The following is a 121896-nucleotide window of genomic DNA, read 5'->3' as shown; positions in this document are numbered from 1 at the left end:
GGATTTAGCTTCTAAAGGCAGTGTTGTATGCTTATAATTTTAAAAAATCGCATACAAGAAGTATTGTTGGAAATATTTAATTGTAACAGAAGAACGTGTCTTAAAAACTGAAAATAGAAAAAAACATATATGCTGTATATACGTGTATGTATACCGTTTAATTTGGACGCTGCAAGTTACATGAACGCATTTTTTAATCAAAGATAATTTTTCATGACACGAAAGGAGCTCCGTTTTCCAGCATTTATTTCCTAGCCAAATAATCACGGTATATAGCTGTTTGTACGAGAAAAACGTGACCCAGCTTTTGTAGATGTGAAATGCTGAAATAAGTGCTTCTCTTTGGGAGGACAGAATCTTTCCAAAAAGCTATCAAACTAATTGCCCAGCCTAACCCAGCTGGGGTAATGCTGATATTATATGGCACATGCTGGATTATGTCAAATGTAAGTTTTTATATGTGAGAGATATTACTAAGGGGAATCATTTCATTTTTTTCCCCCACAGTAAATCAAGGACAACACAGTTGCTTTCAATCAAACCATCCAATACGACTATGCCCAGGGGAGACACAGGCAATCCTACTGCAATGCAACATGCTGTTCCTAAATCATGCTGAAGATCTCATTTTAGGGGGGGCTTGATCTGCATGAAATGTCTACAAATCAGCTCTCGTGACATGTATTTTATACTTGTCTTGTAATGAATCTCATCTCGATGCCTGGAAATTAAGCAAAGCCAGGGACTTATGTTATCCCCTCAAAAATGAGTTACAAGTGTAATACTCTTAATGAAATTAACATTTACTTCTATTCTTGATGATTCCTGTCTGCAGTTTTGTTTTTTCTTTCTCACCAGCAATTAACAGGTGTAACAAATTCAAAAAGTTGCACATTGGAGCCAGGCTCATGTACAAAGTACTCACTTTTCAGGTTAAGCCATATTAATGACACTACTATGTGGACTAAAAATATAGGGACTATAGGGTGTTCTTTGCAAATAAAGTTTTTGCATCAAAAGTAAATATGACTTCATGTTAAATTAATTTCTTCAAATCCAGACTTAAAAATTCTAATATTTAATTTGTAACTACAAATTCTGCACTACAGTGTCTATAAATTCACCTTTGAGTAATAGGTTATGTATTAATGATTGCTGCAATGCCACTCATATTAACTTTGATTACGGGTAATATGTAAACATAATTTACCAGAAATTAGAAAGTAGAATGTAAAGATTGTTTCTATTATTTTTGCAGTTAATGATCTGTATTACATTTTTCATATGTTTTATGTCTGTTGAGTTTTTCCTCTTTGTATATAAATGGAACCCATATAGCAGATGATATTAGGAAATCAATGAGGAGACCCTTCCCAGAAACATGCAAAGTCCAGCTGGTGTTTGCATGTTACAGTTCTGTGTGAATTTTGCATAGCCTTTACTGTGTCTCTGAACACTTGAGTTTTGCTTCCAAAGCAAACATTTAATTCATAAAAAACAAAAAATGAGAATGCCACTGACTAATTAGTCATTCTGAGTTTCACATGCAAGAAGTTTGAGAATATTAAGACCTTCCAGACCCTGCTCAGCACAACTAAGTGCTCACCAGAAAGGGAGTGCTGTGAAATCTGCACAGTGAATTGCTCTTCTAAACAATCTAAACAATTCAGATGTGGCATTATATGAAACAGTGGCTGAAGCAAACAGAGAAACATAAAAAATCTAATGAATATATGTTCAAACAACTCAAACAATTATCTTTAAACTGTAGGTCATTGTGAGGCATGGCAAAATGTTTCCATAATACCCTTTTCATATGACTATCATTATTTCTCTGCGGTGAGCAGAGGTAGGGATGTCAGGAGCAGGTTTTTATTATAAGTTAATTATTTACATATATATATATATAAAATTTTTGGTGCTGCCTAGAGGGTGGGCTCATTGTGGCAGGGTGCCCCATCACAGAGGCCGATTGTTAAGGTGAAAGGCAGCCTGTAAGATTGTGTGTCACCGGGTAGGTGTATCAGCATCCCATCGAAGGGAAGCAGAATGCGGCTGCATTGTGAAAGGATGCAGGGATCCTTGTCAAAAGCAGTGCTCTAATGTAGGGGATTGAATGACCAAACAATGTTTACATTTCCCCTTTTGGCCCAGGTGGATTGGTTGGGGGGGCACCAGGAAAGCTTGAGTGCTTTCAATGGCAACATCAATGTCAGCTTTTGTTCAACAAAGCACTTAGTATGCACAACATTGTCTATATCATCTGTGGTACAAGGGCACGGTTGTAATTATGTTAAGCTATTATACCCCCAGGTGTAATGAATAGGTGAGCCGCTCCTGTCTGATGATCCTGTTATATAAAAATTAAAGTGTGAGTGTATAGATATATTTTTTTAATTGCATACATTTAGTTTTTAATTGTGTAATTAGACATTACATGCCAGGAAACTTTGCCAACTGCCTCTGTGGCATTTCCATGGATTTTTCAACAGCTGTCCATCGCTCTGAGATACGGTGAACAATCGGTGATTTCAGATATTCAGATTAGGCAAAGTATTCATGTTGTCTTGACGGTTTCGGGCGTTTTCCTTTCTTAAGTAATCCATTAGTTGCAAACGGAACATTTCGTATTGCTCATGAGTATACCAGTTTTTGAGTTTTTCTATGCACTGCAAAATCTCAGACATGGAATTTTGCTAGCAACGAAAATATAAGATAAAAGCAATATTAGCATTTATCATGACATTAAAAAATAAGTTTAATTGAAAGTGAGGGACATCAAATGAAGTTTCATCCTTTTTGTGGCTTATATTAAACTTACAGTATTTACCAGAATTGTAATACCGCATAAAGAGGGGGTGCGGTGGCGCAGTGGGTTGGACTGCGGTCCTGCTCTCTGGTGGGTCTGGGGTTTGAGTCCCGCTTGGGGTGCCTTGCGACGGACTGGCGTCCCGTCCTGGGTGTGTCCCCTCCCCCTCCGGCCTTACGCCCTGTGTTACCGGGTAGGCTCCGGTTCCCCATGACCCCGTAAGGGACAAGCGGTTCTGGAAATGTGTGTGTGTGTGTGTGTGTGTGTGTGTGTGTGTGTGTGTGTGTGTGTATAATACCGCATGTACATTGCTGAAGCACAGAACACATGTCACACCGTGATGAAGGTGAAGGCATGAATGAAGGTTCCTGAAGCACATGGACCACATTTGGATGTAAGAGCCATTATGAAACATACATCTCAAGAAGCACAGGGTGCAAAGCAGTATAGAAATGCAGGACAGCTGCCAAATTTCACTGCACAAACAGAAACAAGAGGCAGCCCCTGTATCATGGCAAGCAATTTTGAGCTGACAAACCTCAGCTGTATTCAGATTACTCTTGGATTCACACACACACACACTCTTGGATTCAAAGAGTAGTAAAATATTCAGGCTTTTTCAAGACTTGTCTTAGTGTTGAATACCAGGGCTTTAGATTACACATTGCAATAAATATAACCCTTCCATGAAAAGTATCCAGACTGTGATTTTTTTTTTTTAATGCTGGTGTCCCATTATCAGGTTGGCCCATTTCTATATGTTTTGCACATATGCCAGGATAATTCAAAGGTTTTACCAAGTACACACCATGAATTCCCCTCCGGATATGCAATCATGCTATTGCATTTGCATCTGATTAGTAGGGGTTATTAAAAATCATGAATTAAAGTAGACTTTCTGAGACAGCAAAAATAGTCACATTGCACAGGACACTGGGAACAAGCAACACATGGGTATTGGAATGAGTTTTCATTTTTCTTTTCTTTTTTTTTTTTCAGAATTGCTGCTGACAGTATATCGCTATAGCGAATTTCATGCCTTGGTGCTGCAACCACTAAAGTATCTGAATCCCTCATGACAGACTATGATAACTTGTTAAGCCAATACTGCAGTTACTCTATATTAACTGCCGTTCAAAAGTTTGCAGAAGTTCACAAACCATAGCATTCTTTTAACTGTTTCATCGGGATTAGTCCTTTTTCTGCCCCAGTTTTAATTTTGTTATGCAATGCTGCAAGACATTGATTAGAACATGTTTAAGAAATATGTGTACTATGAAAAAGCACAACCTGAGGCACTGGTGAGACAAGACAGTGGTTATGAAGACCAGAGAGGCAAAGTCATTCTGTTTCATACATGGGATCTTATCATCTTCACATACAGATTATTCCAACTTCAACTAAAGTGCCATTGGCTGATAAAATGTAAAACAGGACAGATTGCAAGTCATATATAATTTGAACTAATTTAATTAAAATTTTAAATATTAGCTATATTTAAAAAACTGGTTAAACGCTGTTGAACAGCATCCAAAACAAAAGTAGCTTCAATGTTATGTGCTGAAATAAAACGGGAGGCAGATTTAAGACACTTTGATGTCTCCGATTTTGAGTCCTCAAACCTCGTATTTTTCAGCACAACGTAATGCTGTTTGGCGCATTACAGAATTGCGCAGGAAAACAAAATTAATTCAAAAACACTTTTTAAAATGAGCACAATGATGTTTTTGTTTTAAAGAATAAAAAGAGAAAAATTGGACTACGAATATCACAAAAAATGCAGTCCTTGTCTCAAGGGCAAAACCAATATTTATTTGCTGTGGAGAAGTGTGTGCTTGAAATGTCTGCAGGAATCAAAGAGGTTTTTGTTTCACTCCCTCTTTTACCTCCTCAATATGTAGAATGATGCAGAAACAAGAGGCATACTAGTTTTTCACTTACGATCTACAATTGCTTTTTCCTGGATGAATTATCTTGTTTGTTAGTGTTTGACGGATAACCATATGTTAATTCTGTATTCTTAGGCAAAAGTTGTCAGCGCAGCAAAGCTTTTCGTAACAGTTACTAAGATAAACCCATTTTTCAAAGCAAGACATTACTGTCTCTTTCACAATGCAGTTCTCTCCAGGTACAGCACTTAAATACAATATTTCCTGAAATGTCATTGTTCCGTATCAAAGGTATTAATATGGCTAAATGAGTTTGAATATGTGAACAGAGAAACTCACACGCTTATTAATTTTAGAGCAGGTATATAAACCCCCCTCTATTAACATGTACCAGTTAATGTCATTTTACCTAATACCTACCTAATATCATCAGTGACACCACCACACGGTGTCTGAAATTGCTGAGACCCTGAACGCCTGAGTCAAGGGTACCTTCAGACTCAACATCACAAGAGCAGAACCTTGATTTCTGACTGAGGGATGAAATATGTTGCTGAAGCGCTGAACAACAGCTGTGATCGAGACCTGAACATGCAGCTTTAGACGTATCATTGTGTAAAAAAAACGGAAGAACCTAAAGTTCCCCGGTAATCTTTTTCCACGAGAACGTACGGATGGTTTTTATGCGTTCATCTGAACGTGATTTCTTTAAACAGGTCTTCATTACAGCCTTCTTGAAAGATTTGGGTACACCTTCCGCAACCGACGGCGCTCATACAAGGAAGGAGTATAACGACCTGCGATGAAGGTCGATCAGAAAAACACTGACCGCAGTCTAGAATGTTGGACGCATTCGTTGTGCGTAAAGAGATGTAGCGTCGAGATTCCGAGTTCATATTCAATTCCAAATGCCTCGTGGGAACATGCCCTGAATATTGTGGTTATCAAGGTGGTGGAGTTCACATGGTTGTAACTGTTGGTATCAAAGGTGCTCTTTGCTGAAAGAAATAATGCTGCAATTCGAGTGGTCTGGGGACGTCTTCATATTCATCCTAACTCTCTAATGCTACTGTTAATATTTGCAGGGACACATTTTCACAGATAGAAGATGTAGCCCATTGTAGCCCTTCCCATTCCTCCCCGGTTTATTCTCCTTCTATGCATGCTCATCCATCCATCATATATTAAATTCTTTGATCCCGTCCGAACTTTCAAGGATAATAAAAAAGTCAGGCATCAACAAAAGATCAAACGTTACACAAAGGAGCTTCTGTTTACCAAGCTGTTTTGAACCTGAGAAGCTGTTTCATTCAACAGCAGAAATATGTTGAACAAGACACACCGATCCCTGTTCCAGGCTACTTCAACAGCTGTCTTCTTTCCCCATCTCCATTTCACGTTGCATTTGCGTACTGTATTCACGACTGTCTTTTATTTACTAAAACAATTCGTTTTCAAATCGGATTCACTTTGCTTTTGATGGTCCCGGCTTCCTTCCTTCCTCTGCTCACTTCAAACAGCCTGGCCCACGTGGTCCACTCCATGTGTCTCAGAAAGACCGCAAGCAGCACACTACCAAAGACGAGTCTCCGGCAGCGCTTGTCACGTCTGACGTGTCCTTAAAAACGGTCTTTTGTCTTGCACTGAGAACAGAAGTTTAAACAAATGCAACACTAAAATGTGATGTCTACATAAATTCACATCTCCTGCTGGAAAACGGATGTCCGTCTTTTTCCACATTTAGTTCTGTGCCATCAAGCTGAGAAGAATTTCTTGATTTCTTGATATTATTTTCTAGTCACATTTTACATCTACAGTGGAACATTTGTGGTAGTCAATACATGGATTGATAGAATACAAACTGCCTCATATCTGAGTGAAAATTTAATACATGTATTGTATGTGTTTAAAACACATTATATAGAGTATACTTATAACTCTCTATAATGTATCTATTTTCCATAGAAAAATGGAGTCTTATCATTTAATATACTATTCATGCAGCCCATGCTTCTGAAGAAGTAATTTAAAAGAACAAAGGTTTACTCCTCATTTTGAATAAAAGCAAAATAGTTCTATTTGTACTTATGAATTTCTCGTAATTTTGCAGCCTCCTCGTAAACACGACAAAAAAGATTGGTGAAAATACCAAAGTAAAACTGGCTATGATCTCAAACGTCATAGGGAATAAAATAGTAGAAAAGTTTCATAAGTTCAACGTTCGGCATTGGGAGAACAACCCACTTAGTGGATGAGACTGTGATGAAGGAACGAAGCAAGTTTGCGCCATGAAAAACAAAAGCTGTCGACACTTCGACGATGCCCTACCGGAGGTCGAAACGATGCTCCGGAGGCATATCAGAAATCGGAAATTTTCCTGGGCTGGTTTTATCACGAGCTCGGCATATGGCGGACAGGTGGGCGGCATGAGTAAAATAAGCACGCGTTTGATCTTCCTGGGCACGCTGTGGTCCAGGATGCTCACCATCATCTAACAGAAACCTTTTGTGTCCTTATTTATTGACATGGGTGTACTGCTGCTTGAAGTGGTTTAGTACCTGCTCAAAGGGCACTCTTTCATGGACGTGGAAATAAATAGTTACTGTAAACTTAAGCATTCTTCTGCTGTTTTGATTGGAGACGTACAACAAACAAGCGATACGGATCCAGGGCCGAGTGGCTCTGAAAGCGCTGCAGGATGAAGGATGCGTTTGTCTTTTTCTAAATGAAGCCGAATCCTCTCGGGACTTTATCATAAAGAAAGAATGCAAATAATAATAGCCTGATGTTCAATAGGGGGTGGCCGTTTGGAAGACAGGAGAGTCTACAGAAAATGACTCGCGTGTTTTGGGATGTCGCCGGATGTGTTTAAAATCAGTAATTTCGAACAGCGCCTGATCCTCTCGTTTTAGCCCGTGATGAGCATCAACGTATCACTTGAGCTCAGAAATAATTACACACTTGTCCCTTCCTTATTAATGGGAAGCGTGTTGGCCCTCGACAGCCTCGCTGCTCAGCTGCCGTTAATGGTGCGGGCGCCGCGGAGACGGCACACATTCCCATACAGTACGCCGGAGCAGGAGGACACAGGTTGCGGCTGTGGGAGCTTGTTTGAGTTGCCCCAGCGGGAGGGAATTCCACTGTTGGCCTTGCACTTTGTTATGCCCCACTGCTCTCTACATCTGGCAGGGGAACAAGGTGCTTTCACCAGAAAACGAATGCTCGCTGAAAGCGTTTCCGCAACACCTGCGCCGCACAGCCTATGGGAGCCATCTGCGCCATCGCGGAGGAGCAGCGTGTCGCAAAGCATCAGCTAATGGCAACGGAAACCCTCATGTCTCATCACAGCGGTCTGAGAACTTTCTGAAAAAAATCTGGAAAATGCATGATGGATTGTACTTTGTCCCATGACTTCTCATGGCTTTTTGGTAATTAACATCCAAAAGTTTAGCGCCTATTAAGGGATAACGCCACTTTCTCCTAAGCATGTACAGTCTATGGTGGGATTAGAATTTGTCTATGGTGGAGTCACCCTTTATTGAATAATTTATTGATCTTCAATCATCTCTGTGAAATACTGTCATTACACAAAATCAGTTCGCTAATCCATTGTAACATTGTTTACCTGAACCATAAGTAGGCCTCATTTTGTTTTTAATCACATTACCACCACTATAGAAAGAATAAATAAATATTAAGGTCAAGTGAAACAGCATACCAGGAAATGTCCATACAATGTACGTGGTTACAGTGTAGAACGGTGTATTACCTCGACATTTACATTTACATTTATTCACTTAGCAGACGCTTTTCTCCAAAGCGACTTCCGATGAACTCTGTGTAGTGTTATCGGCCCAAACACCTTATTCACCAAGGTGATTTACACTGCTAGATACACTACTTATAATGGGTCACTCATTGTCATTTGTTAACGTAGCATTTTTAGTATTGCAGTCTTGGGATTTGAGGCCTTTTGTATCCTTGCTGCACAAAGTACTTTACTTTTCATTGAGCCTGAGCCAAGAAATATCTAGAAGAAATATATATTTCGAATTTCACAATGAGCAAAACATAATGTCAGCAAAAAATCTTGCCCAGCAGCTGGAGCGAAATATTTCAAAAGGGCCTAAATGGAAAAAAAATCTGATCTCATTAGATCAATTAGAAAGTTGAGCCTTAAATGAAAGTTAGTTAAAATAAAACTGATGAGACACAGCTAATTGGTCATTCTCATCAGGCAGAGGGTTATCTTAACAGTGGTAGACTTTCCAAATATGTATTTTTAAAAATGTGCACCGTCAATGAATTTGCAGAGCTGCACTTCCTGATCGAAGTGAAATGGCGACAGGGTGTTTCCTTCCCTCATCTGCGGATGCGGTATATCCAGAGGCTAAAGGACAGTCTGACATGAGTGATATTTTTAGAAACAGGGGACACTTATGGTTTCCTCCTAACTCAAGAGGACCGGCAACAATAGCCATATTGTTCATTCCGTCTGGCGAGGCTGTGCGATCACAGAGAACACGCCATTGTTTTATCAGGTAACGTTACCTGTGAGTCACTCAATGGAAGCACCTTATGCTTTGTAAAGTAATCCATAAATACATCTTTGATGCCATGAAGTCACCTTGGTCAGGGCTTGGCCATCCTTTGGTCTATTCGCCCAGGCGAGAGCAGAAATGCCCATCTTAGAGATGACATTCCTGAGAGACGAAGAGTAAACGATACCGTCCACGAACAACACTGACGAAATTCCAAAACTGTCTGAGCGCAGGTGTCCCCACTTAGAAATCTATATGCTGCTATTAGGATTTCATGGCAGCAATATGATCAGATTTTTTGTGCATTGCCAAAAAGGAAGAAGAGAAGAGCGGTCGGGCCTCTCTGCCTGCTCTTCGTTCACAGTACACCACTGAAACCGAAGCACCTGGCAGCCCGTCAACTGCGGGAAAACTGAATACAGAGCAGGCAGCACTGGGATCTCCGTGCAGAAAACAGAATGGTTCATTCCACTCATACATTCAAAGCTGGGCAAAATTAACACAAAAAGTTAACACAATGAGATAATTCCTCATGGTTATGGGAGAATGCAACTTACAGCATCACTTCAGGAGAAGCTCTCACCTGGAAACACATTTCAGTCATGGTGATGCATGCTTTTCACCAAATTGCTACCCAAATGCTGACAATAATATGCAGAAAAAAAAAAAAACCTGCAAAAACCTTTTGTCCCACCTTTACTGTGACAAAAGACATACCCGTTTCATTTGGAATCATTAGTGGAGAAAAGAGAAAAGGAAGCACAATTGGAGTAGTTTAGTAAAGACTACCATATGTAAAATGCTGGACCTGGAACAAATTAAAACAAACTAACAGAGAAAAAGCACCATACTGTTATTTTTTGTAATTATGAAGGAACCAAAACATTTAAACTGAAATTTATTTTCCTTGGCACAGACACACTAGACATACATGGAACTGATTCAATGGTTTCGGCACAAATACTGCAGCACCTGCTAAGAGAAGAAGGAATCTGCTGAATGGTGAAGTAAAAAGAATATCTGTGCAGTAGGGGGGAAAAAATGCAAACACAAAAGGTTTTGTAGATTTGATTTTTATTCACATTCTTACAAATGCGCAAAACAAATCCCCTATTTCACACTTTCAGAAAATGATGTTTGGAAGACTTTGGAACTACAAGAGTGGCAATTCTTTTGTTAGTAGAATTATGAGCTCTTTATTTATATATATGATTAGGAAATATAAATTCCTTAATCCAGAAGGGTGACCCTTTAAGTGTCTTCTTCAGTTTGACAACAAATTTCATAAGATACATACACAGTATTAATTAATTTGTGACAGACAGACATAGAAAAACAGAGAATTGCAATAAATGTTTTAAAAAAAAAAACTGCTGGATTTGCAACCCGATGAATGCAGGATTTTTCTGAGAAAGAATCTAAGATGAACAAAGACCATCAAAATTACTATAATTTAGGGGAGGTTTTGCACCAATAATCCACATTTACAAGCTTACTGACAGTATTTAATGAAGGCAGCTGGTGTTCTGTCAAATAGTAACTTGTAATGCTTCTTTTCTTCTGAATATTACTTATTTTAAAGCTTTTAACTGTACATTTCCGGTTACTCGGTACTTACATTTTACCAGAAACATATAGGAGTGATGCTTAAATGATTAATCACTCAGTTATAAAAGAGCTCAGGGAAAACAGCAACACAATTTGTTATCATTGATGAAAAAAGCAATCTTTTATTAGGATATCATCTAATTATAGGTCTTAAAACAATAATTTGTAGTTAAACCTATTCTCTATTGGGCTAAATATGTTGTATTTGTGAATTAAAACAGAAAGGGTATTTACTACATTATTTACTTCTTCATGAGTATTTTTAATCCCTGTACCTCCAGGTATTAAAGAAAAAAGACAATCCAACACTAAATCACTTTATAATATGCTTATTTTATGATTTAAGGGTTAAAGCACTATATATTATTTCCTTGTACAATTCACACAATTTTGTAATGTTTTTTCTTTAGAACCTGTTAATAAGACCAGTAATGTAATAGAATGTCAGCTCCAGGGTGTTGAAAAATATTGCCTTTCCACAAATATCTAATAATCCTTTCAGGAAACAGTAATAACAAAACATTTTAGGCAAGCAAAACTGTCATTCGATTCTGTTCTTTTACAAAATCACTATGCGCTCTGCCACAGCAAGATGTGTTTGGAATTTAGAAATGGTAATAACCGAAGGAGCAAACTGCCTTTAAAAGGCTACTTCACACATGCTGCATTTATTTTTTGCCCCCATTAAGTGACAATAAAGAAACTCCAGTTGGTTCCCCTTATACTGCAATCACTTTACAACTGGCCAGACACTACACAAGCCACACCAAGACAAAGCACAGGACTAGACATGTTCCATACATTTTGATACCTTTTAAATTACTTTAAAAAAATATCTGCTGTACATATGACACAATTATTTACATTTACTATAATTCAGTTATGACTTTCTGTACACTGGAAAGAAAATGTGAAATGTGTTCACAAAATTTTACCTTCTGACTATAAACACTTTTGAGTTTTGTCAGGAATTTTCAATGTTTGCAACCAATGATTTTTTTGTTGCAGTTAAAGCGAAAAAGAAAACTACACAAACAAAAACAAACTACACCTTCACAATTAATTTGAATGTCTCTGAATTTATTATAATGCTTTTACTTCCTGGTAAAGTATTAAAACTCTAGTTTTTTTTTTTTTTTTTGCCTAATTAAGACATACACTCACCTGCAAACCAATACATTTTCTAGCTGTTATTCTTTTTTCAGGAAATTATACTTCAAGCGTGATTTACTCAGCTGGGTTTGCTATTTGCAATTGGGAAGGGGGCCACACGCTTAATTCCTCTTTTGTCTTTCAAACAAATTCCCAAATTACAGCTTTCCTGCACCTCTACTCTAACTTGACGGGTGAAGTCCATTCCAGTGACCAGGGTGACCCACTGACCCAGTCATGGCCTACAACTCTGAGCGGCTCTTTCGGCACGGAGCTCTGTGTGTGAACCTCCTCTCAACTGACTTTATTTTGCCTGAATCGCTTTGTCATTTGCACTAAAAACCAAAGCTTGGTGACCATAGTGTGGGGTGCTCCTGGCCTCGGGGCATCTGTGTCAAATGTAGTTAATTAAGTATACAGTCCACATCACAGACGGGTGCCCTTAAATCCCATGTAATTAAACACACAAACACACACACCACACCACACACACACACACACACACACACGTATACTGGGTATCTCATAAATGGTCAGCATACAATAACACACATTTCAAACATACAAAACTAAGACTAGATCCCACAGACTCCCTAAATGTAACAATACATGGTACGTAAATTAAATTTACGATGTGGGTATTATGATTTAACTAAAAAGTTTCACATTTAAAGTTGTGTATGTCACTTTGGAGAAAAGCATCTGCTAAATGAATGTCATTCAAATCCAAAACTGATGCAATTTGGAATTACAGTAGAAGTGGGCCATTATGAGTATTTACCAACTACTAAACCAGCATTGTGATTTGTCAAGGGCAGAAAGATGTATTTAAGCTTGTTAAAGTACAAATGGTGACATTCACAGAACAAGCAATACAGAAGTTCAAACTATTAACTTTAAAATAAAATAAAAAAAAAAACTGTAGATTGGGTGAGTTTTGTTTTATGCAACTCAGCAACTCCACACTACTGACTTTTCTCCCCACTACTTTTTAATCCATCCATCCATCCATCCACATAGAACCAAGCATTCCCTTTCACTTTTCCAGTGCAAGTTTGTGGTGGTCCGGAGCCTATCCCGGATGCATAGGGCACAAGGCAGGGTACACCGTGGATGGGACGTTCAAATGTTCCGTTTTATAAATTTTTTTAAATTGTCTGCACTGTAATTGGTGTATAAATAAAAAAAGTGTATTCACAACATGCACGGAAGCCAGCTGTTATGAAAAAATATGTATTTAAAGTAATTCTTCGCTAAACAAGGGTTAAAAGCTTCTTAGACATCTGAGGGGGTATATAAAAATGTTGTACCTGTGCTTTAAGCTCTCGCATAGAAAGAAAAACAGCGTTTGCATAGTCTGTTGCCAGAGGAGCAGCTTCGTGGTCCTAGTCTGTGAGCCGGGATCAGACGCCGTCCAACTTGTGCTTCAAATAGTCTTTCATCACCTTGGCAATAGGAAGGTCCTCCAAGAGTTTCAAGTTTTGAAGGCCTATGCACTGTCGAATTTTTATTCTACACAAGTCCTGCAAAGTCCTGGGTTGTCCTGCAAGGCAAAGGGAGCGCTGCTTTAGATTTAAAAGACAGGAAATTTTTTGAAAGTTTTGTCTTTCTGAAAAGAAAATAATGTCACAGCTTGCTTAATTTTATTTTCATTGTCTTATTCACAACCTCACTGCATATCCAATTACTATTATACATTATCAAGAAGATCACTTGTCTGTTTTTCAATAATTAGTACTTTGAACCATGTAGTTGAATAAAATATCGATTTGGAACTCAGTATTATTGTTCTCCAAGTCTTGTACATTAACCGAAAGTCAGAGACCTAACCAAAAAAAACAAAATTAACTGAAGAAAGCTTGCAAACTTTTCAGAAGCTGGATAACAACTTTTACTCTTTACCAGTAATTTTAAAAGTTAATTGGAAAAACATGGTCATTTCAATACACAAAAGTGACTTTGTTTTGCATCTACAAGCCCACGGTTCATCAGTGTAATGGGAAAACTGGCCTGCTGCTTTCATTCCTACACAACACACAAATAACTCCAGCTGGAGAAACCACAACATGGGAATAGCTGTGCCTATCTGTGTGTCTGTCTTCTGTCACTTTTAACTACCCTATTTATTACCGTTCATTGTGCACGGTAAAGGCAAACACATAGAATCAATGATGTCTCCATGAAGCAGGTGCCCTCAACCAGTTAAAAAACAAACCTGCATACGTAAATCGGAAAAATACATGCACCCAAATACTTCTTACTGTAATCAATAAGGTGGTGGAATGTGAGCCCTAGACCAGACGGGTCTTGGTGGCGCTGATCCTAGGCCGCTGTGTAAGACCAATCCCTTTGATATCTTGATATCAAAGTGCAGTGAAAGGGGAGGAATGCTGGTATTGTCCTTACTAAATCATTAGCGCTTCAGGTTATGTGCGCTCTTTCTCAGACCCACCATTGTTCTGTAAGCAAACACTGCTCATCGTAACCCTGCTCTCATGGGCAGTCTGACAGAGCTTAAGCTCAGCAGTCAGTTCTTCAGCAGCCAGACCATTCTCCTATTCAGCTTACAGTGTTAACCTTCCAGTGTTAACCTTAAAGAGTACCTGTTTATCTGCGGGGAGTTCTTAACTCATGATAGCATCTATAAATTCAATCTTTTTCCCATGTATAAATTTAATTTTTGTTAAAAAAAAAAAAATTCAAAGCTTAAGAACTAAATACAGAGTTAAAAATTCTCTTTAAATTGTCACTGTAGTAAACTATGGGCTTAATATTGCTGAAAATCGAGGGCTGCAATTTTCAACAACATACTAATCACAAAAATACCAGAAACCCATATTAAGACTGGTAGTAGTAACAAAAAAAGATCTGTGGGGAATAACAGAGAGAAACCTACTGGTGACTTCTTGTAGGAAGTCAAGACAGGGCCGGCTGGTTCCAGACATACTGACAGACACGGCGACCGGGGTCTGTCCTTCGTAGTTCCGGGTGTTGGTGTCTGCCCCATACGTGTACAGCATCTGTGCACACAGCACGTCGTCCCTGAGGGCAGACAGGTGCAGCGGTGTCTGGCCATCCTCCTGGCGGCCTAGGTTGGTGTCAGCGCCTCTCTGAAGGAACATTCGGCAGTACGAATGATTGCCCTTTATGACAGCGTAGCGCAGCAGAAAGCCATTCTGGATGTCAATGTTGGCATTGTGGTCCAGCAGGATCTTCACACAACTGGAGCGCTCCCTGATGATGGCCAACTGCAGGGGTGTGGTACCCTTGTCGCTCAGAGGGTCCACGGCTGCCTTGAACTCCAGTAGGAGCCTCACAAACGAGTCCCTGCCATAGTGGGCGGCCACATGCAGGGGTGTCCAGCCATCGTTGCTCTTGGCGTTGATAATGTCGCTCCGGTACTCGGACTCCAGCATCAGGCGTGCTATCCGTGCACGGCCGTGCATGGCTGCGTAATGCAGCGCGGTAAAGCCTCCTATTAAGTCTTTCACTGTGGGATCAGCTGAAACGTACAGAAAAGACAAAAGTAAATGAGCCATTCCAAAGCACAACAAAGATCAAACTCCAGCACGAGGATGTGGTAAAAGAATGAAAATAATTGGGATCAGTTGATCATCAGCATGTGTCTCAAAGGCCATAGGTTAAATCCTGCAATTTTAATTAACTCTTGAAATTTCATACGCAATTAAGCCTTTTTGTACCTTAAGAAACGAAACACAAAAGTCTTCACAAAGTTCAAATGAGCTGGAATCTCTGCACCAAAGATTCTACTTCACAGTATTTTGTAGTGTTTCTTATTGGGGGTTGGGGGTCATTCCATATGAAGTTAATATGACTTCTCAGTTTCAGTTCATGCTGATGGTAACTGCTTTATTTTTGCTGGGGATGCTACTGACATCACAATTCTTGACATTAATTACCACCAGATATTATAACTCATTTATAAATTCATCAGAAGAGAAAAATATCTTAGAACTTTTAAACCTTAGACTTACAGTATATTTACTCATTTAACAGATAATTTTCTCCAAGGTACGTACAACTCCACATAAACACAAGTGCAGTGCACAACAGCTAGAGAGCTGCATATTGTCAAAGGAGATTGTATGAAACTGATAGTTTTTGCCTGCGCAAATTCCACGGGGAACCTTTAACAGAACCCAAAGTGACAGGAAACATAAAGGTGATTGTGACCAATGTTGCAATGCGAATTTATGGAGAAGTTCGAACAGAGGAAAGTGATTCTGAAAGACATGTATTCTGAAACCCTTCTGCGAAATTACTGTCAATGAATTAAACATAACATTTTCTTTGTTTCAATAACAATTCCAAAATGCTAACTGAAAATGGTAGCCTGATTTTGTAAAATAATTGTATAATAAGGTAAAACTCAATATAAAGAGAGAGGCCACACACTCATTGCCCCATAGGTAAAATGAAAATGCCACTAAAATCAAGATGTTATTATTTTATTACTTTATATAGAACGAACTGGATGATTTACTTAAACATATGATAGCAGAGGATTCTAAATACATGTTCAGTTCTATGAAATCAACTTTCTTTCTTTCTTGTTTTAAGAAAGTCCGTACTTTTTCCAGTATAATTTCATAAATTTTTTCAAATAATCAACAGATTAGTAAGCAAACATTTCTTTTAATGAATCGCATTAATTATGGCAAGACCAATTAAGTATGTAATGGTTTTAAGTATTTTAAATCAACTTCGTTATAATTTTTTTTTTTTTTTTAATTCAAACGAAATCTCTGTGGAGCTTTTCACTACTATAGGTATTCCTTGGAAGAAACAAATTCAATTTAACATGAAAAAAATATATATAGATATATATATATTACTGTTCAGCTAATGGATTCAACTGGATACTGATTTAATCGGTAGCATAGTGCTTAGTACTATTGCCTTTGGATCTTAAGGTTGCAGGTTCAATTCCCACCTCTGGCTATAGCACCCTTGAGCAAGGCAATTAGTCTAAACTGCTCCAGTAAAATTACCCAGCTGATACATGGGTAAATCACTGTCAGCCTGTAATAATTGTAATCTTAATATTGTAAGTTGCTTGGAGAAAAAGCATCAGCTAAATGAATAAATGTAAACTGCATGGTGCATTGCATCTCAGCAAAAGACAATTAGTTAAGAATTCCACTGTAAAAAAAAGGCAACCTACAAGGGTAGGTGAGGACCAGGGTCAAGAACCACTCGTGAACAGGAGCGCATGCCTTGGTACATACTGCCCTCTGGCTTTGAAAATGGGGCCCTGCACCACAGCGCCCAACAACAAAAATTCCAGGAACTAAACAAAAGTACATGTGCCATCACCGAGTGTCGCAGCTCTTGGGCTCTGGGTTCAGACAACTCTGGCTCAGTCTATGTGGAGTTTGCATGTCCTCACCATGTTCATGTGAGTTTCTTTTGTGTGTTCTGGTTTCCTCCCACAGTCAAGACATGTTTAAGGTGAACTGGTGACTCTAATTTACCCTTATGTGTGCAACTGGCCTGTATTAAACTGTTTTCCTGTCCTGAATGTCCTCTGCCTTACACCTTTAGCTTCCAGGATACTCTTCAGACCACCACAACCCTGCACTTGACAAGCTGTAATTAATTATGGAGACAGGAATGGACTAAAAAAAAGTAATTTTTTAAAAAGGAAAACCTCATAATCAGCTTTTAATTATATTAACTCCTATTATTAACTATGGACTCCACCCTTAAAAGTAAGCATCCCCACCTCCGTGCTCCAGAAAGACACGGACGCATCTCTCCTTCCCTCTGGCAGCGGAGAAGTGGAGCAGGGTCCAGCCGTTGGCATCCCGGATGTTCGGGGAATAGCCCTGCTCCAGCATCTTACGCACAATGTGGACATCTCCCGCAGCAACTGCGGCCTGAATCTGCAGCTCCTCCTGCAGCTCAGGATTCCTTCTGCAGTGATGGTGCAGCATCCTGTCACATCTCGTTAGGGAAGGTTTACCCAGACCAGTCCTGCGCCTGAGAACCACACAGAGCAGTCAGATTAGCTATGATGCAACAAACATTTCAGAGAAATCTGACAGTAAAGTTCAATTGTACTGTAGTAGCAGTGAGTAAACATGCATTACTGGGTGACAGGACAAATTCTTGAGGATATCATTCCTGAGGATGTTTATACTTTTTTGGGGCAGTAGGTCTTGTAGTAATTCAGTCCATGGTCTTGCAATCTGAAGGTTCTGGGTTCAAATCCTACTGCTCTTGCAGTCTCCTTTCTCAAGGTACTTACTGTGAACTGATGCAGTAATCTAGAGTACTCTGCTGTATTAATGGGTAGATCACTGAAATCACTGTTAGGCTGACTACCATTCAGTTAAACTGCTAACATCAATTGCATGATGACTAACACTACTAATAATTAAAAGCCTATCTAGAAGTTTGGGAGGTGCTCTCTGTAAATTAAACACAAATATCTCTGACAAACAGCAATATCTTAATTAAGGCTCTCCTGATTTGGCCTTTTCTAAATGCGGCACACTTCTATGGATGTCGAATAGAACTGGCTGTAATGTAAATTAGGTGAAAAGGGTGGTAAAGGATCAAAAAGATAACAAATGGACATAATTAGAGCAGGAAAACAAAATCAAAGGCTCATCTTACCCAAGAAAAGCCTCATTTTATCTCAGTCCCTCGCACATAATAATCAGGTTGTCGGGTTTCAAAGAGGCATCGTTCATGAAACAGGACATATAAATCTGCAAACAGGACATATGAATCTGCAAAAGAATGAGAAAAAGAAGAGTTAGGACGTCCTCTCCAAACACCAGTGGGACTCCGACGAAACGGGACAACAGTCGAGCGCTGTTGTTGTTTCACAAAAAAGCCACAAAGTGACACAGTGACACTGCAGTACTACACAACGTCATTTGACAGCTAACCATCTCAACTCAGCAGCAGGAAATCATGATGAGATTCCGATGCACTTAATCCGTTCTGACATCATTTACAAGCAAGATCATGATCTGATCACATGAACCAACACACGCAGTTGGTCACCAGCAGGATCGACGTTGAATCAGCGGGGCAAGCATTCGTTCAGGCAGTGAAAAGCGACACCTGCATAGTGAACAACGCGGGCGAACGAGAACTCGTCATGCAGAGTGAAAAGCACCTGCTGTCTCTCTCTGGCTAGCTCAGTCTGTTAGCCAAGCGGAATATGACAAGCCAAGGCGCTGCACTTTCGGGCTCTAACGCGGTGAGCTCAAGTGAAGCGGACGCTCGCTGTTAAGTGACGGGAACGTTACGAACAGTGTGGACTGAGCGAGAGCAGAACGGCCGCGCGAGGCAACGGTCGCGAGCGAGCCGCGGTCACGAACAATGGAGAGTTACTGTCTGTTACCTCAAATAGACCCTCCCGGCGTCTCGCTCCCGTTCACACTTCCGTCTCAACTCTCCGCATCCTTCCCCATGTCGACACATTCGCGCAATCTGCTCTTGCGGGCCAGAGAAGGAAAAACACCAAAGAAGGCAGAAAGAAAACAAAACGAGAAACAAAGAAAGTCGTCCCTAAAGTGCGAGCTAGCTAGTACTCCCAGTGTAACCAATACGTCGGCTAGCAAGTTTAGCTAACGAATGCCTTGCGTCTCGGTTGTCCAACAATCACAGAAGGCCAAAAGTGTGTGTTTGGAGAGGCGTCCATTCCAAGGGCCTTTGTAACATTCAAGACAATCGATCAATAACGGCAGAAGTGCATGAATATTTCATTACATTTGTGTACTGTTGACTTGGATCACGACAGACCAACCCCCCGATTCCGAGGGATCGCTCGGAAGGGGGACACATTGACCAATCATCGTTCAGCAACAAGGCCGTGCGCCGGAACAACATCCTTCAGAGACGTTGATAACTGGTTCACGGCACGATTACATCACTTGCATTTTGACCAACCACCGTTCGGTAATGGTCAGTTCAGGAGCCGTATGCTGTAACATCCTGCTGAAATATTCGACGTGTGAATTACGACAGTTTATGTTTTCATTTACGGTCCCTGCAACCCTATTGGTTTTCTTTTTTTTTTTTTAAAGAAACAGTAGCAGTTGTGTGGACTGTATTGATTCGGTTTCTCTCGAGGGAATGTACTCCTCTGCTCTAATTCGACTTGATGTAGTTACAGATATCGGCTAGTAGTTCCGTGTTGACTATATTTCTCGAAGTCAGACGATAAAACTAGAATTTATTTAGCATTGTTTGTAGTCTGTGTAGAGCGGGGGATGGAAACTAAGCTGACACAATGCAATGGATGGCGACTGCGTTAGAAGGAGATATTATATTCAGTGAACACTTTACAGAGATAAAATATTTTAAGAACCACTAGTAGTTTCATTAGCAGATTCAATGGCCCCAAAAAATGTAGTGGCGGGAACGATTGAGTACCGAAGTCTTGACGGAGGGTGTGTATGTGTATGTATGCATGCGCCGCGTGCATGTGCTCGTGTGCGCGCACTTCAGCCTGGGGTTTTGAAGTATGTGTGTTTGTTTATGTGACTGTGTGCAGTGATGGTGAACTAATATTCCATAGTGACCTACAAGTTCCACTGACTACTGGTACAGCTAGTAAGTGAGAAAGAAAACAGGCTATTTACCACACTGGAAATTTGATTTAACTTGGAATTCACTTCAAATCTTCTGAAAGCCAAGATGGACAAAATGTTCCTGGCTCTACAAGATATGTACAGGTCTTTGCTTGCAGAAGAACTTCCGACAAAAGAAAGCCATGAAGTGGCTTGTATCATTTGCTCAAATATTTGTAACCCTTGGTCTGTAAATGCCCACGCTGCTGAAAAGAGCAGGGAGAGTAATGGGCAGAACAGCTCAGAAATGGTCTGCTTTGTGCTCAGTCTCATGGAAAGTATGAGCTGCAAGGTACTTTCCGGAAGCACTGCTGCCAACACCAGGCTTTATTACATGGAGGTTCTGACTGTGTCACTGGATCACATGTCAGTGATGTCCAAACTTGTGAGTTAACCGATGCTACGTAATTTTTATCAGTTTTTATTTTGTATCTTTTGGCTTCCGCAAGCTAAAGTCTTCATTTTTCTTAGTACTGCCTGTTTTTTTTTTTTTTTTTTTAAATATTGCAATATGGTGATGATGACAAAAATTGTATTTGTCTGTTTTTATAGGTCTCCCTTTTTGGGGTCAGTGACAGGTTATTATCACACTTTGCTGTTAAGTGTGCAACATCGCTTGTCCTTTTTCAGCTCCACAAGTCTGTAAGTATAATTTTGTAAAAAGGTATATTTTGACTGTTCTGCCTTTTGCTGTTCTCATGAATTATCTGTTGCGTGGAGCAGAATTTAGCATGGCATGTTGGTGACAGCATGGAAAAGTCTAAAAATATATATTTTTTAATTATAATTTTTCTCAATTACTGTTGCTCTTCAACAGAATTCCTTTAACAGAGTGTGGCAAGAAAAGTGTATGAAAATACTCCTCGAGCCTTTTCCTAGCATTGAGCTGTACAGCACCTTGTGGTCCCTCACTGCATTAATAAAAGGAATTCTTACAGGGATGTGCAACTGCAACAAAGGTAGGTCATAAAGATTTATTACTATGTACATAACTATTAAAAGTCATAAATGTAGCCTTTGACATGCATAGAACAGCATTCCTATAAATTTATGCCTGAATACCTGTGTTTTGTGCCAGTTGACAAAACTTATTTTCTTTCCTCATTCAGATGCACTCGAACAGCTGGTCTCGATGCTGGACTCTGTGTTCCCTCAAGTTTATTCTGGACTGCTCTCTTGGGTAGAAAGAGGCCAAGGATCTGCAGCATCTGTAAAAGACATGTATAATGTAGAGACAAGCCTTGTTGCTTTTTTAGATTTCCTTGAAGTCCTCACTGCTGCCAGACTTAGTCTGAAGATCTGTTTCTTTAGACAGAGGCTGTTTTACCAACAAGCACTAATGACCCTGCAGTTAGTTGGCTCCTCTGTTCAGTATTTTGTACAAAAGAAAGCTATCTTACTCTTGAAAGCTACCTTGCTTCTGAAAGCAGGTGAAGATTTTATTACAGTGGGACCCCCCTTGATGAAGGAGGGTGATCACATGATTACAGACTTACTTTCACTGGCAGATGTTGTGTTGCAGGCTGTGTTCGCAGGCTGGCTCCAGGGTGTTCCAGTGAACACTAATGCCAGCTTTTTTGGGGGTAATGTCATGTCTGTCCATTGTGCCTCAGATGGGCCAGATTTTGTAGTCCTGAGGGCAGTGAGTCTGATTTTGCTCAAGTCCCTGGAATACAAACTCCAGTATGAGAAAGAAGGTGATTTGTCTGTGATATTTATTTTTATGTTTTTCAGTTATGTAATTTAATGTGAAATTCTCAGAATTTTGAATGTATATATCCAGTGTGTGATTGTGGGAATCCTGTAGTCAGAAGTAAAGTTGAGGGATTAGATATACAGCTGTCCAACAGAAGGGGGCGATATTTGCTGAGAAAATAATTAGGGACCAGCAAATTTTATGCTGCTGTACAGATCACTTCATAATTACCTCCAGATTCTCTTTGGATTAAATGTGTATTACATTTATTTTATTATGCTTTCTTTGAGTCTGATTTAATATGGATAACCTAGTAAATCCATAAGTGCACAATATAAATCCCCCTGTGGTTTTTCTGTGATTATAGGCCCTGAGCCTGCTGGTAATCTTCCGGCCTTCTTGGGTGCTCTGATGCTGTTCTTGAAGCAGCACCTTTCTGGGCTGCAGCAGCTCTTGCACCCCTGCAGCTGGGTTTCACTGGTGTTTGGGGAACAGGATGATGACATGATTGAGGCTGCCAAGGTCATAATGATGTTGCATTTATACCAAAGAAGGTCAGAATATTGTTTTATCAAAGTTACTTTATGAATTGATCTAGCTGTAATAAATGACAGTAGTGATGATCTAAATTGTAGTAAACATCCAGTTGTATATAATAGGTAAAAATGTAAAATGGTTAATTGAGTTAAGGACTATGGACAGAACAGGCAGCTAATTGAGTTATTTGTGCTTCTGTGACTGCAGATGGAACACTGGTGAAAATCTGAAGGCTTGTGAAACTGGCTGCAACCCTCACTGCCATTTCATTTTCCTGCTCCAAAATGTTGCATTTGACCACAGTGTTCTCCTGGATTTCTTGATTTCCACGGAAACTTGCTTCCTGGATTACTTTGTGAGATATTTAAAGCTTCTTCGGAACAATTGGGAGGATTTTGCAGCCATCTGCCAGGGTATTGAGGCCCTGAATTCAAAAGCTGGGTTTGATGTTGCTGCATTTGAGAGGGACCGAGTTGGCGCACCTGGTGGATGTACCTCCAAAGGGAGCAATGATAGAGTATCAGAAACTCTCCCTAATCCAGGAACGGCCAACAGGAGGAACTCCACCTCTTTGTCTCTTGGAATCTCCCAGCCCATATCGCACCCTTTAGTGGATTATGAGAGCTCAGATGAATCTGAATCTGAAGAACCGGGTCTTTCATCTGTCCCTTTGCAAAGGACACTAGTATCTGATGGCTCTGGTTTTGAAAATGCCAAAGGAGATGGGCAGTCTGAGTGTTGTAGTCTCACACAGGAAAAGTCAGTGGTAGGCCCTTCGACTCCTTCTCGCTTGTGCGTACAGGCAGTCACGTGCCTTGGGCAGCTGAGAACAGTCATATGTAGGCTGCAAAGAAGGAACCTCTTCCCCTACAAACCAGACTCACTCCTAAAATTACTAATGCAAATTGAGGAAAAGAGTGGAATCCAGTATGAGTTTCCATGTGAATGAAACATGCTTGGTTCTGGTTTATGTCACATTGGTGGTCGTGTGTCACTAAATAGGTGAACTTTTGTGGAGATGGTGGAAACATTCCTGAAGTACAATGTTACAACTGCAAGGCTTTCTGTGGTCAGTCAGCTACAGGGATAAATAGTTATTAAACTTTAAACATACCATGAAGACATGCTTTTCATGGAAAATGTGCAGTATTATGCGAAAATGAGACAAACACCTGTGGTGTTTACATATGATATATTCTGTTTTTACAAATGTGCAAATGTTTAGATGATTTAAATGTCCTGTAAAATTTATAATTTACTGTGGTATTGGCTTTAGAGTCTTTTGTGCCTTCGTCCAGAGAAGATATCGGTAAAGTGAGAAAAAAGGACAAAAATTAGTTTTGAACTTTCTTGCCATGTGGTTTTATCCTTTGATATCTCTCTAAGGTGGTTGTAAGAATGTGCTATAACAGAATTATTAGAAAGTTCAGCATTGAAAGGGGAACTCACTTCTTTTGAGGTACTTTTTCAGTGCGTGTGATGGAGCAGAATTTGTGAACTTCAGAGCATGAATACTGAACTGGAGCCCTGATCCAGTTTTATGAACCATCTGGGATTTGGCAAAACTTTTTGACTTGTTCGTACTGTAACTCTTCTTTAAACATTTAGGTTTCTGATCTTTGTTAAACACCCTCCTTTTGGAATGGCTTAAATTTCCCACTCATCGCGGATGTTTGCTGCTGGCTGTAGACACAAGGAGACAAACAGTACAGAAAAATAAACCCTTGGCTTGGATTTAGATTTGTCAGCTGTTGTCTTAGTGTCGTCTTTCACCTGTGAGAGCAACTTTCTTTGTACTTGCCCATATTTTTAAGGACTATGCTGGAGCACTTGTGAAACAAGTCCTCTTATCCTCACCTTACAACTTTCAATAGCACAGCGTCAACTCCCGGGGAGGGGTGGGGGGACAGCGGATTCCCTATGCGTTTTGCCCTACAGGTAAGGCGACTTCATTATGCTGAGTAGGTCAGCTGGCGTCACTAAGTGCTGCCTAGCCTCGCCTGGCTGGGTGTGACTGTGGATCTCAAACAAAAACGGTGCCTGCCAGGGCTAGCGCTGCCACCATGCTTCCCGCTCGCTCTCACTGACCTGCCTGCTCACCTTCGGCAGCAGCCCCCTGAACAAGGAGTGCCCCTGCCTCGCCTCTCTTCTGCAGGAGCTGAAAGTGTAAAGGTAAATCAGATTTGTGTGTCTTTTGTAATCAGGGTGGGGATTGTGCCCTCTGTTCATGTTAATTTCTTTGAACTAGAATTACCACAACCACGTCAAAGTTGAAAGTTCTCCTTTTAGCTGACCTGATCCTCGTCGGTGCCGGATTGTCACGAATCCATTCAGAGACTCAGGAAGCATGTTGCTGTGCGATGTGTAAATAAGAGTCCTTTGAGGGGCAACGCAAGCAGCTTTCCAGAACTTCGTATAACATACTTGCGTAACGACGTGTGCTGTTAGCGGTGGAACAAAAAAATGAGGTGAGTAAATGATTCCTTGAGTGAAATGTTCTCGTACAGCCATGCTGGTCTGATCCCCCCCGGGGGCATTTTCAGATACTTTTCTGTCATACCTGTAAAGATGATTGAAGACAATGATTTTTAAGGGTGCGTAGCCTTATTCCAAAAATACATATCACTAAAATCTATTTTGAAAATCTTACTTGTAAGCCTTACTGAGTAGTCGTGAAGTTTGATGTGACACAAGAACAGTAAACCCAGAGGAAAGAAGATCTTGGACACAGCAGCTAAACACTTTCCTACCTGGCAAAGTGGAAAACTCTTTAAGGTGACCAGCTTGAGGAGATGAAAGTATCTTATAAAAACTACATGACCTACAAAATAGTGTGAACATGTTAGTAAATGACGCATGGACCTGGTGTCTTTGAAAAGCCGTGTGCAGTTTATTTAGTAATCTAAACGTCATCAACTCATATAACAAAGTGCTAAGACTGATTCTGTGCTAGTGCTTTTGGAACCCACCTTTGTTTTACTGGCAGGCCATTACGGTTTTCAATATGTACGGTAACTACCCTAAAAATAACCCTTACGGTACAATATAACGTTTTATTCACGACAAGTAATTTGTTTGTCAACGTTTCATAAGTTATAAAAATAGTTGTTTCCCTAACACCTTTTAATCCTGTTAAACTTACTTTAAAGCTAAGAGTAACTGTGATGGATGTGATGAGGGTGTTCTAGGAAGGCTCACACCTGTGTTTTTTTTATCTCATAAAGAAGTTTCTGTCGGTGTGTTCCTACTCTGTTTCTTCCCCTCCTGCTTTTGGTCCCGTTGCCATACGCAAAAGGGAGATGACATGACACAATTGCGCCATTTGTGCTGGCGGGAGGAGCAGGTGATCGCAGAAGAGGAAGGGAAAGTGGCTGTGGAACGAGTGCACGTGTGATGAGTGTGCTGGGTGGGTGGATGCGGGACCATTCATCCCGACAGGCATTTTCCTCCACTGGGAAATGACACGCTCCTTTTAACTTTCCGAGCACAGTTTAACTAACCTTCAGCCGCACTTAGGCGCCGGCTCGAAATCTCGCAGCTCCGATGGTGCAATTCATGAAACGTGCCTTTTCTTCTCTGCTTGTTGATAGTTATTATAGTGTGGTGGCAGACACTGCAGGCTCAGCACATAATGAGCTGATTTTGAGTTTTGTACTGATTTGTTACTGTCATTGTCACTGTACAGAACAGCACGTGCACTTCAAGTTATGTGTTATAGAAAGCAGTTATTTAAAAAGATTCTTAAAGCTGTTTTAAATGTGGAATCATTAATTACAGTTAGTTGATTTTAGGTAGGTTAGATTTATAGATTCTTCATATCGGACGTATGGTAACTCCTACTATATGCTATAAAATACTATACTGTATTCACTACTAGTTGTGAATTATTTTGCACCTGTCTTGCTATAACTTTAGATTTCTTCTTGATTTTGCATCTTATGTTTATAAATGCTTTCTGGGTCATGAACTAAACACACACACAGAGTCTGAAACCGCTTGTTCCAAGTGGGGTTGCGGCGAACCGGTGCCTAACCCAGCAACATACGGTGCAAGGCTGGAGGGGGAGGGGACGCACCCAGGATGGGACGCCAGTCCGTCGCAAGGCACCCCAAGCGGGACTCGAACCCCAGACCCACCAGAGAGTAGGACCTGGCCAAACCTGCTGTGCCACTGCACCCCCCGAGAACTAAACACATTTTCAATTTTTTTCTTTCCAATTTCCTCCTGTCCATTTGCCTTCAGCTTTTTTTTTTTTTTTTTTTTGTATGCTCAATATGTTAAAATGCACCCCTCACCTCCTGGCAAGGAGGTATCGTTAGCCGTATTACCCGTGTATTTTTACCTGCCATAATGTGCCATTTAGAGAGGAACTTTTCACAGCATCATGTATCTCAGACAAGGTTCTGACCCTAAAAAAGCTGCCGGTCGCTGACATTTACCTGTTTTTATTGCTGTCGGAAGCACCGGTATATTTTCTGCCTCAGGCCTTATTGTACCCAAAATGTGAAAGAAGGATTACATAACTACCATGCTGTTGGAGCAGCATGGAGGTGATTCTTCCTCCTGTGAGCAGCTTAAAGGTTGATTTTAATATTTCTATATGTCTGCCTTCTCCTACATCGGATCTGCCTCTGCAGGTCAGGGTATCGCTCCCTGTTTCTAATGTTGTCTCTTTCAGCAATAGTGTTTTGTCAACATGCGCTGCAGTTAGAGCGCCCGTTGCAGCTCGTCTGTCCACCAACGTGGAAGTCTGAGCTCCTGCCCAGTTCGGCTCTGACCTCCTTATCTGAAAGAAGTGGCTGTTTCCACATTGTTTGCTATGCTGCTCCCGCTCAGGTGCTGTTGCTAGGCTCCAGGCTTGGCTTTTATTACAGGCTCGGCTCACGATCCGTCCAGGAAGTTAGTGGCATGCTGGCAGAAGGGGTTTCAAGGTCTCGTGAAAAGGGGGGAGGGATTTAAAAAAAAAAAAAAAAAAAAAAAAACCGTTGTGTAAATATTTGTATTGCAAATAAGGAGCTCAAAATATTGACCCATTTGTAAACTGTGCTGTACAGAGGGAGGCCTTGTCTTCATTCACACTGTTTTGTTTTCTCATTTAGAAATGCAACACATGACAATAGCAATGACCGATTTGAACCACTGTGATGTTTTTCACGTTATATGGGACAAAAAGCCGGTGTTCTGGTCCATTTGCTTCACTGGCTACTTTTTCCTACGGATACTGTGAGATGGAATTATAGCAGACAAGTAGGTGGGGCTGGTACCCCCTGCTGAGGTCCAACAACTGCGTACCCAGCTTTGTGGTCATCAAGAACCGCTGTTTTCCCCCTTCCTGCTTCAGTACCATGTTCCAGACTCTGTACGACTGGTTTTGGTGGGACCGGCTCTGGCTTCCCGTCAGCCTGACCTGGTCTGACCTGGAGGACAAGGAGGGGAGGGTCTACGCCAAAGCATCTCATCTATATGTCACAGTTCCATACTCAATCGTTTTCCTCGTAGTAAGATATCTGTTTGAAAGGTAAGTAATTAATATTCACATGGATTATAAGTGTAAAAATGCAGTCTCTTAAAGAAACCTTTTCAAGGACAAATGTCACTGTGTTGGTTTAAGAAATACCTGTAACCTAAAATGTCCTACTGCAGGCGAAGGCCTAGTGTTATTTCTATGGTCTGTTGTGTTCCAGCAGATCGGTGGAAAGCGCCTGCCTGTAGAATAGATGAGTGCAGAGTGCGAGTGTTTGTAGGACACCAGTGTACAGTACATTCTTGCGGCGTGTTAGCAACAGGATACACACGATGGAGTCAGGTGCCTTCCGCTTTCATTTTGCACCGATTACCCCCCCACTTTAGATTTGTAGCCACACCTGTAGCCGCCTCCTTTGGAATCGGGGACAAAATCCGACAGAAAGCGCCAGACAATGTTATCCTGGAGAAGTATTTCTGCTCCTGCTCCAGAAATCCAACACAAGTATGTCCCACACCGGCGTTCTGTGCCTTAGCCGTATTCTGTCGTGATGCGAAGTGACTCACTGCTGTCAATCAAAATCTGTTTAGAGTCACGTCATTGTACTGTTTACTTGTGAATCATGTTAAATGTTTATTTGGGGATCAGATGGAGATGTATGCATGGTTTTGAAGAATACCTGTAGTGGTGCACTAATGTTTGTAACCCATCATAGTGCCTTTTCCTTCTCTCTCCATGTACTGCACATGCACCGCTCTTTTTATTTACCCTGCAGTCCAAATCATTAACGGGGTTTAGAATCCATTGCCCAGGATTATTAACATTTCTCATTTTGACATTATGGCCAAGTTGGGCATACTTGTTTTAATTAAAAATGCTTGAAAGCATTAGTCCAAAATCCCCAGTTTTGTTGTTTTATAGCATAATGATTAATTTAACTGAATACTCTGTAACGTTAAGTGTACGGAGGGTCATTGCAAAGTCAGCTATTGAAGTGGAAAACGCAATGATCACGTGACTTTTCTTTCACAGTTAGATATTGATGGGCTGTCCAAAAAATGCATCTGGACAAGGAGGCAGGTGGAGAGGTGGTTTCGAAAACGACGAAACCAAGACCGACCCGGACTGCTGAAAAAGTTCAGAGAGGCCAGGTATCGCTTATTTTTAGGCTCACTTCTGATTCGCCGCACGTAACTTCATAAAACAGGAAAGCTCTTATGAACAAGTCCCGTCTGCCAACACCGATCAATTCGTAGTTTCTAATAAAGGTGCCAGGGGTCTGGTCAGAAACAAGCTGATATGCAATTTCTGCTTCTCTCTGCAGCTGGAGATTTGTCTTCTATCTTTTGGCTTTCATTGGAGGTCTGATAGCCCTTTACGATGTAAGTACAGTTATTGTGTACCATTACATCTGTTTGTTATACATTAAAAATGCTTCCTGGGTTTGAACTTTTGCGCGATAACGTCCGTGTTTACGTACAACTGCTGTGTTTATTTTTATGCGTAAAGTATATAGGACTTGGCTTTAAGACATCTTGATAAACTGGGTTGATAAAACATTTCTAAATACTTGCACGACTGTTATCTGTGTTGTTCGAGTGTCATTTCCAGGGGTCCCGTGAGCTCTACAGTGCACTGTTCTTGCTTGCCGGAAAATTTCAGATGGTGATTTTTAACAAAGAATGTTGCAAGATTAAATATGTGCACTAAATATTCTCCCCTGCTGGTGATTTATGAGGTATCCGAAATAAAATACGGAGAATGGGGTCTTCCAAAGGTTGTGTTCTGTCGATACGTGTCTGGAGGCCCAGTCGGGAGCAAAATCCTCTCAAGTGTCCAAGATTCAGTCAACATGTTCTGATTGCAGAGCAGCGGAATATAGTGGTATGCAATGCAATCATGTGCCAAAGACTAAAGGATACTTTAAAAGCATATTGTTTTGAGATTTCACAAGCACACTGGCATGGTATTGCCTGTCTACCTCCGAACATATGAATCTTCTTTATGTTCTGTTGCTTAACCTAGTCTTTTATCCAGAGAGACCTACAATTTTCTTCATTTACACAACGGGAGATTTTGCTGTAGCTCTCTAAGTTTCTCATTCACGGGCACAACAACAGGGCTCCTCCAGGGCTCCTCCAAGTCCATATCTTATGCTATGGATCATGTTACCGTTTGTTTATTACTCTTCCTCTTCCACGTTCCTTTTAGTGTCCCATGACCCCACACTTGATTGACTGTTAGAGAAAAGCTTGTTCTCTTACACCCAACTGCCTCCTCGTGAAGCTTAGTCTAGGAATCACTGAGCGGTTCAATAAATGATCCACTGGAAAAGAACAGGAGTTGCCCTACCAGCCACATTGATGATTGATACTATGGCATTATCTGGGAATAACAAACTGGGACAGCTGGTTGCAGAGTGATTAGAATGGCTGCCTTTGGACCCAAAGGTCGCAAGTTTGAGCTCCACCTCCATCTGTAGTGCCCTTGAGCAAGGTACTTGCCTTCAATTGCTCCAGTAAAACTATCCAGCTGTGTAAATGGGCAAATAGTTATAAGAATCTTAACACTGTAAGTTGCTTGGGAGAAAAGTGTCAGCAAAATTAATAAACGTAATCTGTTTTCATTGGCGCATTTCAGTTGACGGAGCTGTGATCTCCACAAGCTGAACAACTCCCCACAGTTAGTCAGAGCTGGCTGAATCGTAAGAGCAGGTGAAGCTAACTGGGGTGGAGTGGGGGTTCTCATTTTAAATGCGTTACTGCTGCCCTCCGATTGAGTCTTGGAAGGTTGCAGGCCAATGTAGAGGGTGATGAAGCAGAGGGTTGCTACGGGAACCACTGAGTGAGGCACTGGGACAAAGCGCTGCTCAGTGTTGGCTCTTTACATCACTTCGGTTGTATGTCGTAATTTAAACATATTTTAATCTCAATCCAAACGTCCAGTGATCTGCTTTGTGTTTCTTTGTTGTCCTTTGTGTTCTTCAGAAACCTTGGTTTTACAGCACCCGGGAAGTCTGGGTCGGTTTTCCAAAACAGGTGTGTTTTCCTCATTCAGTTTCAGAGCCGTCTCAGAACTCCAACGTGGGCCGTATGGAGCTGACAGTAATTCCCTCTCCTGCTCCAAATTAAACAGCACTCCAGTCCTTATTTGGACGTACAGCTTCAAAAGTTCTTTATTTATTTTTTGCAAGAGGAGAAATTATTGTCTGGAGTATCTCCTATTCTCTGTCATATGCCAAGGTCTAATCAGGGGAACCGTGATGTCAGCTGCATTGGCAAGGTCGTACTAACACGGGGGTCTTACCAATACTGTAGTAAAGATTGTATGGAATAAGAACGTAAGTGCACACTCTGTATTTAATTGAATGTTTGTTTCAAATGGCCTCTCTCTCCTTACTGTGGTGTTGCAGACCATGCTGGAATCTCAGTACTGGTATTACATCTTGGAGATGAGCTTTTACGTCTCGCTGCTGTTCAGCATCACGTTCGATGTGAAGCGAAAGGCGAGTTTCAGTTTGCAATCTCCCGTTCATTTATTCAGTTAGGAAACGCTTGTATCCTCTCACAAAGCCACTACGTCAGTTCTCATCTTTTCCATTGTTCTCCTTGCTCCTTTTATCTTAAATCGTGTAGATCTAGTGTATTTATTGCGGTCAGGGAACAGGTTTTCAATTATAAACCTGTGTTTAATTTTGGTTTTGCTGAAAAAGTGTTATGAAAGAGCTGGCATGCATCTGTCACAGATGTTTTAGCGTCTGTGTTTTTAAGTTATTAACAACTCACATTGGTCAAGGCATTTGATCAGAAGCAGCTCTTCTTATATAATGGCTTAAAGCTGACCGTGATTTATAATGTAACTGATTTGTTTTAATACATGTTTAATTTCTGCATGTTTTGCTAGGACTTTAAAGAGCAAATTATTCATCATTTGGCAACACTCACTCTTCTGGCCTTTTCCTGGTGCGTGAACTATATTCGTATAGGATCCCTGGTTATGATCACTCATGACGCCTCAGATGTTTTACTAGAGGTAAGTCCACAGTGACAGCATTTAACATTTTGTTGTTTTTAAAATTTCTGGTTTTCTTTAGTGCTGATCTCAAGAATGTGAAAACCAGTATGGAAATGGAACTAATTGTATAACTAGTTGTTATACGACATGGGCAAAGCATCAGGTTGTGCTGGTGTCTCGCAGCTCTTGGGTTGCGGATTCAGATGAATCAAACTCAGTTTGTGTGGGGTTTGCATGTTCTCAACAAAATTGTGTGACTTTCCTCCTGCTGCTCCCCGTGCTGTCCCCTCACAGTCCAAAGATATGTGTTTCGGGTGAACTGATCACCCGAAACTGCTCTTAGTATGTGAGTGCGGGTGAATGTGTGTGTGCTTTGCCTGTGATTGATTGGTGACCTATCCAGGGTGTAGAGAACTAGGGGCAATTCAGAGTCACCAGCTCACCTAAAACACATTCTGATCAGTATCTCCTGGATAGGTTCTGGACCACTGTTAGCCTGCATTAGAAAAGCGGTTATTATACATGGGGGAAAAATGGAAGCCTAATTAAGATATAATTAAAGATAGGTGTGATTACAATGTATATAAATAAAACACTGGTGGATTTGTTCACATCTTTCCAATTTTCCGTCAGTGTTTGCATCCTTTTTCTTCTGCTAGTCTGCAAAGTTGTTCAACTACGCCAAATGGGAGACAACGTGCAATTCCATATTTGTGGTATTTGCCATCGTGTTCATGGTGACGCGCCTCATCATCTTCCCGTTTTGGTAAGGAGACAGAGCGAACGTGTGTGTTTTGCGTACATGTGCTCGTCTGTGTTACACAGTAGTTCTAAGCAGAGACCTTTACATTTGACTCACTCTATGCGGAGAGCAGCAGACAGTCCTCCTGGGATTCTGGTCTCGCTCCCAGGTGCTTGTTGCAAAATCATCATGGGAATCAATCAGACTGACAGATTTATGGTAGGCTATAATGTAGGTTTTGTGCCACCTACACAGCACAGCCCGACAGGTGTGAAAGAGTTGCCAACAAATGCCCCGTTTCCTGCTTCAGGCTCATCCACTGTACATGGGTGTACCCAGTCGAGATGTACCCGGCTTTCTTCGGGTATTACTTCTTCAATGCGATGCTGGTGGTCCTTCTGCTCCTACACATATTCTGGGCGTACTTGATCCTCCGCATGGTGAGGAAGTTCCTCTTCGGCAATGTAAGTTCACTTCTTTTCGGAATACGGGTATGCGATGCACGGATTAACTAAATACAAAATATAAAGCACTAAATAATACAAAAAAGCTGCTCAAATATAGCACAGCATTTTGCCTAACAGTTCAACTGGAATCCGTAGACCTGACAGTAGAAAGATAATTGGTAATTGGCACGTGACACTTTCCCAGGGAAATAGTCTCTATCTCAGGTTACGCGTTCTTTAGCTGTGTTACAATGCATTGGGGTGTGTCTCCCGAAGCTCTTTATGTTTCTTCAGGTGTCTTCTTTCCATAGATAGGTGGAAACTTGCTTCTTTGTTTTGTCGCACACAAGCTTGAGAGAGCGAGAGAGAGAGAGAGAGAGGTGTGTCCTTCCTCAAGGGCTAGTCGGACGCAACCGTTTTGTGCTCCAGTTTTTCCCGTGTGTTCAGAGCATTAGGGAATGCATGACTGAAAACTCCACACCAGTGCAAGAATGTCTGATTTTCTGGAATGTCCTTTTAAGTGTGGAGAAACCTACCAGGAATGAGAAATTTGCTCACATACTGTGCCACTGGAATTTCTAATCAGCTCATTACTATTTATGGCTTTAGATGACCTGGTTCAACCTGAAACAACCAGTCTAGTAATAAAAACTTTCCTTATTTGCAATAGTTGTGCAATATCTATGGATTTTATTGTAATGAGCTCCTTTAAAATGTTTTCCTTGGTTTATTTCAGCTTATTTTCACTCAATTTATTTGAGATATAATAACTTGAGTAGCCCCCAGGAATTACACACACATTTTCAGAACCGCTTGCCCCATACGGGGTCGCGGGGAACCGGAGCCAACCCAGCAACACAGGGCGTAAGGCCGGAGGGGGAGGGGACACACCCAAGATGGGACGCCAGTCCGTCGCAAGGCACCCCAAGTGGGACTCGAACCCCAGACCCACTGGAGAGCAGGACCTGGTCCAACCCACTGCGCCACCATGCCCCCATCCCCAGGAATTACATGCACTGAAAATTTACTGCATTTTCAGCATGTTAAAACTGACATCTCATTAGATGCTGAATCAGCATTATTCAATGGACATGTTAATTCATTACTGACATATGTTTATTCGAACCCCAGTGTCTTGGATCGTCCTGTCTCCTTTTTCTTTCCTCTTTCCATTCTACTAAGTAGATGATAGTATTAGTCACTTAATTTCCACCCCACCTAGACCTGATTTCACTGGTCATTGCTGTTCAATTCCCGCCTTCCTCTCCTACAATCACAAAGTCCCATTGTTTTCTGTAGACTAAAGTCCATTTAAATGAATGAGCTGTGAGAACATTATCTAATTATGAGGAGATTAGCAAGGTGCTCGTTCACTGACGGATGTAATTGAAAATATGTCAGTTGCAATTATCTCCCTGCGCAGGAGGTTCGACAGCCCTTTCTTATAGACGGCCTAATTATTAATGACTTAAAGAGATTTTCTGGGAAAACCATTCTTCTGTCAGCTCTGAGTTTAATAAATAACTCTTTGGCTGGAGTTAGGGGCGGGCACTAGAAGATTTTCAGTCCTTTTTAAAATTTTAAGTGTGAAAATACGGGATTGAGCTCCTGAACTGTTTAAGTGCTTTGTTCCTTTTCCCCGAGATGCCTAATTATTATTAGCTGGAGACGCAGCCATGCAGTCGTCTGTCTGCGTCATCCGCAGAGGTTCGTGTCAAAGAGGGAACCTTAAGAGGTGTTGAAAATGAAGCGAGTCTGTGAAAGATTTAGCCTGCCTCACAGAACGGAGATGACCGAGAGTTCGAGGCTTTACAGAGTAACACGCGGGAGCACGCGTGGCACGAGAGGCTGTTCCACCATCGGCGCAGCCCCGTCACACTCTACATCACAAGGATTAGTCCGGTTAGTGATGGGTTGCTCTTTCTCTCAATCCCCGTGACCGCCCACGTCTCTTCGCTCGGGCCTGACCGCAGCTGACGGGTGATGAGAGGAGCGATGAGGAGGAGGAGGATGAGGAAGGAGCAAGCAATGCGACCGAGGAGGAGGAAGAGGCACGGCAGAAAGTGAGCAACGGTGCGGGAACACGAGCCCTGAATGGCACTCGCTCGCTCCAAGCCACGGCGCCCGCCTACTGAGGACTGGTTGTGCAAGCGAGACGAGGTGATTCACAGGAGAGTGCGCTGAACAGTGCCTTTTACCAAGTGGAAGTATTGACAATGAAAAAGCAGGCTTCTGTAAAGAAATGCAGGCAGGACCCTGCTCAGGAACTGCTTTCCTCATTAGAGCATCCATGTTCAGTAAAGCGAAAGCATGCGTTCATGCAGTGCCCAACGTCATACCAGTGTCACATAGCTCATGTCAGCCTTAATGATGATGACATAGAGTTAAGTGGAAGAACACTAACCTGGAGGTACCTGCTAACATCCCATCATTTTTCAGTTTTAAAAAAAAAAATGATCTCATCTCTTGGGTCATACCACCTCAATTCATGTATCAAGGTTTGTCGTGTTATCTGCTGCCTTGCTTGACTCGTGCTGGCAAGAGGAGGATATGTTCTCGGGCAAGGTTAATATAATTTTGAAACTGGTTTCTCCAGCTGCTTTGGGGAAAAAACCCATGAAACCTCTGAAAGAGCGGTAAGAGCAGCCCCCCTGGAGTAATCCTCGCTCAGGTTACAAGTCATCACATGGCGTGTGCTTAGCGCTCGCTCCGGGATGTGTCGAGAGCATGTTCTGTTATGTGTATTACCGGTTTTATGGAATGAGTCTCTGCAGCTTACGCTTTAAGCATGACCTTGCGATACGTGGCCATGCGTTGATGGAGATCTGGGGGAGATCGCTGCAGCTCCCCCTCCCTTCGTTCACAAACACTTTCAGCGACGGCCTCAACGCTGCGGGCTGCATCCCGCTTTTAAACAAGTCAGATTGACTTTTTGAAAGGACCGTATGATTTGGGCACTCATGCTTGACTGTGAACTATAGCAAACTGTGTATCTACAAAACCCTACAAGACAAAAACAGTATGACTGCATTTACATCAGTATTGTAAACCAATTGCATATGCAGAATTCTTTATTGTAGAATATATGCGAAGCGTATTTGTAATACGAACCTTTTTGAAGTGTAATGAACTCATTAGAATGAATGAGTTTAATGAAGTTCGTGTCAAAAGAACCACAGGAACTGCAGTGTATGTTTTAATTAATTAGGAGAACATTGTATTTTACTAGTACTTTGTTAGTGTTTTACCTCTATCTGGGAAATGTGTCAGTACTGGCTTCAGTCCAGATGCTATAATGAAACCATTTACAGTTTTCTTCTGTACAGCAGGATTGTGTGTTCACTTTCAGAAAAATAAACAGCGCAGAATATGGCAGAAAACAGACCGTACCCAGTTCCCCTGTCAGTGTGTGAGCTGTTCTGTTTCTAATTTCTCCCCAAGAACATGGTTCTCTTCCCTGCCTTTTAGAACTGCCCTGAAGACATCTTCGATCCTTAAAGAATGTATCAGGTTAATAGTTGACAGAACCAAAAATGTCATGTATGGGTTCAGCTGTTGAGTTTCATTTCATCGCACTGTATAATTCAAGAATAAAACAGAAGTATGTCAGACTGTGATTCCTTTGTGTACTCCTGTTGTTTTTGGTCAGGCCATTCACTTTTTTACTTTTATTTATCAGACGCTTTTCCCCAAAGTGACTTCCAGTGAACTCTATGTAGTGTTATCGGCCCACACGCCTCATTCACCAAGGTCACTTATACTGCTAGATAATCTACTTACAATGGGTCACTCATCCATACATCAGTGGAACACTCTCTCTCTGGGTCATTCACACACTATGAGAAAATCTGAAAAGCATGTCTTTGGACTGTGGGAGGAAACCAGAGCACCTGGAGGAAACCCATGCAGACATGGGGGAGGACAGGCAAACTCTAGCAGGGGTTGAACCCACGTCCTCTCACGCCACCCAAGTGCTGTGCCGCTGGACAAGGTGTGTGTGTGTGTGTGCGCGCGTGCACACGCCTTTTTACTGCAGTATGACAGTGTTTCTAGAGAGCAACATAAGACCACAAAAGAGAGCCTGTCGGTGAAACCTGCAGTGGCCACTAGAGGGCGCTGTTCACCATACTCGAAGGTTTCGAGGCGCATTGGCCTGTGGGGTTTTCTGCAGGGCTCCCCTCTCATCACTCACTCCCTGAAATACTGCATATCTTTATTTTAGGACTGTTCATGAGGTGTGACTTAATATAGTCGGGCAGTAACGAAACGGTCAACGCACGCTCTTATGGGGAGGAAAATGTGAGTCGTGCGAGAGAATCCACGCGCACGTCGGCCGGTTTTGAGAAGCCAGACAATGCCGAAATTCCCGCTGTGAAGTAGCGGTGAACGCTCCTAGTGCTCCCGCGTGACAGACCCGCGCGCCGGAATGAGAACAATGTGTGCCGCCACTAATAGCCCCAGGAATGTCAACACAGAGGGTGGTGCTGAGGGTGGGGAAACACGGCACCCGGGCAGGCCGAGCAGCGGACCACCACCGCTGTCGCTGCCCTCAGGCCTGACACGGTCCAGCGTGGAGGCTCGGAGACCTGCTTACTTCTGCGCTCAATCTGGGGATGCCTGAGGGTCCGAGGGGCTTCATGCAACACCTCATTCACAACTTGTGCCTGGTGGAGAAGGGGGTTTCTTCCTCCGTGAGCGAGTGACAACTATCCAGAGTGCAACAGGGACAGGCTGTGTGTGTGTGTGTGTGTGTGTGTGTGTGTGTGTGTGTGTGTGTGTGTATACGTGTACGTCCCCTTGCTCACTGTCTCTCACCAGTCCATATTGTGAAGTCCTGTGCCTCTGTTGGGCCTGTGAACACATGTGTGATGTGTGGATCTGATGGGCTGGAGAGAATATTCTTACTTCAGTCGCATTATACATTACGAGCCTTCAACACGGCAACACTAGTACATTTACATTTATTTATTTAGCAGACGCTTTTCTCCAGAGCAACTTCCAATGAACTCTGTGTAGTGTTATCAGCCCACACACCTTATTCACTGCAGTGACTTACACTGCTAGATACACTACTTACACTGGGTCACTCATCCATACATCAGAGAAACACACTCTATCACTCACACACTACGGGGGAACCTAGTACTGGGGTGACTTCTGAAAACAACTCAAGAACATCTAAAAGGAAAAAAAAAATCTATTCTTTTAGTGGTGCAGCTGGTAGCATAGTGCTTAGCGCTGCTGCCTTTGGACACGGGTTCAAGTCCCACCTACAACTGTGGAACCCTTAAGGAAGGTACTTACCCTAAATTGTTCCACTCAAATTGCCCACCTGTTTAAACGGCTAAATAATTTTAGGTAGCATAACATTGTAATTTATTTTGGAGAAAAATCAGCTAAGTGAATAAATATAAATGTGGTGCAGATACCTCTGTGGGTTTCGACACAGGTTTGAATCCAGCTCGGTCTCGGGTGGGGTTTGCATGTTCTCCCTTGTTTGTGTGGGTTTCCTCCGGGGGCTCTGCTTTCCTCCCACAGTTCAAAGACGTGTTTCAGCTGAGCTGGTGACTAAACTACCCTTAGTGTGCGAATGCCCCGTGATGGGGTGCTGTTCCCTCCTTCACACCCTCTGTTTCCAGGATAGGCTCCCGCCCATCACAATCCTGCACTGGAAAAGAGTTTGCTGATCATGGAGTGGAATAGCTTATAAAATGTTTACCAAAATTATCAGGCTAATTTGACTAATCTGTATTTGCTCAAAACCTCCCTGGAGAATTTTTAATCCGGAGAAGCATTTAAGCGGAGACACTTTTAGAACTCGGTACGGCAAGGCTGTGTGCACCTGGGAACTCTCCCGGTACGGAGGCCCAATTAGCCGGAGTGACTAAATGCCGATGACACCGCCGCCCCCCCGTGGGAAAACTCCGCTAAGCTCCACAATGGCCCTCTTTGTCATGACAGTGGCCTGGCTCTCTAAGAAAGCCAGCGAAGGTTGCCCGAGGACCTGTGCCAAGAAAGGGACTCCCAAAAGTGAGAAATCAAAGTGATGGAGAAAGGATTAATCCTCCCCTGACCCATCTCACTAGAGTCTATGAGGGCGAGGCCCTTTCTGGATACAGTCTCTTTAGGGGATTACTCTGGGGGCTTATTCACAAGTAGGAGAAGGGGCTTAATTTCCGCCCGGCCACCGGCACACGGGGCCACCCGCGCACAGGGCCGGGCTCGGGTCCCAGTCCACCGCCTCGGACCTCTCTTTCTCCAGCGGCCCGTTCATTTGAGCTTGGAGCCGTTTTCTCCCCACCACCCCTCCGCCGTTGACTCTGGTCACACGGAGTGAGTCACAGCCATCTGTGACACTGTCCGCACCCTGGTTAAACTCATCTGCAAAAAGCGAAACATTCCCACGTAGCAAGGTGAGTTGTGCCGTGCCAAACCAGACCGCTGAGGGCATCAACAGTGGCGGACTTACCTGGATGCATTTTCAATTATTGACTGAGTGTAGCAGCATGTACGGAGCACAAAAATCTCACTATCGAGGCGTCATCGACACTGGATCGCATATAAATCCGTCCTCCTTTTCTTGAAAAGAGATGCTGTGTTTCTCTCCATCCACTAGAGAGCCCCTGAGTGACATTTTTCTTCCATAAAAACCACTTTCCGCTTTTATACGGCGGTCACCTTGGAGATTGTTTGACTTTTGAAGCTTTGGAATAAAGCCACATCAACAGAGGCTATCCAGTACCTTCATAGTTTTAACAGTATTTTTAATCATCATAATTTAGATTTAAAATATACTGCCAGTCCTGTGTGAGGCAGACATAAAACATTACTTTACTCTTTAGTTTCTTGAAACACCAGAAATCTGAGTTCTGCTGGATGTCATCCGTTATAAATTTAGCCTGTTCTAAACACAAGTCAGATTATTTTCGCTGAACCCAGTTTAGCACTTTAGTTTTCTTTAAATGCAGTTTTGTACATATTTTTCTATCATTTAAAGATAGTAGCGTTGATAATTTTATTGAATCCATATGTTACAATGTGAAATACAAGAAGTGATCAAACATATTTGAAAATCAGCTTAAGTTTAATTTCTCGTATTTTTATGGCAATAGCCACTGCAACAGGTGCTATTGCCATTATTACATTTACATTTATTCATTTAGCAGAAACTTTTCCCCGAAGCAACGTACTGTGGATCTGAGAGAGAAATGCAATGAGAGCATGATATCAAGAGGAGGAGAGATTTGGATACAGACTCGTGATTCTAGAGTACAGTCAATTTGTCACATTCCACCATATGAACCAGTATACATCACACGGATGGCTGCATAAAGGTCTACCCGTTATTTAACAATTCTTATCCAAAAATTATTAAACAAACAAAAATAAATGTTTATCATGCACTTATGACATCAGGGGAGAAGTGAGCCCAAAAGAGGTGAGTTTCGAGACCCTGCTAAAATATAGAGATCCAGCAGTTCTGAGTGGGGGGGGGGGGGGTCATTCCAACACACTGGAGCAAGAACCAAGAAGCTTTGTGCTTTTGATATTGGACCTTTTGTGTGTAGGACCACCAAGTGGGCGGAGGTGGAGGAGCATAGCAGATACTTAGTAAATATTGTCTAGATTCATGCAGCAGGCAACCCAACACATTGCCTGTACAACAAGAGTAAAACATACAAATTAAGACACAATACCTAGATCAAGGTACTGATGCTGAATGGATACAGTAAGAATATCCAGCATGGGGAACTCATTGTGAGCTTAATTGTGTCTCTGTAAATCACCTTGGCCAGATGCCAACTAAATTCTGTGAGATGTATGTTGCTTGGGAGAAAAGTGTCTGGTAAATGAATGAATGTAAACGTAAACGTAAATTGAAGTATGTAAGTTTGGTTGTTTTTAACACTGACTAATGAGAGGAACCCATTGTATAGTTCAGCGTTTATAACACAGGACTCTCAGGGAAAGATCTCCGAGTGCGGCACTCAGTGGACCAGCACTGTACCCTGATTTACTTTACTCCACGTTTGAAAGGCTGACGGCACTGTGAGAAAACGCCCCCTAGCGATGACTTCGCGCATTACAAGCAAACCACGTGTACGGTTGCGGCCCACTAAAAAGATTGACGATAAGAACGACCAATGAAAATGGAGAGTCGCTCTTTCGTAAGCTCTCGTACCCAATCATTGCGCAGCAGGGGCAGTCCCGCGCTTTGGGAGGCGTGTCAGCTGGTTCAAGTTGAGTTTGCCTGCAGTTGATTAATTTGGTGAAAAAGTTCACGGCAGCCCGAGCTTCCTTCGCACGGCGGCCCGTGAACCGCAGCGCCGAAGCCCGCTGGCCGAGTCCCGCATCATGCCTGACAGACACGCGATCCACCTCCTTTTACTGCCTCTGCTGCTCCTCAGCACGGCGCTGAAGGCAACGCCAGGTACGGCACGAGAACACCTGCGTAGTTATGATTTGAGCACCACTTTAAAGTTTAGCGCTTCATTTTCAAAAAGTGCGAAGTGGCGTGGACGAAATGCACAAAACAGGCTATTCCCCACTTTTGGGTTCGTGCATCCGCGCCGCGATGATCATCACTCCCATCCATTGTTGTGAGGACTGAGATCTCCGTCCGTCCCTTTAACTTAAGACTTAAGTTACTCCTCGCTGACAGCAGCAGCAGCATCGCGATCGCACCTCCCTCCGCTCGCCTTCATACGTGGAAAGAGCGTCGGTCGCGCGATCCGCCGTGTAAATTGGGGGAATCGCGGTGGAGGTGATTGTCTAACGATCTAATTCCTTTGGACAAATCATGTGTCGGGAGGATTAATAATAATGAATGCTTTGCACTATTGTAAAGAACTGCGCGACTTTGATTGGAACAACCGGCTTGTTTGATGCGCGCTTCAAATTTTACCTGCCTGGTCGTATAATAATAGTCTGTCATCATCGCACTGGAATAGACGGGTCTGTTACTGAATAAGAGTTAAAAGTGTTTTATGACACGCTTGTCTGATGATTGCTTATAATAATATCCTCATGTGTGACTTGTACAGTTTGGTTACACTGTACACAGTGTATCTGTCAAGATACCTGACACTGACAGACTTGATCATCAGACTTGTTTCATTGTCATTACTGGTGTAAATGCAGGGTTTGACAGGGTGGAGGTTGGTTTACTGTAATGTTGGCCCTGGACAGAGAGGGATAATATGTTAAACAAACACAATACACACACACTTTCTGAACCGCTTGTCCCATACGGGGTTGCGGGGAGCTGGAGCCTAACCCGGCAACACAGGGCGTAAGGCTGGAGGGGGAGGGGACACACCCAGGATGGGACGCCAGTCCATCACAAGGCACCCCACGTGGGACTCGAACCCCAGACCCACCGGAGAGCAGGACCCGGTCCAACCCACCGCACCACCGCACCCCCCCTAGGAAGAGAGCTTTCTTCTCAAAACAAAGAAACCATATCCTTCATCCCTCCTCCTCGCCCTGTCCGCTAAACCCATCACAGCAATCCCATCTCAACCGCAAAATCTGTGTCGCAACCAACATAGCAGATTGTATAATTCTGTACATTTTTTAGAAACAAGTCATAAATGCATCAATGTTAATTCAGTGTAAGAACCCAGAACATTGTTAACAATGTTAATCATGTAAGAACCCAGAACATCTGTGCAGAATGGGGGGGGGGCTGTAAAGGCCACACCTCTTAAGAACATAAAGTGTGATGTTAGACTAAAACATAGTCTTTAGATAACCAACCTTATCACGGTTTACCCATTTATACAGTACAGACAAGGTAATTGTATGAATTCAGGGTTGGGACTGTCATCAGGGGAAACAGAGCAGGAGGGGGGTTTCAAACCAGGATGGTCACGGTGTAAGAAAGTGCTCTAACCATTATGCCACCTGCTGGCTGTGGAGACAGCGCTGCAAATTATTTCCCTGTGCCGTTACTGGGACTACAGTCTCGTGTCTTAGCATGTGGCCTTTTCTATTTAAACAGCAAACTGGGAAGAAGACACCGACCTGGTGGTCCCCTTGGAGATACCCCTGGACCAGATCCACCTGCTGAAGGGGGCACTGGGGCAGGGAGGTCGCAGACGAGGCCATCGATCCCTAGAGCCGACCGAAAGCCTCGGCTCTGAGGGTCATGAGGGCAGCCTGTGGCTTGTCCTTCCAGCCTTTGGAAAATATCTTTATTTGCAGCTCAGAAGGGATGTCGGGTTTCTGTCCGAAGACTTTGTGATCGAGGAGAAGAAAGGCAACGAAACGACCCGATTGCAGAATTTCCCTAGCGCCGAGTCCTGCTTCTACACAGGGAGGGTTCTCAATCACACCAACTCCTTTGTGTCACTCAGCACTTGTGGTGGCCTGGTAATAATAATAATAATAACAATAGTAATAAAACTTGTAGTAATATGAGATTTAAAGAAATATTATTAACCATTATTTAAATGGTGCCTTTGTCCAAAGCAGCTTATAATGCTACATAATCAATTCTAAGATGGTTTACTTGTACTTTTACACAGCATGGTATTTTTACTGCATCACTTCTTCAAGAATACTACATGAGGGGCAGGATTTGAGTCAGGAACCTTCAGATTACATGACAACAGCTCTAAATGCTATGCTGCCCCGCTGCCCCTAATCACATGGGAAACTTTGGCACTAGACCTGCTGTTAACACATGTGGCTTGGCAGCGTTCATGCTGCAGGCAGCCAGTGTGCGAGTGGTATTTGGAGGCCTCGGCGCAGGATGAGTAGCGGCATTGTGACAGGAGGACAAGCGGCTGATTGGCCTGCTCATGGGCTCACTCGCGCCCTTTGCTGTAGGGCAGGCTGGAGAGTAAGGTGGTCCGACAGACATTCCTCCTTGTGTTTGCGTACGCCGAGCTTTTGAGTACGTCTACACAAATTCTTCTTCGCCGCACCTTGCCGTTCGCTGTCAGCTGTCGTTTTAGCCGTCAAATTTGTTAATCCCCATTATTATACATGCCAGGTTGACTTCATGGTAGTGAAAAATTTTCATTTTGCGAGAATAGAAAGATAATTTTCCTTTGATGCTGGAATTAACATTTTCAGATGATTTTTCACTGTCGTGTTTACCCCCGGTGTGTGCTTGGCACTTTTTGCGTGTCTGCGCTGAATGATATTATGTGTAGGACATGAGATGATTGTTACTGCTCTCAAATCCAGCTGTCGAAGAAATGTAAATAGCATCAGATGACGGCAATCGCAGCGGATCTGTCTAGAGGCCATCGGTCCTTTCCTGAGATTGTGTGGGTATTTTGACCGGTTTTGTCCTCTCCAGTGGACTCTTTGGGCACCTCTGTTCTGCTGCCAGGTTGCGGAGTTGATGTAAAGCGGCAAAAGCTGAGCGTGCCCCGACACGGTTCACAGCGGAACTTCACGTCAACTTTATTGTTTTGTTAAATCCCGCTTGTTCCGGGCAGGAGCTCCATTAAAGGCTACTGAGAGAGACATGCTTCCTAGAGGCGTCTATGTTATTGTATCAAAGCCCACTGAGCATTTTAGGGGATAGGCCAAGTGATTAATTGGCTCCAACTGCTTCGCCTGCTGGAGATGCAGCTGCTGATGGTCTCTGGGTGTGAATTTAATGGGCACCTTGGATGTCATTCCTACATTTAGCATCAGAATCATGACTGACAGATAACCCTGTATTTGACATTTCAGAGGTTGAGTTTGCTCTTGTAATAGTTGTCCAAGCTCTCCCTGGATCAGTTCACCATAGTAAAGACATGGTGGAATAATTGTACTCTTTAGTGTTCTAAGCTCTCTTCTACATGTGTTTCAGTGTCCGGTAGAAATCGCTGTGTCGACTTAGTTTCGCTTACCTTTACTGTAGAAATAACTGTAATTAATTATACTGGAGGAGCTCGGTGGTGTCTGGGAGGATGTGACCCTGCACGTCTAAATGCTCGCTTTTGGTAGTGTGCGAGCCCCCGGTCCTCTTATCTTAATCCTTTTAGCTGGGGCGCCTGATCGCTATCTGCTCCATTCATTCCCTCTCCTTCATCTTTTTGCATGATGTCATTTTTTTCAGAAGTGGGTTCCTTGCCTTCCTTCTGAGAGCTTATGGAAACGGGGTTGGGGAGAGTGCTGTGAATGTACCCCCCCAGCAGAGCACTGGCTTCCCCTGATGCTTATCTGCAGCCCTCCGTGGCTTTTGAAGAATCTCAAGGAGTCCTGTGCTTGACGTGTTAATTACTGCACTATGATAAAGCACAGCCGTATTGGCCTGGCCGGGCTGTATAAATAGGCTTCGTGTGTATTAATAGAAGGTGTGTTGTGTCAGCAGACTTGGCTCGAAGCTTAGGTCTAAACTTGGCACCCGTGGGTCTCTAGTGATGGACTTGTGCTCTTCTTGTAAACTGCTTGCAGTGTGGCGTTTTCTGTATCTTTTTTAACAGCGCTTCAGTGATGTGTTTTGGTTGTTTGCGTCGTACTCCGTCATGGTATAATGCCGTGCTTTCGCTTCCTCAAGCTGAACTAGTGTTTGTAGAAATGCGTGGCCAAAAAAAAAAAAAAAAAAAAAGATGATTTATGTTAAAAGACCATTACAATCATTTCATTTTTAGCTGTCATCATGGAATGAAGCAGGTGGATGTTATGTAAACCTTGTTTTTCAGCAAAATATGCGTTTGCTGTATCTTGCTTTTGAAAATCAGGGTTTTTAAAGTGTACAATAGCTCATGATGGATTTTTTTTTTTTTTTTTTTCTTACCAATCCTCTTCGGAACATCCCATTACAGTGCTAATTAACTGCTTAATAAGCACCGGTCTCTCCTTTTTGATCATGTGGGATGCTGCCGAAGTGCAGCGAAGGAAAACTGGCTGAAGTGCACGCGCTGGTGTGTCGGTGTGCTGGGATGAAAGCGAACGGTGTGCAGCCTCACACCGTGGGCTCTGTCAGCACTCATGCCTGCTGTCTCCCCTACGACAGGGCTGCAGACATGAGGTGTCCAAATGCACAGCGCTTGCACGTCAGCAAGCGTTTAGCGAATGCTCTTTCCTATCTTACATCATAAGCGGGTTGAGCAGCAGCCTTGGAATGAAGTCATTTGTGTTTCCATCAGCAGTAAAAAGTCCACCTGGGCAGCAATTATATAGGAGAAACTGGGCAGAAGAGTGAAAGCGAAGTGATCCGTAAGCATCCTCACCTCTTGGAACTACCGCAGAAGAGCTGGGAAGATATGTTGACCGTTTTTCCAGCCAACGTACTCAAATTTTTGACTGGCACTCCATGTGGCCTGAAGCGAGAATCTGTATGGGCTGAATGGAGTCCATTCAGTGCGAATGTTTTATTGTCTTGCTGCTCGTACAAGCCCACGTTACAGTATATGGGATGACTCCGTTATAAAGCTACTGCTGTCGGAGTTGATGGTAACTTGCTTTATTCCGCTCTCTTAAAAGAAATTGACAAGGTCTCCTCTGTATTTATGCGATGGTACTCCAGAGAGCTCTGAGCACATATAATTCTGCGTGACTATAAGAATCCTTGAAATGACTTAAAATGTATGAAGGTGCTTGCAGGATATTGCTTTCATTAGGCAATATTGTCCTTAATTGTTTACCCGGGGATCAATATGTTTCTCTGTTTCAGGGTTATTATTCTTTATAAGTGCATTGTTGCACAGCTTGCAGCACTGGCAGCGAAAAGTCATTTTCGTGTCATTACTGGGAACATTTAGGGCCAGCCGAGGGGAAATGAGATTTGCGAGAGGGCACGGAAGACTGGTGAAAGGTGGAGTTTTAGTCAAAGCAGTTATTGTGTGCAGATGATCTATGGGTTGTGGGCTTTTTCTGCCAGAGTTAGGACAAAATAATTGGTATTGGTTTGTATGCATGTAAGTGCTAATGCCTTGCCTTTGTCTGTGCGCAGACCGGAGTGGTGCACACTGGATATAACACCATGTTTATTGAACCCGTGGCTGTCGCTCACGACTCCTTCTCGGGCGTGGAACACAAGGTTGTCAGACAGAGACGGTCCACCGAAGCCCAGTCTCCTGTGACAGAGACACGCCCAACGGCCTGCGGAATCATTCAAGGTAAGGAGTAGGTTCTTTGCCCAAGGAATAATGTCTTGGATCGCTTCTTATTTTGAAGGATATGTGTCAATGTTCCTTCTTTTTTTGGTAACGCTTGTTGCGGTCAGGGTTGCAGGTTGCAGTATATTTTTGCTCATGGGAAGTGTAGTGTGCAAATAATGGTTTGTTAGTATAGCCATTTAAAAAAATTTATTTCAAAAGTGTTTTTTTTTTTTTTTTCTTCTTCATGTTGCTCAGATTATTGTTGCTGTGTGCTACCATTTTCACCCAATAATTTTCCCCAGGCTTGTTTAAAATCTCAGATCAGCAGGCTTAATAAATCGCTGGTTTCACAGCAGCATTTAGGACATCACTGCTCTTTTGATGTTCTGGCAGTTTAAGACTTAAAGAAAGGATGGAGGTAAAGCTGCTTCGTTTTCCTGTTTGAAATCCATGTCTCACTCCCCAAGCTCTTACTGGGTCTATTACTGCTTAATGTAAATGTTGTCTGCCAGTAATAACGTGCTTCTCCTACTGTGTTGTATTTATTAATATTTAGCATGTTCTCTAACCCTAGGGTAGTTCTTTGTCAGTCTTACTTCTCATGTGTGAGGAATTTTCAGACCAAGATCACCTTTTTTCTTTTTTTTTTTACTCTGGGTCAAAGTTGTTGGCACTGTCAGCGCTGTGATTTGGAAGAGGAAGCACTTTTGAATGCAGTTGTGTTATGGGACTTGTAGTTTCACAGCAGCACAGATTGTCTCAACATCTGGAAGCTTTTACCGCGAAAAGAATTTGGTTGGGATCTCCCAGTTCACTGTACTTTTGTGAAGAATTTGAAGAGCCCTGCTCTAAAAGCAAAAGGAAACATAATAAAGTTTTGTATGGCTTCATATAGTCGGGCAAACACTGCTCACTTTGAAGCAAAATGCATTACTTGTGCATGTATTTTCACACACTCGTTTGGCCGTGGAAACGCAAGTGTCTCCGCATTTGCCGTTATAAAGAGGCTGTGTTTTCATCTTGGACATACTATTTAACTACTGTGATGAAGTACAGTTGTGTAATCTAAAAAAACATGTCTGAGATTATTACATAATTCCTTTGAAGGATAGGCCACCAGCGCTTTTGACAACCTGTATAAATAAATTTTTTCCATATGTTCATATCTGGACGTGAGCAGGGATTTTGCTGTAACTGAAACCCTCTCTCTGTAAAGGGCTGGTGACTTTGCCCGTTTTTGGACGGTCTCTCTCGTGGCCAACGGATGAGTTGATCCCTTCGCTCCCCTCCTCTAGGTGATGATGGAGCCCCAGGTGCCACAGCCGCTCAGCACCCACCCCCGGCACCTGGTGTCTTGGGGCTGGGGGGGTGTGGTTAGTGCAAGGCGCCAGATTTGGACATTCCTTCCCCTGCACTCATGTCTGCTCGGGGCTGCAGGACCCAGCCAGATTCCCCTGCCCCTGTGGCCGTTGAAAAGGCTCGACAAGAGGAGAACAGCTTGATGTTCCCCCCAAAACTCGGCGGTCCCCAGAGGAGTGGGATACTGACTGAGACAGACTGTATATCCATTAAACTCCATGTCCTGAATGCTTCAGAGTTCACCCGTCTGCTCCCTGTCGGCTCAAGTGCTCTTTGTACAGCAGCGTGGTCTGGATGCATAAAATTGTCTCGTGTTACAGCGGAGATTGGGTGGGGGGCATGTGGGTAGTGTGAAGGATGTGGGCAAGTTTGTCTGCAGCTGAGAACATATTTTTTTTTTAATTTTTTTTTTTTTTTTTAAAATAAACATTTTTTAAATGCTAAATGCATGCTATCGGCTATATGAGGAGCAGAAATGAGGCCAGAGATGGTGTCAGAGGAAGTAACTAAATACTGCATGGGTTTGCTGAGATTAAAGCTATTGGCAGACACTCCTTGAGAAGCTCACACTCGCATTCAGTTTCCTTCTCAGTTGTTGCTGAGAAATACCTCGTACGTCATTTTTGCAGAGGAGGTAAAAGCCAGTAAGGTTGTTATCCATGGTTACTGCATAGTCTACAGGTGGTCATGGGCCATCTCAAGACCATACATTAGCATATTTGTCTGATGCTTTTTTTCCCAAGGCAGATTACAACGTTAGGATACCTACAGTAATTTACCTGTTAATACAGCTGGGTAGTTTTTACTGGAGTAATTTAGGATATGTACCTTGCTCAAGGGTAATAGGAGATCGGATTTGAACCTGCACCTCTATCCACAATTCCACCTGCTATAAAGTTCTTGGGTATAGAAAGAATTGGTCATGGAGCAGAAGAAGTGAGTGTAAAGTTGGAGTTGGGGCTGACTGGATAGGACTCCACTGAGTCCCATAGAGGGCCGTCCTCAGGTATGTGAGGTGATGGAGCTTCCGGTGTGAAGACAACGCTAGTTTCTAGCTTGTTTTCTCAGAAATTGACAGATTTTTAAATGTTTTCCTTAATAATAAATGAGCACTCATAAGGAAGAAGTACTTGGTTTTCAGACACTCTGATCGATCTTGGGCTGAGTTGCGGTCTACTTCGAAATGTGGGGGAATTCAAAAAATGTTGGAACTCTCCTTGCCGCAACAAAACGGCTTCCAGTTCCTCACACTACATTCATCTAGAAGAACTCTCCTTTTGGTGTACTGCCTCTTTGCATTTTACAAACTATGCGTTTATGAAGTTAGCACAACAGCCTCTTTTCCAGCATGAAACCAGATAAACTTGAAGCTTTTTGTAGCGTAGAGATTTAGTTCTCTTCCAAGGGGTCAAAAACCATTTCAATTCACGAGTAGATCAAGAGAATTTGTTCTTTATCAAGCAAGATTTGTCGTATCGACAGTGCGTTAATGGGTGCTTGGCTGTGATGCGGATGTGGAGTCAAATCTGCAGTTTGCGTGTTCTCCTTGTGTGTTGGTTTCCTCCCACAGTCCAAAGACTTGTATTTCTGGTGGGTTGGTTACTCTGAATTGCCTGTGTGTGTGTGAGAGAGAGAGAGAGAGAGAGAGAGAGAGAGAGATTGCCCTGTGGTGGACTGGCATCTCTGTTTCACTCCCTGTGCTTCCAGGATTGGGTCTGGACCACCACGACCCTGCCTTGGACAAGTGGTTGCTGATAAGAAAAGGAAAAATTGATGGATAATTTTACTTTTTGGGTGGTGTCACCCTCCCCGTTTTAGTGTGTTCAGTTATTCTTAGTCTGTGTTTTTTTTTGTTTTAATCTTTAATAGGCTTTGGCGTTATTGATAGACACAGTTGTGCTTTAAATGACTCCTCAGCTGCTCAGATGCCATCAGCTTAATCTCCCCCGTTCATCCCTTGGGGCTTTGTGTACGTACTTTGTCGCTGAGTACTCTCCCAGGTCTGTCTCTAGAGCCTGTATCAAGTGCTTGTCTCCTCTGCAGCCAGTCTTAGATAAGTCAGGGGACCTTAAGTGATTTCTGTGTTGGCAGCGCATCTCATCACTGTGGTAGTGTGGAAAGACAAAGGCATTGGTGGTTAACCATTGTATTGGAGGTCTGCGGAACTGCAGCTCTCCAGCAACTTCCTTTAGCTTTGCTCGGTTTTGGCACAGGTTGCCTTGCAGCTCGTCCCTTTGTTCCAGTTAGTAATCGGTGAATAGATGGGAAAGTGCGTGGATAGAGAGGCAAGCTCCAAGAGTCATCAAAGCGTGCCTTTGAAGAAACTCGGGCAGCACGGCCTGGGCCCTCAGCGGGCGGCTATACTGCGAGCTGACTGCTTTTCTGAACTGACACGCGCTTCCAGTGGGCCTTAATGAGCTGGGGGGGCCTTCTGGACCTTAATGCGGAGGGCTATAAACACTCCTTTCCACCACCAGGGGTGGAGCTACTCTTCCAGAGTTAATAAACACGAACCCCTAATGGGCAGCGATTACTTCAGAATGGCACCAGTTTGGGATAATCATGAAAACGGGACCGCGCGTTGCGTAAAAGCAGCGGGCTAACAGAAACTGCTGAGATATCAAATAATTGTGTCCCATGACAGCAGCACATTAATTATAAGGCTGAAAGCTGTGCTTAATTGGCACAATAGCAATGAATTACAGTATCCTTGTCCCAGAAAGTGTGCAGTCCCAGCAGTGTGGAGAACTGCTTTGTTTCCATGAAGTTTGATTCAGGCCACAAAGTGTTCTGCATGACAGATGGCCCAAATAATATGGCTTCTTAACTACTACTTCACAAGCCATTTGTCATGCCTGAGGTAGTAAAAAATGCCACACTGGTCAACCCAGAGTTACTTGTCAAAGTCTGCTGTCCTGGGTGCCAGGCGATGTGGGCCTCGGATGGATTGGCCTCCAAAGGCAGTGGTCCTGGGCTCGCTTCGTCCATATTTTGTAAAATGTGAGATGCGTTGGGAACGTTTTGCGGGCTGGTCTCCCCCTCCATGGGTGTGCCTGGGCATGATTACTGAGGTTGGCGGTGCTTTGGCAGGGACCCTGTCCCCTGGGGATGGCGCGAAGCTGCTTTACACAATCCTGACTCTACACGTTTGGGTTTCGTGAGGTGAGGATTTCCCCCAAGATTTGTGTGGCTTATTGAATCCAGCCTAAAACGAGCAGTTGGAACAAGGTTTTAAATTCGTGCCAGACTTTTTCAATTTGAACGGGACTGTGGGAATAGGCTTTAAGAGCACTGCTTTGATGATGGCTCACACTTTCCTGATTCTCTACCTGTAAAGGTCACACTGGTGAGGCCACACAGAAAGAACACTTATCACGGCCATGTTTAAGATGGGGGAGGATCAAGCCCGCATAAGTTCTAAAAATTCTTCAGTATAGATGACAAAAGTCCTTGCTTTAAGTAAATATTTTTTCTCATGCAAGAACACCAAGGCCTTATGGGTTTGTCATTTCTGCTTAATCTGGTGGCACTGGTATGAATGGAAGACATGCCTCAGTCCCTGATTTCTATCGCTGGTTAATTTTGTTTTTTTGGTGGTTTGGCACAAGTTTCGCAGTTTCCCAAATGAGTGCTGTTCTCTCAAATGGAAGGTATTAGAGAAGGCTTCATGAGCCTGGCGTAGTTTACTGACGGAGAAGGCAGACTCCTACCACATTCTCACAGCCTGGTCAGGATAATCTTGTTCAATTAGGGACGGTTAGGAACAGTTGAGCTTAAGGTTGTATGCTGACCATCGGTGATAACTTCAAGACCCTTTTGTAAAAGGAAGTGAACAACAGCCAGTGTTCTGCTCTTGTTTGTGTTTTGTTGTAACTATAGACCTCAGCTAAATGGGGAACAATCCACCATAAACATTCCCCATGAGTGATTTGCCCTGAAGGCTGGAGCTCAAGCCGCCTGGGTTTCGAAGGCACATTGCAGTGCATTCCCTCCATCTAGTGAGCCGCCTGTGGGGCTGTCCCTATGTGCATGTTGCAGGGAAGGACGAGAAGAGGCAGGCCAAGGCCTCGGTGGATGGACGAGGCCGCAGGAACGCAATCCGGCTGGTGGGAGAGTACACAGTGGAGACGGTGGTGGTGGCCGACTCTGACATGGTGGCGTACCATGGGGCAGAGGCAGCACAAAGGTTTATCCTCACCGTGATGAACATGGTGAGCCCCAGTCATGCATGCTCAAGCACACACGAATTTACATGTGCTCATGAACACTTGCACACACTGGCACACGTTACAGGTATGTGGAGAAATGTCTTTTTCGGAGACACCGAATAATTCCAATGCTGTTGTAGCAACGAAATGGCACAAACATGATTAACGGTGTCTGTGTGTATTTTCCTTCATTTTTGGAGTAGTTTATAGTAACACAATTTATGTAACATATCTTTCCCATTCGGTAATTTGTTCTGTAGAAGATAATGAAATAATGCCATTTCAAAGAATTCATCTGAAAAAAGAAGATGGGAACAATGTGAAAACACCTAAAATTAGTTCAAAGTAAAAGCAGTCTTTTCCGCAGTACAACACACAAAGAAGCAACAAAATGACGGACAAAGGACTTGTTTCATCTGAATTAATTTGGGGATTTTTTTGTGTTTCCCATATGTGTTGATGTGTTGCCTGGTCTGCAAGCGTCAACCATTTTACAACCTCACTTCTTTCAGTTGTTCATTGCATCACTCCCGTTCTGCTGCTTTGATTGAAAGGTTTTTTTAACCAGTAGTTGAAACAAGCACAACATGTAATATTCAAAGGTAGTAAGCGTCACCATAGAGCTCAATGAAAATGAAGAGCCCAAGATGTACTGGGGGGAATGATTGGGTGGAATGGATGCACATGTGCAGTATGCTGCATGACCAATAGTCAACCCATCGGTCTGTGGTTGAAGAAGACATGGTGCGCTCACAGATGAGTAGAAACAAAGACGTTAGAACCACAACAATATGCTGCACTACTGACTATAGAGACCCCACAGCAGGGACTTTGAAGTATGGCTATGCAGGTGGTCGAAATCCTCCCTTAATGGTCTTGGAAGCTTTCAGTTTTCCAGTCATGCTGTTTTTGTACTTAATCTGTCCTGAACGCCAACTTATTTTCTTTTATTGGATGACCTTTATTTTTTTGAAGGTGATTTCAGCAGGAAGTCTGCTGCTCGTCCCTCTAATCCCCATGTAGAGTCTTTGAAAAATTGCATTGGCTTCCGTTGAGTAACACAGTAAAGATTTTACTTTTTAGATAACCAGGTATGAGATGAGGTTGAGATCAACGAGACATGAAACACACCTGTGGCACAAGAATTTTTATTGTGAGAGGTTGAAATATAGATGTGCTAAAAAGGTGAGTTTGGATGAGGGTGGGTTATAGTTTATGCTTGTTATGAATTTGGCATAAGCACAGTATGCAAGTTTGGACTTACTTGCTGGGTTACATTGTAGCTCTTTATAGTTCCAGAATTTGCTTGACGAAGATGTGCTTCTTGCTTCCCGCATGCTTACTTATAGTGAAATCACCCCGTTTCTTATGGCTTTCGTTATGTGTGGATGGGCTTAACCAGAAGCTCTTGCCCCTTCTCTTTTATTGGGTTTATGCAGGTATTCATGCATTTTCATGCATAGCCTGTATGGGCTTCTTCAAGTGTAATATGATCATGCTTGTAAAAAAACATGGGGGGAAAGCAAATATAATTCGACAAAGAGCCTGTACCTAACAGTTTGTATTTTGACAGGTATATAACATGTTTCGCCACAAGAGTCTGGGCGTCAGCATCAGCATCCGTGTGACCAAACTCGTCCTTCTCCACAGTCGTCCAGTAAGTCTGAGCATCACTCTGCTTTTTCTGGCGTAATGAGCACTGCCATCTCGACTAAAATAACCAAGCTAATATCTTTTACGTGTCTAAATGATGCACTGCTTTCCATCTGTTGTTGTCTATTTTTCAGTTCCTGTATGTCATATATATAATATATGTGGTGTCATTCCAGTTGATTTTGATATGCGAACTGTAGAAATGTAAAGTCAGTGGGTGCTATTGCTGTCTTATGCCTGTAAGAGTCAGTGCTGGGGGTCTGCTTTGTGTCTGCAGGAGAAACTGAAGGTGGGCCACCACGGAGAGCGCTTCCTTGAGAGTTTCTGTCAGTGGCAACATGAGGAATATGGTGGCACCCGTTTCTTGGGAAACAACCATGTGCCTGGAGGAAGAGATGACCCGCCCCCTATGGATGTTGCTGTGCTGGTCACCAGGTGCTCATATTAAAGACTGTACCTCTAGAACCTCTTACCATGTCCTGGCAGTACATGGGCAGAAGGTAGCATAATGGTTAGATGCATCACTTTGTAATCAAAGGACCTGGTTCAAAGTCCAGCGTCTACCCTAGTATTCCTGAGCAAGGTGCTTATTCTACATTGATGATAGAATGAAAATTACCCAGCTGTGTAAATGGGTAAATAATTGTAAATAGCTTAGTCTACAAACCTAAAACAGTAAGTTGCTTTGTAGAAAGGCCCAGATAAATGAATCCCTTGTAATATTAACAAATATCCTATTTTTCACAATGAAATTTATTACATAAATTTGGCCGCAGTGGACATTGCTCAGGGTCCCTAAATATATTTCTGTCAGCAAAGGTGATTTGTAACCCGTTTCTCTGTTTCACACAGGAGGTTTTCTCTATTATTCAGTTTGCCCTGAAAATGAATCCTCTTGTTTAAAGTAATACCCAAGTAGCCTGTCAGATACTATCCCATGTACCGTGGTCTGAGTAAAGAGGAAGCGGAGAGCTCCAGGACAGAAGGGGCTTTTGTTCTGACATTAATCTGTAAAATAATATCTCGTCCAACCTATGAGGCCTCCACTAGGAACGTATAGCATTCAAAATCAACACTGTCGTGAAAATACAGGACCACTCGGAAGGACAGAAGTTTATCCCATTCTAATTTAATCATGGCAGGGCATGGTAAAATTTCTCTTGAATCAACTGCTCTGCTTTGTTTGTCTCTCAGAAGGATAATTTTCAGATGATAAGAATTAAGGTACATCAACATAGACGGATGAATGGGCTATGAATGGATCGATGGATGTTTAAAAGGAAAGAAAGGAAGATTATTAATCCTTAAGGAAATTGCACTAGGCTACAGCAGCCTACTTACAACAAAGAAGTGACAAAAAGACATTGGTATAAAAAAATATCACACTGAGACAAGTGTCAAAAGAGTGCAAGTAAGTGAAAACTACACCTGACAACTCAACCAGCATCAATTACTTGATAATGGCTTCTTGCACTGAAGTAGTTTTAAAAGCCGATCTGTGTTCTTGTTTTTTTTTTTTTTTCCCGCTCACTACTCGTACTTGCTTTGTAAAGGATTAGGGTTAGATTTTTGTAGCCAGTTCTGTTGTGGGGGCGTCCACATGGGTGGGATACATAGAGGCACGGGAAGGGAACTGCAAACAAACCATGTTTTTCCATCAAAAACAAAATAACACAAAAGCGTATGTGGCCCCTTTGAAGCTGGAACATAATGAGCAATGCAAAAAAAGAGGGTGAAAATAACCAGAAGTTAAAATAAAGCCCTCCACTATTGAGTTATAAAGCATGTGTTCTCCTTGTCAGTGCCGTCCTCTCATTCATAGACCAGCTGCCTCGTATAAGTCTTATTTATTTAGAACCCCTGTGTATAAGTATTTATCTGACAGCTTATTGTCCAAGGTGAGGTATACTACGAGATACACTACAGTACACTTCCTGCAGTCAGTCACTCATCTATACACCTGAGCAAGGTAACACACTGTCACACACATGCTATGAGCAGTTTAGAGTCACCAGTTCACCTGAAACACATCTTTAGACTGTGGGACCAGAACTCCCGGAAGAAACCCACACAAACACAGTGAGAAAATGCAAGCTTCGCCCAGACTGGGCGGGGATTGAACCCACGTCCAAATGCTGTGATACAAGCACTTTTTGCTGTGCCACTGTGCCATCTTATGCCATCTTTTGTCTGTAATTTGGAGACATTTTTAGTTAATTTCTTCGAAAAATTGGCATGGGACAGGCCCTGGGCAGCTGTCCAACAAAGGTGACCCCAAACCATTTGTCTACCTCCCATCAGCTCACATTTTGTTCAGGACTGGTCTTTCATCATGTTTAAAACAATGCTTGTTTCTTCCTCACACTTTTAAAAATGACCATATAATGATATGTTAGGTCACAGTAATTTTTACCTGCAAATATTTTTACCTGCAGCTGTTTGCTTATATATAAATTCTTTAACCAGTACGTTAATAGCTGCCAACGTTAAGTTACATTGGAATTAATTTCTATAAAAAGCAGCCTTCTAGTTACTAGTCTTGCATTCCCTGTGGGTTTGTCTTGTTTGGTCTTTGTTGCTGGATGTTACCCATAGACTTGAGGGAAAGGCAAAAGCCTCAGAGGAGAGTGTGGTTGTCCCATGAGGGTTTCAGAGGGGACTCGCAGGGGTCGCATGTATTCCACGTGGTGTCAGTCTTGCTGCGCAGGCCCCTCATGAGTGGTGTCTTGTCGCAGAGCAGACTCATCACGTCTGTTCTAAGAAATCAGCTATAACAGGAGTTGATGCTCTCACTCCCCCCATGCACCCCTCACCCACCCCTCTGCCACACATCAGTGCTTCATTGGCCCCCCATAACCCAGCTGTGTGTCATATCCGTTTTATTCTCAGGTGCTGTTTTCGGCAAACCGCAAATGCACGTTAGAAGCTGGTTAGGAATGTCAGGAAGTAGCAGTAAGGAAAGAAAAGTACCCTAATACCTGCATTGAGCTTGCATCTTTGTAATTTTTCCTTTAATTTGGCATATTTTTATAGAGCCTTGTTTGGGTGTACTAGGTGTGTGTGGTTGCTTTTATACTTTGTTAAAGTGTATATAGTTCATTTAAAGCGGTGTACAGAAACCCCAGAACAATGGATACGTTAACTAATATAGTTTGAAACTAATTTTGTTTCATTAATTTATTTTCTTTTTTTTTGCTATCGGGGGAAAAAAATGTAATTTGATCCCAAATAACCATTGATAGAACAAATGCATGTGAATTTTAACTCCCCTTTTTTGTTTTTCAACTGAAAGATACATTTTTACTCTCTTTTTCCCGTCAGTTATTGTTGGGTCTTTAGTAGGACTGTACTTTAGCTGAATTACAGGGTTGGGGCAGCCTGTCAAGGGTTGGTCCCTGACCTTGTGGAATTACAAGGGTAGCTTACGCTGACAGAATTAGCTTGGTGGAATTTGTGGAACTTGAGGCATCACCTGGCCCAAGACATCAAGGCCCGAGCTATGCTTTTCATTTCTGTTGCCTCTTCACATTGCCTTAGAGTCACTATTTGTGAGTTCAAAGGAGTTTCCTGGGGGAACCTGTGCTGACCTTTGAGGGAATTAAGAGTTTTGGTAACCACTGAGAGTCAAAAGAATCCCTTCTAAAAGGAGCTTAGTGGTCTAAAGTATATTCTTGTATGTCCTGAGTGAAGTTCCCATTTCTCTGCGAATAGACCCAGTGTGTCAGAAGTTCTGCTTAAAAGTCTAAAATGTCCCTCTGTTCTGTCAAATTCTATACAAACATGTTCACCAAAGATGAAGGTATTCTCTTGGGGAAGTTAAGCATTCTACTGAAGCGTTCTTCAGGTTTATACGCATTTACACTACTTTTAATGTGGCGAAGGGCAACTGCAGCCATCTGCAAACACAATGGACCTTATGCTCAGCTGTTTTTTTTTGTTGCTCATTCTAACAGAGATAGTGATGGATCTCCTGTCCAACTTCAGCTCATGGTTTCAGCCTGTACAGAGATGCAACTGTTCACACTTTGCCGGAGGCAGCTCCCTGTTCTGGACTTTTGTTGTTTTTAATTTCCGAAGTGGTTGCGCATGTCACCTTTGCACTTGAGCCTTTGGCCTGCCATCCTAATTTGCAGCACGGCAACACATTTTTCTTCTCGGTATCAGCACTTCTGACACGGCACAAAAAAAAAAAAAAATTTGATCGCGTTGCAGATGACAAAAGCCCCTGTGCTCTTGCAGGAAGTCACAGATGGAAATTAATGGCTCTACTTTGTCTACTGCTGTGTTCTCAGGTGGGGTGATCCTTATGACAACCACCACAAGTACGGTTAGCAGGAACTTTAATTTATTTATTTATTTAAAAAAAACTCAAGATTTTACTAAAGCTATGTAAATACCTCTGGATTATAAGTTCCTTTAGAGAAAAGAAGCTGATAAATACAAGACCACCAAGAACATATGCATGAGTTGATGAAGGGCCCGATCTGGGTTTCATCCACTAGAAGAGGAACTACTTACCATCAACAATGTACTCCATGATTAATCACCCTTATTGTATTGTTAGGTCTGTTCAGTGGAATTCCAGTGAAATGAGTAATTATTTAATGTATGAAAATGCCTGTGACATGTCTGGTGTCTACTGTATACCAGTATAGAAGAGCTGAGGACTGACACATCCATACATTTATGAGTGTGCTTACAACCCAGCAGAGTATTTTTTTTCCTAATCACAGTGGTCAAGGAGAATCTGTTAATGCAAAACTTTTATTAATTGTGTTGAACAGATGTAAGCCATTTAAAACTGGCTCTGAAGTTTGCATTTATTTTTTGTGTGTCTTTTTTATGAGTTGGTGTATATAAAGTGACCTTAACCAAAAAGTGACCGAAAAAAATTTAAATGTGTGTAATTTTAGATGTTAACGAGTATTTCGGTAGTGTTACTAAAAACTCCACTAGAGGCTTAGCTCCCATAACGAATGCAATTCAGCCCTGAAAATCTGCTTTTAAAAAGAATTCTCAGAAAACTAACTCTTCATTATCATTAATTTAAATGGGAGAAACAGAAATGTGTTCCTGAGCTATGTTGTGTCTCTTCTCATAAGGCATTTCTTCTTTGAGTTGATATATTTTCATGCAAATTTTACTGTACAGATGACATATTCCTCATTTATCTAAAACTTTTCTCCAAAGCAGCTTATATTATTAAGCTACCGACAATTATTTACCCATTTATACACCTGAGTAATTTTTACTGGAGGAACTGAATATATTAATAAGTTCATTGCTGAAGTATACTATAGCTGGGATTCAAAAGTGTGACATTCAGGTCCAAAGGCAGTAGCTCTAACCACTACACTACCAGTTGTCCCTGCAATTTATAAGCCATAATTCTTGTAACAGAAGTTATAAAAGTATCTATATGAATATCTCCTTTAAAAAGTCACAGTTTTTAAATGTCTCAGCAGATGAAACTTAGTGACTATGATCTTGTTCATTTTTAGGACTGATTTCTGTGTCCACAAAGATGAGCCTTGTGACACTGTTGGTAAGTAATAATCCTTTTGGCATCTAATAAGCACTTCTGACATATTTTATGAAAAAATGAACTAATATACTGTTCCTAACTTTTTTTACAACAACCATTGTCAAACATGTAATTTCTGTTCTTAGGCTATTATGTGACATCAAATTCAAATTGCATATGGATATTAATTGGCCACAATAGTTTTAAAAACTGTGTTCTTACTGTGGTGAACAATTGCTCTTTATAATTCACTCTCATCCAGTTCCTTCATTAGAGAGATATTCAGGGTTGAGGATAGTATTGTGAATTTAGCCACATTGGATCATAGGGGAGTGTTCCTGAAAGTCCTCTTGGATTCCTAGGACAAGCCTGGAAAGGCAGGAGACATTTCTATATCTAGGGTGAAAGGGTGATGGGTAAACAGATCAAAATACCTTTGTATCTCAGTGATGACCTAAACCTGGTGGCATAGTAATACAGGTGAAAGCTCTGGTCCTGTAGCTGCTAAGAGCTCAGTGGAGGCAGGCAACGGAGTAAACTCTTGGACAGTCATGCCAAGGTCTATGCTTTGGGTAAAAAAGACAGTGTGTGCTCCTTCTAGTAGAATGCTCTTTAGATGAAAGATTATCACAGAGGTTTGTGAGTAAATGACCTGTCTTCTCATGCTTAGTCTTACTACGGGTGCCAGCTATGAGGACCATCATGAAGGCCTTCAACCTGTTATGTTGGATGTGTATCATTGTCTGCTGTGTAATTGTGATGTTTGAGGACATTTACTTGGCCAACAGTTGAGCCAAGCATACTGTACCCACAGTGAACAAAGCTCTTACTGCCTCTCAAGTGACACTGACCTTAGACAGCACCTGGAAAAAACTATTTCTGTATTTATTCAGTAACTTCAAAAATATCTGCAAAAGTATTTCAAGGCAATACATGCCGTGTATGTGACTAGTCCGTTAAAATACTTTAGATTTTTGATTACGTAATCTTGGACATTATGCCTCAGTAACTTTCTGATTTATATCTTTAAAAATATGGCTTCATTTTTAGCTGGCATGGAGTAGGTGTCTTTTTCTTTTTTCGATGATCATTTAGCTTTGTAAACTGCTTATGAAATGTCTTTTTTCGTTTTAGGTAGATATTTTCAAGAGCAGCAACATATATGTCTGGAAATACCATATATACAAAAAGATTTCCCAAATGAAAGGCATGTTTAGACAAATTCTGCAGCCTGATACCTCTTCAGGCCTATAGCGAAGACTCTACACACATTACTGTAAAGATCTCATAAACATCACAGTAAAGATCTTAACATCTGAAATAAGCCCTTTGAACTTAACGCATTTAAGCACATATAATAAACTAAGAGGAATGTGGAGAACAGGAAGGAATTTTCCTGCTCCCTATGAAGACGAAGCGAACAGGCTTCTGTCTGGATCACAACCTGAAATTAATTCTTCACTCTTCCCATAATTTACGAGGAGCCCTCTGTAAAATTTTGATTCCGAAGCGATAAGAGTACCTCAGGGGTATTTGTGTCAGACAGTAAGGAAACTGGCTTCCTGCCTTTTGAAGTTCTCCCATGCTTTGTGCTGCCATGTACGCTTTGCCTCCAGCAGTTGTTTGAGCTCCATCACTGATCTAAGCCTGATAAAGCGTTAGTTAAGCCAGACTTGTCTGTGTTTGTGCTAATGATTGTCACTGCACAACTGCATCTTCTGGGAGACACTCGGTCGTATCGGCATTCTGTTTGTCTCGTTGAGCACTAAAATCAAGTACTGTGTTCTGCTCCTGACCTCACAGTTTGATATGGCTCTGGAGTTTCCTATAAGTTAAAAACCACAGAGGCATGTCCTGACATGGTCTGGGAATGTTTAGACACAGAGAGTGGCTTGCTGTAATGCCTCCCCATGTTTATTTCTTGTCAACATTTCAGTATTTTCAAATTTTCCTGTTTTTATTTTGTGGTTTGTTTCAAAATCTATGATCTCAGATGCATTGAGGTTTATTTCCATATCATTTGCTGCTTCTCATGAGAATTCTCGAGTGGAAAAGGGTTTTGGTGAAGAGGCTTCTTTTAAGACGAAAGCCTATCTTTCTTTGAATGGATTTCCAGTGCCTCTGTTGAATTGATGCTGGTGTTCTCTTTGAATGGCATTTTTACTGTAGTGAACGGGTGTTGCCTTACGTCTCTCAGCCAGCCCAGTGTCCCTCTCCGAGTTTCATCATATCTGCCAGTTTGTGGAATGCTGATGAAATTTTCTGTCATTTTTGCTCTGAGAGCAACAAGTCACTCAACGGTACATCGTCATCTGCTTATGTTGTACGTTGGCGGCTTACCGAGATCTGAATGGCAATGAACATTTTTCCCATTTGTGTAATAATTGCGTATGTCTGGAAAAAAGTATTGTGGTGCTTTCCAACCTTTACACCTTTACATAATGCAGAATTACAATCAGTGATGTTAAACGGAATCATTTGGCTAGTTTTTAATTTGTCTTGCTGTTAATTTGGAGAAGTTTAATATTGTCTTGAAGTTATGAGATTTTCATACCAACCATTTTTATCATACAGTACATTCAGCTTATTACCTTCTGAATTTCTGGCTTTATACCTTACAAGATCACACTGCATTTCCCTTTGGCTCTTTGATAGAAGGAGGACAGTGTGGAGTTCCAGCTCCTACAGACCTGCTAATGTTGTTCTGGAGTGGCTGAGTGGTGACATTGCCCCCAGCTGCTCTCGCCACGTGCAGTGCTGGAACGTGGCAATGACAGCTACCTCGTTCGGTTAGCACGATGCTTAAAACCCATGTGTTCGACATTTTCCTAACCATGGTGAGAGAGTTAAGTTTCATTGATCAAGCCCAAATGACTCAACCTGCTGTTGAGTCATTTGGGCTCGATCAATGAAACTTAACTCTCATCTAATCTTAACTCTTAATTCATCTCTCCGCTTACTCAGAAAAGTGAAGCCTCTTGCCACTTGAAGTGCTAAGGAAGGCATGCTTCCAGATGGTTTAGAGGTTGTGCTCGACTTTATCAGCAAGGCTCTCTTCACGGCAACCCTTGCTGTGCCTTGCATCATGACCAACATCTCCGTATCACATATCACTGTAGAACGTTTTACATCGAAAAGACAAAGTTCTATTGTTAAATCTTTTGTATTGCTCAGTGTAACCCGCTTATTAAAATTAGTGGTGTGCTTTAGTGTTCCCTTTGGACTTTCTGGTGTGTCTCTTCTTGTTCTCTTAATCACTTTTATAGGCCTCCCAAATGAAAATGAGGCTGTTTAATAGTGGCAGCTCTGCGTTGATTTTGCTCATTTTTTTCTTACATCTCCTCATGATAGCTGGCGGGCCCCTCGCTGACTTTGAATCCTGGCCAGGTCTGGGGGGGGGGAAGAGTGAAAACTGAATTAACATCCTGGTGGTAGCTTCCCTTTTCCTGTGTTTGGTTTGCCCCCACACAAACAGAAGAGTGAGAGAGGAGAATGGAGCCTTGCTGGGCTCTAGCTGTTGGAGGACTGTGGGCAGTGTCCGCAGGAGAAATCAGCTGATTCACTCTTCACGGTCCATGGTGGGGTCACTTCGAAGGGAAGTCGACGTCACCATAGAACAAAGAGCAGGCTGCCGTTCTGCAGTGCTGGTCTTCTCTCCGTTGTGCTGAGTGATGAGATTTGGGAGCCTCTGCACACGAGGATTCTGCAAGTGAATGAACACCCCCACATCATGTTGTAACGGCTAATTAACCCAAAATAAATAATCGAACAAATATCGCTTGTGTTCGGGGGACTGTGTGTTTATATCCTGAGCTGAGGCCTTCCTCTCTTCCTCTCGTCTGTCCGGATCGCTGTTCCGCTGGCAATTGAAGCCCGCTGTAGGATTTGATCAGCAAGCCTTAACAAATGCTGAGTCAAATTTGAGCAATGATAATACAGTGCAGTGAAATTTTAAATTTATTTATTTTTCCTTTCTTTGTCTTTGGCTCTAGTATCAGAACTGCTGGCTTCAAAAACGGCTCCAAAGCCGCAAGCATTCCTGCGTATTACCTCATCTCAGCCCTGTTCTGTTTTTACGGACGCTTTTTCTGGTGAAGTATCCTGGCTCAGCGCTCCCGATGTCAGTCGTTTTGACTGCAAAGCATCATTCGAGCTCCGAGAGACAGGGTCATGGTCGAGCGACACGGGAATGGTAGAGAGACAGGGCCATGCTATAGCGACATGGAAATCGCAGAAAAGCCCTTCCACACAGACAGCAGTAGCTCTCTTTAAACCAGCTGGTTTCTAGGCTGAGAATAGTTTTGTCATTAATGCAAGTAATTGCTGCTTTTGACTAAGTATGCATAGTTATAAAAGTGCAGAAATGGGTTCATAAGAACATAAGGCAACAGCTGTTTTCCTCACACAGCCTGCCAGTGTCTTACAGTGCTCTAGAGAAGTGAGTGTGTGGAATGTTTTCATACAGTATGTAATTTTACATCTCCAAAAGATCCTCCGCAGAGGAAACCTGAAGGGCGCAAGCTCACTGTGCAGTTACGGAAAGTACACAAAAGAAAAAGCTCTCGACCTCGGGGGCGAACGCTGACAGTTCAGGGTGAGCTAATATGTGAACTACCTATTGTCTGCTTTAAAGATTAATGATGCAGCCGAATAGTGGTCTACCTTTCTGCCTTGTCAAATCAAGAATCGATCGTTTCAACTAATTGTCAGATTTATACTTTATGTATTTTTCTTTTAGGAAATTGAGTGATGACCAATATTATGGCTTGCCAAAATAAATTACGCAGGAATATATAGACAATAACAACTTTAGTCCGTTCAATTGAATATTAGTCTTGGCTGATTTTTTTTTTTTTTTTTTTTTTTTGTTTATATTGATGTTCAGTTGCCCACAGAATTACTTTAACATTAATTTATTCTTTGAAACAGAATAAAATTTAACTTTATTTCTTTCTAAAAGGATATGCAGCCCGTATCTTGATTTGAGGGACTGTTCCCGAGTCGATTATGCTCGTAATGACAAGGTCCACTGCTTGTGTTCAGGTTTCTCGTCTCGATTTGAGACAGACAGATGGTGTAGATTCCCTTTTCGCTGTGCTGAACAGGACATGGCCATGTCAACTCAGTGGAAAGCTTGGAGCACTGTTGCCAGTCTTTAGAATGCTTTGTTGGGTTGCAATTATCTCTGACATCTGTAAACTTCATCAAAAAATCCCAAATAAATCAAAATGATGTCAGCAAGCTAAAGGAAAATAACATTATCTGAGGCACGCAAAGAGCAGAAGAACAAGAGAATCAGTATTTTTATTCGTTTTTCTATTACATATTAACAATAAAGAAAAGCATTCCATTATGGTCACTTGATGGTCAGGGTGATTGCTAGTATAAATTTAACTTTTTAGTTTGGATTTCCTACTTTCCTGTTGAGTGTGAATGGGTTAGTGTGTGTGACCTTCTCAACCCTGACCAGGGTTGACCTTGGCCAAAGTGTTCCAACATTTTATTATTTACATATATAGCCAATATCTTTGTACAATAACATGCTTACGGTTATGTACCCATTTATACACCAGAGTATTCTTTCTTTCTAAATTTCCTGTACTGTAAATTCATACATGCTCCTATCTTGGCATTATATTCAAGTCTATATTATAGTAATTTCACTTTTCTTTTGGTTCCTTAGATGTTGTTGACCAGAAGACAGATATTATCAGGTTTTGGCTGACAGTGCTAGGAAAAATAAGAGCTCTGATTGTTTTGTGTTCATCTGTGTTGGGTTGGTGGGGGTGTGATGGCGTAGCGGGTTTGGCCGGGTCCTGCTCTCTGGTGGGTCCAGGGTTCAAGTCCCGCGTGGGTGCCTTGTGATGGACTGGAGTCCTGTCCTGGGTGTGTCCCCTCCCCCTCCAGCCTCATGCCCTGTGTTGCCAGGTTAGGCTCCGGCTCGCCGCGACCCTGCTTGGGAAAGGCAGCTTCTGCAAGTCTGTGTGTGTGTGTGTGTGTGTGTGTGTTGGGTTGTTGTTTTCGTGTTACCTTACGCTCAATTGAATATATTCAAGAGTTCTTTCATTTTTATTGCCGTACGATCTCAGGGTTCTCTTCATTCGCTGCTCTAGATAATATTTCCCTGCACAGATTTTATGTTGTGCTTTGTTAACCCACTTATCAGTTTTCCTACTGAATTTCATCAGCAAGGCTTTAAATGTCAGAAAGGCCAGTTTGTTTATTGATCGAAATGCGTTTAATCTCGTATCATCCCAACCACTGGGAGATGCCATCTGTGTTCAATTTTCCAGTTTTTTTTTTTTTTTTTTTTTTTTTTTTTTTTTTTTTTTTTGTGGTCAGTGATTTCATTTATTCTCAGCTGATCCCAAGTGAGACTCCGGACCCATTTCTAAGATTACTGGACAGTCTCCAGTGTGAGACAAAGAACAGGCTCTGGAAAAGATGTTGTTTTACTGCTTATTACCTTTCAGTGCATCTAATGATGCAGTTCAAGTGGGTCACTCCCAGTTGATTGATTACCTTTTCTACATTTGATGGCGTATTGCCTATATTGGGCCATATAAAAGTCATATTTCTTTGTAAAGCAATTTCGTAGCAGCTTGACATCTTTTGCTTTATAAAAATAAGGTTCTGATTGAAAATATCATAAGACATCTTCACAGTGCCTCTGTATTATGAGGGGGATGATTAAGCAGCTGTTGTATTAATGCAGGCACAGTATCTCCTACATAGTGCAATCCCATGCTTCAAGGCAGGGTGCTGGGCTGTCCTTCCCGTAAGCCTCAGCACATGCAAGCTTTTCTCCAACTCTCATCTAGAGATCTATTATGCTTAATATAGCAGATAACTGATTTACACCAGGCTATTTCTATAGCATGATTTTTACTTTTTTTTTTTTTTTTTTTAACGGAGAAAAAAAATTTTCAACTTTTTCAGCGTTACACAAATTCTCAAACTAAAATCGGTACAGTTATTATTTGACAAAGACATCAGTTCCAACAAAAGCTCAAGTACAGTGCGGCCTTCAGGAATGAGTTAAGTTGTCTAACCTTGGTATAAGGTATACCTATTTATATCTGGAACATCTGTTATGTGCCATGCGCAGAGGGATATAGGGCTTGGAGGTTGGTAGATGTTACAGTTATTTCCATGTTTTGCTAGGATCTGCAAAACCTCCTCTTGATTTCCCAGGGGTCAGTCTTTTCTACCCATAACCCTGTCTGCTGGTGCACACCCCTCACAAAGCCCCCCAGATGGAGCCATTTACTGATCCCGGTACACAAGCTCTGTGACTTTGTTTCCAGGCCAGCTAAAGCCTGAAGAAGAATTTTCAAACAGAATAGCTATAAATCCACTATCAAACAATATGTGCTTCCATGAAAAGCATGGTCAAATTCAATTGTTTTGTATTTCAAAGGTTTAAAAGGCACTAGAACATCTTTCCTTCACTGTTTAAAAAAGGTTTATTTGGGAATTATGATCAACGGGGAGGAAGATCTCAAAAGTCAAACCTGTAGCATGTAAATATTTGTCCATCAGTGCTGTAAATTCCATCTTACTTTTCCTTCTGAGGGTCATAGTAAAATTTATCATTTTAAATTAAGGTAGAAAAAGGCTTAGGTTATATGATAAATCTACACCGATTAATCATTACATATTCAATCGGCTGGTTGAAACAGTGATGAAGTTCCTGAAGTATGTATACACCACCCAACATCAGCAACCGCTTTCCCAAGCGGGGTTGTGGGGATCCGGAGCCTCACCCAGCAACACAGGGCCAAAGGGGGAAGGGACCCACCCCGAATGGGGTGCCCGTCTATCCCAAGGCACCCCAACCAGGGCTCAAACCCCAGACCCGCCACACAGTGTGCACTGGTCAAACCCACTGTGCCACCGCACCCCCTTCTGTGAATACATGTTTTATTTGATTGCTTGGCTCCACACTGACAAACAAGAAATAATTATGAAACCTTTATTTAATTTAGTGTGTTAAACTCCTATATTGTTCCCTTCATGACATGGGGGCGGAGTGGCACAGCTCCTGAGCATGCTTCATGGGTGTGAGGTTCAAGTTGTGCTAAGGATGTGTGGAGTATGTGTGTTTTTATTTGTTGGCACCCCCGGAGAAACACAGAAGGCGGCAATAGCACAGAAGTACAGCAGAAGAAGGCAATAGCAAGCCACTTCTGTTCGTCCCTTGCCATGAATACCATGCACATGGTTCCTATGAGTCGAGATTGACTCAGTCACATGCATATATACCCTTAATGACATCATCTTAGGTGCAGAGAGATGTACAGAAACTTAGCTGCAAGTATGTGATATAACGTGATATAACTATGATATAATGTGATATAACTACGTGCGTCATCTATTTTTGCACATGCATTTAGCTCCTTGTCATGTATATTTGACATTAATTTTGGAAGATGCAAACAATTTCCAGTTTTATTTATTTATAAATGTATTTCCTTCATCCTTCTGCCTTATAAACCTGTTTTGGAGAGACTGCAACCTGTGTGTCCGCATCCAACTATTAGTTAGGAAAACGCATGTAAACAGAATGAGAGTGAGATGTTCCGGAACGCAGTTACACTGCATTGGACAAGCGGACAATGATAATGGATTAACGGAGAGATAGTTGCACAATATTTTTATTACAGCTTTACCTGAGGTTTTCGCAGAACTTAAGTGAAAAATTGGAGACACATCAGTACTTTGTAGCTTTTACTGATTGTGACTAAGTATTGAACTTGACTTTACAGTTATGAGCAAACTTCTGGTGCCAATTGTGATAAGTTGAAGTACCAGTGTACTGGCACCTCAGTGAATAATTGGTTGTGTATTGTTCTCATGGCAATAATGAACATGAAATATTCAACAAAAACATCTAGTTGAGGGCGGAAAATACGTAGAAACTGTCATGGCCTTACTTTTGGACTAATGACAAGCTTGTACAGAAGTTGACATTATGTGTTGAAGCCGGTAAAGCATTGAGTGTGTGACACTAAGGTGGCAAAGGTCACTCCTCATCTGTCTTTACCTGATTTTTCCTGGTTTGTTCTGCAGGAATTGCCTACCTCAGTGGAGCCTGCAGTGCCAAGAGGAAGTGTGTGCTGGCAGAAGACAACGGGCTCAATCTGGCCTTTACCATCGCACATGAACTTGGCCACAAGTAAGCAGCTTCCTAGCTGTGGAAACTCTTTAATCTTGGTGGTTGGCCTCAGCTTGTGTTTGCAATCATAGCGTAACTGGATATATATGATGAGACATTTCTTTCAGAATTTTAGATGTTCTTCGGATCATGTGAAATGCGTAGCCCTTGTTCTGGATGTTTTGTATGATTTGGTGAAGAACACAAATTTGTCTTTGCTTTCATGAGTCCTGAGCATTCGGTAAAGGTTCAACATGTGCCTTGAGCAGCATTTAGAAACACTTTGTGTGGCTTAAGAAATCTCCCTTCTTCATTCTCAGCCTCCTTCTCTGTTTGTTTCGATGCCTCTCAGGAATTTATCCTTTGCAGTCATGTTCAGTCAAGAAAGCTTCTTTAGATAAGGGCTGCAGAATCAGACTGAGGAACATGTGCTGGAGAATACCTTCTCCAGGAGCTGGGTGAACCCGAGGCCACTGACCCCTGAGTTCCACAAGCCAGTGTTGTAGTTCAACATGTAACGTAACCCTTCCCCTTTTTGGGTGATCAGCTTTCAGACTAGTTCATAATTGCCTGTTGGAGGGCTGCCTTTGCCATGAAATTTTCTGTATGTTTTTCAAATACCAGAATAGTTTTTAATACAGCATAAAATTGTCTTCATAGAATTTTAGTGTCCAATTAATGGTATTGGAATTCACAAAATTGTTAATGATTTCAGATTTAAGTCACAAAACTGTCAGTCTAACGTTTATTCAGAGTAGAGCTTGCAAATAGTAATATTTAAACATTTTATGCATTATTGCTTTAATACCTCATAAACATCTTTTCTTATGAAATGTCTGGGTTTTTCTTCTGCTTGTGAATTGCGGTGTTGTTTACGGAATCAGCTGTATTATTTTAAGTATGTCTGGTTTCAAAACAACTTGTCAATGTCAGCTTGTCAGGTGTCTGATAAACATCATTTAGTTCATCCATAAAGCATTTGTGGACTGAAACATAATAGGGCACTGACACCATATATGTCAGGAAAGACTGTAAATGTGTTAGCATTGCCATCTCTCCATCTCCGAACTCCACATGTGACTTTCTGTTGCAGAGTTGTACTGAGCTGTCAAGGTCCTCCTTTAATGGGGAAGGTATAGAGAGTTGGCATCGAGTTAAAGCCAACCTTCGGATTTACATTGAGGGTGACTGTAAATCCCATGCAACCCAGATCTCAGAGGGAATTCAACTGTTTCTTTAAAACCTATTATAATGATCAGTTTAAAAGTTTTTTTTTTTTTTTAAAAGAAGGGTACTAAAGACCTTTACTGCAGTCCTGCTGCGTAGAACTATCTTGTACTGAGGGCTAATGTGCTTATTCGACAGACAAAATTATACAATGATCAAGTCATATCTGTACAGCAGAACCAGGACATTCTTTACTCTTGTGCACATGTGACCAAAAAACAGCTGTTTGAAGCAAATCCATATGAGTTAAATTTTAAGGAATTAAGACTATTAACACTAGAGAAGGGTAAAAAAGGTCATGTGCATAAAGGCTGTGAATATAATGTTTCTGGTACTGGAATATCAAAGTAGTGCCAAGAAAAAAAAAAAAAAAAAACAAGTTATGGATGTTATGTGAGATGCAATAGAAATGTTTTTGTATACCGATGGACTTCGAGGCAGCTGCTGCACAGGCATTCTGAATTACGAAATGTCTCCAAGTGTGCAGGAAAACTTGTGAAAACAAAAACAGGGTGTGTTCATTTTGCAGTTTTATTAAGTGCTAAATATTCAAGTGAAAGGAAGTGTATACATTTTTTGTGAAGTTTTAATCTTCCCCTGTAGAGCATTAAAGCCAACCGACACATACACGCTGTCTGAAGCCGCTTGTCCCAGGCAGGGTCACGGTGAACCGGAGCCTAACCTGGCAACACAGGGCGCAAGGTTGGAGGGGGAGGGGACACGTCCTGCTTGGGATGCCAGTCCATCGGAAGGCACCCCAAGAAGGACGCGAACCTCAGACCCACCAGAGATCAGGACCCGGCCAGACCCGCTGCGCCACCACATCCCCCACCAACATCACTATTTATTTAAAATTTTCTTTTGATTTTCTGTAAACCTGATTGCTTTGCAACAGCCAACAACTTATTAGGTATTAAGGAAACCAAAACAATATTAGCACTAGTAATTAATGGTGTTATACACAAATACAGGGGTTGCATTAGACTTGCTTAAACATTGGGGGCACACCCTCCTCCTTTATACCTCTGTTGCTTTGAGTTATTGGGGATGCTAAACCCAAACATAAAAACAGATCCCTTAAAGTGCCTTCGATTCAGTTTGTAGACTGATCTTTAATAATTCCATTTTCTTATGTAATGAAGAAATTGTTGCTCTTCTTATCAATTGTTAAAATACCTTAACATTTCAGTTGTTTTTAATGGCAAACGATTAGCTCATACATGCAATGAAATGTGTTTGGTGTGAATCATGCTGCTGATGACTGTGCTGGTACTGTTGTCACTGAGTGTGGGTTTTTGTCTCTACTGTCCAGTCTTCCCAGGCTGTGGAGTTTGAATTTTACCCTGCTGGACGACTGCCCGTCTCCGAGGGCTGCCACATCCCCAGTTTTTTCAGATCTTAACGCAACGGACTCAGGCTCTTGATGTGTGCAGCAGCTTTGAACTTGTTGTTTTTTTTTTTTTTTTCTCTTTTTCCCCCCACAGCATCTTGGAAACCTCACCTCATCCTCGGATTTCTAAATCTTTTCACGCCGAAAAAAATCTTTTCATTCTCACCGAGGACTTTGCTCACAGTCAGTTAACTGAAGAGATAATTAAAGAGTTTGCTGCCCATACATTCGAAACCAGGCCCACATCAAAAAACTTTATTGACGACACGTCACAGTCCTCTGTTCTCTCATTAATCGTTTCCTGCTAGGGATGAACTGATGTAGTGAAACCAAGGGCTGCATGTCTCTCTGTCTGATTGTAGGCTGCCTCTTGTTAGCATTGCTCCAGACAGTAGTCCACAGTGAGAAAGTGACACAAAAATATCCCTCTCAGCCCTATCCTGTGTGAAGTGTCCAACTTTTGGTTCAGCTGAACCAAACGTATGTGCGGCACTTAATACAGTTGCTGCAGAGACTGTTTTCTTTCCTGGCAGTTTCATTCTGGCCTTGGAGATCACTTTGCTTGATAAATTATAGGAGAAGGGTTGCATCAGACCTTTCTGGTAACCCTGGGATTTATGTTGTGGAATGGTTTGAAGTTACACACCTTCACGTATGGATATGAGACAAGAGACAAGACAAGAGAGGCTTTATTGTAATTTAAACCATATTCAGCTGGTCCAGTACATAGTGAAACCAAACAACGTTCCTCCAGGACCATGGTGCTATGTAAAACAACACAGAGCTACCTACACAGACTACATAAAGTGCACACATGCAAGACTTGTGCAAACACACACACACACACACACATTTTCAGAACCGCTTGTCCCTTACGGGGTCACGGGGAACCGGAGCCTACCCGGCAACACAGGGCGTAAGGCCGGAGAGGGAAGGGGACACACCCAGGACGGGACGCCAGTCCGTCACAAGGCACCCCAAGCGGGACTTGAACCCCAGACCCACCGGAGAGTAGGACTGCGGTCCAACCCACTGCGCCACCGCACCCGCTGTCTTGTGCAAACAGCTCTAGACATTTCAGCAATTACTAAAACAGGACAATAGGCACAATAATGGACAGTTCAGCACTGACAAGTGTGCAAGTTCCAGTGTCAGTCCAGTCCCTGAGTATTGAGGAGTCTGATGGCTTGGAAGAAGAAACTGTTACACAATCTGGCCGTGAGGGCCTGAATGCTTTGGTACCTTTTACCAGACAGCAGAAGGGTGAAGAGTTTGTGTGAGGGGTGCGTGGGGTCACCCACAATTGCTCAATGATCTTCTCAGCTGTCCTCACTGTCTGCTGCAAGGTCTTGCGATCCAAAACGGTGAGGATGGATGGTGCGAGATGGGCTTCTCTCAGCCTTTGCAGAAAGTAGAGACGGTGCTGGGCTTTCTTGGCTATGAAGTTCATGTTGAGGGATCAGGTGAGGTTCTCCGCCAAGTGAACACCAAGGAATTTGATGCTCTTGATTATCTCCATGGAGGAGCCATCAATGTTCAGCGGAGAGTGGTCGCTCCGTGCTCTCTTGAAGTCAACAACCATCAACAACTCTTCTGTTTTGTCCACGTTCAGGGACAAGTTGTTGGCTCTGCACCAGGCCGTTAACCGCTGCACCTCCTCTCTGTATGCTGGCTCGTTGTTCTTGCTGATGAGACGCACCACGATCATGTCATCGGCGAACTTGATGACGTGGTTCAAGCTGTGCATTGCTGTACAGTTTTGAGTCAGCGGAGTGAATAGCAGTGGACTGAGCACACAGCCTTGAGGGGCCCCGGTGCTCAGTGTGGTGGTGTTGGAGATGCTGTTCCTGATCTGGACTGACTGAGATCTCCCAGTCAGGAAGTCTAGGGTCCAGTTGTGGAGGGAAGTATTCAGGCCCAGCAGGCTCAGCTTTCAAATCAGGTGCTGAGGAATGATTGTATTGAATGCTGAGCTGAAGTCTATGAACAGGATTTGAACATACGTGTCCTTTTTGTCCAGATGTATGAGGGCTAGATGGAGTGTGGTGGCGATGGCTGACATCATCTTTTGAGCACTTGGGGCGATACGCGAACTGCAGGGGGTCCAGTGTTGGGGAAACAGGGTCTCTGTGCCTCATGACAAACCTCTCGAAGTGCTTTGTGACGATGGGTGTGAGTGTGATGGGACGGTAATTGTTGATGTTGATGGCCTTGAAGCATGTTGGAACGACAGTGCTGCTCAGGGAGATGTTGAAGATGTTAGTGAGAAGATCTGCCAGCTGGTCTGCACATCCTCTGAGCACTTTGCCAGGAATGTTGTCTGGTCCAGCAGCCTTCTGTAGCTTGACTTTGCGTAGAGTTTTCCTCACGTCGGCCGTGGTAAGACACAGCACCTGGTCGTTGGGAGGAGGGGTGGTCTTTCTCGCCACCACGTCATTCAGTGCCTCAAAACAAGCGTAGAAGTTGTTCAGCACATCTGGAAGGGAGGCATCACTGTCACAGGCAGGTGATGGCCTGAATGCCCTTTCACATGCGCCGCGTGTCACCGCTGTTCTGGAAGTGGCTGTAAATTCTCTGAGTGTGTGTGTAAGGTGATATGTATGCAGTGATCAAGAATCTGCACAATTCCTCATTGTACGGCGTGGAGAAAGGTGTTGCTTCATACGGTGACACACTACTGCAACTTCCCTGATACTTCTTTTATCAGCTTCTAGGATGAATTGCTTGGTGCAACCATCCAGAGGTGTGTTGAATGCCCTATGTCAGGCGTGCACAACTCTGCTCCCAGGGGCCATCAACGTGCTCATTTTAAAGATGACATTTTCAAGTGTCTGATTTGCACCTGAAGTCTCTGTGTGATGACAGACTATCCATTCACCTGCATGTGGACAGTACTTAAGACATAATGAAAACCCAGATGAGCAGCAGCCCTCAAGAACCCCACACTCACCACAAATTATAGAGGCCCTTTGAAGCTGATCACAAAACAAAATCGAATGACGATTAAACTGTAAAATGCTAACCTTTGTCTTATACTGTAAATGTATGAAAGAAACAAAAAGCCTTTTGCAGTGGTCCAGTCAAAATCTTGATCAGACTCATTGGCAGTTTGTAGCCTTATTTGAACACTGCTCTGAATGAACATCATCCATCCAATCTCAATGACCTTGAACAAATCTGCCTGTAAATAACAGGCCAAAATCACTCTCAAACAGTCTGTAGAGCTCAGTTCATATTTACTCCAAAAGCCTTAAAGCTGTTTATTGCAGCAAAAGGTGGCTACCAAGTAGTGTGTGGAGTTTGAATATTTAAGCAAGCAGCCTATGTAAGCTTTTTTAAAATATATATTTTTCAACTTAATTATTCCACGATAATTGTATTTTTTTTTTTTTTTTTTTTTTTTTTGTTTCAGTGATTCGACATAAGATTTCACAGAAGGCAAAATTACAATGTACAATGTGATTTGTTAGGGGGTGCGGTGGCGCAGTAGGTTGGACCAGGTCCTGCTCTCTGGTGGGTCTGGGGTTCAAGTCCCGCTTGGGGTGCCTTGCGATGGACTGGCGTCCCGTCCTGGGTGTGTCCCCTCCCCCTTCAGCCTTACGCCCTGAGTTGCCGGGCCAGGCTCCGGTTCGCCGCGACCCCGTATGACATAAGCTGCTCAGATTGTGTGTGTGTGTGTGTGTGTGTGTGTGTGTGATTTAGTAAGAAGGGAGAGTTGGCCTGAATACTTTTGCAAGGCACTGCACATTGTAAGGTTTCTGATCACTTACACAAATATTTGAAAAGGGCCTTTTTCTTTTCTGTTTTTATGTATTTTTTAGATTTACTCAGAATTTCTTGTATTTATGGTTTCATCTGCTTTGATGCAAATTTGTCATTCGTATCCAATGTCGTTTTTTTGTTGAAAAGCATAATGTAACAGAGCTGTGATTTCATTGTGCTCTCAGTAAAGCTGGCAGTGAGCTGAATTAGAACTCCAAGTAATGTGTTTCCTATTTAATATATTTTTTCTGCCAGTTCCTGCGTTGCTGCCTGAAGTTCAAACTAGGTTGTTGTTGTTTTCAATTTGCAAATGTAGGTCATAGCTTTGGAAGAATCATGCAATAATTACCCAGAGCAAAGTACTCTTCTTTAGCAGAGCAGTTGTTTTTCCTTGTGGTAGTTTTTTAAACTGTTTTACACATGCTGCTCAGACTACGTGGGATATATCCGCTGAGCCATCCTGCTTGTTTGACTAGACTTGGGGAAGCGTGACGGGGACGTTTGCAGTGTCTTGTATGGCGTGCAGCCCTGGAAAATGGGACTCATGTCTGCTTCTCCCCACAGCATGGGTATGAGCCACGATGATGACCATTCAAAGTGCACCGGCCATTCTCACATCATGTCAGGAGAGTGGGTCAAGGGTCGCAACCCCAGTGACCTCTCTTGGTCCTCCTGCAGCCGTGACGACCTTGAGAACTTCCTCAGGTAGGATGAGAAGTAGAACTTATTGTTCTGTTGACCACTTACTCTGCCAGAGGTACAAAGATTCCATCAACCTGCTAGCTCCAAGATTGAACTTGAGTGAATGTTTTTGGATGCAAATGACCCTAGCTCCTGCTGTGGAGGAATTGTGTTTATTATCCAGACAGCAATACAATAGCACTCTCAGCTTTGGTCTCAAAACACACATCGCAGCAGGATGCCTGGGATTTTTTACTGTCTCTATCACAATACACAAACTGAGCAATGCCAGCCGAATCAATACTTGGATACAATGCATGAATCTTTGCTCTGCTATTTCAGTCAGTTAGAAGTGTGAGAAGCCATCGTATTGAAATACATATGGAAAAATCACATACCCTCTGGCCACTTTGGAGGAATAGTTTGAGGTTTTATTCACAACACTGACTTATAGAGGAGAAAAATCAGTAAAAGCACAAAAATATTTCTGTTTACCCTTCTTGTTACAACAGTCATAAGATTTACTGTATGCATAGTATGAACACAACCATTGGCTTACTTTCAAGCTTGTACTTTGAGTCTGAACAATAGCTTAAAAATTACCCTGTGTGTATAATAATACCATATCATCAGTCATCTGGACTGGAGATACTATGTTTGACAGCTTTACGGTGCACATAACTGGCTATCCTCAAGCTGGAATGCGAGCCAGTGGTTGCTTAGCTAATATAATTGGTTTTCTAATATATTTAGAAATTGTGTAATCTTGAAATAATATTTAAGTTTGATGTGATTCGTAGGTTGTTTTGAAATGTAGGCAAATGTGTGAGTTTAAGCGTGACCTTAAATGGCACTGATATGTACCAGTGATTAAGTGCAGTTTGTTTAGGAAGTCCTTAATCAAGACTCTGGGTTTGTTGAAATAGGGAAAACAGAACATCATCCTTTCTGTCTGACTGAAGCAAAGAAATGCAAAGTTAAGCAGTTAGACAAGACAAAGGTGTTATTGATAGTGTGTTGTGTTTGTGCTGTCCTATTAAAAGTATAAAAAGTGAAGATCCCTTGAGTGAATTTAATGAGACTGCGGCGTCTGCATTTCAAACATTATCCATCAGGCACAGAGCAGACAGCCATTGACTTGATCTGGCTTAGTTAACTGTTTGCCAGCATTTGTGTATTGATTCATGTGTGACTGACTCCTGCCGTATGCCTGAAGAAAGCAAACTAACACACACACACACACTGTTTGAAACCGCTTGTCCCGAGCGGGGTTGCGGCAAACCGAAGCCTAACCCGGCAACACAGGGCGCAAGGCTGGGGGGAGGGGATCCACCCAGGACGGGATGCCAGTCTGTTGCAAGGCACCCCAAGCAGGACTCGAACCCTAGACCCACCAGAGAGTTGGACCTAGCCAAGCCTGCCACTCCACTGTACCCCTCCAAACCTATGTCAGCCAAATATATATAGTTTTTTTTAATATCAGAAGAACACAATGAAGAATACAGAATGTATGAGACGTGATGAATAAATGTCATAATCCTTTCTCGAAACCGCTACTGAAATTTATCAGTTCCTGGCAGAAAATAATACACAATGTTTAATTGCAGTAAAAATGAATATTTTCAATGTTATTTTTTTGAAGATACCTGCTGCAGTCAATAGGTTCCAAGGCCGTCTGCCATGTGGCACTGCTGTGATTGCAGATCAGTGGAGTATGTCACAGCAGTGTCACACAGTGGTTGGTCTTAAAACTTACTGACTGTACCACACAGAAGTGCCAGTACTCCATGTATTTATTTGTTCATTAGTCCTGTATTTGAAAGTATACCTTCCTCCCTCCCTGTGGGAGAGACGGAGTATTTAAGTATTCTTGTTGAAACAAACAGTTCTTGTTGCTTTAGTTTTAGGTTAAGGATCGCGACAAGATCGAGACGGACTTCATTTTCCTGTGGGGAAAAGTCGTCTTGACAAATTGTGTCTTTGCTTTCCCATCTCTAAGAGGTCAGTGTTGAGCATGGTCCCAGTGTGTTTTTGTGATGGACAGGTCAAAGGCCAGCGGTTGCCTACTCCAGACAGACCCCCGCAGCCGCTACCTGGTCCGCCTGCCACCAAAGCTGCCCGGTATGCACTACAGTGCAGATGAGCAGTGCCAGATTTTGTTTGGCACCAACGCAACCTTTTGCCATGATATGGAGGTATGATTTTCCCTTGTCTTTGCTTTTTCCTCTCCCAGCTCTAACTTCTAGGATTAGCTATTTTGAATTGTGTGATGTAGGTTTTTGTATATTTAGACATGGGTAATTCTGTATGTGGCTGTGGATGTCCATGTAGTCCAGAGCATGAATAACAGCTTGTGCAACCACTAATAAATGAAGATATTTGTGGAAGAAGTGATCAGTTTTTTTTTTTTTTTTTTTTGGTCCAAATTCAATCCCCTTTCTTTTTCATGAAATGCTCTGATTTGTATCCTCAGTGCTACACTTTTTACAGACTTTGATGTTCTGCTGAAAATCACAAGTTAGAGAGAGACCTTAAAGATATAAATATTTACATTCATTCATTCAGTGGACACTTTTCTCCAAAGCAGCTTGCAGTGTTGAGCTACTTACAATTATTTACCCATTTTTAAAGCTGGGTATTTTTTACAGGAGGAATTTAGGGTAAGTACCTTGCTCAGGGGCATTACAGTTTAAGGTGGGATCCAAAAGCGGCAGCTCTAAGAACGATGCTCCTAGCTGCCTCATTTGTACATATTTGTAGATGCCCCTTAACGCACATTCGTACATTAAGTTTTGTTCCAGTGCTGTTGCTCTCCTTTGGATTCTTACAGAAGCAGACCATTGACTCATTGCACAGGAGCGGTGACACCATCTGTCACCTTACAGATGGAACCTACTGACATTCCACGACTAGCCGAGGCTGTGCATAGCCAGGACTGTGGGACTTAATGCCCTGCTAAGAGCTTCTTTTTTTTTTTTTTTTTTTTTAAGTTGATTAGCGTTTATTCAAGCAGATGCCTTTCTCCAACGTGACTTACATTTGTAGGCTAAGCTACTTGCAATTATTTACCTATTTAAGCAGCTGGAGCAATTCAGCCTAAGTCCCTCACTGTGGAATAACAGTGAGAGCTGGGATTTGAACCCAAATCTTTTGATCGCAAAGCAACAGTTCTAACCACTACACCACCTGCTGGCTATGCCCCTTTCGTGTAAGGAGGGTCTGATGAAGACACCACTGGCCAGAAAAGGAAAGAAGCATCATTGATCTAGTTATGACATTTCAATGACCATTTTCACCACCTAAAGGCTTTCAACACGACACTGAGGAATATTAATGAATGCCCACAGAAAAGTGGAATTTGCTAATGAATGTTCTAGGGAGTGAAATAAACAGCAAATAACCTGTGTTATGTATTCCTGTAAATGAAAGTGGTAACCCTTTTTTTTTTTTTTTTTTTTTAAGCATTACTGTTTCTGAATGTCAACCTTTTCCTATGCTGACATGTGGGGCTGATTAGGGAAGGCAGAAATAGATGGGGTACTGAATTGTGTCTCTGAGTAATGTCTGTGCCGCAGTGCTCGGTGCAAGTCCCTTTGAACTGCAGCTTTACTGTTGAGTCACCACTTTCCTCGAGGCTTTGAAGGAACATAGACACGGATTGATCCCCGCAGAGTCGCTGACAGCGGCAAACTAAGAAAAAGTTAGACATGATTTATGTACGCTACATGGAACTCCATATATTTAGCCTTTTTGCAGACTTTAAAAATCTGTGTTGTGAGCTGTCGCTTGCTCTAAGGATGTGTCTGCAGACATGAAAGTGGCAAGTGCCCCCCCGCCCCCCCCCAAAAACACACACCAACCACCAGGTCATTAATGACAGAATCTCAGCTCCAGACTGACAGGCAACTATTATTAGTAAATACGTGTGAAAAATGAAGATGCTCCTCTTGTTTTCTGCTTGACTCTAACAAGGTCTCACACACACTCGATGGCAAACTCTGACATTGCATGATATTTGTTTAATTACATTATGGCAGATTGATGCACCTAGATCATCTCAGAAATCTTGTTCTTTCAGTTGCTGCTGAAAAACAGGTCATTCTTTTTCTATTAATATTCAGATTTGTTTAATATCACAGTCACACACTAGTTTGTATTCGTCATCCTTTTAATAAGAAAATACTCTATAAAAAAAAAAAAAGTGCATTCATTTTGATATGTTTTTTAATGTCTTTTGCATTACAACTCATGAAATTTCAAATACTCACAAATTGCTGTTAATTAAAATGGAAAAAAAAAATCTATGCTGCCAGAAACTGGAGAAGTGTCAACAACTTCACACTACTGAATGATTTTCAGTGAAAGTAGCAGTGATGAAACAAGCGGCACATACATGTTTAAGACTTGTTCTACTGACAGTTTTATGGTGCTGAATAACTACGCAGCTCGGGAGATGGGTCCCACTGAATTGTATTCTCAGACATCTGTAAAAGCTCTTCTTAAGCTGTAAAGTTTGCACATCTCCTGTTAAGGAACAAAAAAAAAAGCTGTTTGATTTTTCAATAGCTTACCTGGTCCTCTAGACAGACGGATCCATCTGTCAGAGAGCTTCAGTGTGTGGTTAATTGGCTATTGTGGGGGCTGAAGGTGAAAAGCCCTGGCAGGAAAGATGACGTATGAACCCGACCATGTGTCAGCTCCAATAAACTCTTACACGTAACATTTTCTTTCCTCTGCACAATCTTCATACTTTGTATCTGTGTTTCTTGATTGCCAAAGACCGCACGAGAAAGTATCGTTGAGTTGTTGAGTACCTGGTGCCGTGTTCCATTTCAGCATCTGATGTGTGCTGGCCTGTGGTGTCTGGTGGAGGGAGATACTTCCTGCAAAACCAAGCTGGACCCTCCTCTCGATGGGACAGAATGTGGAGCAGACAAGGTAAGGCTGAAACCCTGCAGCATCCAGAACACCTGGAAGGACTAAACTAGGCAGCTTACCTGCTATAATTACATATAACTAATATGATGAAAGAACGATCTTCAACCCCTTACATGTGCTCTACACCACATCTTAAGACCTCTGTATCTTTCAGATGTCGCTCTGATGTTGTTTACATGCCACAAAGTGCCTTTTGGGGCGAGTGAGACTTTGTGATCGGTGTCCCTTTCAGTGGTGCAGGGTGGGAGACTGTGTCAGCAAGACACCCATCCCTCAGCACGTGGATGGAGACTGGAGCCCCTGGAGCCAATGGAGCATGTGCAGCCGGACCTGTGGGACAGGAGCTCGATTCCGGCAGCGGAAATGTGACAACCCCCCGTAGGTCCCTGCAGATTGCCCCAAAGACCATCCTTCTTGTTCTTTAAGCAACTGTAACTCGTCTTCATTTCTTACTTTCGTAATAAGTTGACAAGTCGATGCAGAAGTTGCTTTAATACGATGAACCATGCCCGGGAGTTTGTCTAAAGCATGACGTGTCTCTGTGCATTGTAACTACACAAACACTACATTTGCTTCGTAATCTTTGTTGCAAAGATGAAGGCGTTTGCGCCATCCGGGGGGGACGACTAGTCTGGTGAAAGGGTGGGTAATAATTTCTGTGCCAGTACAGGAAGGTTGCCATTACAGAGGTGGTCCAAGAGCTATGAGTAACTTTACAACCTGGTTTGTAGATTGACATTCTGGAGTGCGGGAGTGAATGTGGTGTTATTGCTACGACTCAGAGCCTCACCTCAACCCCAAGTGGGGCTGTAAATATCGTTGACGCAAGCAAGAGGTGGTGAGAGGGGAGGGCTGGTACCTGCTTGTCTGCCCAGCTCAGCGGGGTGTTCATGCCGCAGGGAGCTGGGTGGCCTTTTGAGCTCAGTGGAGCCACAGAGGTGTTAGCTGCATCTGCAGCAGGAGATCTGCTTCAGCACATTATACAGCCTGGGGTTAGTTATGCGGCAATGTGCTGAAAGGAAGGAGGGCTTGGTAGTGCCAGTTAATTTATGGTGCTCAGCCAAAGCTTTGCTGACTGTCCATAGCCCGGGGCCTGGAGGAAGGAATTGCCCAAAAGCCAGTGTGGAGCACAAGGCTTGTGAGGGCCCTCCTTGTGCCAAGGGTCTGCCCACCTTCCGTGATCAACAGTGCCAGTCCAATGATCGACAGGCGAGCAAGAAGAAGACTATCGTATGGACAGCCGTGGTCAATGACGGTGAGCCAGCGTGTGGTGTGGATGTCATGAATTTTACATTTACATTTATTCATTTAGCAGATGCTTTTCTACAAATCGACTTCCAACAAACTCTCACTATGTAGTGTTATCAGCCCACACACCTTATGCACCAAGGTAACTTACACTGCTAGATACACTACTTACACTGGGTCACTCATCCATACATCAGTGGAACACACACACTCCCTCTCTCTGTCACTCACACACTATGGGGGAACCTGAACAACATGTCTTTGGACTGTGGGAGGAAATCAGAGCACTCAAGAGAAAACCCATGCAGACACAGGGAGAACATGCAAACTCCACACACACTGAGTGGGGATCAAACCCATGTCCTCTCGCACCACCCAGGTGCTGTGAGACAGCAGCGCTACTTGCTGTGCCACCATGCCACCTAATGATCTGTGTCCATGGAATATCTGAATGTTCCTGCTTTTACACAGGTCTGTGCAGGAAAGCAAACAGAATGGTGGTTAAGGGTATCCAACATATGAGTAAAGGTCTTGTAATGGAACCCTTGACCAAAAGTGTTGAATCAGATGCATAAATACAACACAAAACGATATAGTACAGCACAGCAGAATTTGTTCAGTGCTTAAAATAAAAGGACACTGAAGCTCATCTTGAATAAAAGTTTGATAAGCAACAGATGAATATTACATTTATTAATTTAACAAACTTTTCAAGTTTATTTTGCACTTCTATTGTACAAGTACTTATTGGCAATGTAATTGGTGCAAACTAATTAAGTACCAATCCAAAGCATGATCAGTATCATGGTGCCAATTGATATACAATATTTTCTGTACAATATTGGACACCCTTATCTAAGGTGACTTACAGCACTAGATATACAACACTAAATTCACGTATCTATACATCAGAGAAATGTACAGACCCTTCATGAAGACTGGTGTTTCTTCTTCTCATTAATAATAATAATAATAATAATAATTTCTCTTACATCATTTGTCCCAGCTTCCTCAGGTCCTTTCATCCTTTGTACTTTCGTATTTCATATCCACTCCATAGTACTAAGTTCTCCACTTGCACTCTTCTCTGTTGAATTCTAGTTTAAGCAAACATGCTCTTCTGTTGAACCATGGGCAGAGCTTTTTAATTGTAGCAGCTGTAGTTCTAAGAAATACAGTTTCCTCAAATGTTTTCCTTTCAGTTATAGTTGTTGGTTAGTTTGTTTATGGGAAAACCATTCTGAGTGACATGTTTAAGCAATGAGAGCTTCTCTCCACCAGACTGCTGTTTGACTGTTCAGAAATCATGTTCTCATGACCGCTGTGACTAATATCAGCAGGGGGCAGGCAGAGATCAAAACTGATGAGACGATGACCGACATTGTGCGACTCGGAGAAAAAACAGCCAGATTCTGGACGGTAATACTCCAGTTTATGACGGAATCCAGCATGTGGTTGTGGTCATGGGTTGGAGCGACGATGTGCAGAATGAGCCCCAGTGAATCCAAAAGGGACAGGACGGATTTCCGTGTGTGTCTGATTCCACATCAGTGTCGATGGTGAAATCGCCAAGATCTACAGGGCTATCATGCTTCATTAATAAATGAGGGAGGAAATTCCTAAACTGTCAGAAATGCTGCATAATGTCCCAGTGGTCAGTAAATGAGGGCAATCATAACAGGTAAATTGGATTTTAGGACAAAGCAAAGTAACTCAGAAGGAGAGTCAGTTTGAATATGGACCTTAAAAATAGCAGCTAGGCCTCAGCAGCTGTGAGAGCCCCTTGGGTTATGCAAAGAACAGTTGCCATTGGTGAGGCTTCCGCTAGCAGGATGGTGTCACCTAGTCAAAGTCATGTTCCGGACAGACCTCGAAAAACAGCCAGATGGACCTTACTATTAGTTTCCTGTGGTCTGCGTAGTGTAGGTACCGGCATTGTGGTGGTTATTTACGTTTGAGAAACTGAGCTTTTCCCCCATTTCTCTTGTTTGTTTGATTTGTAGCACTCAGTCTCCTTGGAGAACTGCTTATCCCACAGTGACTGTAATTTCAAAAGCTTTGGAACTATATCAAATTTATTTGAAAAGAATGATTTCCTACAATTTTTTTTAAAGTCACTGTGTTAATATAAATGTAATCTTTGCAAGGTGTAATTTAATTTTCATCACTAGATAAAAATATTACAGCTGGCAGCCAAACAGTTTAAAAAAAAAAAAAATACAGTACTATTAAAATGTTCATGACATGAGGTTGAACACTGACTGTTAGGCATGTAATTGCTTTGTCGTTTACACACATCTACGACTGAAGTTGTATTTGTATTACTTCTTTGGTTTCTAGACACAAAGAAAGCATTTTTGGTTTTATGATTTACTCTCTTCATTCAAATTTGCATTTGCAAAGCAGTAAAAAAGGATTAAGTAGAAATACTGCAGTTGTTCCTTTATGAGATTTGATCTCTAATACGATTCTGTGTAGAAGCTCAGGTGCTGATGTACCTATTTTGCATTTTCTAAGAGAGAAATTAAGTGTTTCATATTGGAATAACTGCAGGCTAGGTTAGAACCTCAAAAATGACACTAATATGACATTTAGTCCAAGCAGTTCAATGAGATTCTTTTATGGTGTTCACTTGTGAAGTTTTTTTTCCTTCTGTATTTCTTGAATATTTCTGTTTATAGATAAAAGCCTGCTTCTCAACTTACACAGATCATCGCTGCAATCTATCATAGTCGTCAGTCCAAAGGGACACCTGTGGTCTTTCCTTGCAGCCTTCTCCAAAAATAACAGGCTCAAATGAGCAAAGGAAGATTTGATGCGGCGCAAGATGGATGCATAGCTTTTGTTTATTAAGATTAAAATAATGAATGCCTACAACTAGAATTTCTCAGGGCCAGTGTCTATATATTAGTTGTCTTTCAGATAGCATGTGTCTTGCAAAAAGATGTTGGGAGTGGTTATTTATTTTTAATATTGAAAGGATGTAATACAGCTATTGACTCTAAGGCTTGTTATGACCTGCTCACTCAAAAATGGCAAAGTTAGATGTTTGACGTAATTTTTAAATGTAATTGAATGAACCTTGAAAATATTTTTATTGTTATGTAATTTATTTAGATATCTTTTACTTTTGAACTTTTTTTTTTTTCCTCTCCAGAAAAGCCATGTGCACTGTTCTGCACCCCAGTGGGCCAGGATACCCCCATCCTGGTGGCCGAGCGTGTTGTGGATGGCACGCCGTGTGGACCCTATGAGACAGAGCTCTGCGTGAGCGGGAAGTGTCAGGTAAAGTATTGTGGTCAGTGTCACTGACTTAGGACTCAAAGGGTCCAGGCTTGAATCCCACCTCCCATTGGACCATTGCAAGGCACCCCAATGTAGTACCATTGATCAAGGTACTTACCCTCAATTGCTCCATGGGTACAATGAGTAAATCCTTATAAGTAACTTAACATTGTAAGTCACTTTGCAGAAAAGCATCAGCTAAATGGATAGATGTAAATGTGAAGTCAGTGGCCCAGTGCGGAAGACCACAAGCACTGTATGTTCATTCCGAAAGGTCATCCTTCCTGTTATTTCTCAGATTTCAGTGACTTTAATTTCTTTGTATACCTCTAATATTGGGCTTCCACAGACTGCTCCAAACAGTTCAATGGTGTCAACATTGAATTGGCTCACAAGCCAAATCAGGGTCAAAGCGGACAGGAGATGTTGCATTTCCTCTTTCCCTTTGTTGGATTTATTTACAGTGGCTGTTTTGGTACTTACCAGATAGGATCAACAATAACATGTCTGCAACCCCCTGAGATTTTGAAAATAGGCCAGATAGAATTTGACCACATGTTGACAGTACACTGATGACCCACTCCCCGCTGACTGGGAGGGCACTTGTAACACAAACATTAATATGGAGGAGGATGTACCTTATGAAGGACCCTTCTGGAGGGCTGCCTACTTCTTGTGGAGGGTCCTACTGAGAATCAACCTTTTTTTTTTTTGGAGGACTCATATTTAACGCTAAGGCTCAGCTGGAGGAGTCCTTCCTTCCATAGACTATTTACAGGCATGTCACAAATCCATTAGCTCCTTAGTTAAAAGTCTAGTTTTGCCACCGAGGAGATTTCACAAAAAAGCCATTAGAGCTCTTCACTGGTAGCAGTTAAACATTGATAATAAAGTGTGAAGTGCACTGTCCCTCAAGGTGAAGCTGATTCCTGTCACTAATAATGATTAACTTCCTTTCTCCAACCCTCGCACTCATGTTTCCACTGAAGATTTGACATCTCATGAAAGTATCTGATTCTGGGAGTAAATTTATGTAACTTTAATCGAATTATCTCTTGACGCAGCAACGTAGCTAGGTTAGGCAGGGAACGAGACTTGCTCATTTGCTTCCAATTTAACTGGTAGCCTGGTGCCCAGAGACTGACCTCATATCCTCTCTTCCATGTACAGATGATATATACAGAAGAACTTATGGCATGAGAGAGTCTGCCAGGAAAGGGAGCACTTTCCAGAGATGGGGCTGCTTTAGAGAATAACCTGTTGACAGCTTAACTCGAGGCTCAGGACAATATTGAAACATGTGGCACGTGTAGTAAGTGGCACAGATGGGAGAAATTTCTCAGTGTCACACGGTATAACAAATTCATTGTTTCAAATCCAAAGAAATGTGTGTGATGCAGCCACATGAATTGTTTGCAGAAAATTATATATAGCAGTGATTCCCCTAGAAATTTTTCCAAGCAAGGAAGCGAACCGTCAATAGAGAGCTGAGTTTGCACGTCTTGTGTAATAATCAGATGAACTGTGCGGGAATGTTTTTTATTCTTGCTGCTCTTGCGGGACTTAGCTGCATGGATCTTGCCTAAGCTCAGGCAAATATAGATACAATGAGTAACCACTTAAATGCTTGCCTGGGAGGTCTCACCAGCATCTATTTTTGAGGTATAATTTATAGTGTTTTTATATCGATTACCATTGTCTTCGGAACACCAACAACAAATATACAATTCAGCCAGTGTTTGAGCATTATTGTGGCACAGATGAGGAGGAGGAACCGTAAGAAGGGATTGTGATTGAGAATGGGACTGTTTTTTTTTTTTCCTGTAAACGCCGCTGTGCTTGGGTGCAGCAGGACACAATGGAGATGAATGTGTGTCGGGGTGTTGGGACTTTGGTGGGATGCTGCTGATGAAATCACTTCCAGACGTCTGCAGTTGAAAATGCTGCTTTACATTAAAAGCCTCCTCCTTTCTTCTCCTGTTTCATCCCTTCTCTTGCCCCATCCCCTTACCTCTACTCCCCAACAAATGCACACATCCACTGAGGTGCTAGATGTTTGGCACATTATCACATGTAACACACATTGCTGTGCTGTGGGTCTTTTAAATATGTTTCACTTGAGTGTGTGTAATACTTTTTGTTGATTTATTGTAACATTTTCAGTCAACATGTGGTGAGCTGTGCATGTTTGCGGTGGAAAAAAATTTGGGTGTCTACTTGGTGGTTATAAAGCCCCCGCTGAGACCCCGCCTCAGACTATAGCAAGTGGTGTTACATCACTGAATTAAATCTGAATGAGTATGACCAATACATGCAGAGGACACTACAGTACAGCCTTTGTCCTTTCCTTTGTATTACTGTGGTTTATCTGCATCAAAGCTGTGATTCACATGATCAGTATTAATATATGGGCAGGTGCTCCTGGGAAGTAGTTTCTGTCATGGCAGAGGGTAGTGTTGCTGAACTGGAAAAATGTTATGTGGTGTAAGGAATCCTCTCCACCCCCAGTCCACTGAGAAATATAACTAGGTTTCTATTCTGAGTGTGAATTTATCCCTATGAGTCCTAACAGTAGGGTGCTGACTGATAATTCTTAGCCATTCAGTGTGTTGATTAGACATCTAGCTTGGAGGCAGTTGTCTGAGGCCACCAGGCACTCAGACACAAGGAATATTTTAACTGTTTCTCCTTCAGGGAATCCTCTAAAATTACATGGTGTGGTAAGTGCCGAGTCAAAGCCGACCCATAGCAACCACTCGCATAGTTTTCAAGGCAAGTCAAGGGAGGAAACAGAGGTGGGTTGCCAGGTCCTTCCTCTGCATGGCAGGGGAGGCAAACACAGGGAGAAAGGGCTACCACACCCCAAGGAGGACTCGAACCCCAGACCTGCCACACAGCAAGGCACCGGCCAAACCCACTGCGCCCCCCCATAAAATTACATAAGTATGCCAAATGTGCATATTCTTATTTGCATGACTAGTCTCTCATTTCACCAAGAAAAGGATTTTTTGCATGAAAATGAAAGCTGTTTTAGATATTAAATATGACATATAACTAAATAAGTAAAATGCTGATCACTTTTGGACAGAAAATTTTATTTTTTTTAGTTTTTCAAGCATACAACAACAGCTTGACTTGGGCCTGAAACCTTTGGTCTCTTGTCTACAGGTCCTAAGTGCACCAGCTGGTGGCCATTGGGTATAATAACCTTTGCATGAGATAGTTGAAGCTGAAATCCTTGCTTAATCAAACTTGCTCAATATCCTTTAAAATACTTCTGTCATCAAATATTGTGGTTTATTTTTGGTTCTGTTGGCAGAAAATTGGCTGTGATGGCATCATTGGTTCGTCAGCCAAGGAGGACCGCTGTGGTGTGTGCAGTGGTGATGGCAAGTCTTGCAAGATTGTCAAAGGAGACTTCAATCACACCCAAGGAATGGGTGAGTCGCATGCCATGTGGTTCGAAAGGGTCTAAGATTGGCTGCCCACTAGGAGAGTGCTCAAGTGGTTCTGATATGTGTTAGGCAAAGGACCATTCCTCCTCTGCTCTACAGTTGGGCATTCTGGGTTGTTGACATGCAAGTTGTCCATCCTGAAACCCCAAGATATGGCCTAGTACCTACATACCAAGTGAAGGCAATGGATTGACTTATTTCTGGCTAAGTACATTGTATAGGCCCCAATCTTCTGTTGCACTTGAGCCTACCGTTCTCTTCACTGAGAGGCTGTCTGATTGTTATTGGTTTGTTGTGGACAGCTAAGGCCATTGGTAACCTGGGAATATTTTTTAGTCATAGAAAATAAAAGCGATTGACAGATTAGCGGATTTTCAAGTTGTATTCAAGGCTACCAGCAACTGCACAGACAAGAGTCAAGAAAGGTGAAGAGTACACAAAAGTGTAAAGATTTTCACAGTGGGAATCCTTGCCCTGAAGTTAGAAGCCAATAAATGGGATTTTTCATTTATACCAATTGACTTTTGATGATCTTCAGTGTAGAAGCCAAGAGCAACAGTTGGGAGGTGTCCTTCTAAAGAGTCCTAGGAAGTTTTAAATGCCATTTCCCTCAAACTGCTCCTGTCTCAGAATTCTAACTTTTTTTATTTTCATAAGGCAAAGTGCGAGTTCAAATTCAAAGCATGTTTGGCATTTTCACAGTGTAAGAGCAAGAAATGCGACCTTCCTAATAATAATCATAAGTTTCTTTTTATGCTGTTTTAATAGCTTTCCTGAAACTCGTAATGAGCCTTTATTCCACAGTCATTGAGCAAACTAAGGCACAGATGTGAAATCTATATCTGATGTCAGTCAATTACTGGCAGAACCTGTCTTTATGCCATCTCATTTTCTTTGTTGGATGTAAATTAGTTATCTACAAAGGAAATGGTTTTATCTTTACAATGAGCTCTTTCCGTACTCACGAATAACCTCTGTTACAACCTTTCTACAGTTTTTGCGTAACTGAACACTGGCTTTTGGCAATGTGTATATGTGTTTTTATGTTCCTATGCGTGTTTGTGTTAACTGTGTATCTGATGACTGAGCAATTCCTACTCATCTTTGTTCCCCAGTCACCAGTAGCCATTGTAAGAAGGTTTCTACGTGTGTGATGTCAAAGCCCAGGGCTGTTCCGAAGTGTTTCTCATGTAAGAGACCTGCTCACAGGATGTGGGCCTCCTGGACCAGGTGGTCACTAAATGCCACTAGATGAGTGAACAAGCACCAGTTCTCTTTGGGTTCTCTTGGGAACAGATAGTAGGAAAGACTCTATGGTGGCATGTTTCTGAAAATCAATGCTGAGGTCCTGATTGATGGCAGACCCACATCAGGATAAGCATGGCTATTCTGGAGCAGTTCCAGATACAGATCAGAAAATCTGGCTCTCTGAATGTCTCACTTGACAGCAGTTTGGAGTGTATTAATTTTCCAGGTGAAGAAATAGATTTTTGTCCCACTAAGACTGTAATTGATAAAGCTCATTTTGCAGCTGTTAACTAGGAGGATTGGTAAGCAGTTTCTTATGATGTTCCCAGGAGAACGCAATAGAGGAGAATGGGGTTTTGTGTCTCCCAAAACTTTAATTACACCTAAGGTCTGGAAGATCTGTTTCAGTACCTGTAAGAGAAATAAGATATTAACTATTGTGTATTTTACAATTTTCTTGAACAACTCATTTTTTAAAGGACTATATTCTAATGACATAGTAGTGAGTAAACTTGAATTATTAAAACCTGGTGCATTTGAATGTTTTATCTGTCCAGACACTACTACATTGTCCTGTGTGAGCTTCAGTGGGTACTAATGACATGTGGGAGACAAACAGCCTTAATGTGTCGGTGATGGGTGCTTCTTACCAGTTTGGGTTTGCTTCTTACCAGTTTGGGTTTGTGATGTGTCCACTTTTCTTAATTGCTAGCGCCTTAGTAGTGTTAAGCCCGGAGCTAAATGGGTTGGTGAGTACACTGCAGACACTTCTGGAGACTTTGGGCAATTAGGACAACCATGGCAGCTGGTAAATATTGAGAAATAAAAACATATCCAAAATTTTCTGTATAAAATTGTCTTTATACAGCTTTTTAAAAATCGTTTTCAGATATATATTTTTTCCTCTAGGAAGACATATTCAGATGAATGCTTTGTGAAATGCCAGCCTGCATCTCTCAGTCAAAGCACTGATAGCACAAAGGTCACATTGAAATAGCTCCACAATGTGAAACCCCTGGTATTATGGTGATTTCTTCCAAATTCACTTTTTGAAGGCTTGGGAAGCCTCTGCTCTGCTGCTTTTCTCTTTTTCTCCCCACTTTTCTTCTTCTTTTGAAGTAATTTTTTTTTGCTGTAGACATATAAACTGCAGTAATATGAAAAGATGAGTTTTATGGGTCTGGCATTGAAAAAGTGCTTTCTTGTAAATCAAGGCAATTCCCAGTTCCAGAGTATGCTGTTATGTAAAGGTTTTTTTGTTGGTGAAGACAGTATTGCAACATTATTAATTTTTGCATGAAAATATTTTTTTGGGGAAACATCTTGTACTACTGCATTTTGTAGGAATAAAGTGTTGAAAAGGAATGGAACAGAGAAACAAAAGGTTATACAATAATACAGAACTGACAGGTACTGACAGTTCAATAAAATTTCAGTCAATACCTGTTCAGAAAACAACAATGATGTGTGTCTAAAGAGCATCTCATACACTTGAGATTTGAAATGTTTATTTGTGGATTTGAATGGTAACTTTGAGCTAAGGCTTTGTGTCAACTTTGATGGTTTGGCAGTACTTCTGTGAGGACACAGCAAATTGCTATGGATTTTCCTTATTGCCCAAGTGCTCAAGGGTGTTGTGCCAGACAGGAGGGGCTTTGGCTGGGGGTGAGAGCAGGGTTGGCCTGGGTTTAATCAGAGCTCACTGTTGAAGGGTACCCAATTCTAAGAATCTTGTCTCACCTGTCACGTATTGTGGTTCAGGTAAATTCCCGTTTGGGTATGAGATGTTAACAACAAACTCCTTCAATTTTTCAAATTGAAGTATCATACAAAACAAATGAGATGTAGGTGCCAAATGGAAGATTTCTGTTGCATCAGGGTTTTGGTGGTCTCCATCTCACAGTATGTCACCTCTCCTACCAGGTTACCTGGTGCCATGCCCAGGGAACCCTTTTAATCCATATGTCAGTGCTAAATAGGCATATATGGAGAACAGTATAACACATATGTTTGACCCAGCTCTGAGGAACAATGTGTGACTCTCATCACCCTCCAACAGATACATATTTTCATTTGACATTTACAATTATTTGTCCTCAGAAGTTTACTAAGCCTTGCAAAACAAAACGTGTATATCATCATCATACCTCTGGGAGCACAGATGAGAAATTGGTGTTGAAAACAGCTTTCTATCCATGTTAATGATCGTGAGAATAAATGAATCCTTCAGAAATAATTGATTCAATGCTCTGATCAAACCTAGTTCACTCCAGCCGTGGCCAAGCCTGGATGTGTTTCCCTGGCCTCTTCTGACTGTATTCCTGTATTTGCCACAGGTTACATCGAGGCAGCTGTCATCCCAGTCGGTGCACGAAGAATCAAAGTAGTAGAGGACAAACCGTCCCACAGCTTCCTGGGTAACTGCTCACTTGTTCCCCTTTTATTTATTCATTGTTCCTGTCACTTCCTGTTCTAACATTTCCATGACTACGTTTAGGTTAGACAAATTGAGATAAATCGGATGACTTGGTATTCAATCTGACAGGACTTTGCTCTGATTACAGTTGAATAAATGGGTAGGTGGTGAACACTGCAGCTCTGAGTAGTGCTTTTTCATAGATATCTCCCTGAATGCTAGCTTCTAGCACTTTTCAATGTTCATTTTACCAAGGAGCAGTGAGATGTTTCGGTACATCATTGTTGAGCTTTGCTAAACTGCTCAAGTTGTTCATGGATAAGGATTACTGATTGATTTTAAGAATGACATAAATAATTACTTACGCTGCATTCATAGAGTGTAGAGTTGAAATGCATCTGGTTGCTGGCATATCATTCTGGAGATGAAGCATGGGTGGAAAGATGTCTCAGCATGTGACCCTTACTGTATATCTCCGTAATTGTGTCTCTCTGTAGTTTGGACTGTCTTTCCATGTTAGCATACATTGTCTCCAAATGTTCTATCTTTTTTTTCGCGTCAAACTTTTTCATATAAACTGAAAGCTAAACTTTCAGCCTGTGACTGAATGAACAAGTGCACTGTATGTGTTAGTGCTCTTTGTCCAGGGTGTACTGAGCTTTAGGCACTATTCTTCTTTGGGTTGGGTCTGGACCAACACATTTCTGTGTGGAAGAGACAGTTGAAGAAAATGGATGAACGAATGGATGGATGAATGGGGACAAGCCTTCAGATAAATAACAGGGATTAAGAAATGTCTTGTTACACTTTTACTGCAGGACAGAGTATTTTCTTAAATTTTGAGGCTGGAACAAATTAGGTAAAAACAATATCTATAATGCCTTTCTTAGACAGGGAAATTTTAAACGGTCTGGAGCTCCAAACTATGCTGCAGATTATTTCAGAGACTCTATATAGGTGAGAAGAGGATGATTGAATCATTTCCACTGAGAGGATCCTAAGAGTGTTTGTTTAGTGTTTAGCCAGGAAACCACAGTGTTGAAAGCAGGTATAATGCATCATACATTGAGGTCATGTTTCTTTCTCATCTACATTTCTGTGATGTTTTGTAGATTTGGTAAATATGATAAATGTGACCAGGAATTCCTACACTTGAGTGAAGAATTTTATTGAAGTTCAAGTAATTTCATTCACCTTACTTGAACTTAAGACTTCAGATTTTTAATGCAGAAATTCAGTATAATTTTTTGATGGCAACATTTCATGGCATTGTGAAACTAGTTATTTGGTCTCAGATTTTATTTTTTGTAATACAGAAAAGAGCTTGCAGCCACAAATTCATTATGTGGTAGTGCTGGCTTGTGTGCTTTTGAATTTCTGAGGGTGAATGTGGTACAATGTTCATTAGACTTTCCCACAGCATAATCATATTTCCTCTTGACCGCCTTATGTCTATATTACACTTTATCACTGAGAAAGAGGAAGTCTGTCTAGTTGTCAGAATTTTGATTAATTTCAAGAATGTGATGTTGTGACTTCTACACAGTAAAGTAAAATGTCATGTCCTGTTTTTATCACAATAATAACAATAATATTATGCATTGTTTTGACCAGTATTTGTATTGGCTAAAAGTGATTTAATGTGCTGTTATTCCTCTGTTTTAATGTGAATGTTATTATGTGTGTTTGTATTTTAACATTAATTTATTTAGCAGATGCTTTTCTTCAAAGCGACTTCCAATGAACTCTATGTAGTGGTATCAGCCCACACACCTTGTTCACCAGGATAACTTACGCTGCTAGATACACTACTTACAATGGGTCAGTCATCCATACATCAGTGGAACACACACTCTCCATCACTCACACACTCTGGGTAAACCTGAACAGCATGTCTTTGGACTGTGGGAGGAAACCTACGCAGACATGGGGAGAACATGCAAACTCCCCACAGACTGAACAGGGATCGAACCCACGTCCTCTTACGCTACCCAGGCGCTGTGAGACAGCAGCGCTACCTGCTGTGCCATCGTGCCGTCCGTTTTAGTGTTTAACATCATAACTGAAGAAACATTGGAAGTGTGCAGTCTCATGGAACAAAACAGAACTACTGTTGCAATGTTACTGCAGAAAGATTTACGGTGCTCAAAATTAAACAAGCCAGAGAGTAATGGTTGACATTAATGACTTTATTAATTTGGAAGATTGACATGGTTTTCCGTGTGTCCTTTGTGACACAAATTGCACATATAACCATACAATTGTTTGTCTATTAAAGTTCTCACTGGGATATTCCATTTAAAATGGAGTGCAAATTGACCGTTTGCCCATCAATGTAACCTTGCAGTATTTCCTTGTTGTCCAATTTTAATACAAAATATACATCTATTAATAAACTTCAACAAATGAATTTAAAATGTAAATTATGTTTGAATAATTTGAATTCCAATGTCAGATAGACGTTGTTTTTCTATAAGTGGAGTTATTGCTTTATTTTTTCCACATACGTATGCAAGGTATGATACTGCAGACTTGAATTATCCTTTTCATTTAATAACGTGACTTTTACATAAACCATGTTAAGCTATTTCCTAGATCTGTACTGTTTATAATCTGAAAACATAAAGACCTACTAAGCCATCCATAACTGGAGATAGTTTTCTTTCTTGGAAACCTCATACACTTGCTTGTTAAGGCTTGGTCCCAAGCCAAATCCGTTGAGAAGGACACCAAACTACTGTTAAAGAATACACTCTGTATGCGTGCCTGGGTTCTTAAAACTGGAAAAATAGATGGGGATTGTTTTGGCAGCGATAAAATATTTTGTTCTATACAAAGCTTATTTTTAAGTGTCATGAGTACCTCAGAAAACTTTGAGAGGAAACCCAAGGAGGAAACTGGATCAGTGAGGTTTCTTTTTCAAAGTCTGATTCTTTCTGGGAATTCCTTTTCATTCTGTTTCCCTGGATGTTTTGCTTCAGATCTGTTGTTAAAAGTGTAACTAATAAGGACCAGCTTCATCGAAATTTAGCTCTTCAGAGTATAGGAGGCTTTTCAAGGTTTTTTAAATTCCATTTTCCCATAGCAGCTGCATAGAGAAAGTGCTGCAACTAAAATTGTTTAATTTGGGTTAATTTACAAACAAGTGACTGGATGGCTTCGGTTCTACCACTCCAATGAAAGGATTGACACAATTTGGAATGCGCACCCATGTTGGAAAGCACTTAAAATCTGGCTCCTCCTTTGAGATGAGAACATCTGTGCTTCAAAGTTGGCGAACACAGTGCTTCCTTTTGTTTTCCTCCACTCCACACATTTTCCACCTGTTTTACATTAAAAATAAACAGCTGATCAACATTTCTCAGGAGGCATTAGGAGACAAGTCAAACAACCTTGAAATGGACCCATTTCAATTAAGTGCAGAAAGGCTTCTATTTGCAGGCTAATGTGCACCTGTACCTGAAAAGATATGACTTTGTTGACTCATCAATTGGGGCTGGATTATCTACATTAACTTCCTGACTTTCTTCTGTTAAACTAAGGGAAAAAACTGTGAGATTTGGTGTTAGTGCTCAGTAGTGGTACTGTGTGATGCAACCAGGTCATGAATGGGAAGCCTTTTGAAGTGATACAGTTTTTTCCCAGTCTCTGCTGAGTCTCATTTTCTTGTCTTGGCATTTAAATTGTGCCACAGGAATTCAGTCTCCGTTCCACAGGTGTCATATGGCCGTTAAATAGCAGAATTAAAGTTTGCGATTCAAGTTAAGAACCATTCCCTTCAGATAACGTGGGGTACTGTGTTGAAGTAAAGTCCTCTGAAGGTGTGTTAAAAGGCAGTACATGTGTAATTCATCGCTCCATCCCCCCCTCATTTCTTGTTGTCAGGCAGTGGAATTTGAATGTGAATCACATGATCTTACAGAATATGAATCTGAGGCCTGTATAGTTCATAGATGGGAATCTGCTGTATAATTATTGACTGCTGAGGTGCTCAGGCACTTGATAGATGGAGAAAAATCATTGTTACAGAGGTACATGCACTTCAGTTTTATCCTCATGCAATTTGTGTTTGTGTTGTTTGTTCCAGTCATTGTATGAAAGTTGAAATATTATGAAATGTAGAGAGTTCAACTTTGTCTAGTTCACATGAAGATGTCAGTAAATTAGATTATTGCATGTGCAGGAGCTCTGCATATTTGTAAATGTGGACCACAAGAGATATTAAGATGTGGGAGAGTTCATTTAAACCTTTCTTGTAGGTGCTCCTAAATCTGAATGGCAGTAAACAGAAATATTAACCTCTTCTACAGTTCCAGTATGACTTTTTTCACTTGTTAAATTTCTGAAAAGATCTATTGCTTCTGCTTTTTGAAGGTGTTTCCATATTTAATTCAAATAAGACTCTTCAAAATATAAGAAATAAAGATGAAAACCTGACTGGTTTAGAGACCTGCATGGCATGAAGTGTAATGTGGCAAGTGTCTCTGATGATACTTTGATTTCATCTCTAACTTGCAGCAGACATACTGTAAGTGTTGCTAAACATACATTTCTGTCCTGAAAAACCCTACTTTAGTGTGTTTAGGCTATGTTCCCAGCCTGACAAAAGCTCTCAAAGTGTGCTAAGGCTGTGTGTTTGCTGAAGTAGTTTTTTTAGCCGAGCTACAAGGCGCCTAGATGAAGGATACTTGGACAAAGACAAGATTTTCTCTGATTCTGTGTTTAGTTAGATTGAAGAGAGCTGAAAGCTACATTTGCTAACTTGTGTTTTGCCGGGGGAAAGTGCTAGTGACAGGATTGGGTCAGCAAGCAAAACTCCTTTCATGCTCCATTTCTAATGCCATTTCTTAATCCCCAAGCCATGATCCTTTCCAGCTAGCAACTGCTTCCCATTGAACCCTTAAAGTATCTCACTGCTGACAGATGCATAAGATGGTGATTCCCTCTAGTCTTGTTTTATCTTCTAAACGTTTGTTTTGTGCATTTCTTAATTCATTCCATACTGTCCCTTGTGTTTTATGTCACAGTAAACATTGAATATATAATAAAAAGAGTCAAAGTATATGTGCCCCAAACAGCTCTTCAACACCATTGACTGCAGTAGGAAACTTTGAACACTGCCGTATACTTACATCTTGTTTTTGGATATTGCAGCTCTGCGAGACTCCAGCAAGAGATCCATCAATAATGACTGGAAGATCGAGCTGCCTGGAGAATTCCAGCTCGCTGGCACCACAGTCCGCTACGTGAGGAGGGGACTCTGGGAGAAAATGTCTGCCAAGGGACCCACTAAGACACCCCTACATCTTATGGTAAAGTCGTTAGCCTTGGTCAGTACCTCATGGGAGCACTCTCTGACCACCATCACCCTGAGCTTGTATATTTCCCTAGTGAAGGAAGAAGATGTACGGTATACGTCATTTCTGAGAAATTGTACTTTGCAAGTGCTCCTTTGCCCTGGTTAATTACTTTACTTATGATTACACTAGAATGTCTGCTTCTGGTGTAAAACTCTTTTAAAGCTGGAGGGAAGATGATACTCATTTTTAAACCTTGGGAGTAAATGTAAAGGTAGAAGTGGTTTGGAGATTGACGGGAGCGGCAAGAAAAATTCCCACCCTTACGCACATAGCAGTTACATTAAGTAAAGTGAAAATTTTGCGGTGTGACACTTCTGTTCTACAAATTCTGTTCTGAAATGTACACATGATGGGTACATGGTTCAGTTCCAAGTCTCTCATGAGTTTTGCTTTCAAGCAGATTTGCTTCAGCAATAGCAGGAACAGAGATGTGACAATACCCTTAAACATCTTGTTGCAAACACTGCAAAATTTTATGCCTTTGTACATGCACAGCTTGGCATAGCAGTAAAAATGGTAACAAGTCAACAGAACTCCCTGCCACTTTGTTTGATAAAACAAGCTTTTAACTACATTTGAGTTCCTGCCATAGTAAAGGAATCCAGTTAACCCAATTAAGCACAGTTGTGCTCAGCAATACATTTACGAAATTAATTTACTTTGACAAAGTTTTTTTTTGACTTTTTAAATTTTTCTATAACATTTTATAGTATTATGTACTAATCCAAAGGAGCTTTACAAACATAAGCTAGTTAACTGGGTAATCAGAAACAAATGCAACTCTCTTGGAAACTGGGGGACAGCTGGTAGCATGGTTATAGCTGCAGCCCTTGGTCTGAAAGGTTATAGGTTTACGTCCCAACTCCAGCTGTACTACCTTTGAGCAAGGTACTTAATGCTATATTTGCATTTACTTTTATTCATTTAGTACCTTGCTCAAGGGTACTACAGCCAAAGGTGCGAATCAGACCTGCAACCTTTGGGTCACAGATATTGCTCCCGTAATATTAGCCAGCTGTATAAATGTATAAATTATTATACATTTATAGACCATTCTAAGTTGCTCTGGGGAAAAGCATCAGCTAAATGAATAAATGTAAATCTGTGGTGTTTGCGGTCTTTGGTGGTTTTCGCAAGCCTGTTCAGGATTTTGACCAGTCGACTGGAGAAAATGTTAATGAGAGGCCTCCATTTGTATACCCAGTGTATACAGGTAAACACAGTATTTATCTTTTTAGAAGCCCTAATCCAAATTGTGGGGTTCTTATGAAGATCATAGGGTGCTTGATATCTGAAAGTAACTATTCCATGTAAGAGTGGACTATCCACTTTTTAATAGGTGGGGCAACGGCTAGTTTGTCGTTTAGATCTGTGCCTTGTGTTTGAATGACCCAGGTTCAAATGCCCCTGTTTGTGAAGTACCCTTGAGCAAGACACTTGCCCTAAAGTGATACAGTAAAAATTACCCAGCTGTATAAATAGGTAAATCATTCTAAGCAGCTTAACATTATATGTCAGCCAAATGAATAATAAATAAGTATTTACAGCCTCCCTATGTCACACATGCTCCAAAATGGCTTTTTGAACTTTGTCTTGTATTCTCTTAAATTTCTCATTATCATTAATTAGTTTTTATTTCTCTTGCACCTATTCATTTATTGACCGCCACACAAATGACATACAGAATACATTTTATTCTTGCCTGAACTTGCCAATATTGTTCCCATTTTCGGCTAAACAGCTTCTTTGTGCATATAAGTGGTCACACAGTCAAGTCAAAATAAGCAGCGTTTTACTTTGGAATGAGACTTCCTGGCTCTGATGTGGCAGGATCGTTTTGTGCCAGTCATTGCTTATATGTCTCTGTCAGCACCTTCATTGATGAAACATCCCGTTTACAGTTTCCTGTCTCCAACCAGCACGAGCTGCAACGTTACCGCACACGGTAACCCTGCTTCTAAAGCTGTTTACATGCCTGCGGTGATTGTTGCTCTGTTGTGCCTTAGTATCCTGTGGTGTCTATGGTAAATCCGTGTACTGTTCAACAAAGCGTAACCCGTGTTCCTACGGATTTCAAAGATTATACAATACAGCAAATTCAATGCAGTGAAACTCCGTGAGTCTCTGATACCAGTTAAAATATATGTTGTAACATCATGCAGTAGTTGGAGCTCAGGGTGGTGCATCCTTGTTCTACCTGGTCATCTGTGGGTTGTGAGCTGAGGCAGATTTATATCAAATTTCTCATTTATGCATCTTCTTTTAATGAACTAACTCAAAATTGAGGTACAGCAGAAACTAGTATATTGTGTTTTTTTTCTCCTGCCTTTATTTTAATTTTTATCAGTAGCAGTTTTTGTTGACAGCTTCTCTGTCTTTGTCTGCTATAGAAATGTATTGCTGTCTTTTTCACGGTTCTCAACCTAGGTCCTGTTATTCCACGACCAGTCATATGGCATCCACTACGAGTACACAATCTCCTTGAATCAGTCTGAGGATGCCAAACGGGAGGTGGAGAGGGATTCCGCACGCGAGCCAGATCACCTCTACATCTGGACGCACAGCAGCTGGGAGGACTGCACTGTCCAGTGTGGAGGAGGTCAGCTTACCATGGAAGAGTGTACCACGTTTCCCCTGCGACACATCTCGTGGTGACACCAAGACTTTTTGGATTTTTTTTTTTTTAAAATTCCACACTGCCGCGAGAACTGTACCGTTTTAGGCAAGAGCAACTTTATGGAAACGCAGTCCCTGGAGCAGAGCTCCTCTGTGGCATTAATGGCTGCATGAGAATCTGGCCAATTCCACTGTTGGCATTCAGACTGCCTCTCAACAAATAATGTTTATACACTGGTTAAATTCACTCCTGCTTTTATTGCAGTGAGACTACTAATTAAAATTTGGCCAAACCAGCAGCGTTTACATCTTGCTTCCATTAGGCCTCATTGCAGTCTAATCAAATCACGCCGATACAGATTTGAAGTTGGACTTAACTTCTGCGGATAGGGTTTTTGGCAGGATTTAAGGTCTCCGTCCTAAACTTTTATGGGCGTCACTCGTAATTCTTCCGGATTAATTTGAAGATGGCCCCTGTAACTTTACTTCTCCGAAGCAGTGATATAAAATGTTCAGGCTTGTTGTAAAATGTTGTTGTGGGTGATTTTTAATGACAGTGGCTGATTAAGTAGATTATGATTTCCAGAAATACTGACTATTTTAACAAATAACTTTCTAAAGATTTTGCAGTTTTTGTGATTGGGGTGCCAAAATGGTTTTTTTTTTTTTTTTTTTTTTTTTTTTTTTTTTAAATTATTATTTTAATTTTTTTTTTTTTTTAAAAAAGTCTTAAAGTGTTGCAACTTGAAGACATTTATTGCATCAGAAGTTTGTTGTAACAAAGCATTTCAATTATTGTCTTGCAACTAGCACCAAGTGGCAGGTAAGATAACTTTCAGTGATTACTGTCGGGATTGCATCACCAAAATTTTACACATTACATTTTATCAGCATTACAAATACTTTATGTAGCCTTTCACAATCATTTCATTAACAGCATGAGAACATGTTGATTTTACTCTGCCATACGTCACAGTTATATTAAGTTATTCACTGTAACTTTGCCTTGACATTTTCAAATTTTACCCCTTTCTATCTGATTGCTCTTGCTGCTTTGGTTTTTTCTTGAGAGCCTGTAGATGTATAGATATGGACAGTAAACACTGACATCAACGCTTTCTCAGCCCAGAGTACACCCACTGATTTCTCTTTGACAAACTTCTGACGGGGTCTCGGTGGGTGTGCACCAAGGGCCTGTTCTCAGCTGGTGCCGCAAGCCAGTGTTGTCCACCTGTGTGTCCTCGCATTTGAAGTAGAGCTGTAATCTGAAATACACCAAAAACACATTTGCCCGCTGCTGCGGTCTTGAAGACCTGTCTCCAGTCCAGGAGTGGCCAACACCGCAGATGCAGCACATCATACGACCGAAGGCAGAGACAGCGAGGAGCGTGCCACTGTGACCGGTTCTCCTGACCTCAGAGCTAATCGAATATGTGCTTTTTATTCTTCTTACACATGTCAACAAGGATCTTGCTCTGCAGTTCTTAGATCTCTAGAAGCACTCTAAAAGTTCAACTTCTGAATTACTACCTTGCAGGGTTATACATGTATAGAGTTATCTCTCTCACACACACACACAAACACACACACACGATGTCTACAACGACTTGTCCCAAGCGGGGTCACGGCAAACCGGAGCCTAACTTGGCAACACAGGGCGCAAGGTTGGAGGGGGAGGGGACACACCCAGCACAGGGAGTTATCATACATCCATAATTAATCTTACCTCAGAGTTGGTTTAAGAAAGCTTAAATTTGATGTTTATGTCCTCCAGCACTAGTAAGAGTGGCTGGCAACCACTAATTTTACAGGCTGTTTGAAAATAATATTGACAGCTGCCGCTGTGCAGTTCACAGCAATGACTGCAAACTGTTTTTCAGTAGTGGCACACATGAACTGATGTACTATAGCCCAAAAAATGTGGAAACGAGTACATCAACCCCAGAAATGTGCTTGGAGTTATTTTTGAATTTAGAACAGAGAGCTGATTTCATTATTTAGTAAATACTTTATTCTAGCACTTAGGTTATTTTTGCAAATAATAATTTAACCCTGTCTATACAGTATAGGTAGCTGTTGGCATTTTTAAAAGCAGGAAAATGTGTATGCGATTAGACGCATGCTCATAAGGTTGGTTTAATAGAACCCTGCAAACTAAGAAGGTAAAAATGTTGTAGGAGTAGAGCTAAATTCATCGTCGGGGGCACACTGAATCATCTGTCATTGGCTTTGGACAGCGGCTGCTTGTTAAGGCAGCTGCATCGTTTCACACAAAGGGTTTTGTGCTGAACGCAATCATTCAGCTAGTGTCTGATTGTAACATGACAGACACTTAGGGGAAAAATGTCTGCTGTTGCGGCACAATGGGACTCTACATGGGTGAGTTGGGAAGGCATCTGCTGGAGCATGGGGAAAATGGGCATGTTTTCATTGATAGGGATCTCTGATGTATGTCACGGAAATCATGACCATGTAGTCCCTTTAAGATATAGAATCCCATCCAGTAAAAGCTATACTACATCCAAAAATCACAAAACTAGCCAGATAGATCTAAATCTGACCTCTCCGAGTTGAAGAACCTCTACTGTATAGCCAGCCCTCTTTTTATAGGCAGGTGTATTGTTGGAACCCTGGTATTAGCCGTTTCCTTGGTTACTTGAGCTCATGGCTTCTCTGCGGTAATGTGCTGTGACTTATTGTCTAAATAGTACAAAGAGGTTCTCTTTCTTTGGTAAGAATGAACTGTGCAGTCAAATGAGCTCTAAGGAAGCAACTCATCACAGTGAGGAAAGTGTTCTTTTTATACAAACTCTGTCTTTATCCGCCTCCTTGTGTTTTTCAGTATTATCTCTGCTCTCGTCCTTTTCCCCCTAACCTGTATTATGGCCACAGCCTTTAGACGGCCGCACATTTTCACCGAACTACACCAAAAGACTAAGCAGAGTGTTATATCTGTGATGTAGATATTTGCGTGTAAAATATGTCTCACGGTCCACTGAATCAAATAACAGGGACACTTGAGCACCTATGCGCTCGATATAGAATTTGATTACATCTTACTGGATGGAATTACAGGTTTTGCAGAGTGTATTACACTGAGCTTTTTGAATTCGTCTGACTTTCTGAACTCTAATGATTGACTTAAAGCAACTCGAATGGGGCATTCGCTCTGGATGTGGATGGATAGGTAGTGCAGGTATGTTAAAGCATAACAAATTTCCTGGGAGATTTTTGGATCGAATCATGAAAACCATATAGACTTTCCCTCACTCTAAACCTTGTTAGTGAAGTTGGTGTATCTGTTTTTAAGTGCAGCGCTAGCAGTGGACTCTGATTTAAGACATGAGTTACACAGAGCCGCATATTAACATGAGACAAAGTAGATGTGGTAATCCTCAACAGTGGCAAAGTGCCATGTGAGCCCTTTTTAAAGCTTGTTTCACATTATATGCAAGGGTCCGTGCTTAGCCCTGAGGTAATGCTGAAGTCCAGTTCGTCACCAAAATAACTTTTATTTGCCCTTGAGTTTATTATTTCTGATTAACTGTGTTTTATTTCGTAATTGCCTTCCAGTTACAGGATGCTGATATGTTGATTAGTAGAGGGTAATGCAAGGCCACAGAAATCCTGCTGAAGCAGGCTTTGTTTATGTTGTCTGCTTTCATAAACTTTTTTTTTATATATATATATATATCTCATCACAGTTTAGTACCTTCAGTGTCCAGTAGAGCTGCCTAATCTGCAGCAAATGGGGGGGCTTTTTGGAAGATTCAGTTACTGTAAAAGTGCACATCTGGTCTTCTGTCTGTTGGTTTTTTTAGGAGAGAGAAAAACTGTTGTTTCTTGCATGAAGATCATCAACAAGACCATGACCCTCGTGAACGACAGCCACTGTAATCTTGAAAACAGACCGCTACCCCAAGTCAGACAGTGCAACACTCACACCTGTCAGTATCGGTAAGACCCTGTAAAGCAGCTGTTATCACTGTGGCTACCCCGCTTCTGTCCTTGTCGTTCTTCTTATATGTGTTGTTACGCGTACCACAATATTACCACTTTGCCTCCAATTCCAAGCTTTGGATTAGCATTTTATAACTTGCCATTTTCTTCCCACGCTGAGGAAACTGTATTCTGCGTGTTACCCGAAACGTACAAAATGGAACGTGTTGTTATTACTCTGTTGTTACACGGAATAAATTTGACACGATCAGTTTACTATGACACTGTAGGCCTTTTGCCAAATTTATTCTACCTATTTTGAGCAATACATATAGTAGTATTTTTTTCTACATTTGCATTTAGTCATTTTGCAGATGTGATTCTCTAAAACGACATACAACTTGGAATAAAACATTGTCACATTTATTTTTAACTGCAGCTTTAGTGAGATTTGCTGACGTTCGGCGCAGAGTTAGCTATGCTTAGAGCATTTGTTTTTAACCTTAGAGAAGGTTTACTATATTATGCAAAGTCACATGGAATATATGACAGATGGTCCTTGTGGGGGATAGTGTGCACTGAGAATCAGTAAGATGGCAGCAGCTGCCAGGTTTGGGCTCTTCGTGGTTTGCACCACCTTATGCTTCAAGACATCTGTAATGTACTGCAGGTGACATCATGCTGATCGCTTGATCAGATCTGGAAGAGAGTTTGGCATGGTCAAGTCAGAGTCCTCAACGTTGCATGTGCTGTCTCCGTGCCTCTCTCTCTCTCTCTCCCTCCTCCAGCCTCTGTTTTTCTTTTATTAAAGTAGTCTATACTTTTATGACATGTGTTTGACTTACTGTTATTCTGTAGACCTCACAATTGATTTTGAGGACATCACTTTGAAGTGAGTTTACCAGAGTAAGTATCAAAGTATCGGAGGTATTAAGTGTTGATTATATGTGACTTGGCTTTAGCTGAGATTTAGTTTCAGGCTTGAGTTTTACATTAGTTGAAGGTTTTTCCCTGTCCCTCAGCGGAAAAACAGGTTTATTTTTTAGGCAAAATATAAGATGATGTTCCACAGAGTGTGTGTTTCTGTGTGTGCGTTTGACAGGTGGGTGACCAGCGACTGGAGTCCTTGCTCTGTCACCTGTGGAAAGGGGATGCAGCAACGGGAGGTGGCCTGCCTATATCAGCTGCAGAACGGCTCCTACATCGGCACCCGGGATCTGTACTGTCTAGCGCCCAAACCCAGCATCGTCCAGGGCTGCCAAGGCCGCCATTGTATCAACGTGTGGGAGGCCTCAGAGTGGTCCAAGGTCTGGTCTCCTCCACTTATGACTCTATCATCTTATTACTGCCTTTGCTGGTGCACACCAATCTGCCTTATATACTGCCACCCCATCTTTCTCAGAACTGTATTTTTTACCCGTTGTTTTTCGAAGTCATGTAGTTCCTTTCAAATATTTTTAAGCTTAAATCCCATCAAACATTGTTTGTTTGACTTTAATAGGGTGGCTTATGCTGAATAGAGAAGATTCCTTTTGAAACCAGAGCAAACTCTTTTCTCCCTGTGGAGGGCAATGTGATTTTATTGTCTTTGAGATCAAAAGCCTCTCTCCCTTGGTCTTGCTCTGGCTCAGTTTATTTCCATTAAAACCTTTCACCGCAGGGGGTCTTTAAGTAATTCTGTGTGCCCCATATCTCACTGCCTATCTAATTCTCATCCCAGTGTTCATCAGACTGTGGCCACGGCACCCGTCGGCGTGTCGTCACCTGCACCAACCCGCAGGGCAAATGCGACCCAGCCTCCCAACCTGTGGAGGAGGAGCCCTGCGAGGACCATTCCCATTGCTATGAGTGGAAGACGGGGGACTGGTCAAAGGTACATCCTTCTTCTAGCAGGATCTTGCATGATCTCTCGTGCCTCACCCACGCAAAGGTTTGTTAAATGTGATGGATGAATCAAATGTACTCCTTTGCTTAAACATGTAGCTAAAGCATTTACTGACAAAACAGGGAATATCATTTAAAAATGACACACGGATTCTTTTTTGCCACAATACATAGTCACACACATGCAGCTGACAGTTAAACAATATAGGATGGTAAAAGAAACATAGGCCCACTGGCTCAGTCATTCATGCCTTTATTCATGACACTGTTAACCATGACGGATTGGTCTCTTGCCAGGTTGCACAGTCATATGCACATGTGCAAATGACAGTTAACCATTATAGACTGGCTACTTTCCCATCTGAATATAGGGTCACATGCATGTGTGTGAATGACAGGTACACATTAGAGGCAGGTCAGCCATATACTGCATGCTACCACTATCACATCCTAGTCTTTCCACCCTGTAGTGTGGTTCTTCATAAGTGCTGCACTCCAGCAGAAGCACTGACATTCTCTTTTCTGGTTGGTAACTTTAATAGGTTGGTATTCCAGCTGAATGAAACAGATCAGAGAGCAAGAGATGTATTGAGGCCACTCATTTTCTGGTTTCACACTGACTGGCATTTTAAAGGCTAATTTGATGGCTGAATCCAACCAGCATTTGAGACCATAAACATTTTTTCTTCATTCCTTAACTTTTCAAGTATGACAACTGATACTTTTAACTATAAATGACTTCTGCATAGTCTTTGAGAGACCTTTGTTGGAAAAGCAGTTACAATCTGTAGTTCCTTTAAACGAGTTCCTATCACACCAGTTGTTATTGTAAAGGCATTATGTAATTTTTTTTTCATTAATCGGGATTTTAGGAAAAATATATGTGGCATTAGGTAACACAAAATTCCAACTAGCCAGATGTTTCTGTTAACATGATTTATTGTCCCCCAGTCTATTTCTGTTTTGGTGGCCAAGATGGTGCCATTCTTGATGTAGGCATGTTGACGAATAGCCTTCCAGCACCTGTCTGGGAGGGTAACAGGCTGTGTCCTCCAGAAACAGTCCGTCACCAGGGCTCCACAGCTGGTTCTCAGTTCTGCTTACTCTAAAGGCATTTCTGCTAAGTGCTGCGCTCTGTAGGTTAGTAGTCAGACCGACTTACTCTGACCTATTTGTTCTGTGTGTCATCACCTCTGATCTTTGTGAGTAGCTGACGTTTGTTTGCGTGATTGCTTGCTTGCTTAATTGTTTGTTTGGAATCATCTAATTATCTTGTTAGTGCATAGGGAATTGTGGACATGTCTTTGGGGACGGGACTGGCAAAGAGTGCAAGGCAATGTCAATGAGTATTACCAGACTGCTAACAAATGCTGATAATGAATACCATTGCATAGCGGTACCTCGCTACAGATTGGAACCAGCAGACAGGGAGGTACCACTGCAGAGGAGTACCAACAGACAAACGGGTACACACATGAGTACTGCCAAGGTATACTTGTCCAGTGTCTTTCAGTCATGGCCCTCAGTCTGTTGAGTCGGTTGGTTTGTGGCTCTGTTGCTTGGACACATGATGGGCTCAGTCACAATGACACTGGACGCATCCCTTTCAACCCCTAACGATACCAGTGGAAAACATTTTTCTGAAAGTACTGAATGTACTCTGCAAAAGTCAGAATTGACTCAAGAGCACTTAAACGGCACTTGTTACTTTTTCCCCAGAGTTGCCTTGGTTGCTGCTCTAATGGTGCTCCCGATCCTTTCGGTCATACAACAGCATGGCAGCTCTTTTACTCCCTGAGGTGACTGCTTTATAATGTACTGAGTCTCACTTCATTTGTGAAGATTGTAGACTTGGATGGTAGTTGACCAAGTCCATATCTTCTGTTAAAAAATTTTAGATGAGTGAGTGTTTTTACCTGAGTTGTAGTCTTTGACACTAATAAGGAAGTCTTAGTAAGACTCTCATGACCACAGTGTTTATTGGATGTGTTTGAAAAATACAGTTACATTTATCACAGTGTAAGAACCTGTGTTGTACATATTTGACACTGAGATATTGTAAAGCCAAGCTACTGGGGCCATTAATCCACTGCAGCCTTCTACTCCGTCATTACCGTGTGTGTGATTTGCATAATATTTGCATAATATTTTCAGAAACGCAAAGCTGTCTTCTTATCTACAATGTATGAAGACCCAGCAAGCACAGTAATATAGAAATATTCTTGTTGGAATGCACAGTCTATCAGTGAATGTACAAAATCACCAAATGTCTTGTTTTTATGAATTACATTTCAGTTTTTAGCTGAAATTGTATGACTATAACAGTTTCAGAAGCCAACTGCCAGGTTAAAATGTATTTTCCTTAATATTTGTCACTGGAAAAATCTATTAGACATTTTTCATTTGGGTTAAAATTACATGGTAGATGCCCACCATATGAGAATGTGTAGTATGTACATTTTGCAAAAGTTTGTATGGAATACAGCAATGCAGCATTCAAAAAATACAAGTACCGAAGTGTTTATATTAACCTGATATTTCTTGCATGTGTGGTGTTTGCTTATTGAAATTAATAGTACTATTAATTTGCCCAGAGACCTGACAAATTGTATTGCCATTTCCTGTGCTGTAAACTTGAAAGCTTTCATGGTGGACACATTACCTGCCAGTGCTGCAAGTGTTGTGTTCTGTTTTTGAGCGCTTGCAATTCAATATTACGTTTTATGGCTGACTGTTAAGAACACATGCCAAGCGCAAGTCTCGGGGTCACTGCTGCTGGGGCGGAAAGGGTCCATGAAATGCGTTTCTCGCTTTGAGAAAGTGAAGTAGGGGTTTATGTCTCCCACATTGCCTCTGCAGAAGGTGGGGATCTCGACGTCTCAGCACAGGCCTTGCGGCCACATCTGTTTTTGTCGTTCTGTGGACGCTGAGGAGTTTTTGAAGGTTGTGATTCAAACAGCTGAACGGCTAAACTGCAAAGTCAGGGCCAGCAGTGCAGTAAAGCAGGGGTCTAATCAGGTGTTATGTTACTACAATGCCACTCTCCTAAAATAATTAAAAAGTCCCTGCACTTTGGCGCCAGACTCTTCCGACTGATTATTGGAAGCAGTCATTTCCATCTGAAGTCATACTTTGCTCTGGCACGAGCATCCTAGTTCACTGTGTCTGGAGTCACAGATGTGTTGGAGTCCACTTTCATTAAATTCCTGCCTGTCACTGAAGTATGTTTGCACAGCCAGTGAAGGACATCCAGCACTGTGTGTTTGGAGAGAATATGAGTAAATAGCTCTTTTTTTTTTTTTTTCTTCTTCCCCCCATTTCAAAGGAGCTCATGCAATACCTTCTATCTGTGGTTTAAACCGCATCTTTTCCTCACTTGGTCCCACGGTGGAGTCCAAACCGAGGTGATATGCCAGCGCCCAGTGCATCAGTTGAGTCCTGCAATGGCATAACTCATGCTAATGACACACTGCCATGAGACCTGATGAAGGGATTAGAGAAGATTACTGCCAGCAGATTCACTTTTAACAAGATTAGCTGGTGAGAATTGTGCTACATTGTGTGCTCCTTCTGCAAATTGCAGATAGCCATTAAACGGGCTGAAAGAAACCCAGTCTCCAGATGCTCTCCGTGCATAGCGCTGCTGGCGACAGAACTGGGAAAACGGAATTCATCAGTCGCTCGCAACCGTGCTGGATCGAAACATTTCAGCATTTATCCAGTTGCACAAAATTAACTTAAACGCAGGAAACTGTAAGCACACAACGTCTGTCTGCCTGAACTGGCTGCGTGATGAAATGGCATTTGCGTACGTTTATATTGCTGCAGGTTCCTGTTTGGCGTTTGAACCGCTTAATGCAGGTTTGATTAAGCAGAATGCTGTGCGTTCCTGTCTATATGATGGTGGTGTGAAATGTGTGCTACTCCAGCAAATTTCAATTTCCATCAGAATAATCTGTGCTCTGTGTTGCTTCATTTTTTTCTGCTAGTTTTTGGGAGGCAGTTTTTAACCATATAGGACTGTCAGAACAAGAAAGCGCTTCTCCCTATGTTTTCGGCATGGTTCCTGCTGTGTACTGTAAATTTTCAGTGGGGAACTGGCATGTTCTCGTCTGGTCAAGTGTTTGTTTTATTTATTTATTTATTTATTTATTTGTTTGTTTGTTTGTTTATTTATTTTCCAATAACCTTGTCTAAGTACTTAAATTTCATGCTGTGCTCTCAGTTGCAATACCCCAAAGGCAAGGTGCCATACTGATTGATTTGCATCCCCTGCACTGTTAAAAGATAAGGTTATTACAGCACATTAAAATGACATTTAGATCAGCACATTCTTTTTTAATAATTGTGCTGGGCATTTATTAAAGATATAATCATATCTTTCCAATTGGCAGATTTGATTCTGTGGAAAGTGTATAACTTTGTCAACAAATTAATCTACTTTGTGTACTTTCTTTCCTCAGAAATGATAAAAGTAATGAAGTGCACCATTAATATGTCTTTCTCTTACAGAACTGTGTAGTTTGAATCTACCGTTCTAATTTTTGGCACTAAATGCGTATCCTGCATCATTCCCATGAGTGCGTATGCGAACCATGGTCATATGTGGAAGTTACACTTGGCCATATAATCACATTTTATAATTCTTGTCCTGGGTCACTGCATATCTTCAGACTGTAAACATAAATATCAAGTAACAGGAGACTGTGTTCGCATACGTGATGAGGAATGAGTATGATTAACATATTATTGACCAGCACATTTTAAATACTGCTAATGCAATTCTAAAACCCACTGTTAGTAAAGACATCTACATTTATAAGTGAGGTTTTAACTGTGCTCTTTTTTCACTAACATACTTTAACTTGTGCTTAAAAATTTTACATTTATTCACTTACTTGATGCTTTTTTCCAAAGCAACTTACAATGGATACTGTGTAGTGTTACTAGCCCACACACCTTATTCACCAGGGTAACTTACACTGCTAGATACACTACATACACTGGGTCACTCATCCATACATCAGTGGAGCACACTCTCTGTGTCACTCACAAACTATGGGGGACCTGAACAGCATGTCATTGGAGTGTGGGAGGAAACCAGAGCACCCGGAGGAAACCCACGCAGGCAACATGCAAACTCCACACAGACTGAGAAGGGATTGAACCCACGTTCTCTTGCACCACCAAGGCGCTAGGAGACAGCAGCGCTACTCACTGTGCCACCGTGCTGCCCAATTTTATTACTGACAGGCAGGTTCTTCTGTCCCTCAACTTGTTTGACCATTTTCCAGTATTATAGTTAACACATTTTTTTCATAATAATACCTTTATGTGTCGACACTGGGTGAATCTCGCATGCGCAGTCTTTTACGCAGTGGAACTGAGTACATCCTGTGGAAGCTAGGTGTGACTGAACCAGCCTGAGGAGACGTGAGCAGTGTTCCCTACGAAAGAACCCCATCAAAGAACACACTGTACCTTCATCTAGCAGGCTTCATCCCCTTGGCAGTGCATGTTGGGAAGTCTTGACATCTAAAGGGTCTGTGTGTTGGCAAGGTGTCATCAGTATGTTATGGAGTCACGTTTCTGCCTGTAACATGCCAGATTATGGTGGGTGATTTGTCTGTGGTTTTTAACGAGAGGCCTGCGAAAGAGGGGAAAACATGGTTCAAGCTGTTCTGAGCTGTACAAACGGTGGTTTTCCCAGCATTCACACAGCTTACTCCTATAATTCTATAAATGATGTAGCCTACATACTGTTATACTTAGCTGGATGGAGTGGTGTGAATATACTGATGTGGCTTTTGTCTAAAGACAGATTGAGAGACCGGAAAAACACTAATATATACAGTTACTAATCATTTCAGTACTTCACAAAATTGACCGTATACTTTCACTATATGAAAGTAAATAATTTACACAAACTGTTGGTTACATGTGTATTCTCCAGTGCTGCTCTGCTCATTCTGCCACGAAAAGCAACAAAAACAAACTAGATGTATAACACGGATTTAAACATGCTGCATTATATAAAACCAAGTGGACAGTAAAGTAAAAAAGCTGCTGTACATTCTAAGACAGTATTGGCAATACACGGTAAGTGTAAACTACACGTTTTAATTAATTACATTTTGTAAATTTTGTCAATTTGTATTTTATTTTTGTTTGTATTATGACTTTCCAGGTTTTTTTTAAAGTAACATAAAATTGATCGTAAGTCTATAATGTCCTAGCAGCCGAGAAGTGTGATTTAGAATTCACGTACTCATATCGCTCATCCGTGTATGAAATCTTTATGTTCTTCCTGTTGATGGTGAATAACTGCTTATTTTCACCAATTACACCAACTGGAACGAAAGGGACCCACTACCTCACATGGATAATCAGTTAAATTAGCACAGAAGACGGGCACACTTAATCATTAAATCATTCCATTAATTAAACCATTAAAGATGTCAGCCATTACCCTGACAGGGTCCATTACCTTTCAATATCTAAAAAAATCTGTACGTAACAGAAAAGTGGATTAAAAAATGTTTATTTCACCTTGGACAAAAGTGCTGAAGGTTAAAAAAAAAAAAAATAGTTTCATTTGTTAAGCACATCTACATACTAACATATTTTTACTCATAATTTTTACATATGTCAATGAAATTAATGAAATCTTAAGATATGTGATTTTTATATATAAAATTCTTATTATATATAAGATTCTTCTTATATATATATTACTTTCATTATTTAATTAAATTAATGCACCGATCTGGAGTGACAGTGCAGTATTTATGTCCTTTTCTCAAGTAGTGTGCGATTACAAGAGTAGTATTGCAGGAAATTATAGTAGGTCTTTAGCATCTATTATGGGCAGGGCAGATGTGCAGATTTTTGCCTTGACACTAACACATTATCTGTTTTAGTGCTCATCTTCCTGCGGGAGGGGCCTGCAGTCCAGGGTTGTCCAGTGCATGCATCGAATCACTGGGCGCCATGGCAGCGACTGTCCAGGGGTCTTGAAACCTCCAGCTTACAGACAGTGCCACCAGGGGGCATGTAATGAAAAAGTCAACGTAAACACCATCACTTCTCCGCGCCTTGGTAAGCTGTCAAAATTTCCTGATTGCTCAAGGAAATGAATGTGCTCCCTTTTAAAGCTACTCTGAGGCTCAGATTGTTATCATTTATATTATGGAGGGCGCGAGAAAAAAGTAGCAGAGCAATTTAGTCTAAAAGCTGAAAATGTGAACTCTTGAGGAGAAAAAAACTAATTTGTCATAAAAAGTTGAGGCCAATCAAGATCGCACTGTGATTTACCTCGCAGTGCTAATTACAGGAAGCGTTTAAGCCACTCGAATTTTGTGATGGTTTTTGGTGGGCTTCTTTTAAAGTAAAGCAAAAGTTGTGTTCATTTCATATGAAAACCTAGAACTGCATCAGGAAGCATTTAGCCTGGTTCATGCTTACGTTGGGTCTCGCTCCCCTTCAGCTGCTCTGACATACAAGTGCACGGGGGACCAGTGGACTGTCTACTGCCGGGTCGTCCGCGAGAAGAACCTCTGCCAGGACATGCGGTGGTACCAGCGCTGCTGCCAGACGTGCAGAGACTTTTATGCAAACAAAATTCCCCTAAAGAGTTAATGACACTCGTGGGTGTTGCGCCATTGTTGCAGAGGTTGCTGTTGTTGTTGTTTTTGTTATGCAAGTTTCATAAAACATAGTGGTTTAAATTTTACAAAATAGCTACAGTGACAGACAACATAAAAGTGGAAACCAAAGCTTACCATTTTTATGATGACTTGAACCTTTAATTTTATTTTTTTTTTTTAATTGTTGTTATTCCTAGTTCTTGCTGTAAAACCAAAGTTAATTACATTAGTGCCTTGAGGAGATCATCTTAAGGAGCCTCTTTACCAGGAAAAGTATTTGTACAGCTGCTTGACGTGGCTTCTTTTCATCACGGCAAGCAGCGGCCTCTGACTTCCACAAGCCACTGGATGGCTAGTAGACCAACGTGAGACAAAGACACGTTTCCTTTACATTTTCTCTTCACTCGTTTGGAGTGCTACAGTGGCGGTCGCTCTTCTTGTCATTGCTTCTTTTGTTGTCCGTTAAACAAGCTAAGAGACTTTTGTATAATTGTATCACAACAGGGACCCAACGTTTCCTGACCTAGTCAGCGAAATGTCTTCTAGAAACCTCATTTAACACATGTAGCATGTCTGCCTTGTTGAAACGAATAACATCTCTTGAGGTAGTGGTCTGAAACTTTTTGGGCATGAAATGGATTGAGTTGAGAAACAAGATATGTTCTTGCCCAAAACCATCCAGTAAACAGTGCAAGGTCCTTCTTGCCCCGCATGTGCCAACCTCATCTTATGCCTTCTGTCGGAATCTGGCTCCAGGGTCTGAACTTTATTTCATTTCTCTCTCCTTCCTACGGGAGAGAAGCCTTTACAAACAGCCACTCACTTAAATGGTTGAAATTTCAGGCAATAATGAATTACATTTATTCATTTAGCAGACCCTTTTCTCCAAAGCAACTTCCAATGAACTCTATGTAGTGTTATGAGCCCACATACCATATTCACTAGGGTAACTTACACTGCTAGATACACTACTTACAATGGGTCAGTCATCCATACATCAGTGGAACACACACACACACTCTCTCCATCACTCACACACTATGGGGGAACCTGAACAGCATGTCTTTTAGACTGTGGGAGGAAACCAGAGCACTCAGAGGAAACCCACACAGAGAACATGCAAACACCACACAGACTGTGAGTGAGAATCGAACCCACGTCCTCTCGCACCACCCAGGCTTTGTGAGACAGCAGCACTACTCACCATGCCGCCTATAAATTACTTATAATGACTTATAGATTATTACATATTATATAGTTTTAGCAGTTCACATGCAACAGAAAAAGCTTTCTATGGTGCCTTATGTCAAAGCCATGCATTTGTAGGGCTATTCATTGAAGTGGTTTGGCAGTGAAGGAAAGACTACTTCATACCGACTAGGCCTAGTCTTCAACAATTTGACAACTGCCATCTTCATATGTCCTGAACACTTTCCCATGTATGACCATTGTTAGTGGTCATGTGGCCCCGACATCACCTGTGGATCTCAGACATGCTTGCTATACTTTCCACTTAGTGCTCTTGGTCATAATCTTGCTGTGAACCAATTGTGCCTCTAAGAAGAAAGGTAGACATACACTGAAGAGTTTTACTTATCCCTAGTCTGTTTTTCTTCTTCCAGTAAATTCATGTCACAGTTGCTTGATCATTAATTTTATACCGAATTAAGATCCATTCTGAGTTGTTCTAGAGTCATTTGACCCCATAGCTATTCATTAAATGTTAACCATTAATGTTCTCTTTCCTGTTCATATGTTTGATTCATATACTCCGTTGCACTTTGCAGTATCCAAAAATAGGTTCTGGCAGAAATAAAACAGATAAGTGATTTATGAGAGTTTACAGGTACCCAGTGCTAGTGATCTGGATACAGTACCTTTTACATATAACAGAGTGCAGAACTCGGTGAAATATCCGAACAACTTGTTGGGTTCATTGATCATACTCCATAAGAATAAACCTGTGGATTCTCAAGTGTTATTAGATGCTGGATATGATGTGGTTCTTTTTTGATCGTTATCATACTCATTCTGCCTTGAGTGTCAGTCTAAAAATATCTGATGCAACTTTTCTCTAATTTTTTTTTTTTTATGGATATCAGAAGAGCATATCGTGACTTTAACATACACTAATTACACATTTGCTGACTGAGATATCCAAAGTGTGTATGCTACCTGACTAATTCACTCTACTAAGTTGGTACATTAGTATTCATGCTCTGTGTGAGTGAGCCAGCTCAGTACTCCACTGTGCCATGAGATTGGCTATAGCAGCTCATTGTGTTTCTTCTCCTAGGTGGATATTTGAAAAGTTAGAGCTTTGGTCAGATATGTTCAATGAAAGATCCTGGATCAAAAGAGGTTGGCACATCATGGTTTCTGGTTCAGATATTGTGGGTTTTTTTTGGGCGGATTTTAAGCACAGGTCTTTGAAGCAGCTGGGCTTGCAGAATGGCAAGGTTACTACAGTAGATATTCCACATCCATGGCCTGAGGGAGGCTGAGAGCAGTGTGCAAAGGGACCAGTCATGTACCATAGGGGAACTACAGAGAAGAATTGTGGAAAAACATGTAAATGAAGCATGACTTACATGATTGCCCCACAGCTGTTTGACATGGGGTCCTCAGGGCTCCAGCCAGGCTATGAGATGCAGTGGTGCTATACGGAGTCAAGACTGGAGCGCACAGCTATGTTTCGAATGATGTGATTTTCTTTGTCGCGGTTCTGTCTTTCTGTCTTTGTTCTTGTGATCTTGTCTGTTATGAATATTTAATGTAGAAATGTATCTGCCTTAACTTTTCAATAACTTGCTATTTACTTCATCTTACTGATGTATTGTCAATAGTCTTTTAATATTCTTGTACTGTACATCTGTTTGTAGTTGCACAGATTTTTTGGTACACAAACTTGCCACTAAAGGTATTTTATGGTGCTGGACAATTGCTATACATTATTAGTTTTTAAATTGTTGCAGCTTTAAGTATGTATGTTTTTGTTATACAAGAGTATAACAATTATGACAATTTTGTGTTGGTGTTAAGAACACAATATAAAAGATTTTTTTTTTTTTTTGCTAACTGACATATGTCTTCAGTTTGTACAGTAAAGTACTAAACAATGACAAAATACAAAATAAATATAAAGATCTTTCATGAGAAATTATGTATTTAACAATGTACTGTAAGCTGATTCTTTTTGACAGAATAAAATATCTCATGCCAACTTTTTCAATGTCAAATTGTTAACCTACACAAGTGTTTTTCTTTTTGCATTTTTTATATGTTCTTGTTCCATATGTGTTTCCTTTAGCTAACACGCTGATCCAAAGTCAGGGTTCTAACCCATTTATGCACCAGTGCTACAGCAGAACCCCTTCAGGCAGCTGAATTGGCAACTCAATCTGTGTCCGAAACCTATATGGTTCTCTATCAGTTTCACTTCTGTGCCACAAAAAATAGAAAACTAATAGATGGTAAAGCAAGAAAGTGGTAATGAGAAATGAGAGTCTGTGCTGTGTATAGGTTGTGGGCCTTATTTTTCGAGTCTATTCATATTCAGGGCAGTTATAGCCTTCCTGCTGGTGACACCCTTGCGCTACCAAGGCTTCTGACACATCTCCACATGAATGTAATGTTCAGATACACAGAAGAATTGAACGTCCTGTGGAGGAAGCATTACCATCTGTCCTGGCTGCGTCTGGGTGGGAAAGAGCACAAACTGGCTGTGAGCACCTCTGAAAGACACTTAGGTCTTAGAGGCACACATCTCAAAGTGTCCTTCACCTCCACAAAGGGGACTTTGAACCAGTCTAGCCTCAAACACTCTTTCGAAGCAATTCTTAACCTGACTTTAGTCATAAATCTCTCTTTGTAGTAAATTAGAATGAATTCCTATGTCGGGGGCTAACTTATTCGGTGTTACAGATGTCTGGTGATTATTTTAAAGTATTTCCCCCAAAATTCTGTGATTTTGTTAATCTTGCTATTTTATTATCTTTGTATGTACCCTGAGTTTTCCTGCGACAGCAAATAAGTGGGGCGTGCAAACCAGGCAAGTGTTCTGGTCATTTATTAGGCAACCTTTGTAAATTCTGGTTGCCCTTGCACTAGAACGTACAGCAGTAGAGAGATGTTAGTGATTTCTAAACTGTATTTAGTGCTGTCAGTCATATAATCCATGCGCAGTGAACACAATCTAACTTTATATGTAAAGTAACTTTCAAGTTATACAGTCTATTTACATAACGTAAAGTATATATGCTTTATAGATGTAATACTGGGTATAGTACTAAAAAGGACAGCAGAAGGGATCCTCCAATGATATAAACGTGTACCTTCCTGATTCTAAATCCACTTCTTTAGCCAGTACGCTACCAGCTAGCTTTGAAAGATCCATTTGTCGGTGGTGTGTTGTTGGGTGGAGTGGTGGAAGTACCACTTTAATCTGTTGTATGTTTCATATCTCCATGGGAGCAAGCTGGCAATGCCTGTGAATGTGAGACGTACTACAACCGTTGTGGCCGTTTGATGTTTTACACATGTGCCATAAGTATTCTTGGCACTAGATGCACACGTTCTGATTTCACTTGGCATTGTGATGGCTTTATTTCCGCTTTGGCAGACGATGGAATTGAGCGGGTGATTTTTGAGACAGAGCAGCATAAGCCCTCTTCTTGTGATGGGCCCATGTTCCATGCCTGTGAAATGGAGCTGTTTGTACTCCCTTGGGAGTGAGATGTTATTAAGGGGCAAGGAGAGCACCGGAGCGAGGAGCGGGAAGCGGCCGTGACCGGCAGCTTTGTGTCTGAGACAGGAAGCAGTGGAACGTGAGAGTCTGGGGTGACGAGGCTTGCTTCTGTGGTTCCGCCTCCTCGCCCTTGTAATCTGCAGCACCCACAACCTGACACCAGCTGCAGCAACACTTAGACTTCTTCAAAAGCATAACCTTGGAGCGTGGATTGCCTCTGTCAGGCGGCAGAAGATGTTTCAACTTGCATCTCTATCAGCAAGGGTGGATCTGAAGTCACGCACTGTACCCCTTCAAGTTTAGAGAGATTTCACTGTGCTAGGTTCACAGTTCTGCTGGTCTGTAGGGTCAGGAACCATCCATTTGTCACTGTGTTCTGACGTTACACTGAGCTTGGAGGCTTTGTTATCGTACTTTTTGGTATATCATTAACTGAATCAGCAAACTTCAATTTTCTGTCACATCTTTGGATTCCACAGTGCACTTACTGTACAAATGTCTACGCTCGAGTATTCCTTTAAGCCTTTGTGTTTTTCAGTTTCCTTTCTAAACAAAACATGTGGCCACACATATTTTGTTTGTTATTACCTTTATTTTCATGCTCATCTGTACCCAGACCTTCTGTAGGGTAGTTACTGCTACATTTTTGAGTGAAGTGTGTAATGTCACTTTCCCATCACTAGTGTTCTCCTTTAGGTTCTTGACTAATTCCTCACGTATACTGCCAACATTTCAAAATCAAACACTCCAGCACGTGATGTAATTCATCTTTTTAACATACTGTTGTTAACATATTACAGTTTGGCTAAACGGATTGCCCTTTTTCTGCATTACCATATTGGTCATCTGATAGCTTATTGGTTCGAGCTGCTGCCTTTGGGCCTGAAGGTTGCCGCTTTGAATCTCCCCTACTGCTATAGTACTCTTGAGCAAGGTAATCACCCTTAGTCATTCTAGTAAAATCACTCACTTGTACAAATGGGTAAATAATTTTCGATAATTTAACATTGTAAGTTCTGTTGGAAAAAGGTGTCAGCTAAATGAATAAATATAAGTATGATCTATAAACTTGTCTTCCATCATGTACCTCTGCACCGTTTGGTGCAAGACAATTCTGCCAAAAATTAATCGTTTGCTGGCTGCAGACTCAATGATTCATGGAATTGTTTAAGAAGTGCAGTGGCATGGGTCTGAAAGACAAGAAAGGGGGTCCCTTTGTGATTTCCTCTATCTGACAAGACACCGTTACAGACAAAAGAGAGTTCTTAAACAGTTAATCTTTTGTTCCTGAGTCTGTCCCATGAGTATGATGGAAACAATATGTGTGTCTGTATATATGAGTATGCAGCATTGTAATTAAGAGGAACCATTGCTGTTATGTCAATTGCCACATGATCCCTGAGTTTCTGTTTGGCGTTTTCTATATGGCTGTCAGTAGTTCTGATGATTAGTCATGCTGGCTACTTACCAGCATGTCAACCATGGCATTTTGTTGAAATATAAATGCCCCAGTCTTAAATTAAAGGGACATGTGGAGGTGCTGCATAAAATATCCTTCTTTTATTTCACATCAACCCTAGAGCGATAAATGATGAAAATGATTAGTCTGGGGAAAGGGGAGAGCAGATGACAAGGCCCTGCTTCTCTAACTCTAACCATATGTGTTCTTAGATTCCAAAACCTACTTAATAATCTGTATTTATTTGGCATTGGTTAATAATGATTACATCCACAGGCCTGCATGTGGACTGTGGGTCTTGGCAGGAGCCGGCATGTAAACACTGTTCACTGTCTCTTTTCCACTCGGTCAATCAGTTGGAGACCACAGGGGAACCTCTGGAAATGGTCATTTGCCAAGAAAGCACCTTCTCGCTACACACAACTCGAGAGGCTGGATGAAAACAGCAGGTGAATATGCCCGGTGCACCGGTACGCAGCTGCTTCCGCGCAGAGCAAGTGCTGTGCGTATCTGTGCGTATGCCCTCAAACTCGCTCTTTCACATTACAGTACCGTACACACATTCACATTTTGGCCATGCTCCCTGCAAAAGAAATGCATTATTCATATTCTGCAGTCTTTCAATAAAAGCCTTGCTCCTCTACTTGTAAATTAATACTTGAATGATGAGCACAGCAAGCATCCTCATACAACCCCCCCCCCACGTGCAAGACAAATACTAAGGTAAAAAACTTCACAACGTGGATATCATAGAGTAAAAGGTGATTTGTTCACCTTTTGTTGTGTAAGGCGAGTAATTGCGTTCATGGATCATCGAGTTAATCATCAGGGAACCCAGTCTCTGGTCAAAGGCTGACAGCATCCTACTGAAAGAGGAGTTGAAAAAGGAGAAGAGGTGGATTCAAGGTCACGTTTAACAAGGTTACGTGGGACTTCTGGCGGCTAGACATGGTGGGATTTTTGTTCCACCTTCGCGATTAGCACACACAGTCTGCTGAGCACGAGCCTTCCTTGTCAGCAAATATGGAGCAACAGGGAATCACTGCAGATTCATGTTTGTGGCCTCAGGGGTCAGGAGGGCTTGCTTTTATTTCAGATCACATTTACAGCAAGGTCTTTACAGCACTGTTTCT

At 41.7% G+C, this 121896-nt stretch overlaps 4 protein-coding genes across 7 annotated transcripts; 3 read left to right on the top strand and 1 right to left on the bottom strand.

Annotated features, from left to right (window-relative positions):
- Positions 1 to 12014: 12014 nt before the first annotated feature.
- asb7 (ankyrin repeat and SOCS box containing 7) lies at positions 12015 to 19798 on the bottom strand. 2 transcript variants are annotated; one of them, XM_018763367.1, is made up of 5 exons: positions 19381 to 19798; positions 18642 to 18757; positions 17746 to 18002; positions 14896 to 15501; positions 12015 to 13542 (listed from the first exon to the last, which is right to left on the bottom strand). In XM_018763367.1, exons 3-5 carry the CDS (start codon positions 17954 to 17956, stop codon positions 13403 to 13405), a joined length of 957 nt encoding a protein of 318 aa, XP_018618883.1. In that variant the 5' UTR covers positions 17957 to 18002; positions 18642 to 18757; positions 19381 to 19798; the 3' UTR covers positions 12015 to 13402. The 2 variants fall into 2 exon arrangements, with proteins under 2 accessions (XP_018618883.1, XP_018618884.1); XM_018763368.1 differs by having other exon boundaries at positions 19749 to 19798.
- A 281-nt stretch (positions 19799 to 20079) lies between these two features.
- On the top strand, positions 20080 to 23814 carry lins1 (lines homolog 1). Its single transcript, XM_018763855.2, has 6 exons — positions 20080 to 20996; positions 21164 to 21253; positions 21429 to 21570; positions 21721 to 22308; positions 22675 to 22861; positions 23052 to 23814. The coding sequence occupies exons 1-6, from the start codon at positions 20679 to 20681 to the stop codon at positions 23791 to 23793; spliced, it is 2067 nt and encodes a 688-aa protein (XP_018619371.2). The 5' UTR covers positions 20080 to 20678; the 3' UTR covers positions 23794 to 23814.
- A 1124-nt stretch (positions 23815 to 24938) lies between these two features.
- On the top strand, positions 24939 to 37124 carry cers3a (ceramide synthase 3a). 3 transcript variants are annotated; one of them, XM_018763858.2, is made up of 11 exons: positions 24939 to 25016; positions 28186 to 28362; positions 28695 to 28812; positions 29341 to 29459; positions 29633 to 29690; positions 31296 to 31346; positions 31721 to 31813; positions 32212 to 32340; positions 32982 to 33088; positions 33375 to 33528; positions 35484 to 37124. In XM_018763858.2, the coding sequence occupies exons 2-11, from the start codon at positions 28190 to 28192 to the stop codon at positions 35643 to 35645; spliced, it is 1164 nt and encodes a 387-aa protein (XP_018619374.1). In that variant the 5' UTR covers positions 24939 to 25016; positions 28186 to 28189; the 3' UTR covers positions 35646 to 37124. The 3 variants fall into 3 exon arrangements, with proteins under 3 accessions (XP_018619374.1, XP_018619373.1, XP_018619372.1); XM_018763857.2 differs by lacking the exon at positions 24939 to 25016 and adding an exon at positions 25236 to 25312; XM_018763856.2 differs by lacking the exons at positions 24939 to 25016; positions 28186 to 28362 and having other exon boundaries at positions 28437 to 28812.
- Positions 37125 to 41780: 4656 nt separating this feature from the next.
- adamts17 (ADAM metallopeptidase with thrombospondin type 1 motif, 17) lies at positions 41781 to 114566 on the top strand. The gene is made up of 23 exons (XM_018763477.2): positions 41781 to 41941; positions 43514 to 43884; positions 47414 to 47579; positions 52959 to 53131; positions 54702 to 54785; positions 55059 to 55216; positions 60283 to 60326; positions 69378 to 69483; positions 76406 to 76546; positions 78567 to 78717; positions 81359 to 81460; positions 81693 to 81838; positions 82546 to 82715; positions 85866 to 85993; positions 89313 to 89433; positions 93033 to 93113; positions 98267 to 98424; positions 100900 to 101071; positions 104910 to 105045; positions 106130 to 106334; positions 106748 to 106900; positions 113832 to 114009; positions 114398 to 114566. Exons 1-23 carry the CDS (start codon positions 41866 to 41868, stop codon positions 114547 to 114549), a joined length of 3372 nt encoding a protein of 1123 aa, XP_018618993.2. The 5' UTR covers positions 41781 to 41865; the 3' UTR covers positions 114550 to 114566.
- The last annotated feature ends 7330 nt before the right edge of the window (positions 114567 to 121896 follow it).

Source organism: Scleropages formosus, chromosome 11, assembly GCF_900964775.1.
Source record: "Scleropages formosus chromosome 11, fSclFor1.1, whole genome shotgun sequence".
NCBI classification, from domain to species: domain Eukaryota; kingdom Metazoa; phylum Chordata; class Actinopteri; order Osteoglossiformes; family Osteoglossidae; genus Scleropages; species Scleropages formosus.
This window is presented reverse-complemented; position numbering and strand designations above follow the sequence as displayed.

Bases quoted from the DNA above. Each gene is read 5' to 3' on its own strand.
- adamts17 (XM_018763477.2), top strand. From the start codon at position 41,866: ATGCCTGACAGACACGCGATCCACCTCCTTTTACTGCCTCTGCTGCTC. The intron at 82,716-85,865 runs GTGAGCCAGCGT...TTTCCTCTCCAG, and splicing joins GACAGCCGTGGTCAATGACG to AAAAGCCATGTGCACTGTTC. The intron at 101,072-104,909 runs GTCAGCTTACCA...TGGTTTTTTTAG, and splicing joins CACTGTCCAGTGTGGAGGAG to GAGAGAGAAAAACTGTTGTT.
- lins1 (XM_018763855.2), top strand. From the start codon at position 20,679: ATGGACAAAATGTTCCTGGCTCTACAAGATATGTACAGGTCTTTGCTT. The intron at 21,254-21,428 runs GTAAGTATAATT...GCTCTTCAACAG, and splicing joins TTTTTCAGCTCCACAAGTCT to AATTCCTTTAACAGAGTGTG. The intron at 22,862-23,051 runs GTCAGAATATTG...CTGTGACTGCAG, and splicing joins TTGCATTTATACCAAAGAAG to ATGGAACACTGGTGAAAATC.
- asb7 (XM_018763367.1), bottom strand. From the start codon at position 17,956: ATGCTGCACCATCACTGCAGAAGGAATCCTGAGCTGCAGGAGGAGCTG. The intron at 15,502-17,745 runs GTGGGGATGCTT...TGTACGTTTCAG, and splicing joins TGTCTTTCTGGAGCACGGAG to CTGATCCCACAGTGAAAGAC. The intron at 13,543-14,895 runs GTAGGTTTCTCT...TTTGCCTTGCAG, and splicing joins CTTCCTACAAGAAGTCACCA to GACAACCCAGGACTTTGCAG.
- cers3a (XM_018763856.2), top strand. From the start codon at position 28,474: ATGTCCTACTGCAGGCGAAGGCCTAGTGTTATTTCTATGGTCTGTTGT. The intron at 31,347-31,720 runs GTGTGTTTTCCT...GTGGTGTTGCAG, and splicing joins GGGTCGGTTTTCCAAAACAG to ACCATGCTGGAATCTCAGTA. The intron at 31,814-32,211 runs GCGAGTTTCAGT...ATGTTTTGCTAG, and splicing joins CGTTCGATGTGAAGCGAAAG to GACTTTAAAGAGCAAATTAT.